Source organism: Aythya fuligula, chromosome Z, assembly GCF_009819795.1.
Source record: "Aythya fuligula isolate bAytFul2 chromosome Z, bAytFul2.pri, whole genome shotgun sequence".
Classification (NCBI taxonomy): Eukaryota; Metazoa; Chordata; class Aves; order Anseriformes; family Anatidae; genus Aythya; species Aythya fuligula.
Window position 1 is genome coordinate 19,325,738 of NC_045593.1, and position 144,179 is coordinate 19,469,916.

General features: G+C 41.1%; 1 protein-coding gene across 3 annotated transcripts; it reads right to left on the minus strand.

The window, feature by feature from the left end:
- Nucleotides 1-287: 287 nt before the first annotated feature.
- On the minus strand, nt 288-50,801 carry ANKRD55 (ankyrin repeat domain 55). Of its 3 annotated transcripts, none has more exons than XM_032205849.1 (11): nt 50,447-50,801; nt 41,808-41,930; nt 39,917-40,047; nt 36,916-37,025; nt 33,556-33,616; nt 29,788-29,916; nt 17,814-17,998; nt 15,991-16,158; nt 13,876-14,537; nt 8,127-8,228; nt 288-1,044 (listed from the first exon to the last, which is right to left on the minus strand). In XM_032205849.1, the coding sequence occupies exons 1-11, from the start codon at nt 50,484-50,486 to the stop codon at nt 776-778; spliced, it is 1,980 nt and encodes a 659-aa protein (XP_032061740.1). In that variant the 5' UTR covers nt 50,487-50,801; the 3' UTR covers nt 288-775. The 3 variants fall into 3 exon arrangements, with proteins under 3 accessions (XP_032061740.1, XP_032061739.1, XP_032061741.1); XM_032205848.1 differs by having other exon boundaries at nt 13,876-14,540; XM_032205850.1 differs by lacking the exons at nt 41,808-41,930; nt 50,447-50,801 and having other exon boundaries at nt 13,876-14,540; nt 39,952-40,001.
- Nucleotides 50,802-144,179: the final 93,378 nt, after the last annotated feature.

Sequence of the window (144,179 nt, forward strand, 5' to 3'; positions counted from 1 at the left end):
CAATGCCTAATTTCTCAGGATCATACAATCCTTGTTTTATGAAATTGTCAATGAACAACTCCATTTTTGTCACCGAGAAATATAAAATTATAAATGAAAGAGATATATGTCTTTCAGTGTAAGACACAGTTTTGAACATGTGCTGTAACCTTGCCTGTCCCACAAGGATTAGTGTTTCATTGTAATTTTTTGGCTTGTAGAAGAAAAGAAAAGAGGAAAAAACCCACAAACTTACAATGTAGAAAATATGTGAAAAATAAAGAGCCAAAAAAGCTCATTTGATAAAATTGCCTTTTATTTTGAGCTTACATTTTTTATCTTAAAAAGATATTTTTGACGGCACACAGCTTCAGAATCAGCACCCTTGAACTTACAATCTGCGGAGAATCCCCATTGATTTGTAGTTCTCTGATTCTGACTTAAATCACACAGAAAATCTTACTCTTCCTGTTTTCTAGGGAAGGCTTGACAGCACAGTGCTGCAACAAGATTGCATGTTATGAGGGCTCCATTCACAAAATAGATTTACAGAACATTAAATACAGCTTTAGTATTTCCATAATAACAAAAACTATGAGTATGCCTATATAAATACACAGTGCAGCTTTTGTGATGCGCTACCCTTTTCCTTCTTTTTTTTTTTTTTTTTTTTTTTTTTTTACACTCCAGTTCACAAGAGCATCAGTAGTGCAAATTAATGAGATTTTACTGTATACTTATCTTGTAACAAGCTCTTGGATGTATTTCAGCTGATGTTTGATGCCAGTGCAATGAGTTAATTTTCAATGTCTTTGTTGGTGAGGGATTTCTCAAGCTCTTCTGCAGGGTTGGATTTCTTCTGGCTTGGGATTGCAGGTAGGACACGGCTTGGTTTCAGAGGCTCTCCTGATAGACGAGGCAAGAAAGAATATAGCATATGACTCTGAGAATGTCCCCTCTTCTGGGATCTGGAGGTTGGGGCTGGTGGGAGAATAACGGCTCCAGTCCTTAAGGAATTTAAAGGCAGGGATTTAAACTTCTTATCACCCTGAGATGGTAGCTGAACTACAGAAAAAAAAAAAAAAAAGAGAGAGAGAGAGAGAGAGAGAGAGAGAGAAAGAGTGTACAAGAATGAGAAGCATGAAATTTTTACAAATGATATGTTTGTTGCTTTCTTTGAACTGTTATTTGTTGTTGTTGTTGTGCTGTGTATAAATAAACCCACATTTGAAAGATGTGATAAATATATGGGTAAAAAGTCCCTGAAGTCTGTCAGGGCTAATCTTCAGCTGAAGAAAAGAATTCCAGTATCAAGAGATTTACTTCATGTTTGGTGATCCCTAAGACCCAACAAGGTCAAAGGTTTACTTTTGATAAGCACAGAATCTGTAGTTTGTCTGAAAGAGATTCTGTCTGTTCAGAGAGATTTCCAGAAGACATTTTTTTCTTCAGAAAATGTAGGGTTGACTGAAACAGAAATGTTCCATGGAAATATATTAATTTTAGAACAACTTTTGTGTGTGGTAGGTGGTCTATAACCTTCTGGTAAAAACATTAGGAAGATGAAATGGAAGAGCTTGGGAAAATGTACTGGTTTCTCTAGGCACAGTTAGTCATGAAGGTAGGTCCAAACATCTGCTCTGCGTGTCACAGGGCACAAGAGCAGCCCAATACAGCACACTTAAGACCCGTGCTGAGACACAAGAGCTACAGCTGTTGCATGTCTTGTGCTTGTCAACAGCCTTGTGAGAAACTGAGGATTTGGAGCATCCTTCACCTCCACCTCACATCCAGCAGTGTAACAATGTTTGTGCTTTAGGGTTAGTACAGTTCTGTGCCTTCTCTAAAGAAGCTTGTCCTCAAGCTCTTTCAGTCAGGCAACATGTTAACTAATCACACAAGTTTTTAAAAGGAGAATTCAAAACCTTAATTATAGACTTCTTTATCTCTGCCTTAGACTTTATTGTGGATTACATTAGACTTTATTCATTTTATTCACTGTTTAATTTGCATGCTCTTTGCCTTGGCCATTCTTTTTTTTTTTTTTTTTTTTTTTTTTTTTTTTTTAATTTATTTTTTTATTATCAATTTATTTATTTATTTATTTATTTATTTTCAGTCTAGCCATGTCAGAGATTCCCAACAAGAGTTAACACCTATTTTGGTTAGAGATCCTTCCTCACTATTCTTCACATTTGTTTTTCCTTGGTTGCAGTCTCAATCCACCTGCAATTTCCTTCCATCTGCACCTGTCATGATGAATATTGTCGGCTGAATATGAGCCAGCAGTGTGCTCAGGTGGCCAAGAAGGCCAACGGCATCCTGGCTTGTATCAGGAACAGTGTGGCCAGCAGGGCTAGGGAGGTGATCGTCCCCCTGTACTCGGCTCTGGTGAGGCCGCACCTCGAGTACTGTGTTCAGTTTTGGGTCCCTCACTACAAGAAGGACATGGAGGTGCTTGAGCGGGTGCAGAGAAGGGCGACGAAGCTGGTGAGGGGCCTGGAGAACAAGTCCTACGAGGAGCGGCTGAGGGAGCTGGGCTTGTTCAGCCTGGAGAAGAGGAGGTTCAGGGGCGACCTTATCGCTCTCTATAGGTACCTCAAGGGAGGCTGTAGCAAGGTGGGGGTTGGTCTGTTCTTCCACGTGCCTGGTGACAGGACGAGGGGGAATGGGCTTAAGTTGAGCCAGGGGAGTTTTAGGTTAGATGTTAGGAAGAACTTCTTCACTGAAAGGGTTGTGAAGCATTGGAACAGGCTGCTCAGGGAAGTGGTGGAGTCACCATCCCTGGAAGTCTTCAAAAGACGTTTAGATGTAGAGCTTAGGGATATGGTTTAGTGGGGACTGCTAGCGTTAGGTCAGAGGTTGGACTCGATGATCTTGAGGTCTCTTCCAACCTAGAAATTCTGTGATTCTGTGATTCTGTGATATACAATATAAATGTTTGTGTCTGAAATGTTTCATGCTAGTAGTCGTGGCAGCCTCCAGAAGGTTATCTGGATTTTCTGCCCATTTCAATAGCTTTTCCTTTGAAATTAGCCACAAATGCTTCCTAGTGGTTAGGTATTAAAAGCCATTCTCTGACTGGTATCATGTTGGTGTCCTGGTTCTTTGCATGCAGAAAGAATTCTGCTATAAAGTACTCTGCTCAAAAGGTGACTTTCTCAGCCAGGTGTTATCATTTCATTTCCTAGTTAACCCCACTGAAAACCTGAGTATTCTTGTTTACATTTTTCCCAGCAGACCCTTTGATTATTCTTTTTTCATATTGAGAAATTTTTCTGGTGCAAATTGAAAGAAATTCTACACAAATTAAGAATGGAGAAAAGTATCCTCTCTTAATCCTATGAAAATCATGTGTAATTTCAGAAAAAAACATCTGAAGATAAGCTAGACTTTTACTGTTTGAATAGAGAATAACATGATAAATAAACTCTTTCTTATTAGAAATAACAGGCCAAATAATCAATTGGTATGAACTGAATTGGTAAGTACTGCAGTCAATGTGTCTGTAAAAAGCTGGACCTTGTAAGTGAATTTTAATCTCAAAAAAAAAAAAAAAAAAAAAAAAAAAAAATCCCCCCAGATAAACTAAACGTTAAACACACTTGAGGAACTTAGGAACTTATAGACAGAATAATGGGTAGAGTATCTTGAAGGCTGTAGATTAAAAAGACAGAAAAAAAGGGGTCTTCAGGATTTCAAATATATTAATCTAACTTTCATACATAATAACCTGTCTGTGCTGGTGTTTCTCAGAAGTGAGTCTTTGAAGATATAAAGTCAACCTTCTCACTGTTCATCAAACAACATCAAAAAGAGTTACTTGGGGTGTAATAATTTCCTGGACAACAGGTTTACAGTGCAAAATGACCTTGATAAATTGGAGAAATGGTAAGAAATTTAGATAATGAAATTCAGCAAAACAACATGCAAAGTACTATACTTAGGACAAAGAAAGAAAGAAAGAGAGAAAAAAAAAACAAAAAAAAAACAAAAAAACAACACAATCCAAGCCACCAAAAGTACACATGAAAAATGGGAAATAGCTGGCTGGGTCAGCAACAGTAGTACAGCTAACTGGGGATACAGGCTGTGCCCAAGTCAGAAATAAAACTGCAAAGTTTCAAATAGAAACCCCGCAGCTTCTGTGCCACAGTAAAGCAGAAGCACAACAGTTTTGTCATGCAAGCACTTCTGTGCCAGTAGATTTACCTAGTGTATAATTAAGGAGTCAGAAATTTGTTCCATTGAACACAAATGAACCTCTCTGATGTCTTTAGTGGGCACTAGAAGAGTTTTGCAGACATGGATTTTTTTCACTATATACATGTACATTGTGACAAAGAGGCTGAAGTTCTCCTTGCCATCTTTCCCTGTATGCATTTCATCTTTTTTTATTTACTTATCAGGGGTGGTAATTCTCTAAGACTCACCAGATGTCTATCAGGCACAAAGCAGAAGCTGCTTCACGGAGAGGATTTAAAAATTTGGAAGATTTTTTTTCTTTTCAGGCTAATTTCAGTACAATTAAAATTGTGATGGCCAGACCAGGCCGTATTGTACTGGACCTCCTTGTCCCTTGTCAATTTAATGTAATTCACAGATTATGTTCAAGGTTCATTTCTGTTCAGAAGTCCAGGAAATGGCTTAACTGTTGCTTCCAACATCAACAAAAAAGCACCATTAATAATTTGCTTCAGTTTATATATTTATATATATTTGTGTGTGTGAGTACAATATAGTAGCCTGTATCTTTTCTGGCACATGATTAAAATGCTTTGGGTTCACAAAATTTCGGCATGAAAGCCAAATGCATGCTAAGAAGGCCAGTTATTTCTTTGGGGCATATGCATATGTTCATGCATTCAAAGTTTACAACTGTGTGAAACATCTCCAGAACACTTTATGTTCTAGATAAGCCTTAATGGTGGGTTTAAGTAGGGTGTAAGCAGTTTAGTTTGATTTCACTTCCATGCCATCACAAACCCACACTCCTTGAAGAAAGGAAAAAACATCAGCCAAACATCCAAACATCCATACTCTCTCCTAACATGGATCATGGATCCCTAATGCATGGATGATAGTGAAATTTCCAGTCATGATAAATAAAGGCAAAAGTAACTATTGATCCCCAGAAATTGTTGTTAAATGACCTCCAGAAATAGCTTTTTTTTTTTTTTTTTTTTTTTTTTTTTACTTTTTTTTTTTTTCTAACAAGTAATAGCCCCAGTGTGGCTTTAGACTTTCTGTGCCACATGAAGAAGTGAGAACAGCAGAGAGTTCTCTTGAATTTCCATATTTGCTTGGAAAATGATTCTGGCACTGTGTGAGTGGTGTGTGATGGCTGTGAGTTTGCTATCCAGGGGTTCTTGGGAGAGTTGCATGATGAGGTAGGAGGGGTGTTTGAGTGGAGGAGCAGCAGCATGAAGCATAACAGTGATGCCAGGTCATGAAAAGGCTACTCATGAAGACATTTGATGTACCCCTTTGGCCCTGGAAATGTCTGGAGTGTGAGAGTTCATAAACTATGTTTTAAAGTTATTGAAGTATTGTTTTCCTAAGCTACCATATAATTACTATTGTCTTCCTCCTAACCTGTATCTTTAAATATTTTTACTTGGAGGTTAAAGCATCTCTTCCCGTTTTTTTTTTTTTTTTTTTTTTTTTTTTCCATTGCCCTTCCTTTTCTGGGAGATGTTTCTTCTTTTTGTTTATTTCTGACAAGTTTCAGTTCTCTCTCTAATTTATGCTTATTTTATCTTTCCAACTCCGTGGCTTTTTTTTTTTTTTTTTTTTCCCCTCCACTGGTTTTGTTGCATGTATTTAGCACACATCTAGTGTAACAAAAGAAAATACTAGAAAAACAAAAATGTTTGTACTCAAACTTCTTTGCTGGAACCATATGTCTGAGTAATGGCTGTGTCTGGAACAGTAATATTTTTAGGGCTGGATGGTGACTGAAATCTTGGCTCTGAAACAGTTACTTGGAAAGCTCCAGGATGAAATGTGTCATTTGTATTAACAAAGAAGAAACGTAATCTATTTTGCAAATAACTTTCCTTTTCTTTTATTAGCTTGATCTGATGTTCATGCAGTAATGACACCTGGATAAATGTGCTATGTTAGTTCATTACATGATGATTATGAACTATAATAGTTATATCTCATTTATAGAGCACTTTTTTTTTTTTTTTTTGGCATGAGACTAGAACTAAAATCGTTGTTGTCCGTGTGAATTTCTGCAAAAACACCACTGATTATGAAATCTTTTTTTTTTGTCCTTTTAGGATTTTGCTTACAACTATGTTAAATAGAAGACATAAAGAATGTTAATAGAAAGCTTGAAAACAAAAAGAAGACTTGGAGCTGGGGTTTTCAAAGCAGTTAGAAAATTTTCCTTCTCCTGGGGAGGCAGGCGATACCACCTCGGTATTCCGCATGTTATTCTTCTTCCTTTCTCACTTACTGTGCAGCAGCAGTGGAGGATTCTGCATTTCCCCTACCCAGTCTGATGTTCCCTATAAAGATACCTCTGCTGTTTCATTTTTAGTAATGTTGTCATAGCTGCAGCATGGCTTCAGAAGCTCACATCATAAGAGGCTTTAGCTTTGAAATTTCAATGCTTTAGGACCTGGCAGATCTGCAGGATGGCAAATAGCAAACTGCAAATCCTTGTTCAAAATACATGGAGGGATTTGGACTTAGTGGAGCACAAGAGTGTGAGGGCAGGACACTGCTGGGAGTAGTGTTTGTATGTGAAATTTATATGTGCATACTGCCTGGGACACTCACTAAGTCTTGGCACTCCTCCTGTGCTGTTGGAGCAGGGTGAGGCTTTCCCTGCCCTTTGGGATCTTGCTTCTTACTGCCTTGAGAATGAAGACCTGGCTGATAGTGCAGAAGAAAAAGGCTGATGCTCTCTCAGTCCCTTTATTTTAGTTCCCAAAACAGTCCATTCTAGAATGAGAGAAGCAAATGGTTCCCATCCTTGTGTAAGAGCTGGTCCAGCTGCTGTGCTTAGGATAAAGTGAGCTCTGTCTTGAAAATCATCAAGGATCATCTGTTTCAGAAACCTGATAATCTCAATCTTATCCTCTTTCCTCTAATTTTCACTAGCAAAAGGATGCAAAAATCAGTGTCATGATATTTTTCATGCTGTTTGTAAAAGAGCCATTCCTTATCCTGGCTTTCATCCCACATACCCAGCCTTTCTCCGGTGTGCAGTTTTGAGGGTGTTGTCAACCATCTCCAGTGACTCCTTACACAGTGCAAGTCTCTGTGTTACATCAGGTCCTACCCCCTGTGAAACACTACGAGACATGTAGGCATCCACAAACCCTTCTGAGAGTGAAAAATCCCATCTCTGTGAGAATTCCAGTCTCTGCTCTGGAAAACAAATGCAACACCAGACTTTCCTCTCTGCTGATTTAGATCATATCTGTTAGAGCAGCTCCGTGGAACTCACTGGAGAAAAGGGTTGAGATCAGCAGCACAAAGTCCAGCTGGAGGTGGGCCAGTTGCTAGTGAGATACCCCTGGATCTGATACTAGGGCCAGTACTGCTTAACATCTTCATTAATGACTTGGATGATGACACAGAGTGCATGCACAGCAACTCTGCAAACAGTCAAAATCTGGGAGAGTGGCTGATACCGAGGATGGAAGTGCTGCCATTCAGAGGGACCTGGAAAGGCTGTTGAAATGAACTGACAAGACTCGTGATATTCAATAAAGGGAAATGCAAAATCCTGCACCTGGGGAGGAGTAGCACCCTGCACCAATGCATATAAATGCCTGACTGGGGAAAGTAAAGAAGAGGGGGTCAGAATCTTCTCAGTGGTAACCTATGAAGGCAAAAGAGTCAGTGGGCACAAACTGAAATACGGGAAATTCTACTTAAACGTAAGAGGAATCTTTGTACTTCAGGGGCAGTCAAACACTGGAACAGGTTGCCTGGAGTGGTTGTGCCATCACATCTTTGGAGATATTCAAAACCTGTGTGGTCCTGAGCAATCTGCTGCAGGTGGCCCTGCTGTGGGCAGGGGGTTGGACTGAGCAATCTCCAGTGGTGCTTTCCAAGAAACCTCCCTCAAGCACTCAGCTGCCACTTACGGAGGGATACAGTAGATGAGGCTTGGTTGTACTTACTTTTTTGAGCACAGTGTTTAGATATAGGAGCGAGGCTGTTCCGTACTGGAGAAAGATCTTTTATTTTGTGTTGGCCCGTGGACATCTGTTGAAAGTTTTTACCTGTGGGAGAAAAAGAGAGTCTATTATTGTAAGAAAATGGTTGTAAATAATAAGATGTACAGTAGATCTCTGGTTTCTAAAGAAAAAAAGTATTTACCAGGGATATGTAATAAAAAGAAAGAAATGATTGAAGAAAGCTCTTTACATATTTAAAAAATGACTGATTTACTGTAACTTCTGTGCGTACACTTGCTCTCATATAATATCGTAATTGGTGTTCAGACATGTTCTAGTAGCCAGGTCCACATAAGAATATTTGGATGCTAGATTTGAAGAAATGTTCAATTAGACAGATTTAATTTCAGAATAAAATTGTAGAAACCTAGAATCAGAGAATGGTTTGGGTTGGAAGAGACCTTTAAAGATCACCCAGTTCCATCCTCTCCTACTTGAGCAGGGGTCCCTCCCACCAGACCAGGCTGCCCAAAGCCCCATCCAGCCTGACCTTGAGCACCCCCAGGGATGGGGCATCCACAGCTTCTCTGGGCAGCCTGGGCCAGTGCCTCACCACCTTCTGAGTGAAAGCTGAGCTCAAAAACTTTTTTAATATTGTCTCTGCCTTTCTAAGCACTAGAACACAGAGTTCAACTCCTGGTTGGAAAATCAGGCTAGAGGAAGTCTGTCAGCAGATTAGTTTTGCTGCAGATGAAATATAGCAGAACTGATACAAACAGATAAGGATTCTTATTAAACTATGTTTCTGGCAATTTGCTATTACCAAGAATAGACACTGGAAAATGAAATTTTCTCACTGTGGCATTTTACTGGCTTAGACCAAAGCTGACTTTGGTCTAGTGCTGTTAAAATAGACTATGTGTTAGGTGATATAGTGCATTTCACTACACAAACACCACATCAAATGTTATTAAAAAAGTAGAAACTCAAACTCCAAATCAACATTTTCCCCAGATCCTTTCTCTGACTTGATCATATCGAGTGGTGTTGGCATTTCCCAGATTTTTCTTTTTTGTTATCCCCAGATCTGAGGTGATCCATGTAAGGAGCCTTGAGATGTCTTCTCAAACTGCTGCTTGCCCAGTATGGCATTGCAACACAGCTCATTGCAGAACAAGCATATGGTCTGTTTGCATGCAGAGATGAAGGGAGGCACAGGCTGGATCTAGTAGAACATGTTAAGCAATAACAAGAAATGAAATGATATAAATTGCTTTGATGGCTTTGTGGCTGGTATTTGAATACATCTGTGTATTACTGGCCTGTCCAAGCTAAACCTATAGAAAAGCAGTTACAGAACAGTGTCCTAGAAGTAATTACTGAAGTAATTGTCAAGACCGCTGTACAAGCGTTACTAGCTAAATGGTTTCTGTGTGCAAAGAGCTAAGTTGGTGTATACCAGTTAAAACCCACACAGAGCAGGGCATTCTTCACCTTGGCATAGACTTTGGATCATTCTTTTGGTTCCCATGGGTAAAGCTAATGTGTATTGAGCTAAAGCATGAAGAGTCTGTTACAGATGAGCTGCATCTAATACAAACAGACTTTGTTCTCCTTTTCCCATGTTTTACTCTTAATTTGGTCTTTAATATCTCTCCAAGGTAATCACAAGGTGTGTGTAAAGGTTGGTAAATGTCTTCTACACATATTGCATACTCTGTGCACAAAGAAATAATTATATTGACTCCAAAATAGAAGAAAATCAAGCCAGCTGCTCCCATTAGCGATTCAAGTTGTATTGGTTTTATTGTGATGCTTACGCTGAGCACTAATGCCTTATTATGTATGTACCATTATGGCCTTGATGAGGGTAGGTTGTTTTTTTCTATCAAGAGATATATTTATTTCATAAATGGGGTTATCTGGCAGCAAAACAAAAGTACAAAGCATAATCATATTTGCGAGGCTGATATGAATGCTTGGGAAAAAAAACCTTGTCTACAGGTTCTGGCATCAAGTAGAACTATTCTGTTCTTCCTTCCTATATGCTTTACATAATATCAGAGAAGAAAAGGATTTTTCTTTCTGTTAGACATTATCTTTGTCACCCCTGAGGGCATATTTATGATGGCATCTGAAATGGAAAAGAAGCAATTTCTAATTTATTGATTGTAAAATGCAGGACTGTTCACATTTTGTTTATTGACTTTTTTTTTTTTTTTCTTTTTTTACATTTTGATCTCTGATTTTCCTTCTTGTTGGGATACACATTTGCATTATAATTTTGTTTGTTTGTCTGTTTTGTGGAAAAGCAGTGATATTATGGTGAATGTCTCGCTGTAAATCAGTTCTTCACTTTGAGTAAGAAACAGCCACGTTGATCAGTGTTGCTCTACTCTTTCCTGACATGAACTGTTTCCTTTTTGACTATATCATACTGCTTACGCCAACAGACGAGTAATAATAGCCTTCCTTTTAATGTTACCTATTCAAGCAACTAGAAATTACTGGACTGCTGTACAAACCTATTAAAAAGTATTGCATTAGACCTGGCAGCTTAGTAATCTACAGGATGAATGGGTGATAGAGGGAGGCTCCATCTGGTTAGAGGGTGGTAACAGCTGCCTTTTTGTTTGAGACAGCCCTGCTTTGTCCATGTTACCAGGAATTTCTTCATTTATACCATTTTCCCAATGAAATGTAGGTGGCAGTGCATTTTGCAAAAAGAGATGATCACAAAGGTCACAAATGCAAAATGTTTCAGATGGTGGATGCCAGCTCAGCCCTGTGGCTGGCAAGGACTCCTCCTGCAATATTGGCAGTCATTTTTGTTGCAGTCCATCTCTGTTCAACTCAGCAGAGTAAGACAAAGCAGTTATTCTGAGATAAACCGCTGATGTGATAGGTGAGTCTGACTCCTACCCACAGCAACCTCTTCCCTTTGAATTTCGGGCTGGGCTAGTAAATTGACTCATCTTTCATTTCCAGGAGCACAGAAAACAGAACAAAAAACCCTCTAGAAATCCCCCATTGATATGCCAGCTGCCCTGGTAGCAGTGAGTACAAAAAGTAGCTCTGACTTTAATAAAAGGCGTGGTCATGCAAGACAATCAACACCGTGTGTTAGCTGAGAAAATATTTTTCAGACTGAGCTCCCCTAGGTTATCGACACCCACAGTCCTGTCTCAGATGTTGGAAAGCTACACGCAGCCCCCACAGCCATGCCTGGAGAAATAGAGTATTAACACTTCAGTGTCCACCAAAGACCAGATGCTGTTTTCCCCCTCAGCTAGGCCTCCTGCAGGAAAAAAACAACGAGGAAATGTCTTTCTGAGAGTGCCGCCTGTGCGGTGCTGCTGGCTGGGTTGGAGCCAGCGCACGGTTTGCTTCTGATCCCTGCAAGTCGTGCAGGCACAGCACTTCTGTGCGCTGGAGACCTGCAGGCCCTGAAGCTCATACAGTAAATGCAGTTCTAATTCACTGCAAGGCAGGTGGCTTTAATTACAGAGGCAGATGGATTTAAACCACACACATGAGCATGAAAAGGGATAAGCTGTTCTTTTTAGCACGAGAAAATGTTAGACAATATCTGGGTTGTGCAATGTATTCCTGCCAGACACTCTCTGCCTCCTTACATGCTTTTATTCCATTCACTTCAACGGAAGTCCTTTATGCCAGCTAAAGGAATTTTTTGTTGTTGAAAAGTTTTGTTAAAGGCAGCAGGTACACAGAAGGCTGGGCTTGCAGCAGTCTCAGGCTGCTTTCCTCTGAGAAGATAATAAACTGCCAGAGCTCTGCTCTTCATCTGGACAAAGAAAAGCTAGCTCCAACTGCAGTGATTAGAAGATTTTCCATAATTGATGTGATTTTCCCTCGTTCATGCATGTAGACTGCTACTCCTCTACTGAGTCCTAGTGCAAATGATGGAGTCTGTTCTCAGTCACTGGCCTGTTTTTTGTTTTGCTTTTGGTCATAGGATGTTCTTTCCCAAGAAAAGAAATGGGTGGGACGGTACTTTCCCATCAAAAGTATTCATAGGCTAGCTAATCCCACCAAGAAGTATTCCCCCATAGTCACCCTCTGGTATGGTTTATCCAGTTTTAATTCATTCCTCCTCCTGCTGAACAAACAAAAGATCTCAAACATCTCAGCCTCACTGGGCCCTATTATATTTGGGTTGTAAGGAAGCCCTGCAGGTTTTCTTGTCTGCCACATGTGAGCTGAACCTTGCAGAGTTTAGCGTAGAAAGAATAATGCTGGAGCAATCCTTGATAGCTATATGTAGTTTGAGATTTGTATGGTTGAGTGAACAGCTGAAGAGTGCACAGTAAAAAAGTAGTTACACCTACAGACCAGGTCTATCGAGTTTTCAGGAACTTGGCCTGATGTTCAGGAAGTGGAACTTTTTGAATAGCTTCTTTTTATGCTGCAAAACTATTTCTGGCCTTTAGTTGCACAGTGTAAAATCACCTGTCATTCTGAAATCGCCTTACCTCCTCTCATTATTAGAGAAGTGAATAAAGATTTGCTGTTCTACATCTCTCTTTGCCTAGGAGTTACTACAGCTTGCAGTGCCATGCAGGGTTCCGTAGTGACCTGACCTAACTGAGGGTTCCTCTTGGACACGGTTTCTGTTCACTGCTCTTTCAGCTGTAAGATAATGGCTCACGCCTGTTGAGGGGAGGTTAGATTAATTTATTGTATCATGTTTAGTCCTTGTAATGGTGTACTGGTAGGTTTGGCAATTGCTTTTGCTTGCTTCATTTTCAACTGGATATTACAGTGGTTGGAAGGCATGCTAGATGTGCTTAATTTTGGCATGAGACTAATCCCAAAGGTAATGAAGTTGGAGACTCTGATATGTTAAAGTGAACTCCAGTGTACAGGCCATCCAGCCAGATTCATCTAAACATGGATGAGAGTCAAAGTACTAGATCCCAAATCTTGCCAAATGCTAGTTTTGAATTTACTTCAGAATTCTGATACTCTACTTCATTATTGTTACACTGCAGTTTCCAAACCACAACATAAAAGCATTTACGCTCTCTGCAAATTTAGCAACCTGAATTCAGCCATGGAAAAAACCTCAGCACAGCACATTAAATCAAATAGCTTGGGGCTGGGAGAGTGGGAAGGAACCTGGAGTCAGGTAAGTCCATGTGTGCTGTGCTGGATGGCTCTGCATCAGCTCATTTCTTTGTGCAGACATATACTGACTTCACCAGAAGCAACTCTCAGCAGAGTTAAAGATCTGAAAGCAGTACTTCTCCCTTACACATCTGGTTCCAGGGTTAAATGAAGACAGAATGCAATGGGCATGACAGTAGGTATTAACTTGCAATTCACAAAACATGTATGTGATCTGGAGGCTCTTACCTTGCTCAGGTACCATGCATGTCTCCTAATTACCTTTATTTTTGCTGCTAGGCCTAATCAGATCCCTGATTCTCATAATTAGAACTCTGATGTCTACTCATATCTCTGATTTCCCACACCTAAGCTTCTTGCTTCAGCTGTCAGCTCATGTCCTGTACGTACAATATCTGCATTTGCTACTGCTCAGAATTAGAGAATATCCTGAGTTGGAGGGGACCACAAAGATCCAGCTCCTGGACATACAAAGAGAATAAACTGAAAAGAACATATTAAAGAAGTGGAATCATTATGGGGCAGACTTACCTATCTTTTCTTACTCAGCTTGCCACATCATCAGAGATTGTAGGATATGGGAGATAGAGAAGAAAGAAATTACCTGATGGAGAACTGGGGAGTGAGGGAAGGCGGGGAGGGCACAAAAGCACATGGTGAGATCTATCAGAGTTTATGCCATTTATCATTTTGTCTGCAGGAGTTTTGGTACAGACTTTGTAGGAGTGTATTTGGTTAGACTCTGTGTTCCAGGAGTTGTCCAGCAAAGCCTGGCAGCTGCTTCTGTGATCCAGCAAGTCATGTTCACTCCTGCTCTTTTGAGACCTGTGTGCAAAATGGTAGTTGCTGGTGCTGGAGGAGATGCTTGAAGCTGTGCTCTGGGAAGCAGTGAGGAAGGAATTGCCCACCGTGATTGGGGGGAGGCTCTGGGTTCGGATGGGCAGAAGACCATGGCAGTCTGGAGGCTTCTGTTCTGGTATGAGGTACTTTGTGTCTGTGCTCCTTCTTTTGAAGTCAGTGGTGGTCACACACTCATCCAGGATGTCTTTGCAGTTTGTGTCCACGATGCAATCAAAAGTGGTGATGATGTCGTCTACTTCTGAAGTCTCTTCTGTAGGATATCTGTCTCTGCTTCTGTCTTTCTGATTGGTTTTCTGGTCCTCTTTCTTCTTTTTGCAGGAGAAGATGTTGTTCAGCATACTGAATCTTCCTTCTTTCTTTAGGATTCTATTGTTTGGAGAGGGAAACTGATGAACCAGCTCAGATCTACTGGAAGTACAAACCAAAATGTGGTGCCATTACTCAGCAAAGAATGAAATAAACACTGCCTGTGATAGACCACGAAATGGGGTACATACTGTTCAGATACATTTCTAGGGGTGGCTCACAGAGGGAGAAAATAAGGACTCCAAATATGTAATTAACAAAGACTGAAAATGATACTGCATTACTTCACTCTTTCTGGTGGGGTTCATTGCATTACACTTATCTTCAAGCAGACTCAGTGCAGCTATCAGGAAAAAAAACAACAAACTTTTCTGGCTTCAGTATCTACCAGCTGCAGAATCATTATCCTTAATAGTGAGGCAAGATCCAATAACAACAAGAAGAACACACAGGGATATTTAAAACCAAGTAGTCTTTGTATTATGTCATATTAGGAAAATGATATTTCCAACAGCACAGTCATTGCTAACACTGTGAGAAAGACAAAAGACACTACTTCACATTTCTTTTCCTTTCCTTTTCTTGCCTTGCCCTTGCTTGCCTTTTTTTTTTTTTTTTTTTTTTGGGAGGTCACCAACCCGTGTATTGAACAGGCCTGGCACAGTTTCAGAAGACCTATCAAGATAATTACCTACAGTGGTGTTGCTGTAGTGGTTTTTAGATGAGATTTTGACTAATCAGCTTTGCAGACCTACTCAGGCAGAGCGCAGCGCAGTAGTAGTAGGAGGAGATGTAACACTACCCGTGTCTCACCATTTATAACACAGGAAATAACACTGCCTGCTGACTGGAAAGGAGGGGCAAGCACAAAGAAATGTGATGATAAATGTCTTTGTAAGTGTGTGCTCGTTTACCAAAGTTGAAGAACTGAAATGAATTAAATGACAGCTGCTGAAACCTGAGAAATATGAAGAAAGAGGAAGATCATAAGCAATGGTAAAAGAATTATATCTTTTTTAACAGAAAAAAAAATCAGGACAAGAAGAGATAATTGAAGTAGAGAACTGAAGTAGTCTAAGAAAGTAATCCGAAGCCCTTACCCTGAACATGAAAATTTAAATTTTATTTTACTATCTGTCTGGCAAAACTATTTTTTTTTTCCTTTCAATCTATCTCTCTGTCTGATTACATGAATACACAGCCAGTGTGCAGAGATTTCAAAAAAGCAGAGGTCATATAACTAAAGGCTGAAAGATAAATCTAAAGACTGTAGGATAGATTTTGTGCACAAAGGTGTCTGAGCAGTAGCTATACCCACATTGTCTTGGTTCAGAACCCTCCACTAACTGGCAGACTAACACTGTAACCACAGTGATGAGTCTTCAGTAGATGACTAATTCTAACGTTGCTATCTTTGTGGAAAATTTGGGTTCAGTATTGCATATGAATTGAGCCATCACACAGGGCTCAAACCCTTCAGCAGCATACAGAAAGTAATGAATTTATTTTCTAGTCAGTGCTAATATGAGCAAAGTGTGAACTTTTCCTTTACCTGCTCTCCTGAGACAGCAGCTTGATGCACGCTGTGTGACCACAGTACATTGCATATGTCAGAGGAGTGTTTTCATTGATGTCTCGAGGGCTGCTGTCTATCCCCAGCTCTAGCAGTGTCTGCACACAGTCAGCTTTCCCTGCTGCTGCAGCCCAGTGCAAAGGCGTCCTAGGGAAAATGGGAAAACATCATTAAAATAAATTAACAATTGTGCTATGGAAACTGTTAGTGACACAATGAGGTGTGCTCCTATGCTACTTGTCTAGATTCACAACATCCATTTTACAGAATTCTTCAGCAATTTATCCCACATTGATGTAGTTCCCAGCAGTAGGAATAAAACCATAGACCAGCATCTGTCTATGTGCATCTATTTGGCTGTAATAAAGATAGATATGGTGCTGAAGGATGCCAATGCATGCTATATGATAACATCACTTCCACTGCTGGAGCTGTAGAGTGGGAGAAACTTCTGAAGTTCTCAGACCAGAATTTGAAAAAAAATCTTTGTAGTGTCCACCACAGAGGGACAAGCCCTTCTCATCTTTACAGCAAACACAATTAGCCATGGTTGGCATGAAGGCAATAGGAAAAGAAGCCTCTCCAAAACAAGGAGAAGGACTGGACACATCTACCAGGCTGTCATTGTCTCTGCCAATTTTTGTGTTCCTTGGTGGGCACAGATTGGAGAAGGTATAATTGTCTTGAATTTAGAGGGAGAATCAAGCTGATTTTCTTATTGGCAGTGGATGCTCATCTTTCTAAACTTTTGTCCACTTTCAAAATTGTAATACTTCACTCTTGTGAAATCTCTGAAAGCACAGAAAACACCACAAGGAAAATGTGCAAGAAGAGTAAAATTGACTTTTCTGTGCCCTTTCTTGCAGTCACAGTGATTACAGATGGGTGCAGTCAGAAACAACATAGAATGGAAAAGTACTGTGTATTTATATTTAACAGCTTATCTTTTCCCTTCTTCAAGTGTGATACCTTCTATGGAAATACCTACGAACACGTAATAGGAGGTACTTTCTTTACTGAACTCTTAACTGTAGTAGCTCCTCCCTTCCCTCTTCTTTCCACAGAAACAGAGCCTTCTCTACTATGCTTTCCCAATGTTTAGAAACTTCTCCAGAACTCTGTTGATTTTATTTCTGTTCCATTTTATTGGATTTTTCCATGAAGAATGCTATTATTTTAAGTACCTGCAGACCTAAGCCAAGAAAACTTTGGCTTTTGCTCCACTGAGCAGGATAATCAACCCAGACTGGGCAGTTGGGTCTATTTGCATTAATTAACTTTGCAGCAAAATTCCAAGGGACATGGATATGGTGTGATACAAGAATTTATGATACAGTGATTTCATTTCCCTTGTGAGAATAGAAGGCCAAGGCTCCCTGGTCCTTTTAGGAATGCTGTGTTAGCATCTGAACAGCAACAAGGGAATGTTGCTGTGTCTTGTATGCAAATAGCAGCAGGATCACAGCTTCAAGATGTAGGATCCTGTTCTATTGTTTTGAGAAGAATGCCCATTTTGATTGAAAGAAGTTAAGTCAAGCAGTGACAAAGTCCTTTCACATATAGTCTTATCATTTCCTACCAGAAACACAAAGTTAAATAACATTCCTAGTAGCCAGTTATTATACTAGATGTGAGCAGGAGTGCTTTGCCGGGTTTCTGAGCAAACACAGTTTTCTGTAAGTGCAGTTCATTAACTAGGCCATGGCCTGTGAAACAGGAAACATGATTATAGAATAAACAGACCTAGTCTCAGGTTAATAGAAAGGAAGCAGCAATTTGAGTTTCAGAGTTTCCATGGTTACCTGTCATCCACATCAAGGGCCTGCAGGTTGCACTCTGGGACTTTAGCCAGCTCGCTGATAATATCACTGTAGCCTGCTGCAGCAGCAATGTGCATGCATGTTTTGCCGTTCTCATCATCGTAGTTGATTATTGAGGGTCCCTGGTAGTGGTCCAGGATGATGGAACAGAGGATCCTGTTGCCACTCTGGGAGGAAGTTCAGAGAAGAAAAGCATTTTACCATGGAGCTTACATCAAACTGCAATTTATCTGCTAGAGAAGACTAAATACAATAACAGTATTCTGTTTTGTGTATACCAGCCTCCCCAGGTGTGAAAGCCAAAAGCTTCCAATCTCCTGCTGGGAATTGGTTTTTACTTTATGAATTTCCTAGCTGCAAAAATAATAAATAATGTACCACTGCAAACATCTCCAAAAGTTACAGAGTGTAAATTACTCAATAGCTTTCTCAGAAATAGCTTTTCTAAGTTTTGCTAAGGCAGAGTCTGGAACAATATGAGCTGATATTTTTCATAGAAATTTAACATTGGAAGGGACCTCAAAAGACTAACTCATGCCTGTAAGCATGTCCAAGTATACGCGGAAAAGCCATACCAAACATTTGCTCAAGTGGTTCTTGAAACCACCTGCTTCTTAGCAAGTTTGCTCCAGTGCTTCAGTATCTTAACAGAAAATTTACATTGTTTTCTAACCTGCAAGGGAAACCGAACGTTTTATATCCTATCTTCGATATAAAGTGTGTATATATATATACATATATATATATATATATTTAACAATATAAGCAATAGGCTGTAAAGGTCTTTCTAGATCATTACATTCAATCCCTGCAGTCACTTGTTGTTATGTTATATCATCCCTTTCATGAGCGTAATGTGTCCATTAAAAGCAATTAGTTTTCTGTCCCCACTATTCCCTATGGATGGCAGTTGAAGAACTTGTTTGCTTTAATGGCTGTATCTCTAATTTCTATTCATACTCATGGTTGGTCTATGTCCCTTTATTTTTGTGCCATCATTATTATTTAGATTAAATACTTCTTTCCTCTAACTGGTATTTATTCCTCAGATGTATTTACAGAAAACCATAATATCCCTTCTGAGCTATTCTCTCGCTGCTTTAATAAATCAAGATCTTTCCAATTTTCCTTGTAAAATATACTTTCTATTTTCTCTTACCTCATACTAGCCTCTTTTCTTTTATGTTTCAGTTGTGTATCCTTGGGAAGGGGTGAATAAAATTGTATCTAATATTGTTGAGATATATTGTTGAGAGATATTATTGCCAGGTTTTTGTACTAGATCTAGCTCTTCCTTGTTTCACTTAGAAGTGCCTCTTTTGGCATGTCACAGAAAAGCATTTGCCTTATTCACAGCTGTATCCCATTAGAAAAAGCTCCTAGTCATTTTAGAGTAACCCTTTATGTCTACGTACTTCTCTTCCCTAGTCATTTCCAAACGCAGAGTTTCTAGTTTGTATGAAGAACGTTTATATTAGTACCCAAGTTCAGTACTTAAATGATCTATGCTATTCAGTTCTGTCCCATTGGTATTATTTCAGATTTCAAGGTGATCCCACTTTCCCTGTATGATATCCCCATTTTCTTCTGTTAATGCTTTGCTGCTGTTATTTTGTTTGTTTGTTTGTTTGTTTTGTTGTGGGGAAACTTCACCAGAAAGCCCCTGTATTTTGTGCCAAGTTATCATGAAGTATTAAGCAAGACAGATTTCAAGCCTTGTCCCTGAAGGTACATTCCTTCCAGCCTCTGTTCAGCATTAATTATTACTCTTCTTGATCTTGGAGATACAACTTCTCAGTACTTTTTCCCTTTATTTTCTAAGATGTCTACTATTTCCAAATATTTCTTTGAAAGATGGTTATTAATCCAGCTATAAGTGAAGCCTCTTCTACACATTTTTCCTTCTCTTTTAGGATGCAGATTCCTGACTTATTTCACAGTATGGATAGAAGAAATCCTGTGGCTTTGGAATAGTTAGGACCCAGAGCTTCTCTGTCCAGATAAGAATTCCATTAATTTAACAAAATGTGTCCCTTTGAAATCAATAATTTTGTTTTGTATGTACTTTGTTTATTTGCCTGTTTAATTTAGAGTCTACTTATGTTAACGCCATACAAGTTTATTTTCTATGACTAGGCATGTTAAAATTGTCATTAATTCTTCATTGTCTGAATATCTGATGAAAAAAGTGTTGATTTTTATGTTCAAGTATACGTAGGTCTCATGAATAACAGTTGTTTCTGTTCTCCAGTTCCCGTGCCAAAAGTCAGTGCTCTCTATACTAAAGTAATTCTGCAGTACCTTACTATTTCAGCATTAATGCTCTAATGATGCTACCATTCCTCTAACCTCACACTGTCTTGCTAAATCACAATTCTACATCCTGCACCTACAGTTTCAGTCCCTTAATATTCTCGTATAACTCTTAGAATTTGTATAAGAAATTTTCTACTGTTCTTACTGGCGTTTTATATATTTACACACTGTTTTGTCTCTCACCAATATTCAATTTTCTAGACTAAACAAACCATTTCAACCTCTCTTCATGGGTCAGGTTTTTCAACCCACTTATCATATTTGCCTTTGGCCTCCTTCCAGTTTGTCTACAGTGGTCTTCAACCATGGCACCCCAAATTACATAGTTATCCAGCTGTGGCTTCAGTTCTGCCATAAAGAAGGAAATTGCTACTTCCTGTACCCCACATGTATCACACTTTTATTAATATATCCCAGAATGATGTTTGTTTTGCATTAACACCACAATTTAAACTCCTAGTCACTTCGTAACCCACTAGTCTACTAGTCTACTACTCTTCATTTTGTGCAGACATCTCTCACTTTTCACAGTTCTGTACATGGTACTATTTTATTAATTTCAGTTCATCCCTACAATTTATCAAAACCATTATGAATTTCGCCATGTTCCACCAAACACATGTCCCATCATGCTTGGTGCCCCTCTAATCTGCTTCTACTTTTGGGTTAAATACATGTTTTGCATTTCATCACATTGTTATGGAACAAATAAAAACATTCTTATGATAAGTTTCCACAAAAGAGACAACCTAGGAGTCCTGGTGGACTCCAAGTTGAAGATGAGTCAGCAGTGTGCCTTCGACACTAAGAAAACTAATGGCATCCTTGGCTGCATTAGGCCAAGTATTACCAGTAGGTCAAGAGAAGTGATCCTTTCCCTCTGCTCAACCCTGGTGAGGCCACACCTGGAGGACTGTGTCCAATTCTGGGCTCCCTAGTACAAGAGAGACATGGACATACTGGACAGGATCCAACGGAGGCCATGAAGATGATGAAGGGACTGAAGAACCTCTCCTATAAGGAGAGGCTGAGAGAGCTGGGATGCTCAGCCTGGAGAAGAGGAGGCTCAGGTGGATCTCATCAATGTCTATAAATGCTTGAAGGGAGGGTGCAAAGAGGATGGATCCAGGCTCTTTTCAGCGGTGCCCAATGCCAGGACAAGGAGCAGAGGGCACAAACTGGAACACAGGAGTTTCCATCCAAACATCAGGCAGCACTTCTCTACCGTGTGGGTGAGGGAGCCCTGGCATAGGTTGCCCAGACGGGTTGTGGGGTCTCCTTGTAGATCTTCAAAAGCCACCTGGACATGGTCCTGGGCAGCTTTCTCTGGGTCTCCCTGCATGAGCAAGGGTTGGAACAGGTAATCTCTAGAGGCCCCTTCCAACTTAAATAATTCTGAGATTCTGTGAAGGCTCTGGTGGGACTGTCCATGAGGTGTCCACATCCAAAGTGTATTTGAGCAGTCCTGATCATGCCACATGGGGAATATGTAATGTATGGTATAAGTCCCCATGCTGATTTTGATTGTATTACCCTGTCATGTTCTTCCCCACTGGGACACACTATTTTTGGACTGAATTCTGAGTCCATTATAGCAGGCTGTGCTTATACAAATTGTCCTATGGACTTCTTCATTGTGATGTACTGCTTGAGGTAGAACGGGACAAAGAACTGGACTTTTTATGATCACTCTATTCACCACCTGTTTAACAAGCTTTCCATACCATGTGATGAACTTTATCTTGTTGGCCCTTTTCTAATAATGTCTGTTTTTACCAGATGGTATTACACTGATTTATTGGAATTCTAAGATGCCATATCCAATAGCGTCTTATCTGAGGAAACAATGATAGTTTTGAAGATGTCTGTTAAGCTTCTATCCTGTTTTAAAATTACAGTAAAGTTTTTATTTGTTTGTTTGTTCAAAGTCACCAAAGACTATTTAAAATATTTTGAATGTTCTTCTGAAAGAAATCTGTGGCCAACTGGTCTGTGGTTTCCCAGTTCTCTCTTTTCAGGAATGCCTTCTTACCTTTACATTTATCTTGGCTTTTTTAAATTGCACACAAAATTCTCGTGAAATGCTTACATTTCCCTTATTCTTGGATTGATAGCTTGAAGCTGAGGTCACCAAAAATGTCATCTTCCTGTGGTAAATTTACCATGAACCCACAGTACTGTTGTTAGACTAGGATGTTCAGTGGTAAATCTACCATAGGAAAATTACATGCTTTTTTAATCTTATTGTGTGTATCTCTACATTTCATCTTCTTCTTTTTTTTTCTTTCCTTTTTTTTTTTTTTTTGTTCTTCCTCCCCCCTCCCCCCCCCCCTTTTTTTTTTTTTAAATTCAAAACCTTTTCAGCATTGTTCTCAGAGATTAATAGTTATTTTTTGGTTTTGTGTTTCTATCTCATTCTGTGGGGATCCCAACAGTTTTGTCCCATCTCACACCCTTCAGCTTCCACCCCTTATTCATTCCCTTGACAAAACTTTCTTAGGTCACTCATCATAATAAAACTTAATCAAGAAGAAATGTCCTAAAGCTTTGATACAAGTGCCCTTGAAAAGCAAATTCTCAATCTACTTTATGCAAGATTTTGTCTGAAACATGTGTCATATCCAGACAGTGGTTAACAACAAATTCACAAATGTAAGGTTCACTAGCTATCACTTTCACTTGATTAAAACCTCATATTCTTTAAGCTGGTTAATATAAAGTCCAGCTTCTGACAGTTGCATGTCTGCTCTCAAAACAAGAAAATAATTCTTCAAGAAATATCCACTGTACCAAATACCACGAGGAGAATCCTACATATTTGGGATGTTTTTCTTGTTTTGATATTTTTTTCCCTTACCTGTGTCTGCTTAATTTATCATCATCTTCACTACAACCTTTTTTCTTGTACCTGGACCTTGTGCATGCCCAATGGATGTATAGAACTAAAATTTTATTTGTGTAGTTTATTGTGACTTCTACAATATTGTGCCACAACATTGCATTTTATTCTGCTAGGTCTTCAGTTACACATCATACAATGTTTTCCATGTTCACTGCGCTGTATAGGGGGTTATTTTTTTCCTTTTGTCAGAATACTCTGGTGAAGTAGATGTTACAATGTCGAAAAGAGAATAATCATGTGAAGGGAGTGTGCTACGCTGGCTTGTGTCTACCAGGAATGTACAGATGGGAAGGGGATAGGAACAAGCTATGGACCACTTAACTGTTTTCAGGAAGCCCTGACAAGTGTTTTTCTTCTGAATGCCTGAATGCCTCTGGAGATTATGTGGTTAGGTTATATTAGTTTGCTTATATTTCTGCTTTTTTTTTTTTTTTTTTTTTTTTTTTTTTTTTTTTAATGTAGTATGCAGTTTAAAGCCTTCCTATAGCTATATTTGCTAGATAGAAATTCCCCACTAGCAGCTCTTATCTTGCTTCTTAACATTAGCATCTCCCTTTAGGGCTGCCTGTGATTCACCTTCTTCCACCTTCCCTTCTTTCAGAATTCCACACTTGTGAATCCAAAGCTTTGACTTTCTCTTTGATGTCTTTCTTCTCTGACTCTGAATGTCTAACCATCATTTCACTACTGTCTGCAGCAGCAAGCTGCTGTGGGAGATAACTTGTTTTCCCAAAGAAAAACTTTAGATTACATAAAATTTCCAGTAGTACTTCTGGCTTCCTCCTGGAAATCATCCTTGTGCATCATGAGGTGCTGTTTGAGTTGTGTGTTACAGAATGCTGTCTGTTTTCACAATGCTTTTATTTGTCCTCATATCCCTCACAGGCACACACTGTGCATTTTAATATGAAATTGACTGTAAGAACACCAAGAGGGCCCTTGAAGAAAATAAGAAATTTATTTCCTCCTTTGCTGAAATGAAGGCATGTGAGCCATTTCAAGTATTTGTTGAGCAACCCATTGCAAAAATGTGAACAGGTAGTTTGCCTGTGGATGGCTTTATTTTTTAACTCCAGCTGAGGTTATTACATTAGTAAATGCCTCTTCCCTTTCATAGCCACATTTTTTTCCTTCTTGATTTAGAAATTCAGTTCTTGCTGAAATCAAATGCCAGCAGTGTATTATGTCATTACCTCTACTGCAAGACAAGTTCAGAATTTCAGCCTAGAATAAGTGCAAGACCTTCACTGTGAAGGAATTTTCTGTTTTAGATGTAAGATGCAGTGCCTGATGTTTTAAACATGGAGATATCATACTCAAGAGCAGAGACAGGCTGCAGCTCCTACTACAGGGAGAAGCCTCCATAAAGCTGGCAGCTCGGGTTGCTGGGTTGAAGGGTTTTGCGCTCACGGGAACTTTCTCTCATTGTTAAGGACTTCTAGCATCCCTCCTCTGTACCCTGGATGAGTGAAAGCTCCTGAGGAATGGGAGCATGTTCGCTCTGCGTCTGCTGCTGCCATGCCCTGGCTGCCATGTGGCTGTGATGGCAGTAGAGCACCAGTGCAAGAATTTGGAACACCCTGTGGTTTCTCTACACTCAGGGGACAGGGTCAAATGGGCCCTGTGCTTAGGGAAGGAACAACCCGTAATACCATCGTCAGCTTTCCTCCTGCCAGTGACACTTTGCCAAGAGCTGCCTGGAAGCAGCCCAGGCACTTCACAGGGTGTGTTTCTGATGGCAAACCAACATAAATTAACAACAACTCTACTGACGCCGTTGTAGTTACATTGGTGAGACACAGCCAGCTCACAGAGAAGCTCATTTGTCTTCTCCTAACCCTAGTGCTTCAGCCTCAGACACCCACTGAGACGGCGTCTCTTGCCGACTCGGAGCATCCCAGCTTGGCTTGAATTTGTGGTACTTCTGGAAAGAAAACGTGTTTTTGTCGTACGGGATACTTTGTCCTGTGGTCCTTAGAGCACTGCCTCTACTACAACAAAGGGACAAAGTGTTCCTAACATATTTTTTATCCTCTCAGCAACCTTGGTGGCTGTTGGAAAGAGCTACCAAGTGACAAGGATAGTCACAGAGCCCTACCTGTGTGGCTATCATATGTCACTGCCTCTCTCATCCTCTCTTTGCTCAAGCACAAACCTTAACGACATACTAGCCAAGTCTCTCTGAGAATTTATTTTCACTTGGACTCTTCCATAATAACCGAGTATGATTTACTGTGCACCGTGCCTATGACTAAAGTTACTTGGCAGCTTTCCCCTGGTAGTACATTGTTGTGAGGACTGATTTCTCTGGATGAGCTGTTTGTTTATGTGCTCTGAAAAAGGGGTCTTTTTTTTTTTTTTTTTTTTTTTTTTCCCTGCAGTAGCATAAGGATTTATTCCTTACTGCTGCCAGAGAAATGTATATCTTTGTCTCCCAGTGCCTTTTTGTAAGGCATAGGAGATTAGAGCATTTATAGATACTGAAAAGGTGTTGTGTGTGCACATTACTCATGTTCTGGCAACCACTTGCAGAGTTATACACAGACTGTGCTAAGAAGAGGTCTGGCAATTATCCTGCACTTACCTACAGGTTTTGCCCTAAAAAAATCCTGCTAGCCTCATCAGGAGTTTTGCAATTGATTTCCTTAGAAATTTGATTGGCACAAATAATTATATTGTGAACAGCGTGTTCGTAGTTGAAGAATTTACTGTTTAACGATTAATTATTTTAGGTAAAGGCAGTTTTTCTGATAATCTGGTTGTACTGATGAGTTTGTATATCAATATTGTACACTTCTATACCACATAGAAGTCACAGGGGCCTTCAATTTACAATCTGTCATAAATGGAAGTGGAAAAATAGGTCACAGCTGCAATAGAAATCTAAGTAGCACTAGGGAATGTCCCTGGGCATCTGAAGTCAGCTGGCCATACTGTAAATTTTTTTAAGTCTTCCAAATTAAAAGCTCCTGATGGTATTGGAGCATGTTTGTTTCTTACTCAAAACCAACTTTTTGAAATCACTTTTCTTCCTCATTTTGCAGCTTGACAGCTCACTCCATAGAGCCCTGCTGCTATGCAGTGGCCCATCCTCCATAAGCAACAGCTTTACTTTTTTTGTAAATATATGAAAATATTTGCACAAGAAAGGGATTTCTTAAGGTAATGGTTAAAAAAAATATAGTGAATCTGTTTTTTTCATTCATTCCTTAGCAGTGAAAATTGTCTTTAAATCTTAGTGACTTAAAAAAAATAAAGTGCTGCTCTCCTTTTATTGCTATCTCTAGAAAACTGCATGAAACAAAGAGAAACCACATCCAAATCTGCAACAAAAGAAATCTGCCTGAAACCTCCCAGACTGTGAAAGGTGCTCAGTTCATGCATCTTTTCTGGCCTACTTCAGCAGCAAACACATCTGCCATGAAGAAACACTCACTACTTTTTAAGAGGCCTGAGAAGTTTCTCTCTGAATCCTTCCACTATAGCCAGCCCACAGGAGAAAAACTGGGGTGCTGGGCAGAGAGGATGGGTGCAGAATGATGCCTAGAGACAGACCTGGCCCCAGCCACCACTGCCTGCTCTGGGACCTTCCTCCTGCCCCTGGGCTGGGTGTTTAGTTTTGTCTTTTGCTATCCCCTGCAGCAACAGAGTAGCTAGTTATTTCCTAGATGTCCTGAAATGCAAGTGTGCTCTCACCTTCGAAACATTACAGAGAGGCTGCCACGCCTTTCCAGTCAAACACAAATAAATAATTGTCTGTGATTTTCTTTTACAGTGTGTGTGAATTATACAGGTATTTCTTTCTGCTCTCAGGAAAGGAGGGAATTAAATAATTCATTTGTTTCTAAAAAAAAATATCCCAAGATTTTTTTTTTTTTTTTTTAATATTAACACTGCAAGTCAAAACATAAATAAAAAAATCAGAAGTGCAGCTCCACAAGGCAGAATATTATATTCAATAGCTTCTTTTTATCTTATAAGTTTTTTGTTTGTTTGTTTGTTTTTTACTTTACATGAAACAATCACTAGAAATCTTGGTTTGATTGTTTGTTTATTCTTAAAATGAAAGCTGATATTTTTACATAATCATATGACTTTGGGAGCCAGAGTATTAAGAAAGAGACAAAGAAACTTCTGGTAAAAACCATAGGAAGTGGCAAGACAATGCAGGGAGACTATAAATCTTCCTAAGGTAATAGTGTACTGTTTCTAGGGTACTAATAATACCATTATGATGTAGTACTATGGAGCATGCTAGTGTATAATAATATATCATATACTGTATTTTACAAGGATTTCAATGACATCATTATCTAGGACTCTTAAAAAGGCTTTAAACTTAATTCCAGTATCAAGGTAACAGGTTTTGTTTATAATGGTATGCTTCCTTCTGATTACAGCAGTTATTGCTGATTGGAATGAAAAGAGAGAAACACCTCCTAAGACACCCCTACTATAGCCCTATCTGTACTGACTTGAAAATAGTGCATGTGTGAAAGATTTGACGTGAGGCATTCCCACTTTGAACCAAAATGATTTGTGTTTTCGACACTGATGCTGACACATTTGCACTGAAGACATGAACTCGAGTAGCAGGAAGGTTGAGCTTCTCAGTACAGCAGATCTTGGTGTGGGCAAGGTGTCTTTAGGGCTGGGACTCGACAGACCCCGTCTGTCTGGTGGAAGACCAAGCACCAAACATGTGTTCTTTGAAACAGACAGCATAGAGCAATTATTCTGTATGGAACACATGTGAGAATTCTATTTTTGGTGGTGGATGATGGTTTTTACGTGGTCCTGCTCTGAGTTTCAGTCCAGTGTGCACAAACTGCCTTCTTTTCTGCAGTCTCTGAAACAAGTTTCTGTGTTATGCCTGGTCTTCCCCTTACTGAGTTTTTTAAAAATTAAATTAAACACAAGGCCCTATTCAGACAAAAACAACCCCTGCAGCTGTTACTGCTTGAGCTCTGTGAGTCTCTTGTGCTCCGAAGATATAAAAGCAATTCTTAAAGGAAAATTAGCCCCTTTCCAGTAGCTATGGAAGAGGTTATTAAACATTGCTTGACACGGTCTTCTCAATGAGCACAACCCTGCCTTCATCTTTTGATCTCCAGGGGAAAACATTCACTGAGCATATTAAAAATTGGTACGTGGGAATGATGATCACATGCAGCAGAGCTGTAACAGCAGACAAAGCCATGGCTGTCCACAGTATCTATTTCTCTTGGGCCTAATAGAGCAAGAAAGAGCAGTGGCTGAAAATATTTCTTCTTGGCCAAGCCTGAGTAAGGGAAATGCTAGCAGATCTATTCCATGCTCTGGTATTTGAACTAGCCCTTCTTGACCTATATTATGAGAAATATGTGGATGAAGGAAGCAGTTTATAAGGCTTCATAGCAGGAATCTGTCAAGAAGAGAAAGGGTCTCATCCTACTCATATTTTCTCTTACTTCTGGGAGCAGCTTAGAGAGAGAAAGAAGAGTGATTTATGATTTACCTCCACCTGGGGCAAAGTGGGTTTTGTGCAGCTGCAATTTCTCCCTTTCTTAAGAGTTGTTCTGCACATTTATGAGAGAAAGTGGGAGGAGCAAGCCTAGAAAAAACACACAACGGACTAGGTACCTGTAGTTTCCGAAGACAAAAGAGTAAAGGAAGTAACTGAAGTTCAGACTGATCAGGATTAAAGAATGAAACTATTGGTGAAATAACACCAGTTGCAGAGGCCAAAATATAACTCAATTTCAGAAAAACAAAATTTGAGCCTATTGTGCCTGAACCATCTGTGGGAGGCTGTGGTTGAAGGAAACAGATTATTCTTTCTAGATGTCCTTACTCATTTATAGCATGTGGCAGTTCAGAGATTTTTTATTTCTTTGTTGGCACATATTTTAAGATGAGTTTACTTGGACCAAAAGGTGAGGATGCAAATATTTAGTCATTGTAGGAAAACGTTACTGGATTTTTATGTAAGTTCTATTTTTGCTTATCTGTTGAGCAGGTGTTTTGAACACTGATACTGGAACTTGCTATGGCAATTGAGCAAGTACAAACATGTTTATAGGATTGCTATCCTTTCATCTGGGATGTTTTTGCAGTAAAGTTTATGCATAACTTTTTAAACTACACTATTTTACACCACTTGCTAATAAGCATATTACCAATTTTGTAAGAGTGTTAAATGTCATATGCATTTATTTACCTGTGTGTTTTTCTTCTCCAATGATCTCCCACATTATTTTTAGCAATTTGATTTTTTTTTTTTTTTCTTTTTCATGTGAGATAGGGAGATACAGCTCAGTGGGAAATGTGTCTGTCTCCCCATCCTCCTTAATTTCCACAGAAGCAGGGGCTCAACCCCTCTACCAATTGTTCCACAACTATTTATTTTAAAGGATATTTTAAATTGCATTTACATTATTATATTCTCAAAGATTGTTAGAAAGACTATTTAAGCTGCAGATTTCTATGAACCTGATTCAGTGAAAAAATCTAAGCACATGAAACACACTTGTAGTCCCAGTGAGATAAATGATAACTGTTCAGGGCAACAGAGCTCACTCTACATGAAGCACACCTTGCTCTCTGGAGCAGGTCTTAGATCCTTGTCCCATGCCACTGGCAAAATGCTGGGGGTGTTACTGGACATTCTTAGCATCCTTTTTCCTCATTTCATTTAGGACAACACAATAGCCGGCTCAGTTCAAGCAACTGCCTGATGAAACCGCAGCTGTGTCTCACCTGAACGGCCCAGTGCAGTGCGGTTTTGAAGTCTTTGTCCACCAGGGTCAGGTCTGCTCCCTTGTGCAGCAGGGTCTGCGCATGCTGGGGCCTGTTGTGGAAAGCAGCCCAGTGGAGTGAAGTCATTCCCTGAAAGCCACAAACCCGGAGAGCAAATAATGGTCATGCATGGTAGCTCCCTTCACGTCTCTCTCAACTACAGATAAGCTACACAGTTCTGAAACCATTTTGGCTGGACTGACTCTTTCCACTCTGTCTTGACTTGGAAAGATCAGTTACAACTTCTGAAATAATTATAAGAGGGAACCTAGCAATCATCTTTTTGGAGTCATTACAGAATATCAATACAAATATGAATGTTTCTTTCATGCCCATCTAAAAAATGCATGGTCATCACAAAAAAAAAATGACAGCTGGGGAATGGTTCCTCACTGCTAAGTTTATGTTCAGTGAGAAAGGACTATTTTAGGCTGGTGCTCTGTCATGACACCACGTGATGTTTATCTTAGGTTTTATCTTTGATTCAAAATAAGTATTATAAGCTAGAATTTTAGCTGACACTATTTAGCAAGCTAAGGAACTGCCCCCGTGATGTCAACAAAAAGACACACAATATAAACATCCCATATTAACTGTTTAGGAATAAAACAAAGCAAATGTTAACTGATTTACCTGCATTTTCATTCCAGTTTACCTGTGTCTAGTCAGTCTCAGTAGATTAGAGAATTCATGGCCTGTAATTTCACCTTGTCATCAACACTGTTAAACACACTTATAATTTACTCTAAACCCATAATATCAAAGACTTTCTGCATGAAGTTACAACAGCAGCATGTTTTTTAAAAATTGCTAATGTTCAGATGAGGTAACATTTTACTTTGTGGAGGTGCCATTTACTACCTGTTAACACTGAAAATGTATTTTAAGGGTCTTTTCTGGGTTCTAAAATGTTAAAAACCAAAAAAAATGTAGAGTGGAAAAGAAATGTAAACTTGACATGGAACACCATAAATCCAATTGGCAATAACCCAGATAAAGCACAAGCTATAAAACATTCAAGCATACAACTTATCAGTGAAATAATACTGAAAGTTGTAAGCAGTATTTTTTATGTAAAAGTTTGAACCCCTCAGCTTTCATTTATCAGGTATATTTTCAAGTCCTTGCATGGCTTAAGTATGGATGATGACAAAATACAACAGACGAAGAAGAGCAGTTTTGGTCTTAGCTTGGTTTTACAAAGCTTAGTCATAAGGGGTTAAGTTTTGTAAAACCAAAAATGAGGATGAAATCCCAAACCCACTGAAATTAATGAGAGCTTTGCCACTGATACTGGTGGACCAAGATTTTGATGTTTCGGACCAATTACTGTTGACAGACACCCAATGTGAGGCTCTGAAGTGAGGTTTGAGTGAAGTGTTTCCAGACTGGACATGGGTCCTCACACCTAACCCTGGAGAGCAGGAAAAGTCACTGGAAGAAGGGAAGCTACAGTGTACTAGGCCAGCTTCTCATCATCTGCTCTCAGTCTGTTGATATGGACAAAAGGGCAAAATCCTTGAAAAAAAAACAAGTTTTTCCTTGTTCTTGCCATAGCCAGAAGCAGCCAGCTGTAAAGTAAGAGTGTAAAAACTGTGTGTAGGAACCAAAGACCTTCCTAGTCCAGGGTCAGTAGGAGATGTTTAGCGAGAGAATATAAGAAGTAAGGCTCAGTGTTATACAGTCACACAATCTCACTAATGACTTCTTGTGCCATCCAGATCTCCATGTGGTAACCACTCATTCTGTGAAAAAGTGCTTCCTTTCATTTTCTTCATATACATTCACTGCTGCCTGATAATTTCTGTGGGTGCCTGCATTATTTTAGATGTAAAAGACAGCAGTCATTCTCATCTTCTCTGTGCTGTTCACGATGTCATGAACTTGTATTATACCATCCCTCTGACGTAGCTACCATCCTGAACATCCTATTGTAGTTAGTTTGTTCTGGTTATTGACCTACCCATGAAAGGAAACTATTCTAAATAATCGTTGTAGTCCTTTTCTGTTCCTGTTGTTGTATACGCTTTTTCAGATGACTCTTGCAGCCGGCATTCAAGGTGCAGGTATACCAAGAATTTAGACAGAGCATAGGGCTGCTTCCTGTTTTGGTCTCTTTTTCTTTTCTAATAATTAGTGTTCCACGTGTCCTTCTGGAGTGCCCAAAAGAGTACAGAGTTGAGCTGGTCGGAACAGCACCTCACACGTGTGGGAAGGCTGCAGTGGGTGATGGCTATCCAGCTTATGCCCATCTGCTTTGTGCAAGGTGATAGCACCCTTGAGTGGCATCTGCGGTTGTGAGAGGAAGCATGAGGGTGATATCAGAACTGTCAAAGCTGTAGGGCTCTGAAGATCTAAAAAATGTAATGTTAAAAATAAGAAAGCCCAACAGTTGCACATCTATTAAAAATAAAGAGTAATAGGGGACATAAAAGGAGAAAACCAAATACTAAAAGCAAACCAAACCAAAACAAATGGCTATTGATGATTGGGCAGCAGTTTCATGAGCATAGATGGGTGCAATCCAGTAAAAGGGGACCTGAAATAGCATTCACAGGCTGCGTTTGCCCCTGGGAAATATATTGTGATACTGCTTTTGCTCAGATTCTAGGCTTTTTCAGGGAATGTTTCTTCCCATTGTTGTCTCACAAAGCTTCACAAGAAACCCACAGAAAGCCTCAGTTGTGGAAACTATGAAACCTCCAGATGTATTTTTTACCGTTTGTGTGTTCATGCATTGATCAGTGTGTTTTTCTCAAGTGTAGATGGGAAAACTGAAGTGTTTTACTTATGCCAGGAGAACAGCTTCATTAGCAGAAATAATTTGTGAGGTTCCACACTTTTAAGAAAACATTAATATTCAGGGTTTAGCAGTGACATTTGAACAAATAGCATTCCCATGCCAAATGACCTAGACTAAAAGTTCCAATTTGCATTCAGTGATGCATTACAGCAAACCATTATGGCTTGAAATTGTCATTCATGGTTACATGCAACTCATTAGCAACATAACTCTATGCCAAGACAAACCATATGTCTGGTTTAGGCTGTTGTAAGTGGGGTCTGCAAACCATCCAGTAGATAAGGAAAACTCATGGGAAGAGAGAAAATTAGCAGCCCTGTGATGGTTCTGGCACCATGGAGAAGAGAAACACCCTTGAGCAATTGCTAGAGCGAAGACAAACACAGGAAAAGATGTCCAGAGTCTTTCTCGTGCCTTGGCTTCTTTATCTGGAGAACACATTTGGGAAGCTGACACTCTCCTGTGTACACTGTATGTGTACATGCAGGGCCAAATTCTTTAAGGATCAGAGTAACCTAGCATAAATTTTTGTTCTTCCATGCTTGTTCTGTGCAATACCAGGTTTCTGTTATTTTTTCTGTGAACAGTTAGCTCTTTAACGATAGGACGTTTGGAAAAGGTGAAGATTTAATCCAGGGTCCAACTTAAAAAGGATCAAAAGCAATTTATGTCTTAGCAAGTGAGTTAAGAGACTGTCTGAAGATACCTCAGAGCTGGCAGTATATGGAGAAGTGTTATTAGTGTAAAGGTGCATCATTGTGGGAAAAACGTGATAGGGCTTCAGAGTTCAGCAACAACATTACAGAAATATCTGACTTGTGCATTGTCTTACCATAAAATTGATAGTTCAGTGGACTCTTTCTGAACAGCATGAACTGTATGATCCCAGAGCCTAGGACAGTGACTTACAGCACAAGCTCACTCACCTCATTGTCCTGATGATTAATTTCACTAAGATTTGACTGCTGCAGAAGCACGTTCAGGAGCCTGTGGAAGCAATGACATAATCAGTGTGCTGTGCTCCTGACTAAACCTGAAAATTTGACATCTTTTGAGAAAAAAAGGCATGCAATTTCAAGACAAATCAGTATTAGTAACGGGCACAGGTCAGAATCTTAGGCCTGCACTTTGTCGTATTAGACAAGCAAATGAGACGTTATGGCTTGTTGTCAGAACTTTGTGAATCAAAAGCAGACCCACTAGGAAGAATTCTTATGTTGATTGCTGGGGTAGAATCAGAATATGTAATCCTATACATGTGTGCAGTTTTGGGCAGCAATACCTCATCATTCTATTTCATAAAGTTTTAAACAAACAGAACTATTAATGACCTGTTTCTAAAATGATTTTTAATGCTCTGTAACTCTCAGAGTAATGTGATATTGTGTATGTGTTTGTGTGTGCGTACCTGCATATATACTGTATGTTTATACACACCTAAACCAATAGCATTTGGCAAGGCCTTACAGTTTTTCTGCTGGGACAGAGCCATTGTTATGGTATAAAACACAGTAATGCTTCGGTTCACCTTCTTATTGAATATCAGACTACAAACACTCCCCTCTGGTGGTGGGAACAGTTACAATAAAAAAGTCACGTGCAATATTCAACAGCAATAATGTTTTTAGCACTGCACAGTTTTTACTATTCCTTTCCTTATGGCCTTATATCCTGTGAAGATCTTCTGAAATAAATTATGTTTCATAGTAGGATGATAAGTGTTTGGATCATGTAGAGGACCATGCAAATGAGTCAGAGCCTCTAAGAAAGCCAAATAGTATAGGTGCTAATGTGGATGTACTGTTGTTCTGAGTCTAGGAAAAGGAAAGATATAACCTTAGTGGATCCTTAGGTAAGACCACTATCCAAAACTGTGCTTACTCTGAAGGTGTAAATTTGCAATAAACCTTCAAAACATGGAATTCAAAATACATTCTCTTTTGCAAGGAGATTAAAAGACAATGAAGAGTTAAGGTGGAAACTCTGATAAATGTACAGATAGTGCACAGATAAATGCATGCAGTCATGCATTGATTTCCAGGAGACTGAGTGAAAATCTTTTGCTGGTTTTTGTCAGGACAATCTTCAACAACTTCCAGCACCTTTTCCAGATTGAACTGTGTTCAGGTGTGTTCATCAGATCTAGTTGAGGGTGTTGCATGTGATTTTTTTTTTTCCTTTTCTTATTATTAAAAAAACCACAAAAACCATTATTCCAAACAATACAAACAAACAACAACAAAAAATACATTTACAAATGCTTAGGGCAAGTTCCGCCTGTGAAACTCTTATCTGTCTGGTAATGCCATCTTCAGGTGCAAGAAGTTTAAATTTATTTATAAACTAGAATATCCCTTAATGGTGAAGACTGGGCAGATCCCAGTCCTTTGTCAGGACTTAATATCCATTTATATATGTATGCAGTCACATTTAAGAAAGGAGTGTTAGACCTCTTTTTTGAATCACACAGCCAATGGCATAGTGAAGTCATACTATAGAAACTCTGAAAATCATGATTTAGGATTGTTGTGGATAGTTTTTTAAAAAACTGATAGGCCAGAGACTTTTTGTGGTCATTAACTCAAAACAGAATCTCAGAAATTCACTATCTGAAGACAAGTCTGAGTAAAAATGTACTGGTGGGCTGAGAGAACGTGAGATAACAATAATATGCTGTTAAAACTCCTTTATCACACTGTTATATAATCTGTTACATGGTTCTGTAGTTTAATTCCACATATCATCAGTGAAAACAGTGTAGGGAAGGACATATCGTTCTTTGAGTGTAAAACCTCTTTCAACTAACTTTGGCTTACTTATTTGCTCAGACCAACAGCAATCCTACCACTCACATGTGCAGATATTCAGCCATCCCAACTGACATTTCTCTTTTTTCTATTCTTAAAGACAGAATGAATTCCCTTTCCACCTTGTCTCTTAGGCTCTGTGGTACCTGCATTGAAGCATATTAATCAATTATTGGAATAATACATGAACTGGCTGATCACAGTCTCCGGCTTTCTGTGTGGTCCATGTGCTGTTTCCAGCACATGGAGTTTTAGCAGGGGACTGCCAGCTTTTAAACTCAGCTGAAAAAGCATTTCATAGCTCACTGCTACATATACTTTTTTAATAATGACATGAGACTCAGGAGTGACAATGAGCACGATGCAAAAGCCCCTGCACAGTGCTCCAGGCATGTCTTCTGGGCAAGGGGCAACTCCAGCCAGGAGGAGACAGAGGACAAAGAATAGAGCAGCTGATGAATTCCTGTTTAGAGCAAAGGTCTGCCTCTGTCTATGGAGAATAAGAAAAATGTTCAGGGAACCCTGCCTGCTGCTGTTAAAGTAGATTACTGTTCCCTTTCAAGTAGCAGCATGAGCAGTGTTGTACAAACATTGTCTTTCTGTGGAAGCTTTGTTTAATGATAATGTTTTCATACTGCTGCAGAAACCTTAAACTATTCTCTCCAAGTGATGCATGAAAAGCAATGATGAAGGTGGAAAATGAAGTAAGCTATTAAAAAAGGCCAGAGAGCAAGATCAGCAGAAATGCACAGAGCTCTGGGCAGGCCTGCTATGGTGACAATGACAAATCCATAACCTCAGTGATAAAGTCACATGAATATTTAACATCTACTGAATGTTTTAACTGTCTCTGATATCTTCCTGTTCCTCCAAACATGATTTACTTCCTATTTTTTTAAGTGAATTTATTAGTAAGTACAAATCAAGACTTAATATATGTTAAACCTTCCTATTATCACAGGCTAGAATGAGACAAAGAGGACCTGTGTTGGAACTTCCTCTCAAGAGGCATGCTTTAGTTTTTACCAGTAGGAGTAGTTAAAAACGAGACTTTCCACCAAACCTCAGCTTCCCCTTCACAGCAGGGGCTCTCAGAGAGATTGTCATGTGGAAAACTTTTCTCATGCTGGCCCATGTTACTTGGAGGAGAAACCCAGAAATAAAGAACTGGTTGTAACATTTCTTGTGGAGTGGTGCCAGAACGATCAAGAGAAACTAGAGTTTCAACCTTTACTATATACATATATTTCAATTTTACTACTTTTTCTCCATTTTTTTTTCTCCTGCTGTTGTTATTTTGTATCAGTCTCCTCACCTTGCTTGACTATGTACCCCTGTTATAGAAGCATTAGGCAATGCTTTTCCTGCTCTCCGCCCCTATGACAGCCTGGGATGGGCTCCCCATTGGGCTGGGTAGATGGTTTTGGGGACTACCTGTTGAGATTCAACCAGCAAATGCTGGTGGAGCCTGAGACATACCTCACATCAGGCTCTGCAGTAGCAGCATGTAGTGGCAACCTTCCATTTTTATCAGGTATGTTCTGCTTAGCACCGTTTCTGAGCAGGCTTACACAGCCTTCCAGCCATCCCTGAAAAAGAAATTACAGTATGTCAAAGAAAAAAGTAAAATGCATTAGGCTAGATACTTGCTTGGTGGTTCTGACATTCATATGTGACCCTAGCTGTTTCTGCCACCTGAGGAAATATACTTTGTTTCTCCAATATAGGTCTCTCCCTACTCAGTATGGTTTTTTTTTTTTTTTTTTTGTAGTCTGTCTCAGAGTAACTCACCCATTGATTTTAATGGAAAAACTTTCCCTTCCCTTCCCTTCCCTTCCCTTCCCTTCCCTTCCCTTCCCTTCCCTTCCCTTCCCTTCCCTTCCCTTCCCTTCCCTTCCCTTCCCTTCCCTTCCCTTCCCTTCCCTTCCCTTCCCTTCCCTTCCCTTCCCTTCCCTTCCCTTCCCTTCCCTTCCCTTCCCTTCCCTTCCCTTCCCTTCCCTTCCCTTCCCTTCCCTTCCCTTCCCTTCCCTTCCCTTCCCTTCCCTTCCCTTCCCTTCCCTTCCCTTCCCTTCCCTCCCCTCCCCTCCCCTCCCCTCCCCTCCCCTCCCCTCCCCTCCCCTCCCCTCCCCTCCCCTCCCCTCCCCTCCCCTCCCCTCCCCTCCCCTCCCCTCCCCTCCCCTCCCCTCCCCTCCCCTCCCCTCCCCTCCCCTCCCCTCCCCTCCCCTCCCCTCCCCTCCCCTCCCCTCCCCTCCCCTCCCCTCCCCTCCCCTCCCCTCCCCTCCCCTCCCCTTCCCTTCCCTTCCCTTCCCTTCCCTTCCCTTCCCTTCCCTTCCCTTCCCTTCCCTTCCCTTCCCTTCCCTTCCCTTCCCTTCCCTTCCCTTCCCTTCCCTTCCCTTCCCTTCCCTTCCCTTCCCTTCCCTTCCCTTCCCTTCCCTTCCCTTCCCTTCCCTTCCCTTCCCTTCCCTTCCCTTCCCTTCCCTTCCCTTCCCTTCCCTTCCCTTCCCTTCCCTTCCCTTCCCTTCCCTTCCCTTCCCTTCCCTTCCCTTCCCTTCCCTTCCCTTCCCTTCCCTTCCCTTCCCTTCCCTTCCCTTCCCTTCCCTCCCCTCCCCTCCCCTCCCCTCCCCTCCCCTCCCCTCCCCTCCCCTCCCCTCCCCCTCCCCTCCCCCTCCCCTCCCCTCTCCCTTCTCTCTTCCTTCCCCCTTTTTTTCCTTTTCCTTCTTTTTTTTTTTTCTTTTTTCTTTTTTCTTTTCCTGCAGCTATGGCAAGCAGTGAATGAATAAACAGTGATTAAAAATCTGCTAATTCCTGTATCACCAGCAAATGCTACACATATTCCTGCATGTGAATTTAATTATGCTAGTTTAAACCATGAACAAGAGCACTTAATCTTATTTGCTTTATGAGATTTTAGCAGGGAAGGCAAATCAACACTAAAGAGCCTCAGAGTGTGGTCTTACAAACATTGCTGCAGAAGTTTGAATTAGTGACAATGGTAGGCTAAGAACAGCACGAGAACAGATGGAATGAATCAGTTCTTGGACTAAAACCTTCTATTGATCACTTCAGCAAAACAGCATGTAAACAACCTGGTTGCAATTGCATAAATTTTTCAGCATATGCTTAAATCACAGGGAAGTCAAGTACGTGTTCAAGTATTTTCTTCAGACCTCTGCAAGCAACCGATAAAGACCATTGCCTCCTGTATGAGCTATGTTGGATCAACATCTCCAGCATTCACAGAGGAAAGTCAGAACATCCCTGTTGTGGTTTCTGGTGGAAGTACAGGACTGCCGAATTCTGCATGTGATTTTGAACATGGAGCTCTGCTGAATTCAGTTCTCTGGACTGACATCACAGCCAATGCTCTCTAGACCTCTGATTATATCCATCACAGAAACTGAAATGGAAACTTTGAAGCCTGGGTGGCTTAAATCTTTTCCAGTCATTTCTCTTTTTCCAAAGAATATTTGTTCCCCTCTGGGAAAAGAGGAAGGAAAAATGGAGCATGACACTAATTACGGGATTTTTTTTTTTAATATCTGGCAGAGGAAATGTTTATCCTCAAGTAAGTGAGGCATGCCCCTTGCACTGAATAAGTGTCTGTGAATAAGCATGTTTTGCTTCTTTCTACACATATTTTCTGGCTGAATGTCTAATAGCTTAGCAGAAACATTGTTTTTGTCTTGAAATTGCAGGAATAAACTAGATGCAAGTGATGAGACTTACTCAGGCTGCCACTATATCTGTTTAAATGTACTGGCAGTCATCCAGCCAGAACTCATATCAAGCACTATGGGTAAACATTCCTTCCTCCTTTCTTTCCAACGAGTCAAGAAAGCCTATGGTTAACCCTTCTGCCCAACTAACCTGGTCCCCATCCTCTCCCTGAGATCTGAATTCCCTCTAGTGAGGAAAAGCAGACTAAGGAAAAGAGGACCATCTTTTGGCGTTTCTGACAGACAGCACCACATCTCCCTTCCCAAATTTCTTGATGAGATGTCTTCCCCTACTGTCACTTGCATGTGGGTTTAGTGGGGGGTTGGATTTGCTTAAGAACTGAGTATCTATACTGATATTTGCAGCACCTTGAACCTGGCCATTCAAGGTCCAGCTCTGTAATGAAGGGAAAACCAATGCCCTAGGTCATGGGGAGTACAGGTAAACATGCTTGCTGGCCACCCAAAGCTGAGATAGGAATATGTTTCCTACAGCATGAAAATCTGATACGGAGGGTGAGATGGGAGAAGTTAATCTTCGTATTAAAGCTGGGAAGGAGCTTCAAGCTCTTTTCCAGTGCACAGAAAACCAGTGACTCCTGAAACCACACAGAGGACCTTCACTGCTATCTAGAACCCAATATTTTGTCTTTTTTTTTTTTTTTTTTTCCCTTCTGTAATACAAACAGAAATCTTATTTGCTCTACTTATTTCCTCTCTTCACTCCACCTATCTTTCCATCCTCCTCCCCCAAGACTTGGTACCAGATAAGTTGCCACAGATAAACTGGTACGTCCACAAGCATCTTGTGTATTAATATTGGCTCCCATCTTCAGTAAAAGCTTCACGGTATCGACCTGGCGTCCTGACACAGCATGCATCAAAGGTGTGCAACCTGGGGAAGAAAGTCAAGTGTTCTTTTACAACTTTTATTTTGTCAAAGCCATAAGAGAGATATATTTTGTTATTTGCTGATGTTAGCACTGGCAAATTAACAAGTCCTTTCTCTCACAATTCTCCAACAGCTCTGCTCAGCTTTTTTTCAGGCAGGAAGTAACTCCCATGCCAGCTAGATTGCTACTGATTACAGAAAGAACATAACTTCAGAGCAAAAGCCTTGTTTCATTAACTTTACGTCTGGAATAAATATTGTTTTTCTATTGACACGTTTACCATACAAATTATTGACTTTGTACACCATTTTGAAGGCTGATATTCTTCAAAGTGAATAGTTGCCAGGTTATGTTTGGCTAATTTTCTCGAACCACAGCTTTATTTTGTGTTATGTGTTCAAAAGAGGTATGAAATCAAGCTATGTCTTATGCAAAGCTGTATGTGTTTGAGATGATGCTTTATGTAGACAACAACTTATTTTAAAGACTGGATTTGCCCTGGAGTAGTTTCTTTTCTGCCATCACGAGAACTTATTTTATATTCTGCAAACCATTCCTGTGCTGGAAAGAGACTGAAATCTATGTTCAAACTTAATAATCAGATTTATTTAATACTCCATATTACAATATAATTTAATTGCTTCCCCTTCCTTCCATTCTGTTAACTGCTCAACAACAGCAAAGTCTTTCCTGCATAATCTGACAAAGCAATTTCAAGTTACTAAAATGGGAATAAATTTGAATGTTAGAAGCCATAACATGCAACAAGGCACAACTGAAGAATAATTATTCTGTCTGAATTCAGTGAGACTGTTGAGCAAATAAATACACATTATTCAAGCTAAGGTTATGCACACTCTGCCATATGTGTAGGATACAGCCCCATATTTTTTCTTGCAAGACTGGTCTTAGTTACATTTTATGTACAACCTAGTAAACAACTGGAGCTGGAGCTGAAATGCTTCCTGTTTTTAATCAGTCTACCTCCACTCAGAGCCCTTCGTACTGATAAGGATTTGAATACATGGTGTTAATATTAATCCTTCTAAAGAAATTTTAATAAAATATACTCTTGACTAAAAAAAGATTTTCTAGAAAAAAGGTTGCTGGGATCTGTAGCTTTAATAGACATGGAAAATGGATGCATATAAAACTAAGCCATGGGAGAGTGCTTTGTAACAGTGTTATATAGAAATCTGAACAGAAAGGAAAAGGAATGCAGTCTCACAGATTAAACAGATCAGTTAGTTCATTGCATATGGTACAGTTAGCCCTTTGGCAAAAAATCACATAACAAAATATTTCAAATTTAATTGTACCTGTGCACATACTTTTAAAGTGCAAATTCCTGGAAACTTTTACTCTAGAGATGTATAGAATTTATAGGATTTAGCTTTGATAAAAATCTTCTTCCTTCCTTGAAAGGACAGCAGTTTCTCAAGCACCTTTCCAAAGAAGATAAATTCTTGATACAGTTCTGTTTGTTTATGTTAAATAAGCTTATTTTTATTTGTAAGAAAAAAAAAAAACAAAAAACAAACAAACAACAACAACAACAACAAAAAAAAGCCTTAGAGTTACAGGGGAAAAGAAATCTCTAAATTATGCATTTCTAGTGGATGTTCAAAAGAATAACTCAAATTTCCCATATTCTGCTACTAAACACAATTTTCTGAACACAAAAATCAGGATTTAAGAATGGAAAGTTTAATTGGAATCTGAAGCCCCTAATCCCCTGAGAAAAAGCTCAGCCCCCGTTTACCCTCACTGTCGCAGCACTCCAGGATGGAAGGATCTTCTCGAATCACTGCAGTTAGTGTGTTCACATCACCATTAGCTGCTGCTTGGTAAACTACAGTCAGGTCAATCTCTTCTGCTGCATCACCTATACGGAGGAGTACATCCATGAGTAAGCAGAGAGCAAGTACGAATGATTAACAGTGAAAATAATAGCATGTTTCACTGAATGTGTGTGAATGTTGTAGTGGGTTTACATGGCAAGGTTTTGGTAGTGGGTGGCTGCAGGGATGGCCTCTGTGAACCCCAGTAGATGCCCCATGTTAGATAAGGGCCAATTTCAGCCAGCTTCAGAGGCCCGCTGCTGCCCTGAGCCAACAAGCAATATTGTTTGTGCCTCTGGGAGAGCGGATTTAAGAAAGTGAAAAAACCCTGCTGTGCTACAGCAGCTGGGAGAGCAAGGAGTGAGAGCCAGCCCTACATGCAGCCCCCCGGGGCAGTGCAGCAGGAGGGCAGGAGGTGCTCCAGGCAGGCAGCAGCAGTTCCCCTGTGGCCTGTGCAGGGGCCCCTGGTGGAGCAGGCTGTCCCCCTGCAGCCCATGGGTCCCACATGGAGCAGATCTCCACGCTGCAGCCCCCCCATGGGTGGAGGAGCCCCCGGTGGAGCAGGTGGATGTGGCCTGGAGGAGGCTGCGGCCCATGGAGAGCCCCCGCAGGAGCAGGCCCCGGGCCAGAGCTGCAGCCCGTGGAGAGGAGCCCACGCAGGAGCAGGGGGTCTGGGGGGAGCTGCCCCCACCCGTGGGGGACCCGTGCTGGAGCAGTTTGCTCCTGGGGGATGGATGGACCCCGTGGGACGGAGCCTTGTGGGAGCAGTGCTTGAAGAGCTGCTGCCTGTGGGCAGCCCCCGCAGGCTCAGTTGGGGAAGGACGGCATCCATGGGAGGGACCCCATGGGGAGCAGGGGCAGAGAGGGACCGGAAAGGAGCGGTGGAGATGAAGTGCTACTGACTGGCAGCAACCTCAATTCATCCTCCCTCTGCACCACACAGGGGGAGCAGGTGGAAGAGGGTGGATGGGGGAAAGGCGTTTTTGGTTTCTTTCCTTCGTTTCTCACTTCTCTAGCTTGTTAGTAATAGGCAATAAGTCTTATTATCTTCCTGTGCTGAGTCTGTTTTGCCCATCACAATAATTGTCGAGTGACCTCTCAGTCCTTATCTCAACCCTTGTGCCTTTTTCATCATATTTTCTCCCCCCTGCCCTTTGAGGAGGGGGAGTGAGAGAGCTCAGCTGCCCACCTGAGGAAAACCATCACAGCTCTGTAACTTGAAATGGCATGAAGTGTATACAAACAGCACAGTGGCTTTTCTTAGTCATCTGAAACTTATTTCACCATTAACTTCTTCCAAAAACTGTCTGACATAGATGCTGAAATGGCATAATACAACTTGTGGAAAGTTTCCACCTCTTATAAGAAATCATACTCATATTAATGCATCGTGAATTGAGAAACAATAAAGTAATAACTGAGCTGGCTCATTATATTACTGACTACACTTCTATGAGATAGGATGACACTGGAACACAACAGGTGTTTACAGTTTCAGTATTGTCCCTTATTTTAGTCAGCTGTGAGCTCTTTCCACTGGATGCTATGCCCTGGGAAGAGACCCGCAATCCTATCACAAAACTTGACAGTGGTTTGCTAAAGAAGGGGTGTGCTTTCTTCAAATACTTATTTTCACAGAAAACATTGATAATCATCAAGAAGACTATAATCAGTAGATTGGGAGGGCAGAGTTCTATACATTTTATTCTAGAGATGGCAGAGAAAAGCCGATTGCCAAACAAACCTAAGAGCTAAGTAACAGTTAAGGCTAATAAAAAGAAAAACAAAACAAAACAAAAAAACCCAACATTTTAAATGATATGTCTTAGACCCAAGCACTACTGTAAAAACACCTTATTCCTCAGTTCCTGAGAAGATTTTGGGGAAAATCTGAAACAAAGACCAGAGCAGTTTAAAATTACAAGGTCTGTGACAAGGGGAGACACAGAGCCTGTTTAAAACAGGGAGGGATGCAAACCACAAGCAGTCCCCCAACACCCTCAGTAAATCTGTGCCAATGTGGCATTTTTACTGTTCCCCTTGACTTATCTAAAAGCACAGCTACCTGCAAAACAGAAGAATTAAATGACAGAAGGGCATGGTTTTGTGTGGGAATATATTTATGTGCATGAAAATATCATTGATATTTGGTGAGATTATGAACTAATCTCAAGAAAATTAATTTTATTTTTAGAAATAGGCATGAACCATGTACCAATATGTACTTAAGTCATGTATTCAAATTTAATATTCAGAAAAGCACATAGGGCTATTTTGGACTAGATTTGCAGAGAAGACAAAGGAAGTCCCTAACTTGTGAAGCAGACAAAGGGGACAAATCTAGCGAAAGCCCAACAGCTTGATCTAAGCCAAATTAGTTTCAGAGGCACTGATAGCTAAACACATCACTGAGATGATTAATTTAAGGAGAAATTATATTCCTGAGTGGTTTAGAAGCTTTACCGGGCACTCAACAATCAATGACAACATTTACTAATTTTGCTTGTTAGGCTAGGTTAGTAAATATGCTTGCATGTCTATTTCTTGCTTTTATATGACATTTTATAATTTAGAAACTCTTATTGGAAGTAAAAATTATTAGCTGCCAATGTTTGGCAATGCATTATCCATTGGGATTGGAATTCTGAACATACTTTTCAACTCTGCGAGTCACACAGGTGACCAATGCGGAGCATGTTGCTCTCTTCATTATCCTTTTCCATGGAAAGCACTGAGTTTGAAGCTGCACTATTTTTATGACTTTCTATCTACTGAGTTTAAACACAAGTGATTATTTTTTGTGGCCCTTGCAATGGAAGGAAAACCTTCACAAGCCTGTCTTGTAGGACCAGACCCTGAACAGATTTTGGTTGCTAAAGGACTGAATGAGATTTTCCTTGTTTATGGATTCTCTTTTACTAGTAACATGCTTCTAGGCTGCTCATCCCATGTTGTGCATGCCTACATTTCCTTTGGCTTCAGGTGGCCGTTAACCTCTTAGCACCAGGAGTCTAATGAAATATATATAGTTTTTTGGTGTAGGGTCAAATCTGATGTCACAATGAAGTGGTCTAGGTGTTTGGTTTCAGTCAGCTATGGTCTCATCCTTAATTTTGAAAGAGGAATTTCTGATCTCTGCTAACTCAGGAAGAAGGTACAGCTGCAGTGTGATGTATTGTTTGCCAAGGCTGGGGTCAGAACTCAGAGCACAACTGTTGTCCCACCACTGCACCACCTTGTTAACAGGAGAAAGTAAAGCTGATGCCTAAATCACATGAGAAAGTTGATTAAAAGAAAGACAGGTTAAGTGACTGATGACTTTTCCTTATGGTTGTGTTTTCTGGAAATAGCATAAATACTTAAGCAGTGCAGAAAAAGAGATGTTTAAAGAGAATTTGAAAAGTGTTAGTACAGTCTTTTTAATATTACCACATTGATATAAATTATATTAAACATTAAATATATATATATTTGAGTGAGAAAACATCTTTAAAGATAATTTTAAAGTATTTGCCACCCTATTCATGCTTGTGTTAACATGTGGCAGGTGAACCCTCATTAGCTCCACATGGGGCTTTGCAACCCAGTGTAATTGCCCACACAAGACCTTCTGTGCCTGGGACACCATCATCACTCTCTGCTTTAAAACTTGGCTGCCATGGAAATGCAATCAACTCTTACCTGGGAAAGGTAAGTATCTCAAATCTGGAGCTCTGATTATGAGTTTGGGAAAACTAGAGAGCTGATATTTAATCTGCCTTCACTAGTGCAGAGGTTCCCATTTCATCACTACTCCACTGAAGTGAATTTCCTTTCTTTTTCTCCTCTAATTGGTCTTTTAAATTACACGTTTGGTAAAATTTGTAAATTAAAAATGCTAACTTAGTTTCTGTTCTAGTAGAGAGTCTATCACTCAACAAACTGATCATTTGGCCCAGAAGCTCTGACCTGCGTGCTGCTCAGGGTGCTTGGAGGATCGGGGGACGTGAAGAGCCCTTGCATCTGGACAGTCATCATCAGTGACTAGTACATGAATAAAGAAGAGACTTTACCACAGTGTCCATTAATCAAGTTTCTGTATCAAATCCGGTCTGCAAACTGCTCTCACAATTGTTAAACTCAGCAAACAGATGTTAAAACAAGATCAGGTCTGGTACTTAAAGTGGACTTTGCAATGGGCTGGTATGCAAAAGGGACAAGGCAGGCATTCAGCACTGGCACTGCTTCCCTTGGCCAGTCTGAAGGTACCCAGGAGGGACCAGCTGAGAGCACTGACAAAATGCCTCTCACAGCTGCATGTGGTGGCTATCTTATGGGACTGGTGCAGAGAAGATGCTGCTGGCATGGGGAAAGAAATCATTAGATGTATAGGTACATACAGTAGATCAAAGGGGTCATCACCTCCTTTTATCCATTACACATATAACTTTTATTCTTTTTGCTGTTTTGCCTTGTAATAACCGTTACATTTTCCTACTGTAAGTCTGGAGTAGAGCAATCCAGGCAGAAAAGAAATTCTCCATCTCCTGAGCAGAAATTCTTCATCTCCTGAGCAGAACAGTTGCTTACCCAGAGGGCAGGGTAGCAGGAAGATGAAAGGCATGGATGCACACCTGCACCTGGGACACAGATTCCCTCTACCATTTTTCATTTAACTGAAACCAAAATGCTTTCTCCCCTGTGGCTTTGCTGTCCTCAAAGCAATTGTTCTCCTATATAACGAGAGGAAGCAAATTCTGAATGATGCATGAACAAGTGAATGAATGGATGAATGAACAGATGAATGAGTTTTCCTTGCACCTGCTCTTAGCAGAACATGGACCTCACGCCTGCTAGGGGACAGTGGCGTGAGTGTCCAGGGTGTCTCTAACATGACCAGTGTCTCTGGTGAAGGGAGAGGGCGAGAGAGACGTGTGGTGTTCTGGTGCTTCTTAGGGACAGGGAGCAGGAAAAGCCAAGGGGTCCTGGGTGGCATTCACCCTGGCTGCACTTGGCTGCAGGTGATGTGGTGTCTCCTGTTTCATCTTCCTCCAATTTACCCTGTCCAGGAATGAGGGGGTCTGGCTGCAAAATTTGTAGGGCCTTTCTCTTGGCAGAAACCTTCCTGGGCAAAGGAGGAATGGTCTGGAGAGTGGGCATTTTGGGAAAGTGACAGTGAGGCACTGAGTGGCTCCCTCCTCTCTTGCTGGGAGCTGGGCTGCATCTTGGGGCACTAGCATCATGAGCCATAAAGGGATCACAAACAGCCAAATGCCTGGCCCTCTGTCTGCAAATGTGTTAGCTTTAATTTTTTTATTGTCTTTCGGTTCTGTAAATGCCAGTGAGCACTGGTGCTGTTTCAGATGCATTGTATTTTGGAAAAATACTGTGCCACTGGTGAAAGGAAGCTTCAGGAAGGAAGAAGGTCCAACTAACAGCCAATATGTGGAGCATGGGGAGGGAGAAACAACAGGCTGGCACAGCAGTGCTGTAGGAAGGTCTGGAAGAGCCTTAAAGAGCAAAGACCAAATGGCATGCAAGGTAGTGACATTTTCTTTCATAGCTAAAATGCTGAGAAAGCACCAAACTTAAAAGACAATCTATTTGAAATAAGCTGCAGTATTAAAGCATGTCATTTGTTCCAGATAGGATGAGTCTTTGGGGATGAAAGGAGGTGTATAAAGAAACATACAGAGTGATCACAGGATTTATAGCAATGAAATTACACTGATTGTGACACTAACACTCCTCTGATTCTCATGTGAAGGATGTCTGCTTTACTTAATTTGTGATGTCGGTTGATCTGTTGTTTAGTAAAGTGAATATTGGATGTACGTAAGTGCTCGCTTCCTATTGCATTGTGTTTCAAATATCTAAATGAAGTCATTGCAGGTTAGCTTAGTGTACATGGCGTGGACAATGATAGATTTAGCACTGCTAAAATTCACAAATTTTTACAACTGAAAGATGGATGACAGTATAATTTATGTTAACTGGGGAGAAGAAATATTTATGTACATAATTTACTTCCCTCTTTCATGCAAACACACCCTATTGCACCCCATCTCCGCTCCCCACCCACCCAGTAGCCAAACTCCTGTGATTTTCCAGGGTTTATCATCAGGACACGATACTAGACAGCTATGTGATTTCAACAAAAAGATGCTGCCTGGTTTCACCAAAAGACAACGAATCCCAAACATGGACTGAAATGCACCACTGTGATCTCACTTTGCAGTGATTTTTACCACTGGAAAAAAAACCTTTGCATCCAGTGGATGCAGTTAGCATCCCCTTCTCCCAGCTCCCTGATGTCTCAGGTAATGGGATGTGCCTCTCCGGAAGTACGGGAATAACCTATGTCAGCAGTGGCGGGCACCTCCTGGTCTTAGCATGATAGCGGATGAGTGCAAATCTTGGAAATTGTAACTTTTTCTCTAATATTACAGATTTCCTGATTGCTTAACAAAATAATAACCTGTGTGTGTGCCTGGCTATGAGTGTAGCAGTCCAAGTATTTGTCTGGCTCCTCTGTTTACATGGCAAACATCAGAAGCCGAGTACAGCACAGCACACATTTGAATGGCACCTAACAAGTACTGAGAGGGGAGCAGGGTCTGATAATGGCTTTCTGAAGCACCACGTTGCTACTGCTATCACTATTCGTAGTAACATAAGCTATTAATGAGTGATGCCACAGGAAGTGTTGCAAAGAGGCAGTGTGATTTTTAAGCCTGGAACCTTGTTTTTTTGACCTGTAGCTGAGAGGAGTTTTCTGGTGGGTGGGGTGGAGAATGGGATTGTAGGGGAGGATTTATTGGGCTGACAGATACTGATTTGGTGTGCTTGATAGCTAGTCAGAATTATACCTTTTTATAAATTGCTCCAATGAGCAGCGTGCTCCTTCTCCTTAAAAAATACTCTTCCTGCTTAAATTGGTAATGTGTCATATGTCAAGGACTAACATGCTATTTAGCTAAAATTCACCGTGCACTCCACATCTCGAATAGAGCTCTCTTTGTGCGATAACTAGTGGTTTCAGTGTTCCCTTGCTGTGCGCTGCCTGCTCCTGCAGGCGCTCCCTGTCCTCCTCCCACGCAGTGAGTGGGGAGTACAGGCACTGAAGTCTGAGCCTCTGATGAGCCAGCAGCTCCTGCAGCGGTGGTGGAGAGGGGACAGTGGGTGTACCTGGAGGGGGGTATTGCTGGGGAGGTGCTGTGAGCAGAGTGTGGCCCTGGGGAGGGAGGACACAGCTGGGTGGACACAGGGATGGGGTCGGTGTGCACAGAGTCCTGGCAGGAGGAGGGGAGCAGAGCAGAAGTCCTGGGAGGTACTGACAGATGTTACCTCCCAGCTCTCTCTTTTCTATCCGGATAAGTGCTTTGGATCAGTGGTCTCCTACACTGTTCTATGCTCTCTTATCCATCCGGAGACCTCACTGCTCCTTTGCCAGCCCTGGTTTTGCTCCAGCCTCACTGCCCGCACCACTTCCATCCGCCCTGTGCCCATCAGCCACCCCACAGCGCTGAGCAAGGTGTCCCCTCACCCTCCCCAAGCTCCAAGCACAGCCGTGTTGGGGTACAGCACAAACTGCCTGCAGAAGGAGAGCTCAACAAGGGCTGCTGGGTGCTGCCAAAGCTCAGTCAGCCCCGTACCTCTGTCCTTTCAAGGAAAATGTCCCAAACACGACTTCCACATGTTCTGTGAGAACCTGTCTGTGTTTCTGTGGCACGCATACGTGCCTCAGCCTGTTTGGTGGGGCCAGCATGGCTACATCAGCTGTGACTCTTTCCAGGCATGCACTGGAAACTGGAGCCACTGCATACAAATGATTTTGCAAGCTGACTTAGAAATTTGTTGCAACACAGATAATCAAACAGTGACTGCTTCCTGCTCTGAGAATGTGAAAGGAATACCACTGTACAGAGGGAAATACCAGCTACGAGAGAGAAAAGCCCGTACAGGCAAACAAATACATGAAATTCAACCATTTAACTTTAAAACACATGATAAAGTGACATTAGTATTTCCATAGCAACCTTACTATGTAGAAAATCTTCACTTCGGTTCTTTAAACTATATCTTAAATTCATAGTTATGGCAATACTTGTCGATACAGCTAACATTTACTGAAGCAAAGTCAATCACTTATCACCACCTAGTCCTCTCAGTGTATACAAATTAGTAGATTAGGAAAACCAGCTTTTCTTTATTTTTTACTCCATTTTAAATTGCTTTGATTGCTAATGTGGCAATTGTTTTATAAATATATATATTCATAAAAGCACCAATATACAATATAAGCAATAAATACATGCATTCATCTCTCAATGTTAGGCATATGAGCAATCAAATGCTGTAGCTTATCTGCTGAAATATTTTATCTTTAAAAATAACTTTAGCTTTAGGCTGAAATATCCATGCCTGAAACTGATGGAGGGGATTCCCTCCTATGTAACAAAAATAGATCTCCATGAGACCTGATCTTTCCCCAAAATTCTTGCCATTCATTCTGCCAAGTAACATTAGTACATCTGCCTGGGAGGACCACAGATTTTTGAAATTAGGAGCAGTGACTTACCTTTGTGCTGATCAAACACGGATGAGGAACTGAAATCCATTGTGATCTATCTCATTATTTACAACCAGACCAGGCAAAAAGCATCTCTGGGGTTTCCAGGGAGGAATTCCACATATTAGAGCAAACAATTCAGTAGTAGCTGTCACCCATCTTCTTGTCAGAGAATTAAACTTGCTTTATGTTTGCATGTTGTTGTCAAACCAAGGACATGATCATTAGCCTGATGGGGACGGAATATTCTGTTTGCTAGGGATGCTCTTAAAATGACATCCCTGGAAGCTCAGCCGAGCTTCTGAAAAACGTCTTCAGTGAGCAAAGCTGCCTGTGAGCATCTCAGAGAGATGCTGCAGCTCTCCCAGCCTCAGCAGCAGAGTGCTGCCCGTAGACAAACAAGCCTCAGAGGGTGAATGGGATTGTGCTGGCACACGGAGCATGTGCAAAGCTGCGGTGCAGCCTGGGTGCTGCTGGCCTCGCTGTGCTGGTCCAGCGGCATGTGCTGCGCTCACCGACAGCCCTGATGGGGCCACTGCCTGGACCACTGTGTCTGAGGGTGGCTATTCACATCATGTTTTCAGAGGTTACCTATTTATTGATTTAACCACTCTATGCAGAACGTAAAAAATCAAGCCATTGTCATCTTAGTGTGTTAATGCCTAATTAATGGACAAGATGCAATGAAAGGACTGAGTAAGTAACTGAGGAGCACATCATTGTTGCTGAAGTAGGTAGTGATACTTCAACAGTGCAGTACAACAAATATAGGAGTTCAAAGGATGCTCCAAACCCTCCGTGTCTACAAAAGCAACAGCAGATTTGTGTATTCAAGCTATTATTTTAGTTGGGCCTGTGCTTCCCTAAGTTGGGAACTCAGCCTGTGTAGTGTAAAGAGGAGGTGATCCTGATGAGCTTTGCTACTTTGAGCAGAGGATGTATTTAGCCTTATAAAGCAGGGAGGTGAGTATAACAAATACTCAATCTGTCTTACATTTCACATGGGAAACTCTAAGTTGTAGCTGTGACATGTTCTCCCATTCTCTAGTCACAGTTTTATCTGGCCAGGTTAAGGTTGTGTGCATGGCAGAAATAACAATAAGTAACAATAAACAGGCTGATTTGGTACATACTTAGAGCAGGGGATCACCAGGTCTTTTCCTGAAATGCTGCCAGTGGGCTGCTGGTTTGGAGGGGTAAAGGCAAGCTTTCCTAACACTGCTGCATTGGAAAAGATTTGCCACTACTGTTGAGGAAGGTGAGCTAACATACAAAAACAATGGAAGGCAAGGCATGTTTGGTCCGAGTTCAGAGAAGGTCTACACTAAAACTGTCCACATTTGGTCAGCCCTAGACTTGTTCACCCTATTGACTATATTCTGCTGCATTGCCTGACTCCTGTGGCTACAACAGATCCTAGAGACATAACTTACACGTAGGCACAGTAGGAGTTGTATCTGCAGCTGATTTACATCCCGGACATCTGTGTCTGAACCTAAATCCAAACTATTTGTTTGGAAAAGATTGTATGGTCCAGGAAGCAGTACAGCCTTGACAGCTTGAAACTGCAGACCAGAGCTGAAATTCCCCAAAACGTGACAGTGTGATCTGCTCAAGGGTCCTGACCATGGAGAGCTGTGTGGTGGGACTGTGGGGCAAGAAGCTGGCTCCATTTTTCTCTTCTGCTGACTTGTTCACGCTTGGATCATCTCTGGCTTTGTTACAGTGAGGAGGGATCCACCATGTGGCAGCTGCTGGTTGTGCACAGATGTGTGAACAGGGCATGTCTGCGGTTACGTGGCAAGGTTTTGTTGGTAGCAGGGGGCTGCAGGGGTGGCGTTTATGAGCAGAGCCCAGCAGCCCCATGTCATAGCTGAAGGTGTTTTAAGTTTGCTTTTAGTTCTTACTGTTCCAGTCTGCTGGTGTTGGTTAATATATGACATTAATCTCCCTGTGCTGAGCCTGTTTTGCCTGTCATGATAATTGTTGAGCGATCTCCCCGCCCTTATCTCAACCCTTGAGCCCTTTGCATCATATTTTCTCCCCTTTCCCTTTGAGGAGGGGAGTGAGGGATTGGTGTGGCGGATTTCAGCTGCCCAGCTGGGTGAAACCACCACAGGTTTAACACAGATGGTCAGCATCTGTCACCTCCACCAGGAGGGTGGCTCGGCTGGTAGTCCTGGCTCTCACCTGGCTCTCAGACAGCCCGCAGGTCCAACACCTCGGTACTGCTCAAAGGGCTGCGGCCTCTGTGGCCTCCGAGGAGGAGAGGCAGGAGCTGGAGGCAGGTCTCTTGGGCAGCCTGTGGTTTGGACTGCAGGTTATCACACCCTCTGATCTTAAGAAGGCCCCACAAGTGGCTCCTGCTTCCTGCATGTGGCAAGAGGCTCTCTGTCCTTTGTGTGCAGTGTTTCTGCTCAGTTACATCTCTGCATCCATTTCTCACCCCAACACTGCCAGTCCCCTTGTTCTGCCTTCACAGGGCACTCAGAGCAGCCGTGTATGCTCCTGTTGGAGCACTCCCAGGAACCAGCAGCACCAGGGGTGAAGTGTTCCCCTGCTTTCTTCAGAAGCCTGCATGTTGGCACACGAAGCACACTGCTTGGTAAACATGTAATCTCATGAATGGAAGTAAAAATGAGCAAAAGGGATAGAATCAACCGTCACTTTCAGCTCCTAATAAATGATAATGATTTAATTTTATTAATTTGATTGTAAATTCTTTTAAGTACCATGCTGTACATAAACTGGCTCCTGGTTGAATTTTGGAGCTGCATCCTCAACATCAACGATGACATCAAACTCAGACGTGTATGGAGAAGTCACAGTCCCACTCAGATTGAAGCACTGGGTTGTGGGGTTGTCCCTCTCTTTCTGGTGGGGACTGACCCATGGCTAAACCAAATGAGCACAATCTGTCTTGCAATCACCAGATAAAGCCATGACTAGGGAATGGGAAACATGTCACAGCTACAGTTTAGAGCTTCCCACAGGAAATGTAAGACAGAGTATTTCCTGTACTTGCTTCTCTGCTTTATAAGGCTAAATACATCCCCTGCTAAGTCAGTATGAATTTTTGCCCTTGACATCAATAGAATGAGGATGTCTTCAAAGGTGCAATTTTTTTTTTTTTTTTTTTTAGGTATCACTAGCATCCTCTAAAGCAAATTTAGCAAAAAACAAATCACACCTGAGAGACTGTTCTGCAATTATAGTAGACTGTCAAGCAGTAACTGCTTCTGTGGGTATTGTTTTTCCAAATGATAATCTATGTGCAATGAACTAAAGCAAATTTTTATTTTTGCTCAAAGTGTTGGGTATGGGAAGGAGTGGGAAGTCTCCCAGTGAGTTTGTCACCCTTACCATTTAGCATCTGTCTGTCTTATAGAATAGTTTGGGTTGGAAGGGTCCTTAAAGATCACCCAGCTCCAACTCCCTGCCATGGGCAGGGACATCTCCCACCAGCCCAGGTTGCCCAAAGCCCCATCCAGCCTGGCCTTGAGCACCTCCAGGGATGGGGCATCCACAGCTTCTCTGGGCAACTTGTGTCAGTGCCTAACCACCCTCACAGTAAAAATTTCTTCCTTATATCTAATCTAAATCTACCCTCTTTTAGTTTAAAGGCATTCCCCCTTGTCCTATCATGCCACCCCCTGACAAAGAGTCCCTCCTCAGCTTTCCTGTAGGCCCCTTTGGGCACTGGAAGGCCACTGTAAGGTCTCCCTAGGGCCTTCTTTTATCCAGGCTGAACAACCCCAGAGAGTCTTATTTGAAAATCAAATTGAATTGAAATCTGAATTTTGACAAAACCTGGGACCTAAATTCATATTCCATGGTAATAAGACATCAACACAGGCCTTGAACATTACTCCAACAGTGCTCTGCTCAGATGCCCATCAGCCAAGCCTGAATCTTCAGATAAAGCCTGTTGACACCAGAGTGGATGGAGACAGGTTAAACAGGTTGTGACCACTGAATGTGTGTCAGAATTTACAGAAGCTCCAATTCTGAACATTCAATTCAGGTACAGTGGAACATTCCAAATTTTTTTCAGTAAAATTACCCATCGCACTGACAAAATTTTATCAGCTGACACAGATGTCTTCTGAAGACTTTTTCCAGTGTTGGAAGCAGCTGAGGAACCCTGAACAAAAAGTACAGGATCCCTCTCTTTACCTTCCAAAGACTTCCTTGTGGTATTTCCAGGTCTGAAACTGCATTCAATGCCTCTGGTGTGGTGTAAGGTCAGTTTTAAGAGACAGGGAGTAGGCCAGCCAGATGTGCATGTGGAGCAGCAGAAGGGGTGGGTGTGGACACCTGTCAAGGCAGGAGAGTCAAAGTACAAAGTGTCTGCCCTGGGAGCACATCTGTGTTTGTGGCAGCAGGGAGCTGGAGCTGGGGAGTGCCATGGATTGCACAGGTAAAGGGAAATTTATGTTCAAGCCTTTGGATGATGATGATGATGTATTCCATTATTGCTTGCTCTACAAGATAACATAAGGAAAAAGGAAGGTGTCTGCTCCAGATCAGATCGTACATTATTTACATTTATTGACGGATCACTACAGTGTCTAAATTGGTGATTGCCAACAGCTTTCTGGTGAACTGCAAGACAAGTGTGTAGTGATTCCTCTGAGCACTGTTTTGGTCTCCGGCATTTTTCAGGCCAGGGCCCTGCTGAATGCAGTCTCCAAAGCAGCCCTGTAATTCTGTAGAGTTCCAGTAGATGGTGGGGTCTGATTAACACTTGGCTCTTTGAACCAGCAGAAACAGCTCTAAATCGAGATGCTTGCATTGTTTTTCTATTACATTCTTTTAATCAGAGGAAGAAAAATTCATTTGTGGGAAAGCAGTAATCTCTGACATTATGCTGTGCATTAAGAATGCCTGCAAATTAACGAAATTCCATTCCAGATATCAAACAGCAGTACAGAGCATGACTAATCATCTACGAATGGTAAGCTTTGAGAGCCTCTCTATAAACCCTCGTGATAGTAAGGTTTCATTGCTAACACACATGAAAAGCTTAACATTTTTTTAACATATACAACTCCAAAACTCTATGTTAAAGCAGGAAAATTGTCATTTAGAGGTAAATTTAATACAAGAGGGCTTAAAGCAGCATTGGGAAGCGTGCATCAGAAGGACAAGTCACTCTGGCAGGTGTATCTGTGTCTGTATGGTTAGAAGGCAAATGCCAGCATTGCCCACGAGAAGCTGGTGGGGCTGCCTCCATCCCAGCAGGTGTGGATGCACACATTGGGAATTCCTGTCCAAGGCCACAGGCTTGCTGGGACAGCCAAGTCAGCTCATCTTCCTTACTGTATTTGGAGCAATAATACCCAATGGATTGATTCTTGATCCTTGCTATGAGGGTGTTCACACCTTTCTGCTTCTGTGTTCTTTCTGTGGTAGTTTTGCTGTAAGACAGGAGAGCTGGGCTGGCAAGGAGAGCATCCACTGCTTTGGGAGAACTGCCTGCTGCAGCAGTGGTTGTGTCTGCACTGTGCAGGGGGACACTACGTGGCAGTGAAACAAATGCAGGCAGGTGAAACTGCACAGAAAACAGGAACTCCCAGTCAGAATTCAGTTCGGAGAGGATCCAGGTCATTACCTGTTTCTGGGCACTTTAATATTATGTGAAAGGCAAATATAAAACACCCAGCCCAATTAACTTTTCTTGTAGAAACAGTAGGAATACATTTTTTTTTTTTCCTCTTACAGTGCTATTGTTTCACACGAATCCCCTCTGTTCCTCATTTCTCTTTACAACATACGGATACCAGCCACCCATGCCTCCTCTTCTCTCTGTAGCAAGCCACGGAAGCCCACACTGTCTTATTTAGCCTTGTTTCTTTTAATCCCTTTCTCTGCCTCTTAATGCAGAAATCAAAGGACAATAACAAGATCATATACCAAAACGATAACTTTACATAGTGTTCTTTCTAACAATTCCAGTTATATATTGGTGGGTGTTTCTCTGCCAGAGTAACTACATGTTTTTGGGATGCTGGGTCCTCCAGTGAAAACCCAGAAATTGCTTCTAGCTCTTCCGCAGACATCTCAGCACCTCACTGCTGATGTATCATGCTTCAGGAAAGTTATCAAGGGGCACAGTGTAATAGTGGGGGAGTTGTGAAGCCATAACTACAATCGTTGGTAAATAATTCACATTTATAAATGGGAAAAGTAAAGAGGTTGCTGGAAAGAAAGAGTAATGTGATCAACATGATTTGCCTTTTGACTGGGCCACATTACAATGATGGTGTCACTAAAGAGTTGAGCAACAGATTTTACAAAGTGGCAGGATTAAACTTTTCCCTCCTCCATTTATGTCCTGTTATTGTCCTCTGCAATTTTTCTATTTATGATTACAATCTGGAACCAGTTCATCTTTTAAGTTGCTGATAATTTTTCTGCTGTGTGCAAGTTTTCTGTGCAAACTGTTTTTTTACTCCTGCCTAAGCTACTATTGGTAAGTGTGATGCAAAGGCAGATGTCAGATCATTTCTTGTTCATCTTTAGCAATGACCAGAGTTGTCCAGTTCTACAAGAGTAAATAACAGGTAAATAACACAACACATCTGTATAATGTTACATCAAAAACTGCTTCTGTGACTCTCTTCAGTGTGATTACAGTGAATTCTGTGACACAGAGTGAATGGGATGCTGACCCCTGTCTGTTTGTTTCTGAGGTAATAAAAGATATGTGCCTATTGAAGTCTTCTGTTACCAGTATTTTACATTTCATTGCCAGGGTATGTTAAAGCACTGGATATGGGAAGGGAAGGGAAGGGAAGGGAAGGGAAGGGAAGGGAAGGGAAGGGAAGGGAAGGGAAGGGAAGGGAAGGGAAGGGAAGGGAAGGGAAGGGAAGGGAAGGGAAGGGAAGGGAAGGGAAGGGAAGGGAAGGGAAGGGAAGGGAAGGGAAGGGAAGGGAAGGGAAGGGAAGGGAAGGGAAGGGAAGGGAAAGGAAAGATGTATTTGTGACATACAAACTGCAAAGTGTGGTGTAAAGGACTTAATCTTGAATTCTTTACATACCTGAGACTCCTGTTGTTATCTCATCCCAGATTGTGAGCCTTATTTAAGCTTGAAAGTTGATAAGTGCATTAGTAGCAATGAAGCACACAGGTCTGAAGTTTGGTATTATTACACTTAAACAGAAGAGGCAATTTAACCATGTGCCAATGAAACTCAAACAGAAATGCAAACAGCTGGTATCTTGATTTACTCACTGTCAGAATGTGAGGGTAAGCAGTTCACGCCACAGCACCAGAAGTAAATTCAGAAGCAAACCAAGCTCATTTGCAAAACAACAATATCATTTTGAAGACTTACGCTATTAGAGGTATTGGAAGAACATCATATCAGCAACCCAGTCGGACTCCAGTTTGCAGTAGCACTTATTAGTACCTTGATGCAGCCAGGACAGTTCCTAGACTTACAAGACTCTTCATGGACCCCTCTCCACCTGTACAGTAGATGCTGTGTTTATTGTGAAATGATGGTGGTACTCAGCAAGCACGGGGTCCTTGTTGTGTCAGGCAGGGCTGAAACCCATCCTGAAACCCTGTTTGAGACCCCAGACTTTTCAGGCTCAGGGACTGCTCCTCTGCTAAATTACTGGCAGCATGGAAGTGGAACAAATAATGGTAATAAAATCCATAGAAAGGAAAAGATCTGCATATATAACTTCACTGATTTTAAATGTTTGAAAGGATGTTTGTAGTATGGCTGTTGTAAAATTTGCTCATTTCTTAGCGTGATCTCTGCTGTTGCTGTGCAACAGAAATGTAGGAATAATTTTTTTGCTACTGAGGAGTGGCTTTTATGTAATTTTTGAGTCTCAGAGGACCTTTCCTGAGATTACAAAACCATTCCAAGTAGGCCAAAGTGTGGCCTTAAGCTGTGGGGGTACTTCAACTGCCAAGAGAAACTGCAAGCTCATTGGGATTACTTGAAAACTTGTGCACATTTGTTCTGCTTACTATGGGCAGGCATGAACTTGTTTGATTTGTGCTCTGAAAGTCAGGCCCGGTTTGTCAGCTCAGGCTCAGCTTCATGCTAGTGCACTCACACGTTTTTCAGCTCGGATGTCTGTCCACTATATCCACATGTGCACATGGAGACAATAAGCACCAACAGCAACATTTCCTCTGTGAGTATAATAGAAACCTCCAGATATGTTGGCAATTCACAGATTAAGCATGGTAAATGTTTTTTCCTAAATAGTCCCGTTCTCTGGGCAAAGTGCAGCAAGATATGAACTGAGGAGGTGCTGTGTGATCTCAGTGCACAGCACTGAAATTTTAGGCCATTTCTCCTGGAAAAGGTAAGTTTCTTCTTGACTCCACATGGGCATGGGAGGAATGGAAACAGGAGAGCAGAGGAGATGAAGTGCCAAAGGTAGCTCCAGCAAGTGCAACTCAGCTAAAACGTGAAGAATTGCTGTTCAGAAAGGGGCCAGGGCTGCTCCTTTATGGCTCGCTCAAGGATACATGGCACCACCAGTGCAAATCCAGATGCAGAGCTGTGGCTTTCCCACTTTATCCCAGGGAGTGACAACAAAATAATCCACTGAAAAACTACCACTGCGTAACCAGAACAGTTTTGCACTGCTCCAAACATTGGAGGGTGCCAGCAGGGTGGCATAACCACGGCACGAAATGGGGCCTTGCAGTGGCACAGCACGGCCCCACTCAGGGCAGAGCTGGGTGCTGGGGAGAGGCAGCAGCCATGCAGAGGAGCACAGCTGGGCGTTGTGTTTGTTTTGCCATGGCACCGTAGGTGACAAGCAAAACCACACAGCTTCCTCCCCACCCTGCTGAGCTGCACCAGGCTGCCTCACCAGAGATTAAACCCGTGCAGACCTTCCTGGCACAACTGCTGCTCTTCTTATTTTTTTTTTTTTGTTTTCCAGCAAGGGGAAAGCATTTTTTTTGTTTTGTTTTGTTATTTATTTATTTTTTTTTCAGCCTGGTTTGGCAGGCTTCAATTTAAAAAAATCTTAGAAAAGAGTGAAGTTAAGGCAAAGGATGAAAGTGTGGTCCCTTTGAAAATGTCCACCCACCAGACACACAAGCAGGCATCTCAGCTTCTTTGGAGATGTGGCTGGTAGGGAAATGTCTTTGCTGCAGGTGTCTGTCTGAGAAGACAGCTTTCAAGGCAGAAAATGCCAGCGACGACGATGCTGGCCCAGCCTGACCCGGCCGAGCTGCAGCTGCAGGCGCATGGGCTGCCAGCTGGGGTCAGGGACGGTCCATGCTGGTGGGCAGTGGCGTGGTCCTGCAGCTGGCGAGGCTCTCTGCAGGCACCCCTCAAACTCCTAGGAAGGTTCACATGCCTCCGGGATCCTCCTCGTCCTGGGTGTCTGCCTGGGAGCTAACGAATTGTATGCGTGCGTGTATGTGATTTTATTTTATTTATTTTTCACTTTTCCTAGCCAAGATGCATTCAAGGCAGGAAGGAATTGTTAAGAGGAAAGCGAGCCCTTGACTCCCCCAAACACCTCATGGGTGCATTCTGCAGCCCCTGGGATGTGCCAAACACTTGCAATCCTCTCACACAGTCAATTTTTGTGGCAGCACTGCGGCACCCAGCAGCAGAAGGGTAATGGCTAAAGGGAAGTGGTCATGGGCAGCAGCCTTTCCTAACTGGAGTCGCTTTGTCAGTCTGTAAGTCTCAAGCTATGAATTATAACATTATCAGGAATGGTTAGGGCTGTGTGGTTGTAAACGTAGCAAGCACTTCCACTATTAGAAATAGAGAGTCATATGGAATAGGCACAGATATTTTTTAAACAGAGAAAATGACATGCTTAGTTTGTATCTGTTAGCATTCAAGTTGGCTGAATAGTAAAGAAAGACCTTCGTAAATTTTGTTTCTGTTTCAGAGTTGACTGACACTTGTGAGGCTGTTTACAATCCACAACTGGTTTGACAGTACATGAATATGAAATTGTCACATCTGCAAGTCATGAAAATGTCATGTCTCAATATGGATGAATGAGAAATTTCAGCTGGGCTTTATTGTTCTGCCATTCTAAAATATCATCTGTCATCTACTTTTTTTTTTTTTTTTTTCCTTTTTCCAAAAGTGAAAAGTACACACAAATCTTCTATGATAACTCTGACCTTGCAGAAGTTTATGCAGACAAGGCTGTAGCTTTACACATCAATGAAGCATTTTAGCAAGTTGTACACCAGGCCCTTAGATGACCACTCAAACAAGGTGAACAACAAGTAGTTAACAGTCATTTGCCTAATTGCCTTTGGAAAATCACACACACGTGCACACAACATAAATCTATGCAAACATACAGTAGGATCCTTACCAACCTTTAACTGGGAGCTGGAGCGGATTGTAGTTCACCAAAAATAATATTGCAGTGGGGTCAGACGCAGAATCAAAGGAGAACTGTATGAAATAAAGCCAGATAACAGACAACCTTATACTGAACTTGCTTAATCCAGGGGGAGATTTACTGGCGGATGGTGGGGAGAGGACAGGAGGCTGACCTTCCCCTTAGATGTGGCACATGCTTCATGTCACATACACAGGGAGCAGCTGTGCAGTCTCTCCAAGCCATGCTGTGGTTGCAGTGAGCTCTGTATAATCCATGGCAGATTTGTAACTCAGCCCAGGTGGGGCTTGTGAAATCTCTTCTCCATCACAGCTTCATCCAGCCAGGAACTGTTGTCTAAAATGAAGATAGTGAACACAGACACACAGCCCAATTGCTGAAGCTACTGAAAGTCTGTGTGTGTATCTGGAAAGATGGCTTATCTGAGCAAGGGCTTCAGGAGGGCCCATCCACATTGCATGATAGCTATCTTCAAAGATACTGAGACTACAGGAGCTATGGTATCTGTGAGACCAGTAGGCTGTCATCTCTAGGGTTGTAGGGTTATTGGACTTGCAAAAGCTTTTGGATTCTATGTCATCCTAAAGTACTTGTTTAAATATTTTTCACCTAGTAATCTTGTATTTTCAGAAACAGTAATTGCTATTCTCTACATTATTCCTCATTGGTGATGCTCCTTCTGCATAAATGTTCCTTAATCCCGCAGCTGGTGCAGATGCTTTGAGTTTGGTGGAAGTCTGCAATAGTGAAGAACAGCAAGATGGCATTTATTATTATTATTATTATTATTTTCAGTAGAAACAAGCAATTTTTCTCTGCCTTTCACATTTGAGAACCATGAAATAGGATAAATTGAGGGAAGTTATGAGAAGATCTTCCTGAAATAAATACTGCAAAAGAGGAAAAGGGTTATAGATATTTCTATGAGCATTTTCTCAGGTGGCCACAGGGTCAATGCAGAGCTGAGGCAGAGCAGGTTCAGCAGCTGCTTAAACATGGGTATGGATTTATCTAGGCAGGTTTGCTAATGAATCAATCAGGTTTTGACAGTGATGAATTTAGGCCAGTAATCAGTAAAGCAAATGAAAAACAGCAGCCATAGGTTATGGTACAAAACACCTGCCATTAGTATCTGTCATTATTCCAGAAAGGCTTCTCAAGTGCCTTGGAGCAGGTTTGCTTTCCTCTAGTATGAGGGCACTCAAGAAAGGAGAGGAGATAAACTTCTTTCTTAGACTGTAAAGAGGCTAGAAAGCTTAGCATACTTAAAATTGCTTAGCAAACACCAGCAAACTCTAGTTTATAGTAAGGCCCTTTCTTGTGCAATCTGCTGCCACATTTTGCTTTGGGCAAGGAAGACAGGGTTTCACAGTGCTGTTATCGAAGGTGGAACAAATATGCCCCCAGGTGTCACTGGGCCACCCATCATGTGGTAGAAACTGTATGTTCTCAATGCCAAAACAAGTAAAGCCAAAGCTGCAAGAGATGAAGGGATATGGCATACCATTTTTTTTATGGGATATGGCACTCATCAGGCCTTAATTCTGCTTGCACAAAAGCTGATAGTGTTGCAGCTAATGTGATGTTATAGTCAGTATTTTTGTCTCCTGGGCGCTAAGCATCTCATAAACATAACGCAACACATGTGTTATATATGTACATATCTGTGCGTACGTATGTATATACCCACATTCCCATAAACATTTACACTTGTATATAGTGGCTAACTTAATCTATATGTCTAATATATAATATATATAAATGAGATATGTCTAATATATAATAAACTTATTTGAGATACTACTGAGGGCATATAGGATGCTGTGTTTCCCTATGAGTCTATTGTGAAGTCTCCTATTTCTTTTCATGTAATGTTATTTGTGAAGATCCTTCAATGTAAAAAGCTGGATTTAATATTTGAGAACAATTTAAAATCCAGATTTTCTTTGGATCCATGTTTTTATTCATCCCATTAAATGTTGGTCGCCTGGACAATTTAATCTGGATTATGGTGTCTAATGAGATTAGTTAGATAACGTTTTGTTAATTAGGGTGGCCTGCCCACTAGAGTTTTTCTGAAGGGTATGTTGGTGCATGAAGCAGGATGCTTTGGAGGACAAGGCACTGTGTGAGACCAAGGTCAGAAGCAGGATGCTGCAGGGTATATGAGAGGGCAAACACGATTGTTACTTGGAAGTGCTTTTTAAACCAATCATTTAAAAAGGCACAGAAAGAAAGAAAGAGAAAAAGAAAGAAAGACAGACAACATACATACTTTTATAGGAGTAGCTGTATCTATTCAATTGATGCTGAAATGATAACCAGTCAGGATTATTTAGGTTGGAAAAGACCTCTAAGATCACCAATTTCAATGAAGACCAATTGTACCTATTAAATCTGCAGAAACGAAGTGAACAGAGAGTGAAGCCAAAAAAAAAAAAAAAAAAAAAAAAAAGAGGAGAAAGCTCATTTTAAAGAAACTACTAGAAAATAGCTAAGTAATTTCTCGCTCTGAATAGTTATGACTTAGAGGTATTTGCATTCTGCTGGGCACCATAGCTGAGAAAGATTCAATTTGGTGCACTTGAGACCCACTTACATTTTCTATCTACTTAGAGTTTTTCATCACATGAAGTCAAGCCTTTTTGTATTTTCCAAGAAGACAGAACACCTGATTCTTTGCTTACCTGATTACTTGCTTAGGAGGAAGGACAACTCAAAATATTGGAATGAAATCGTGTGCAGTAAAATGTAGGCTGGATATCTGGATAGATGTCATGGTAATAAGAAAAATTAAGCTGTAAAAGAGTCTGATGAAAGCCTGAGAGTCATTTGAACTAGAAAGAACAAAGCTGCCTGACATATATTGTAGAGAACCAACCTGCATTCATAGGGAGAGACAAGATGATATCATACATCTTCTTCATCATTTATTTTCTAACATCTATAATCTGTGATAAAACATACTTCTGTGGAGAGGGGCCAATATTTTGAAGCCTAGGTATTTGGATCTAGTTTAAAGAAGTATTTATCAGTAACAGGGAACGTTTCCAAAACTCTAAGATACGATGCAAAAGGAGCAGAGGTGTTATTGTGTTAAGACCATGCTTAAAAAAGCAGGAGCTGCCCAAGAGCCCATGTCTGCACGGAAGTTAGCCTTACAGTACTCCATTTGTAGTTGGCTCCTGTAACAAAAACCCACAATAAAAATCGTCATAATTAGAAATAGCAGGGTATTTTTTTTGTAATACTGATAGTTGTATCCAAAGCCTCTAACTCCAGCCTGCATGTGGATCTTGCAAAGCATGTGATGGTTTCAGAATATACAAAGACAAAGATTTTTTAGCACTGGAGTTTTATCCTTGCAGAGTTACAAGAAAGCATAGCCACCTTTTTCTAGTATCATAAGAATTAATAACAAAAGCTGCCAAGAAAAAATATGGCCTCTGGCTGCCACATGACCAGTGTAATCATATTGTTAGCTGCTGGCCTGAGTACACAACCCACATGAGAATGAGAATATGTAATAGCCTCGAAGTTTTTGTGCTCCTAATACCATAGCACTATTTCCCCCTCAGCTTTATAGACATGGCAATTACAAATAACAAAAGTAATGCGTGTTGCAGGAAATTATAGACAAAATTTTCTTATACTCTTTACATTGATTTTTTTTTCTTTTCTTAAATAAAACCTAGTGTGTATGAGGAGAACATAATTAAAGAAACTTTATTTGTCTTACCTAAACTTACTGGTTCTGTAAAATCCGTAAGAGAACAAAGATGAATTGAGGATTAAACATAACCTCAGCCAGTTTAAGAAATGAACATTTGCAAGCCGTGTCTTTACAGGGAAGGAGATGATATCTCCTGTCAGTGTGGAAGCTCCCAAAGCATTTATCCCAGATTCAACAGGATCAGTAAGCCCAAAGTCATCGCCTACTGCTTTCTGTTTACTTGCCTCAGCTCTTCAGACATGTCTAGCCAACATGAAAGAGAAAGATGCAATTTTCACCATTTGAACTTGGAGCTCTCTCTTCTCCTACTGAGATCAGCATGAGTTGTGTGTTTATTTGAGGCAAGAATACAATATATGATTTAATCTCACTCCTGGTACACATTTAATGGGTATTTTATTTTATTTCTGACATCTCAGCTCTGGGTGTCTGCAGGAGACAAGATGAATGACCAGCTGTGCCAGCGGGCATGGCATTCAGCGGGGTCATGGCACCCGTCTTCTGTGCTGGCTAAATCCTCTGCCATATGACTCAGTGGCATGAGTCACAAGCTACCCTCTGAAACAGGCTAACCATTCTTATCTCTATCTGTGTGTTTCATTTGTGGTCATAATACTTATTATCAACTTTGTGAGCTACAAGTGTTAAGTGGTTGCTTACTGTTTCACTGTCTGCACACATCTATTTGCCTACTAAAAACTACATAACATTGCAAAAAATAACTTGGAAAAGAGTGAGCCTCATCACCTCAAAGCTATTTAAAGACTGATTTTACATCTTCAATATGTTTCAGTTTAAACATGTGAGATACCTTAAAATGTGTGGTTGATTTCCCCTTATTTTTCCAGCAAAGGAGTAGTTCCAAGGTCAAGTGCTTTCATATATTAATGGGGTTCACAGGTGTTTTCTCTAGCCAAGCTATCACAGCATAACCAGCCATAAAATGTGTTTCAGTTAATCATTGCTCAAAACACATTTAGCAGTCACTGTATTTTACAATGGAGAATCTCTAAATTCCCTTCAAAGTTGCAGCTGATACAGAGAACAGATAAGTTAATAACTCCATGCTCGGGGGACACTTGACAAACAAAATTGCAGATGGGAAGCCTGGCCTGACTTCCATGTGTTTCTTGGAAGCCTTTCAGAAGGTTGATTATAACCTAATGAGCCCCGTGCTGTAGTCTTTGATAGAAGCTGGAGTTTCAACACATGCTGGTGGCCTCGGTTACTCACAGCTTTTGTCTGAGGAAGGTGAGGAATCAGCTAGCTTAATATAACCCCAAATAGGGAGGGGCAGGACTTTTCCTGCCCTGCTGGTGTGGTTTGCTCGATGTTTCTGGAATCTGGCTAACACCTTCAGTGTGAAGGGCGATTTCAAGATGTCATGATACATCAGCAAAAGTTATTAGAGAAAGAATGTGAGCTGGCACCTGTGTTAATGCTTCCTAGTAATTAAAAGCATTGCTACAACCTCTCTGGCTTCTGTAACAATCTCCAGGTTTGAGCCAGAGCTTCTGCTTTCCTTTCTGCCTGCCTGCTTTGAGTAACTCCCATCCCACCCTTCTGAGCAGTTGCGGAGGAGACTGTTTTGGCTGGAATTAGACATCCCCAGATGGTACTTTAATGCTCAACACCTGCTACAACTCCCTCAGTACTTGTTATCTCTGCCACAGCTTTTATACATGCCTTTTATCAGATAGTTGGGTGGAGGAGGGAGAGGAAGGAATGCTCACCGTCCGGCTCAAAGCAGATGCAGGGCTGTGGTGTTTGTGCTGTGCTTCACCCCACACACGAGCAGCAGCACAGGAACTGCCAGCACCCTGGGTCAGCACTGACTCCATTGAGTTATTTTTTTCTGTATGCTGATTTAAGAGACACTGAACACTCACAACTCTGGAAAAATACATTATTTAGCTTGTTCAAAATGACAAAAATTTTCATGGAGTTATTCTCCCCTCCTCTGTCCATTACTGCAGCTATCAAAGACATTGTGGACCACTGCTCCTGAAGGACTGCCAAAATGAAACAATGCCATGCTTACATTAATTTTAGCGAAAAGACATCATCTGTGCAGCTTTCAATATCTACCTTGGGGCTCTTCTTGGTCCAGCTGCATCTTTTAAACTATTGCTGAGGACATGACTGACGGTTCTACAGCTCACAGGAATAAAAGCCCAGCTGCTTTCTGAGGTAGTCACTGAAAAAAAAAATGATCAAATTAGTGTGGTGGTCTTGTGTTGTAATTGAAAATTTCTATAAATCAGGATCTCACACTGCTAGTTCCAGATGGGCAAATATATATTCATGGTTGGAACTGAGAAGATGTTGGTCTGGTCCTCCTGATAGACTTTGTTTATTGACTTGTGAATATTACTAGATTGATTTTATTTCAAGAGGATATGGATTCATTGTTCCTCCTGATCAAACAGCTTCTCCAGAGCGGGGTACATCCTCAGCTGCTGCAAACCAGCCTACCATCACTGAAGCTATTTTATCCCAATTCAACACCTGGGGTAACCCTAAACATCCCAGATTTGACACACATCAGATTGTGGATGAAATGTACCCTTCACCTCTGGACCTCACAGCAGTCAGTTTTGACTGTGTCCTGTGCACATCAGCAAAAGGGCAGCAATCCTGTGATCCCCATTACTTACTAGCAAAGAGGATAAAAAGGAAAAGGTCCAGAAGTCTGGGAGAGTGCAAAATGCTAGCTGGGCATCTGCTAAACTTTCAGTACATGTTGTCCAGTCTCTTGCAAGCTGATCATTAATGAGGACAGCTCAAACAAATTTTAATTGATAAGAAATGTGTTCAGAAGAAATTTGGCATAAGAACCGTAGTTCTGTTAGAAAGCAGTCATAGCCTGGTTTTAGGGTTCCCAGGACATGACAGGGAATGTGAAATGAAAGAATATCTGACATAGCCAGGGTGATACTTTAATATCAAAAAACATTAAAACAACAAGTTTCAGGATCTGCTCAGGGTATGCCTCTTTGGACCATGAGGTTTGTTATTTTTGACCTTTTTACAAATCCTTTATCAGAAAAAAATATTTTCCTTCCGTACATTATAGCTCCAAACAAAATATTCTGCACAGACTAACCTATCAAGTAGTATCCAGTGTACATATACATAACATAGTAGAGTTATGAAAGGATTGTCAGGTGGTTTTCTTCTAGAAATTCTGTTTTATTTACTTCAGAAATTACCATAGAATGCCAGCCACATCAGAAGTAACTTGTTGGTGAGTACTGATGCTGTGTGTCACTGTGCAGACATAAAAATGAGAGCTCAGCTAGTTTATTCTCTCTCTTAGATTATGTTGGTGAATTAGTGACTCCTGTGACTAATTATGGTTCAAGATAGCATCCAGCAACTGCTTCAGTAGAAGACATTTTACTTTCCTGTAGAAGGAAATGTTTGGTAGCTGGACAAGCTACTTTTATATTATCTTTCCTGACCAGGGGAAATTCCTGAGGTAGGGTTTCTATCCTGGAACAAGACATTGGTGTTGGGCTGAGATCCTGGAAGAAAGCTTTGCAAGGCTTGTAATCCTTTTTATTTCAGGGTAAGTATGTGCTTGCAAATAAAGCAAGCTGTACTTAGAACTCCGTAGATGGGATCTATCTAACAAAACTATGCAGTAAATATTTATTTGTACTGTAGTTACCAATTTCTGAGCTATTGTCTATAAAGCCAAGAGAGAAATAGACACTATTAGCTCACAACTCATTTCATCCTCAAGCAAATGTCAAAAGCATATCAGATGAATGGCTCTTTTAATGTTTAGGTTGTGTGAGAAATACAATAGTTAGAGTTGGAGAAACAGGAAAGAATACATGTGCTCCTTTTGCATGACTTCAAAGTAAAATGAAATCAGGTACTTATGAACTGTCAACACTAAAGCATTTGTGATTCTACTGCGTCCCTGGGCTCCAGTCCCAGTTTTAAAGTCTCCACACACTCTTGCACTAAGACATGGATTCTATGAACATCTATGGGAATTTCCATTGTTAAGAACTGACATCAGTGTGGTATCATCATTTATTTATTTTAATAATATTTTTTCAAAGATGCTGTCAAATTATAATGACATTATCCAGGTCTCCTGAAATCAGAAAGGACATAGCATTTATTTCAAAGCATTGTGGGAGATCAAATCTGAAATATCAAAAGGGTGAGCTCTAGCACCCATTAGCAAGCATTATTTTTTTCCTGCATTTTCTCATGTAGTTTTCTTTTTGGGTGACCTACTGCAATTTATGCAGGCTTTTGACTAAACATGTTTCAAATGTGCTCTTTCTTCAGGTTCAGTGACAAAAAAATACATGATGATGGGTTATGCAGGTTTGTCTTTCAATCAGGTTAAGTCAGCTGAGCAAGATTAAGATTACTGGAAACACCAATACACTTGAAGGCATGTTATCTGTTATCACTGGAGTCACGTGTGAAATGCAGGCAGATCCTGAAAAGTCTTTGTGAATTTCCAGAATAGGTTGATTAAAAATTACTTTGCCTTTGGTTTACAGTCCAAGCCAAGATAATCTTATCTCTCTGGAGGTATGTCTTTCACCCTTCCAACTTCACCTTTTCCCTTTGTCGTGAATTCATTAAACTTGAGGATCTCAATATCTAAAGACAAATTCCAGTGTCAATAGGGTATCTGTTGTCATGTGAACCTCACCTTCTCAAGGGTCACCTTAACTAATGCCAGTAGATATCCGTGAGCGTCTTTTTTATGCTTGTTCAGTTGCATGATTTTTTTTAAACATATTTTTAGCATATATTTTTAGTATTTATAATAAATAAGGTGTTTATAAGTGTATTATTATGTATTTCTTCTGGCACTGGTTTCTGATTTCCCAATTTGTTTGCTACCAGATGAGGGCATGCCACGTCCAGTTAATTTATTTCTGAACTACTGGTAGATCTCTTAGCAAGTTCATTGTGATTGACCATACATTCATTAGCATGTAGAATTATTTCTTAATTCTTCTGTGCATTACGTTAACAATTTACTTTATCCAAACATTTATTAAACTGGAATTTGCTAGATTCACCTGAGAACCAGAGTGAGTCCATGTAAAGTGTTTTTATCCCTGTTTTCCATCCACGTTCTGTACATCTTGATTTGTTCTTTATGCCTTGACTTTGTGGGTGATGAAACTTGCCATATTTGTAAGTTTACTGCATAAATTATTTACTTCCGTGCTCCCTGGTGTGCTAAGTTAGTTAGCTTTCAATAGGCTTGCAGCACTTACAAAACAAACACGTCAGCTATATCTAAAACAATTTCATCTGTGATTTGGCTTTTGAGAACATGAAGACACAGATACTTACTAGGATGAAGCTGAAGTCACCTCTGAAGGCCAACAAGCCTGATTTGAAAGCACTCATTTTGTTCACTAGATACCCTAGGCCTGAAAGCGATTTAATTTGTCTTGAAATAATTCCATGAAAGTCATCATGATGGAAGATATTTACTTGACCTATAAATCATTTTTATTGGAATCTACTTAATAACGGTTGAGCAAATCCTGAAATGCCTACCAAGTCTATAAACAAACAATTTTAAATCTTTGCCTCAAGATATTCTCCTCAATCACAGTAACTTCTGGATTTGTCCAGTCACTAACAGCTTGCATGTTTGCATTCATAAATACAGACTGGTGGTATGCACACTCCAGTGTGTGTTCTAAAATACTCTGGTGCTGAAAGATACCATATCTGCTTTTAATGAATAGGCTGAAGGTCCTGAAAGGACAATGAAATAACTGAGTAGATAAAGTTCAAAAGAAGACAAAAGAGTAAGGGAAAAAATATATAATAAATGCACCTATTGATCACAAATAGCTGTTTCTCTCAAGTACTTCCAAAACTATGAATGTCTCCTTGCAGATCACAAAATAGCAATATTACAATAAATTATGATGTACGCTCTGCATTGTTCACTGAACTTGGCCAGGACTTCACTGAGTTGCTTCATTCCAGCTCAGGACCTATTCTTTTCAGATTAAAGAGCTATTATAATTCACTGTTGTTTAAAAAGAGTTTAACGATAGCTGTTCTGTTTTCTCAGACTATTCTGCCTACTGCAAGTCATCAAGAAGCCGAGCCTTCTTGCCCTAGCTGAAAGATCAAAGATATAAAATCAACCAGCTTTGACATAAACAAGAGGCCATATTTTAGCTAAAGTTTTATTTGAAACTTTACCTAGAGAGGAAAAGCCAAATGGCTGTGATTTTTGCATGGTGTACTACTACACTCTATTTGATTGAGCTGCAATCCAGTAATGTACATGGACAAATGCAAAACCTGTTCCCAATCAGCTTCTTACCTCTTTTCCATTTTAGTAAATAATAATAATAGGCTAAATGTAGAGATTATGTGAGGTAATGGCATATATATATATATATATATATATATGTATATATGTATATATGTATATTTTTTTTTTTTCTGGCACTGCCTCACTTCATCATCAGTGTTGTCATCATCACCTCCACTATCGTAAACTGTCCCAGTTGTGCCTGATATCCTTCTTTACTCATGAATACTTTCACGTAACCTTTTCCCCACACTTGTCTGTGGTCATTGGCTGAGTAGATCTGCTTTGTCGTGTCCTTTTGTCAGGCTCTGTCTACTTTGCAAAGAAGGCAGAGCTGAAGAATGGTCTAAAGCAGAGCCTTGACAAGCCATGTTCACACACTGAATGTGACCCTGGTGTCCTCTGGGTCCCACTCGGTTCTTCTGGCCCATTGAGCTGTTGTTTGTGTGCTTTTGTTGTTTTCAGTACGAAGTATTTGAAATAATACAACTCCTGTTTTGTACAGTGATGTCACCAGTATGAAACTGAGGTGAGGACACAAAAGCTACTGGGGTAGAGTTTGAGAAGAGGGTATGGTGGAGAAAGCTGAAACTTACACACTTAGACTTAAATATGCAACCTAACAGATTCCTAGTGCAGTGCTATAGATACTGCCTTCTTTAATGCTCCTCTATTCTCATGGAGGAGAGGCTTTTTGTGTACAAGCATTGTGCTGGCTCTAAAAATAATAATTTAGCTCTTTGATGTCCCACAAATATTGATTTAATTCAGAAAAAGAACCTCAATGAATTACTTTTCCTTCTGTTCTGGCAGGTTTAGCCCCCAAAAGAGAGCTTTAAGCTCAAAGGAATGCACTGTTATTAATCGTTTCTGGTTGCCAAACACGAAACCATTGTTATTACTCTTTCATCTAAGTTTGCCCATGCTGCTCCAAAACAGGGTCTTCTGGCAATGTTGTGTGAGAAAACTTTCATCTTGACTTCTGAGCCTCCTGAAGGACTCCACAGCCACTTACAGCTCCAGATCTGTCCTGCTAAGCCAGCCTGCTAGCAGGGGTCTCTCCTGAACCCACAAGCAGTTGAGATCATACCTGCAACTTTACAAACGGCTTTTCCAAGCCACATGGATATACATGTATGTGTCAAAGCCTGCATTTGCAAGGGTTTTTTATTCCTCTTTCTTCTCCTGTTGTATTCATTGTTCCATAAAATCCAAGTATTCTCTAGGTAGATATTTTTCAAGTTGCCTTTTTTTTTTCTTCCTTTTTTTTTTTTTTCCTTTTTTTGTACTTGTGCATTTGGATGCGCATGACTAACTGTACAACCCTCTAACTTCTCTGTTTTTTGAGCTCTTTCTGCACTTTCTACTCATGCATCTGCATGTTTTAAAAGAGCAGTACTATGCTTACTCTTCAGCATTTGGCCAAACCCTTGCAGCCACTTGAAGCCTCTTTGAGGTAGAGGGTTACCAGAAGTGAATGGCTGAGGTGGCTATGGCCTTTCCTCCAACATCATCATTGGTAGTCTGGTGGTGCAGTACATCCCTCAGCTTAACACAGAATGGTGGGGTTGCAGCTGTGGCACTCATTGATTTAGTTCACAATAGCATCTGTATGAGGGAGTGTGTGTTATTGCAAGTGGACTGGGATAAGAGCATGTCTGATGGATGGCATCATTATTTTTATACTCCCATGAGTGAGGCCTGAGGGTAATGAAGAATGGGTGCAGCCTATAAAGTATGTCTCTTCACCTGGAAGCAGAAATTGTTCCATTAACAGAGCCATTACTGAAGCTCAATGGAATATAGTTAAGTGGAAAAATGCATGTCTGTGTATTATCTGTATGTTCAGAAAAAAAAGCAAAAACACCCTTCAGAGAGCAAGGAAAGGCTTCAGTGCCCACAACAAAGCCACTAAAACCAAAAAACCCTTCCTGCAAGTTCAGAAAGTACATCTCTCTCTGATTTTCTCTGTCAGGCTCATTTGTGATAGCACACACTGCTGAGATTTTACCTAATGACAATGACAATTTTTTTTTAAATTGATCAAAAACTAATGAGAACTGCAAATTCTACATCCCAGGAGTCAGCTCCATCTGGTGGCTGTGAGCATCTTTCTCTTTTCAAGAACTATGCAGCTTCAGTGAGATCTGGGACAGATCACCTCCTGTCTGCCTCTCAGACCTGGTAGTACATGTCAACAAATAAATGTTTAAGAAAACTATGAGCAATGCATTCTTGAATCTGTTGGACGTTTAGCACCAGTGCCAGAAAATTACATGCATGCATAGTGAAGACAGACAGTCTTTAAGGATCACATCTTCAAGGCACTTTCAAATGGTCACTAAATTCAAATACTTAAGTACTTTTTCGTTTGCTTTCTTATACACTGGACTGTTTGTGCTTACAAGACAGGATATCATTGCTATCATATTTCCTCCAAAACCCATGCATTTATAACATTCTCAAAGATCAGCGTATTTCCTAACACAATTTTAGAATGGTATCTTACATACTGCATCACTCCCATTTGTGTCTAACTAACAGCCTGAAGTATGAAATCACTGATTTCAGTCACTAATCAGACTTGATTTTTTATTTTTTTTTTAATTCTGACTGGCATCAGAATAATAGAGACAAAATCTGAAACTTTAATTTTAAATTATTTTAGTGTCAGTTCTGGGCTAATTATATGTATTTCAAGAAAGATATTTTGATATTGTGTGTATGAAAAACACATTCTTTCAAAATATTTTCACTATACTAGAGCTGATACATTGGTAATTCTTTGAATTGTTCATAGGGTAAAATCTGTCAAAAGTAATCTAATCCATCTGTGATATACTAAAAATATAAAGCATCTCTTATTCTTGCCATGCAGGAAGGTTGTAGAAAAAATATAAAAGCCTTATATGTGAAAAATACTGAAATCTGAAATAGGCTTGCGTCCAAGCTGAAGCAGAGGCAATGAAAGAGATTTGGCTGATAAATAGAGATGGCAGGCAGAGAGAGAGCAAGCGAAAAGGAGTTGATCAGTTATAAGTGAAATGTAGTTGGCAAGCATCCATGACATCTCCATTGAATAAACTTCAACTGTGGTTTGTCTTACTCATGTACTAAACCTCACACGCACATCTGCTTACTCTGTAGAGAAAGGCCTGCCAGGGAGATACGCACCAGGAATAAATACATCTCTCTCTCTCTATTTATATACTATATATGTACATGTACATACACTCACATGCACACATGCATGTGGCATGAAATACCATTTTTACATCAGGCAGCCTGGAATCCCAAGAGACTCAAAGATGATCCATCTGCTTGCTTATTCCAGTTTTTCTCATTTTCTGTTCACTTCCCAAATTGTCCTCATCTTGATGTTAGATTGTGGTAGGATTTGTGTGGATGTGGAATTTTATTAGAGATGTTTGAATGCATTATTCTATAGTCGTAAGAATTCCCTTATAAATAAATATGTTGAGTATATGTGCAACATGGGGATGCTATTGTAGACTGTTTTATTTATAAGAGTACATTTAGATAGGAAGGCTCTGTTTCTCAGGGAAAATGCCTATACGTGTTGAAAAAGACAAAAGAAAAAAAGGCCAAATTCTCCCATAAGAGCTCCTCACAGCATTTTGTATCAATCTTTAATAGGTTCATGCTCTTTTTTTTCTCCTTTTTTCTTTTTTTTCCTGTTCTATATTGTTTCCCAATCTTCGCTTATGTTGTTTATAATAAAGCATAGCTATTAGAAAATTTGATGAAAGATAAAGAGTGATTTTAAAGTAGTTCTGCAAAGCCTGTTTATGTTTCCTGTCAGGTCATTTTTCAGAAGGGGAAAAAAAAAAGAAAAAGAAAAGACTTGCAATAAACTATAAAATGTAGTCCTTTCACTGATGTATGAGACAGGCCTGCAAGTTCAAGAAACACTGAATATATTTTAACCTCTTCATTTCTTAATTCAGATTTTTTTTTTTTTCTGACTGTGATATCTGGGCATTTCGCATCCACTGCACTGTGCTGTTCTTTGTAAGACATTACCATGCCTAGAGAAAAGCGGTCCAAACTCATTTCTATGTCTTTTTTTTTTTTTTTTCTTCTGTATTTAATAATTTCTGTCTTAAACTGTCATGGGGATTTAATAAAAAAGCAATTTCAAAACCAAAACAAACCTTCTGTTTGTGTATGGAAGTCTACCTTTTTCATCCTGGATAGACCAGCACAGCCTAGGGAAGGGCCGTAGGCTCACCTCAGCCCCTAGGGACTGAAAGCCACACCTTCCATTTCCCAGCGGCTGCTTTAATCATTACCTAGGCTGTAACTGGGGAAAAGAAGGGAAAAGATTAACTGCCATTGTTCCCACAAAGGTTACTGACCCTGGTGAAGATGATGTTAAGAAGACAGAAGGGATGAATGCTTAGCAGATATAGCACTATTTTAGCTCAGAGCCCCTGCTCGGCACAGTGTGCACTCTGGAACTGTAGGACGTAGCTGTGTCTGGCTGGGAAGCCCTTCACTTAGGAGAAGGCTTTGGCTACAGCTGAAACATTCTCCCCTCATTTTATTTTATTTTATATTTTTTTTTTTCCCTTCAGCAAAAACATATTCATCGAATCATGGAACAGCTTGGGTTGAAAGGGACATTAGAAACTATCTTGTTCCAAACTGTCATAGACAGGAATGTCACCCAGTAGATCAGGTTGCCCAGGGCCCCATCCAGCCTGGCCTTGAACACTTCCAAAAATGGGGCATCTGCAACTTCTCTGGGTAACATGTGCCAGTGCCTTACCACCCTATGAGTGAAGATTTTCCTCCTAACCTCTAGTCTAAATCTCCCCTCTTTTATTTTAAAACCATTCCCTCTTGTCCTGTCATTATTTACCCAAGCAAAAAGTTGCTCTCCATCTTTTTCATAAGCCCCCTTCAAGTACTGAAAGGCTGCAGTGAGGTCACCCCAGAGCCTTCTCTTCTCCAGGCTGAACATCCCCAGCTCTCTCAGCCTGTCTTCACAGCAGAGGTGCTCCAGCCCTCTGATCATCTCTGTGGCCCTCCCCTGGACCCGCTCCAACAGCCCCACACCCTTCTTGTGCTGGGGGCCCCAGCCCAGGACGCAGCACTCCCGGTGGGGCCTCACAAGGGCAGAGCAGAGGGGCACAATCCCCTCCCTCCACCTGCTGCCCACCCCTCTGTTGGTGCAGCCCAGGACGCAGTTGGACCTCTGGGCTTCAGGCACACACTGCTGGCTCGTGTCGAGCTTTTTGTCCACCAGAGCCCCCAAGTCCTTCCCCGCAGGGCTGCTCTCAATTTCTTTTCCTCGTCTAGGTAAAGAAGGTTCAGGCTGGAAATTAGGAGACATTTCGTCTTAGAAAGAGTTGGAATGGGTTGGAATGGGTTGTCCAGGGACTTGTACCTGTTCAGTTTCACCAGGTGGACTCAAACCTTCTTTTTGCTTACAGTAGGAGGCACTTTGTTCCCTCAGCCCCTGCCCAGAGGTTCAGGGACTCGAGAGACATGGGAAGCCTGACTGGCAGTGAAGGCTGAGGTGAAGAAGTTGCTGAGTACCTCAGCCTTCCCCATCTGTTGTTACCAGTTCTCCCTTCCCGTTTATCAGAGGGGGCACGCTCTCCTCAGCCTTTTCTGGCCAATGCATCTACAGAATCCCTTCTTGTTACTCTTTGCACCCCTTGCCATTTCCATATGTGCCTCAGCTTTCCTGATCCCATCCCTGCACACCCAGACAGCATCCCTGTGCTTCCCAGGCCACGTGTCCCTGTTCCCACTGACTGTGCATTTCCTTCTTGTGCCTCAGTCTGGCCAGCAGGTCCTTGCTCAGCCACCCTGGTCTTCTGCCCTCCCTGCCCACTTTCTTACACAGGAGGATGGAGAGTTCTTGTGCTCTAAGGGAAGTGTCCTTAACCTCCTTAATGAGTTCATCCATAGTGGTGGACACCAGCTCTGGTAACACTTCTCCTCAGGTTGGTTTGTCTGGTACCTGGACCAGGAACTTCAGCACACTCCAGGAGTCTCCTGGATTGTTCACTGCCAGCTGTGCCGCTCTTCCAGCAGACATCTGGGTGGCTGAAGTCTCCTATCAGGATGAGAGCCTGCAAGTGTGATACTTCTTGTAGCTGAATCAGGAAGCCCTCATCAACGGGCTCCTCTTAATCAGGTGGTCTGTAGTACAACCAAAAAATCAGCCACAAGGTGTCCTTTATAGGTCCTGTTCTTAACTTTTACCCTCAAGTTCTCAGCCTGTCCGTGACTGTTTCTCAGAGGCAGCTCTTCAAACTCAGTCCCTTCCCTAACACAGAGGGCAACACCCCATCCCTCCTTTCCTAACTACATGCCATATGCTTGAGATATTTTCCTTGGCCCTGATATTTGGTCTGATTTTTTACCCTATCCACAATACTGGAAATGTAGATGTATATAACTGGTTAACTTCAGGTGGGAAACACCTGGGGCTTTTTCAAAAATTAGAACCTAACTAATATGCCAAGAATAGTAGTGGATTAATGGATTGAGACTTAGACCCAGCTGAAGTCTGGCATCTGAACTGATTTTCTTTATTATAGATTGGATCTGAAGGCCAGTGCTGTGGTGTCAGAAATAATAATAATAAAAAAAATCCCTTCACCAGAAAAGAACAGATCAGCTGAAACCAGAACTGTGCTTTAAACATAAAAAGCAGGTGCAGTGCTTACAATGAAGAGTTTAACATGCTTACTTTCAGTCTGGAGTCAATTTGCATATTAATGCTGAAGCTGATGGCGAACATGAAGATCTGTTCTACATCTATGTACAGATTTACAGTGAATCAGGATCAGATCAACCAGAAAGCTGCAACTGGTACCGTTATTTGTTGGATGTGTGCCAGTAAAGGCAAGTTGTTTTCTGACCTTATTCTAGACTAACCATAAATATGAGAAATGACCTGGCATAGTGTAAATCCTCAGGAAAGACCTATGGAATGCAGACACCCAGCTAATGTAATCAGTCATGAGGGGTTACTCTTGCTTTATGCAAACAAGAGAGAGAGACCATTAGTTTGGCAACGAACCCCATGGTTTTACAGAGGCATTCTTATATGTCAGTTATTATTTTATCTTTTTTTTTTTTTTTCCCCACAAAAAAAAAAGGTGATCTTCCCAAGAGAACCTCCCTGGACCTACAAGCTGCTTGTTCTTACTTATTTGTCACTGACTGTTGCTCACAAAGGCCACCAAAGTTTCTCAACAACAAGGGCTGTTTATCAAATCCAGCAAATGTCTGGGCACATGCACAGTGTTTGCTAATGATCATGCAGTTGTTCTGTAACAAAGAATTCCAACAATATCACGTGAGAAGGGAATCCTTAATTATTTCGGCCACTTGTAATTAGTTTAATGATCTGAGCTTACTTGGTTGATTAGGCTGTGGTAAATGGGTCTAAGATGTTCTGGCTTCTTCACTGATTTTTGAAGTATTCCATGTAATGTTAACATTTGACAAGTGATTACTCAAAGCCTTCACAATGTGCAGAAAGATATTTGCATGCCCTGGCTACTCTTCCCTGCCTGCATACTTTAGACAACATATTTCATAGCAGCATCACAGCTTGGAAAGGTTCTGTTGCAAATCTTCTGCTTTTTTATTTTTATTATGTAGGAAGTAAAACATAGTGTTACATTGAAAAACAAAAGTGATAAATAAGGGTTTCTTGTTATGCAGTTCTTCCGTTTATGAAATATGAAAGGTTTTTATACTGTTAGCTGCATGGCATTCCTAGTCATGCATTCAACAACATGCTATAAAGTAAACTGATGTTCTCTTTTGCTTTCTTTGTCAATGTCTGAAGAAATGTTAACATTTTGTGGACTCAGCTGAGAGGGAGAAAGGGGTGAAGGGACATGGAGCACATTAGCATTATGCCTGACCTCCCTGTCCTCACACCATCTAGTTCTCCTAGTCATGAAACAGCAGTGGGGCAGGTCTGTGCATCTGGCCCTGTGTCCATGCAGGGGCACTGGTGGCCAGCACACAAGCCAGTGCAGAGCTCTTGCTTGCTGATTATAACTTCACCTGATCCTACTTGCTTAATCTCTTGTACCCTCTTTAGGAAAACTAAACAAAACAAAACAAACAAACATAAAAGCTCAACAAACCAACAAACCAACCAAACAAACCAAACAAAAAATACCACAACCAGCCAGTCTACTATGTAATCTAGATCCACATTTATTTGATCAAAGGACATAACTGCCAAATGACAGATCTTTTGAGAGGTTTAAGATGTGTTTTTTTTCCCACTTAGCTGTGGACCTCTCAATTATTTCTAGCTTTCTGGTAAAAAGACTCAAGTTCAGTTATTGTGTGGAGTGTTATTACAAGTCATAATTATTTAGACTGCAACACTGACTTAGTTCCAGATGCTTCCTATAATGAGGAAACTTCCTGTTCAAGAGCAATCATTCATACGCAGTTTACAGACAAGCATGATGTGTGATGCTATATCTGTAACATATTCGAGCAGGGCAAAGAAGTAGGTTCACTTGTGAAGACACAGGTCCTTCTCCAAGTAGCCAGCCTTCATCTTTTTCTGCAGCCCCCAGGTTTGAATGCTTCATGACAGGCTTTTATGAGAGTTTAATTTATTTCTAGGGTTAAGGACACCAATGGTAGCAAACTCCTTCACAACAGTTTTTGCAATCACTTTCAGTTCTTCTTAGAAAGCAGAAACAAGAAGACAAAGTGATTTGCTTTGATTTCAAAACTTTTGTTTTCCCTTTTATGATATTTTAATGTGAAGATTTTTTCTGGCCCCTTATTTATGCTAACTCTTTTCTGTGCCTGTTATTTATACCTGTATGTCATGGACCTTCTAACTTGTAGGGATGCAAGGCAGACAGCAGGCAAGGCTGGTTTCACCAAACTATATGTACTGGTGAACTTTGGGTTGAACAAAGAAGGAGTTCATCTGCTTTTACTGGAAGGTAGCCTTAGGGCACTGGTAATGTGTTATCCACAAGGTTAGGCTCCATAGGAAGCACAGCAGCAATCAAACGTTTTTATTTAAATTAAAAGGACTGGAGTAGCTGTGCAAGAACATGATTCTTTGGTATAGATATCCAGCGGCTAAAACTAATATCGAAGATACAAAACATAACATTTTAATTCCTTCCTGTGCCATAAGCCACTGAGAGGCACAATGCCTGTCCCTTAGTCAATCATGCTTTGACTGCTGTTGTTTCTCTACTGCTAAAAGTTTTCAGTTTACGATCCATCTCCCAAAACACACTCCCACATCAGGTGGATAAGCAGCACACTGTGCATGAGGTTGCACCTGTGGATCTGCCAGGGCACTTGCTGACATCCAGAAGGCTTTCGGGACTCATTTACCTCTGTTCTGCATTCTCTGTGTTGGTCCCCAGGGGTGTAGGTTAGGAACATTGTCATCCAACCCCTGAGGACCTCACTGACGCTAAGGATCCCACTGGATCCTGATGCCACAGGCATGGAACCCTTCCTCTCCTCTGCTGCCCAGGGAAGGGAACCTAACAAATGTAGTGCCATGAGCAAGGCACGCAGACCTCTTGCAGCCACCTTGATGAAAACACCTCTGCAATGCAGTAATGGTGTCCAGCACCCCAGGCTGAGGCATCTGGATCAGGGCCACATACAGGATCAGGGCTGGCCTGAAGTGGAGGCCTGGGATGGGGCTGGAGCAGGGTCAGGAGCAAGGGGCTGTGGACAGGAGCCAAAGAAGGAAAAGGGCAGACCACAAGGCAAGGGAGCAGCAGTGTGGTCAGGAGACAGGCTTTAGGTCTTTGGCCAATAAAAGCATTACTAATAACAGATCTGGGGGTGGTTAAAGGAGTAGGCAGGCCTGGGGTGTGGCTGGAAGTCAACTGGGAGCTGGAAACAGGGCTGGGAGAGAGCAGCAGGACCAAACCTAAACTCCCTCCCCCAGGTATTTCAGATTTTCTGATTATTTGATCTTCAGCTCAGCCTCTGGCCACATTTTCACCTTGCCCATTTGCCAACAAGACAAGGTGACTGTGTACTGCACTGGTTGCAGCAGAAGCATCTCAGATCCCCACCCACTGCGGCATCCTAATTGTCAGGCCAATGACTCTATTTTCTGGTCCAGATTTCCTGTAAAGTGACTTTCCTGAAGGAACCAGTGGGCTACACTTGAATAACAGATGAAGTTATGTTATATCCATGCAGACAAGTGTAAGCTTAATTTCCCAGGTAAAGAATTGCACTGGCCAGTTGTGGTCTGCAATTCAGCTGTTTGGGCTAAACTTGAGTGGGACTGGCAGATGTCCTATGGGGTTTATTTAGGCATCCTCTGGGTAAGGATTGGAGAAGGTTCAGAAGCTTTTATCACTTCAAAGAGGCGTGATGTGAATCTCTTTCTCTGGGTCCAGCATGCCTCCCAGACTCTAGGAATCACAAAAAGGGCCTCAGGAGAGTTGACCAGACCTCTGGGCCTTGAGCACAGGGCTGACTGTCATTATGTCTTCTCTGTGGTAAGCATCATAAAAAATAAAACCAGTCAAACCAGATCAGTTCAAAGGGTCTTCAAGTCAAGTGCCCTGTCTCCAGCAGTGGCTAACACTGAAGGAGAGGAATAAGGAATATTATTGTGGTACTAATTACTCAAAAGTGTCTTTCAACTTACATTGTGCTGCATAAGAGCTGAGGGAGTACATGAAGGAGGAGAGACAAGCTTAGAGCTCCCTTGTGCTGCCTTCCATCCACATCAGATGTGATTTAATCCTACATTGTAAAAATATCACAAAAGGGATGGGAAAGTGGCAGCTATTTTTATTATGACTTGACATTCCTGAAACTAGGGGTGGATGGTGACAGTGATGAAGGAAGAGAAGGAAGTGTCCGAAGACTTTATAAAGAAAAGAACAAGTAATAGAGATGATGAAGTGTTGCCCACCATATGGACTTTTCATGTTAGTGTCTTTTGCTGTTGCTTTTGAAAACCTCATTTCAGCTGACTTCTTATATTCTCTCAAAGCAAAGTTCAAGTGTTACAGATATTTGTAAGAACTGATTTCCAGCACCTGTAAACAGTAATTATCCATTAATGAGATTATTAGTCAGTGTTTTGAAACTAGCATGTCTAACTTACTGCAGTTCCTTCCTATAAGTAAGATAAAAAAAAACAGCTATGGCAACTGTGGCCTCTACTGTCACACACTGGCTTTTGGAGTAGGGCCTGTTGTGAATTGGCTCCAGCATTTAATATATCTATATGTGCACCCACAAGCAGAGAAACAACATATAAAATGCATTCCAGTCAAGACAGCAAGGGGACTGCAGGGTTCATGACCATTAATTCTTCCTCTTCAAACATTTCTTGCATTAAAAATTGAATGAAATGATGAGACAAGGAGGGCTTGTGAAAAGCTTATCAGGAATAAATATTTAGAAAACTTTGCTATTATAGCATCATTCCTGACAAGTTTATCTTAAAAAATCTTGCTTTACTCTATCTTCCAGGCCCTTCCATTTGCACAAAAATGGACATTCAAAGTAGTTTCATCTGAAGCATATTCAGGCTTTCCATATGTGTTTCTAATGTTTCCCTAGACACCACTTTGAACTATTTAGGAAATCTCTAGGGTGGTGTTTGTTTAAGACTGGTGAACAGAATGGCACTACAGCCTGGGAACCACATAACTGAAAGAGAAATACTGTCCTTATGAAACACACTGTGGATGCCTTGAATTACTCTGTATTATAGCTGACACTAAAAATAGCCGTGCAGTGCTATTGTTCTGGGGGCACGGTGGAGCAGAAGCAGGAGTTCCAGCATAGCACCCAGACCCGGATGGGATGGGAGTTCCCATTGTTCCCCACTTCTTTCTCCCACATTTCATAATTTCATTTCTAAAAAAGTATTACTTTTACTCCACATGGGAAATATGAAGCACATAAATTTTCTTTCTTCATACACACTAAAGCCTTGTCATTATTATCATGTACCTAATGCTTTAGTCCTGACAAATGTTATTGTGAGTAAACACCTCTCACATCAGTAAAGGCTGCAAAGTCTGGTCCTCGTGTGAACAGAAACCATTCACATGGGTGGAAAAGGGAGTTTGCATTTTATTTGTACTTTCCAGCAGCAGCTTATATTAGCTATTCATAGAATCATCCAGATTGGATAAAGACAAACAATGAAGGAGCACTTCTCCCAGGTTGTCATGACTATTTGTTTGTAATGTTTTTATTTCCAAAATAAAGAAAATGGTTCTGTGGTCTTTCAGCCTGAAGTCATGTTCCTATGTCTAGCTTTGCTCCAGCCCTCCTGTGCTTGCATGTCCTCAGACTCCTTGGGAACATGGAACCAGAGTTTTTTATTTAAGAAAACAGGAAAACGATCAGGAGAGATTGGCAACTCTCCCTGTGTTTTTGTACAAGAGAATGAACAGCACAAAAAACTGTAACCGCAGCTTTGCCCATTGCCTGGAAGAAAATAATAAATGCCTGGCTTTATACTTCAGACATCTCAGTTATATTTTCAGTTCCACCTTTCTCCATCTTTACTTACAGACCCAAATAAGAACAGAGCTGGTACAACCCCATTCTATCTGCTGCTTTAGTAGCCAGCTATTCTGCCAAATTCTTCTGTTCAGTTCTGTAATCTCTCCTGCATGGGCAGGCATAGCTGTACCTACATTTTCACTATGAAGTCAGCTTCAGCTTCAGATCAGTGCTGCCCTTGGGTCTGCATAGTCCAATTTTACAGGTGTTTAATTATTTATTACTTACTTACTTGCTTACTTATTTACAGAGAGCAGGCATTTTTACAAGGAGCAGCCATAGTACAGAGAATCTGGTCAGAACGGGGATTTCTGTTAGCGTGAGCAGATGGCTCCATGGCTCCATCACTGTGCCATGTAACTTGGAGCATGCTGGAGAAAAACCCATTATTTGCTAAGGGCAATGCTTGTGAGAGAATGCTAGGCATTACATGTAGAGCAAAGTAAATCTTGTTCATTACAGGGTATTGTCTTTCTTTCTCAATATGTTTTGCTGCTCCTCTCTCAGGTAGCAGCAGATGTAGCTGGGCTTGCTGATCAACCTGCAAGTGAATGAAAAGTTAACTTTTCATTCTAAGCTATCTGCTCCACTTCTCTGCCTAATACTGACTCTGGGACAGGAGAAAGAGTGAAAGGGAAGTCACACCAACCCCTCAGCTGCTTCAATACAGAATCTGATGTCTCAGTATAAAGACAGGTTGATGGGCAACTTAAGAGAAGATGCTGGACCAGTGCAGCTGGTGTGTGGGCATGCATTGCCTTCGACTGGCTCTGCTGTGAGAAAGGAGTGGAGCTGATGCAGTCTGTGCATCCTGGGTACCAGAGCTTGTTGCTCAGTGCTGTGAAAAGCACTAGCACTTCTGATATCAGAGCACACCTCTGCAAGCCATCACCTTGGTCCTGGCCCTTGCACAAGATCCACCACAGACTGTATCACCACAGAGGCTAGCGGGCAAGGAGCTACTGGGGACATGCGTAGCAGGTCTAACCTGCTTGTGCCTATCACCAATATACAAATGTCAGCTGGAGGCGGCAGCACACAATAGATCTGTTTTAAACTTGGTGCTTGTAGGTCTCCAGGGGTTGTGCAAATATTTGCTTTGCTCCGCAGTATCATGGCACTCCCTAAGTTTCTGCTTTGAATGGGCCCAAAACACTCAAGTCAAGCTCAAGTGAAACTGCCATTCTTCAGGTGGTTTTGCACTGAAACCATGTCAAATAGATGGCAGCTATTTCACAGAGGGCTGTGGAGTGGTATATTTAGAAAAGCTAAAAAGAACAGTGATATTTTGGCAAACTGTGGCATTGCAGGCCACTTTAGACTTAAAGATGGATCCAGAGTTCTCAAGCATTAGAATGAATGAAAAAACGTGTTGCTCATAATCATTTAGTACCTCTTTCATGAGATATTCTTTAATCCCACACCATTTAGCTTAAAGATGTTAAACCACCCAGACAGGTCCTGACTCACCTTCCCTCCTGTGAGTCCAAGTGCCTGTTGCAGTGTCAGCTATCATGCCTTTCCAGTGCAGGACTAAGGCCACAGCCGAAACTCAGGCTTGACATTAACGTTATCAGAAGGTATTACATGGGAGGAAGTCTTGTAGATGGCAAACCGTGATTATGTTTGCTGAAACACCAGGGCTGGAAACAATGATTATAGAAAAGAACAAGATTAGCAGCACAGAGTGACTAGATTAGCACTCGCTGAGCTGCTGTAGCTCAAAGCTGCTAAATCCCCCCTCTGCCCACAGTTCTAACTTGACTGCACTTAAAGCTATCCACTGCTGTCACCTCAGGTGAGCTCAGAGACTATGTGCTTTGCTTGCAGTGGGTCAAGCTTACCTTTAAATTACAGCGGTTGTGGTTTTCCTAACAGTTCTAAATTTTTCCTAACAAACTTCAATCCCTCTTTGCAATAGTGAGACTCTGGATAGAGCAGGTTTAAAATCCTCTTAAAAACAGGGCATACGCATTAGAAGCCGTGTGAGAGCACAATTATTGTCTCTCCCAGATAGAAATATGTGGCTGTGTGTGTCTGGACTGAAGCTGAATCATTGCAAAGTGTAAATGGAGCTGATGGGATGGGCAGCTGTCTGTACCCAAGCATATAGTCATAGACTACGACATAAAGAACTTAACATTGTGTGGAACAGTGGCTAAGTGCATTTAGTCTCTGAATTACCTTTACAAATACAGTATAGGGAGCTCAAGTCACTTAAGTATATTTGACCTTATTATTCTAATGACTGAATGATGATGCTTAAGAAACAAACACCTGCAAAATGGTTATTTTTTTTTTCTTCATATAGGACTATCACAAATAGAAAAAAATAGAAAAAAATTACGTCAGCAGCAAATAGAAGCACTGAATGAACACAGACACAGTGAACACTTTTTAAGAAAAATACATAGATTAAGGTGGGCAAGCATACCATGGAAAGAGGCATTTTTTTTTTTTTCTTCTCAAAAGGAGAGGCAGATGCAAAAGGAACCAAGCCTACATAAACCCCATGTTGAACAACGTCCTGATGTGCTAACACCTCAGGAGACTCATTGATGTTTATGACCATGGTCTTCACATCGAGTAGGAAGGAATGAAGGGGCACATCTCACTTATGTTTCTAATCCCATTGAGATCAGATTTTAATAGAGCTGAAGACTGATGCCATGGTGCAGAACTACTAAGTTGGGCTTTCAAAAGGACAATATTGATATAAAGGAGATGTATGTAGTGGCTCAAACAGGGCAGAGAATAGGATGCAGTACAGCCAGCAGAGAACAGTTAGGCAGCTCTTGAACGTGGCATTTTGAGTTAATTATAACATGTTATTTCTCCAGATAAACTCTGATCTCTGAAAACACTGATGAATTGCAGCATATGCTGTATTAATTCAGTAGATCACGCAACCTGCTATTGAAGAGAGGATCAGAAGATGACAGCTACCAGTATCTGCTCCCACACTACACCACTCTAGGCTATGCTCAGCCATATACTTAGGGATAGACTCGTGTCTCAGAGTGACTTTGGTTTCTGACACCTCAGACTGTGGGCACTGGCTGATATTTTTAAGCAGTCTGTTGCTAATCAGCAAGGATTTCTTGTTCAGAACCACTTGCCTGTTTGTGTTCCACAGAAGGATTTATAAGAGGCAATGAGAAATAAAGGAAGAGATAAAGTGAGGAAAAAAAGGCAGAAAAAAAAGTGAAAAGTGATTCAGAAATGTGTCTGTTCTTTCCATTCAAGCCACTGTACAGAAACTTAGCTCCTATTGTGGGACAAAGACCTTTGAGCACAGTGAGATGTGTTTATGCTGCTCCTATCAAAGAGCCTTTCATCTCCACAAAGCAAATTATTAACACATTCCACTGAAGATGTGGGGGTGGAGGCCTGGCCTTAGAAAAAAAAGCTGGCCAAAAATGAACATTTTTTTTTATAAACACTTTTAATGATAGTGAATGGCTACTTGCCAAGACCCTTATGCCCAGTGAAGCACTGCAGGCTGATTGTTTGTCTGGAGAAGTCCCGTGGGCAGAGCCTTTTGTGCCGAGGAATTTCTAATTTGAAAGGCAGTGGTGTGGGAGGTGTAGGCTCTTCCAGGTTCATCGAGTTAAGGCCTGCACTGCCAGTTGCCTTAAACCTGCACCAGAGACTAATTTTTGTTGGATGAATGAACACCCGCCTCTGTTCCAGACAGTAAATCTTGGCCTTTCAGGAGAAACTCAAAACATGAGGAGTAACCTACACAAACTGTGCAGAACAGCTTTGTTAATAGACTACTCGCCTTGTGCTCCCTGCATCCCATGCAGATGTCTGGGCTACCTGGCATGAATTGTGCTTACTGCTGTTCTGTGAATAAGTAAATGTTTTCTGTTTTCTCCTTGCTCCATGGATCATTATTGGCTTGCTTAGGGAAATAGATTTGCTGTTGGTAAATAGAGACCTAAATTTATTTTATCAACAATTACTATAAAAATCTTTTTTTTTTTTTTTTTTCCATTTTTTTTTTTTTTAATTCTATTTCGTTTGAGAGTAATGCCACTATTTGCCTGAGCATCACATTTTTTCATTACTATTTTTGTCACAGCACAGGATATATACATGTGTGTGTGTATAAATGAATTGTGAAGACTTTGTAAGGTTCCTGTAATTCAAAGGGCAGCTTCTGTCCTTGGAAGTCAGTGTATTTATTCTCTAGCAGTGTTTAAATAGAGCTCAACAGGTTCCAGAAAAGTGGAGTACCCATGGGTTTTTAGCCATGCCCAAGTGCCTCTTCCACAGCTAACATTTAGGCAGTCAGACACAGCAGAGAAAAGGAGTTTCTAAATACTTGGTATCCTCACAGATGTTTGTGTCCTTGTATTAGTTGATTCCCAGTTAACTTAAGATACTTAAGGAGTCTTTTGAAATGTTTCTGTCTGAGATACAACTGGTCACCTTGAGTGCTGAGAAGTAGGCCTAGATTTTGAATGAAAGCCACCTGCCAGTTGTGGTTTGCAATGCACAGACAGGTCCTGGCTGACAATAAGGAATACTGCCAGCTGAGATGGTAAAAATTAGGCCCTGGAATCTTCAGCTCCCAGCTGTAAAGAATGGAAATTTCATGCTTGAGACTATGATGAGTGATGGGTGGAAAAAACAAATTCAAAATGTGGAAAACATTAATATTTAAAAAACATGAATCTTGCTCTGATCTTTGACAAAATCCAAGTGCAAGGTTCTGCAGCTGGGCCAGGGTAATCCCAAGCACAATTACAAGCTGGGAAGAGAATAGATTGAGAGCAGCTCTGAGGAGAAGGACCTCGGGGTGTTGGTTGATGAGAAGCTCAACATAAGCCTGCAATGTGTGCTTGCAGCCCAGAAAGCCAACTGTATCCTGGGCTGCATCAAAAGTAGCATGACCAGCAGGGTGAAGGAAGGGATTCTACCCCTCTGCTCTGCTCTTGTGAGATCCCACCTGGAGTCCTGAATTCAGCTCTGGGGCCCCAACAAAACAAGGTCAAAGACTCATTGGAGTGAGTCCAGAAGGAGGGCCATGAAGACGATCAGAGGGCTGGAGCACCTCTTCTGTGAAGACAGGCTGAGTGAGCTGGGGTTGTTCAGCCTGGAGAAGAGAAGGCTCCAGGGAGACTTCACAGTGGTCTTCCAGTACCTAAAGGGGGCCTTGCAGGAAAGCTGGGGAGGGACTCTTTGTCAGGGAACGTAGTGGTAGGACAAGGAGCAATGGAGTTGAACTAAAAGAGGGTAGGTTAAGATGAGATTTAAGGAAGAAATTCTTTATTCAGAGTGTTGTGAGGCACTGACACGTGTAACCCAGAGAAGCTGCCCCATCCCTGGAGGTGTTCAAAGCCAGGCTGGATGGGGCTTTGGGCAACCTGGTCTGGTGGCAGCTGTCCTTGCCCATGGCAGGTGGGCTGGAACTGGGTGGTCTTTAAGGTCTCTTCTAACCCAGACCATTCTGTGATTCTGTGAAAATGAAAAGCTCAAAAATGTTTTGTGAAAAAGGTGAAGATCCTGCTTTGTAGGATATTTTTCAGAGCTGTGGGCCCCAAAGGTCCCATTGTCATAAACTGAAGGCAGCTGATATGAGATCTGAGGACTTCAAAACACCTGGGAAATAGTTGGAGCTCAGAAGTTGAGAAGCTAGGTCTCCTGGTTCCTTGGTCACACTTTAGCCCAGGTGTACAGGTGAGGAGAAATCAAGAGAAACATGTGCAAAATTAAGGCAAATCTTTGGAACTTTTCCATGTCAACAAGCTGTTGATCTCAAAGTCAAAAAATGCTTGTCAGAAATTTTCTACCTATCTTGAGTTGAGTGGCAGCTGAATTATATACAGGCTAGTGATATAAAAGCATATAGCCGAGAGATAGGTAAATTATTGTAATGTTTCAAAAGTAGGCACAGACAAAAATAATCTCAGTGAGTTTTTCTGTGTGTGTATATATACATGTAGATACATAACACATGTACATACTCCATATGACACTATGAAGTTGATAAATACAAGACTTTATTACTTTTGAAGACCACACATGCAGCTTTTGTCAAAGGTGTAAATGTACAGTACTGACAATTTGACAGCTATGTGAGAGTTGACATGTATTTGAACTGTAGCAGTAACAATCTTAACATATCTCTTAGTAATGCACATTGTTCACCTCAGATGGAAATAAAGTTTCTTAATTTCTTTCTAATAGATTAATACAAGTAAGGAATTTTCAAAAATTTTAAACTCTCCCGGGGGGAAACTATTTATAAGGTGAATACCCTTACTGTACTCCGCAGTTAAAGCCTGGCTCTGCAGCACTCAAAAGCAAAGCTCCTATTTGATTGTAGCAGTACTAGGATTCCATCCAGCAAACTTCACTGACAAACACATTTCCCCATTCACGCCTAGCCTTGTTTTAGCTTTTCTCCTGCAGAAATCTAGTTATTTGGCATTATTTTTCCTCAGTCAGCTCTTCTCTGTTATGCTGGAGAATGGCTGAGTCCAAAAGATCAAAAGATTCCCAGACTCTTAATCTATCCTTACTTAGAGGCGTTTGTTTTGTTTTGTTGTATGCTTGCTTTTCCACTAAAAGCTGTTTCCCTGCTCTACTTACTCTGCGTGAGAAAGTCAGAGCAGAAATAACACTGGAAACAGCATCTCCGTAATACTTGTGATCAGAGGCATCCTGTCACCAGACCAATGGAAAGCTATTGTTTAGAGAGAATCAATGTTTGCATTCAAACCCTTCAGGGCTTTGCTTTCTTTGCCTTGGATGCAGTGCAGATACACAAGCACAGTCTCTTCTGCAGAAACATTACCCACCTAGCCTACCAATTTAGGCATTAGGCAATAATATTAGCTTATTATGTATCTTACATCCAATGTTTTAAGAAGCTTTTAAGGGTCAAGATGAATAAGACTGGGTTCTCAGATGTGTCAATCTGTGTAACCGTATAGCAGCTAATATGTTCCTGAGGCTATAAGCACAAGTAACCAGAAGTTGTCTGTGAGGAGGAGTGTTTAAAAGCCATCATGTTTGAGCATGTGTGCCTAAGATTAAAGTTAAAATCCATCCCTGTGTTCCTAAATAAAATCAGAATAAACTTAAAAGCCTCCTTAAACTCCAAATCACTTCAGGAGTCTCATCTTCTAGTTTTAATTGCTGTTACCTAGACATAGAATACAATGAGGGTACAACAGTTATTGGGGATCTGATGACTGTTTGGAGTTTGCTTTCACTTTAGCTGCTCTTCAATATGTGTTTTATAGAAGTGCTCCAGGCAACCCTGCTTTGTTACTTCAACTTGTCTTAACCCTGCGTGCAAACCCAGGCCCTTGCTCAACCAGCAGTGGTCTGACATTTAGTTTGACTGTAATAAACACCAGGCCTCTGCTTATTTCAGACTCTTGAATTCCTTTTGGCCCGTGCTTCACCATTGCTTGGGAATATAAAGGTATGTGTAAATCGACTCTCTTCAGTTGTATAATTTCAGAAGTATGAACAAAATATCTCAGTTTTCTGAAATACTAGAATTGAACTACGTAATCACAGATGTTTTACTTATTGTATTTTGGGTTTCACAACAAGTCAATGCTGTCATGAAACATAGGGACCTGGCACATTGAAGTCCTATGTTTTACAACTGCTTATTACAAGATTTGCCATGAAACTTATTTAGATCTTCCCAGAGAGCTCATGTTCTATTTGATTTAACTTTCTTCAGGGGACCTTTTCCATTTCTAAAGTCCTAGATGAAGATTTAAGATTCCTTGCTATAAACATTAGTGCTTTGTCTATGTCAATGCTCCTAAGAGACAATTTGGACTGGAACATTTATTTCTTGTTGTCCACTCTTCTGCACATTTGTTCTACTTAGCCCTCCAGTTCAGGTGCTCGAGTCATACGTAGTTTGTGACCTGTAATATAGGTGCTCAACCTAGCCAGACCTGGTTTTCAGGAATATTTTTGTTTTCCTTTGGCTAGGCAGTCCTCCCCATGGGATTTGATTTACACTGTGACAGACCATGGTACCATCTGGGTAAATATAAATTACAGGGTTCTGCTAATGTTTTGAAAGGAACAGTGCTGATGTGCATTGAAGTTAGTCTACATTTAAACAAATTCAGAAGTGGAATGAGATGAGCATTATCATCTCACAGGGCTGGCATTTCAATCTGCTTTTCTTTCTTTTGCTGTGACATGGGGAGAGGGAAGCCCAATGTTTGAAACAGATGCCTGTTGATCACTTGCAAAAGTTGATCTTTAGTACTAACAACTATCTGTGACTGGCTCTTGCACTAGGGGAGTCTGTGAGATGACAGGTAAAGATCAAGTCGTAGTAATAGTTTTAAGTACCTTCCTCCTTACAGTGGCCCAAGTACAGACAGACTTTACATAAAAACAGCAGCAAATGCTAGGTCTTTGTAGCATTCTCCCAGCCTTTGGCTTTATGACTTAGTTGCAATTTCTCTTTGATTTTTTTTTTCCTATTATTAATTTGTCACAGCTGCTGCCAGCTGAATTTCCTGATGGGAGGCAGGAAGCTACAAATGGGGAAACACCTTTCTTCACATTGGTTGATTTTTGATTAAGGGGATATTTCCTAGGATAGGAAACTGTCAGAGGAAGTGAGTATGTTGACAAGCTGGGAGAAAATGGAGAAAGAGGGAGCCTTGACTGGTCTGCCAACAGCCCTGAAGCTGCTCAAGCCTTGCACAGTTAAGTTCTTAGGGTGGTGGTGAAGCCAAAACTTTAAGCAATCAGCCAAGACCTAGAGTGAAAAAAAATTGTCCAAGGAGAGCAATTGGATCAGTGGCATTATTAGGAGGAAAATGAGCTATGAGGAAGGAGATGATTAGCCTCACTGGGGGAGTGGAGACTGGGATATGGTGCTGGGGAAACTCATCTGCAAAGAGAGGGAGCTGTCCCTAGAAAATCCCTGTACCTAGAAAATCCCTGGAGTGTTCATTTTGAGACACTTAAAAAGAACTGGGACTCGTATAAAAGTCAGGTACATATTTATGAACAGATATCTTGCACTACTATTGACCTTGATCTTTTTGATGGCCAGTCTCTGCAGGCATCTGAAGGAAGTCAGGTACTGATCCTGAGTGAACCACATTCAACTTCTGAATATGTGCCTTCACTGTGTGCAAAGTCTACATGGGGAAATCTTACTTGCACTTGCTGATTCCATGTACTTTAAACATATCAAAGTAATTGATGTTGGCTAAAAGGGGAGCAAGCTGGCTCAGAAAGCAAACAAGCTGTCCCAGTACCTTGCCATTCAGATTTCAGTATAGGGTCTTTGGCAAGGGACAAAATCAAGAAGACAGCTTGGCAAAAGGCATTTTGATCCTAGCTGAGCTAAAAGAGACCTTTCCTGGGCTGAAGCTACTAAAGGTGACACAGCAGCCATAAGAGAACTGCACACGCAGGGTCCGTGTTGACTGTTGTAGTTTCATGCACGTTCCTTGACCTAGTCTGCTGTAAGTCATTAATAGCAACCTGTAAGATAGAATTTAAGCTTTTGATTTTGGAAAAAAAAAAAAAAGGAGAAATTTAGCAAACTATAGGCTTTTGTATTTATGGCCTTTTAGGAAACAAACTAAAGAATCAAATGTTTGTGTCTGTTCTTAGATATGCAAAATGTGATGGAAAAACAACTAGCTTTTTTTTGTTGTATTGAAGTTGCTTTAGAAATATGAAAGTGAAGAACTCACAGAAATCAAGTAACTGCAAAAATAGCAATCATTAAAGGAACTATTTATATGAATGCATTTTTATATACTTTGATTTATAGGTAGCTGCCTATAACAGCCGGGTTAATTTTAGATCAGCTGTGTTATTCATACGACTTTGTCAGGATGTGTAGTATGTTGTATTATTTTTAGTTCGGGGTAAGCCAGTCAGTTAATACAAATCACTCTGGACTTCCCACTCTGGCATGCAGCAGCTCCAGCTTCAGAGAGGGCCGGAGAGAGGAACAGACACAAACCATTTGTCATAGTTTTCTCCAGGCATTATCTCCCTCCCTAATCTCGTGATAACAGAGAAGCCAGAGGATTCTGTTAGGTATGCAGCAGTGACCCCTTCTAACAATACACAGCAGGCATGGCCTGGGGAAAGGTGCATGTTGCTTCCCGTTGGGAAGGCCAGAGAGTGGTCGTGGTGTTGGTTCATCACAGGCATAGATACTCACAAATGCTTAGTACGATGTCTCTGATGACAGACACCTTGTGCCTCATAATCACGCCCTGAGAAAGAAAGCTCTTCATGCTGCTCTGTGCTGAGAATGTTTGTTGTTGAGGGGTGCTAAAGCAATGTGCCCCTCTGCTTTGGCCCATTTACTGGAGGATGCTTGATAACGCAGACAGCTGCTTCTCTGGCATGTATCCATCATGTTGTGTCTGGAAACTAGGTCAGAGAAGACTAGCTTTTTGACATACACTTTCTAATCATCACTCTTCATTGTGCACTGCAAGGTCACATGATTCAGTGGCCTGAGGAGAGGCATAGATGCACTGAACCACTGCCAGAGCAGCTGAAAAAGAGCTCCTATTCATTGCAGATTACATGTTTTGACCTAACTGTGACAGAAAAGCATACCTGTCAGCTCCATGGCAAGCTGATTAGGTTAATTAAGTCCTTGCCTATGAGTACAATAATTAGAACTGTCAGTTGTTTAAATGATGATAGAAGAAAGGCAAGATTCAAGGAGCAGCAGTGGAGTTTGGAAGTGCTAATCGTATGGGGGAAATCCATAACAGGCTGTGATTTAATACTTCCCTTCAGGCAACCTCATTTCTGAATAAGGGGAGGAGAAAATCATGTCCCATGGGGTTTGGTTTGTTTTGCACTTACAGTAATGAGAACAGAGATGGACAATGAGTTTATAAATCAGATTTATAGGCTGCAAGCACAACTATAGCCTTGGGGTAACCTTGGAAAACCACTCTTTTCATGAGGAAGGTCTACGGAACAAAGAGAGTAGTGTATATTTTCAAATCATCACAACAGAGACATAAGGAGCCATCTCATATGTTCTTGTAGCTTTGGCTTTGTTAGTAGATGAGTTGGGTCAGGATGATGAGATATAGCAGTAGCACAGTTAGCAGCACAAAATGGGAAGAGAGAGGTCCTGAGAGAAACAAAACCAGGAAAGCCAGAAGTGAAACAAGGTAATAACTACTCTGCTTAGTCCTGAGAAGACTTTGGTAGTTTGATTTGTATGTCATAGAATCACAGAATCATTGGGGTTAGAAAGGAGCTCCAAGAACATCTGGTCCAACCATCCCCTTACCACCAACGTCACACACTAAAGCATGTCTCTAAGCATGAGATCCAGCCTTTCCTTAAACACCCCTAGGGACGGTGACTCCACTACTTTCCTAGGCAACCCGTTCCAGCACCTGACTGCTCTTTCTGAGAATAAACGTCTTCTAATTTCCAACCTGAAACTCTCCTGGTGCAATTTGAGGCCATTCCCTCTAGCCCTATCACTAGTTAGCTGCGAGAAGAGGCTGGACCCCAGCTCCCCACACCTTCCTTTCAGGGAGTTGTAGAGAGCAATGAGGTCTCCCCTGAGCCTTCTCTTCTCCAGACTGAACAACCCCAGTGCCCTCAGCCCCTCCTCACAGAACTTATGCTCCAAGGCCTTCACCAGCTTCATAGCCTTTCTCTGGACAAGTTTCAGGGCCTTGATGTCCTTATTGTAGTGAGGGGCCCAAAGCTGAACACAGTAAAGTAAATGTCTCTTGCTTTCAGATGTAGACACATTAGCAGGGGACCAGAGAATATAGAATGAAATGAGAACAGGTCTGGAAAACAACTTGCTATGAGCACAGTTGTGTTTGCTTATTTGAAACAAAGAGAATACTGGTGAGGATGGAGGGAACTCATAGCAACATCCTTCCAATAGTTGGAAGTGTGTTGCAAAAGAGATGATAATCACCTAAATCCCATGCCAGCTGGGGGAGGGACATGAAAAAATCACCTTTCATCTCAGCAGAAAAGTCATGTTGGAACTGGAAAACTGTTATGATTGTCAGAAAACTGGAATGGGAAAAGTGTCACCATGGTCAGATATTAAGAGAGACTGCCTGAGGATGTGGTGAAAGTACTAGAAAGAATTAAGAAGATGACAGGTAAACATTCATTTGTGTCATTGGAAGAACATATCTTGCCATCTCTTATGACTCTGTGCATTGGTGACTCTGTAGAGGATTAAGATTTAGTCATGCTCAGGTTAAGATGTGAGCAAAACATCTCATGGACAAAAATAAAAATAAAGGTGAAGGGAGACGGTGGAGACAGAGAGTTTGGGAGTGGCAAGATAATTCTGGGAACTGGGACAAAGAGGGGCTCTGGAACTATGTGTAGACCATGTAATCCAAGTGCAGAACAACTTCATGAAAAGACCAAAGTCTAAAAAAGCAGCACAGGCACTCCAGAGAAGTCTGCTACAAAGACAGAAGGAGAGTGGAATTGAACAGGTGGAGAGAAAAGCAATGGAGACCTGCCACATTTTGTAACAGAGAGTATGACTAAGGGCAGAACTGAGAGAGAAGGGAATGAGCACTGTCCTGAACACCTGGTCATGGAGAGGTCCATAAAACCTCAGTCATGCGAGGCTTAAGGTATTGTGTCATGATGTACAAAAGGCCTGAAGCCTGTATTTATTTTGACCGTGCAGCATTAAAATCAGATTGAAGGAATGTAATTCCATGTCTTTTTAAAGGGGCACATCTGTCCCTAATTTTCTAGCAAGCACGCATACACCACAAAGAAATAATGTAAGCCAAGCATTAATTAGAAAAACCTTTCAGAAAGCATTAATGACTTGTCTTTGTGGAACTGAACAGTTTCTCAGCAGACTAGCTAATTCTGAGAAAACGAATGTTAAAAAGCCTATGTAACCATAACCGATGTTCATTTTGATTTTGACATAGTTTGGGGAAGGAGAAGTAACACCCAGATGTGAGGTTCTCAGCCATTTACTGATTTCACTCAAGAAAATACAATTCTTGTAAAGTAAAGAACATTTTGTAAGCATGGCAGTGATAACAGCCTCATTTTTTTTTTTTTTTTTTTTTTTTTACCAAAACCAGATAAGTTTTCTGAGTGGCTGGCACCCGATGCCAGAAGAAACTCATGTGTTGCCTTCATCTTGAGGAAAAGTGCCAGAACCATCTCCTTCCCACCAGCAGAGACTGTTGACGTGTGTGAGCAGCTTACCAGCTTAACAAATTAGGTCATATACAGCGGTGATTCCTTGGGGTAAGGATTGCCTATGATGCTTTGTGTTAAGCAGAGGCATCCCCAGGCACCACTGAAAGTCATGTTGCCTGCCCACTGCCAGCTGCTGGACGCCAGTTATTGAGACAACTTCACTGCTGCCTTTTTTCTGTGGTATTTAAATGGCATAATGTCACACCCTGCTCTCTGACTATGGTTTAATTACCAGGGGTCATGAGTCACCGATCCCTGACAGGGACGGTGCTCGTGCACACTCTCAAGTTTTAGCTGTATCCTTAGGAAATCTCAGTTGAACTGGGCTGCATCCTTTTTAACTTTTTATCTTTTGAAAAACTGTAAAAAAAAATCCTGCCTTTGGCCTGCATTGTGCTCGTAAGGCAGTGTTTTGAGAGCTCTGCTTTTAAATGGCATGAATTTCTCTGGTGGCGAGGGCCTGGAACTGCTATCTGAGAAGGGCTGGTCCAGGCGAACCCTGCACATTTGGATGTAATTTTGGTGATGTTTTTGTGTGGACTTACTCTGTGTAGAGCTGCTGCTTTGAGACTTACCAAAGGTAGCAGATCTGCAGTCAGAGCAGATCTGATGTACCTAGGTGCAGTGTTCACTCAGGGGGCTTGTGTCTCACAGATGGTGATTTCAGGGAAGACCTTTGTGCTATTCTGAAGGTATTGGAGACCAAGTAGGAGACTACACAGGGTCATTTGATGACTCCTTGCTCTAGATTTACAACATAGTTGCTGAAGCCAATGAGGTATAAAGACCAATATATTGTACTTTGTAAACAAAAACCAGTGTAAGACCAATCTGAGCGCAGACTGATAAGGACATCTGCGTTTATCTGATAAAACGTATGCAAGATGCTGATGGCATGAAAGAAAGAGTCAGGGTTAGCTGAAGGCTGACTTGTTAAGGAAACAAAAAACAAGCAAACAACTAAAAAAAAAATCCCACAAACCTAAAACAACAAGAACCAGAAAAAATACACAGTAAGACCTCTGATAACGATGACAGGCTTTAGCTGCAAAACGGATTTCAAGACCCAGGATTTTAACTCTTCCTAAATTTGAGGCTGTTTGGATGTGCAGTTTTATTTTGGGCATGGCTCTATTTATAAATAACAAAAAGGTCTTCACGCAACCTGCCAATTTACACAGATGGATGAAGACAGCTTTGGAGTCTTAATAAACCCCCTTTTTGTTTTACAGTACTACATCTGTTTTAGATAATACAGGAACACAGTTTAATAAGATCTTTCATATATGCTTCCAGTTTAATATCTCTCTATAATCACTTCAGATACTGATATTAGAGAAATTAAACTAGACAAATAGTACAGTGACAAGACTTGGATCTGAGCAATGATATAAGCCAGAGAAGCAGACTCAATCTGCAGCAATGCCCTGATCAACAAACTAATAAAATTTTCTTTTCTTCCCCCTTGACAAAGGCTACATTTTATTAAGCAGCCCCCTTCTGACAGCTGTGTTAATACAGTTGGATGTTGTTGCTGAGAAACTAATCAGAGAAATGTCTGGAAATAGGTTAGGTCTCCTTTTTGATTTAAAAGCAGAGTGAAGTTTGAAATATGGCCATTTAAAAATAGATCCAGCCTCTGAGTTGCCATTGTGAATAACTCAAAACTCACTGATGGACTAAAAACTGATCACTCAGCCAGAGTTTTCACAAGACTGCAAAACCAACAGTGTTCTTTCTTGTCTGATTTCTCACTCATTCATATCAGTGTTCAACACCTCATCTAATTTTATTATTTGCAAAAAAAAAAAACCCAGAAGGTTAATATTTAGTACTGAATCTCAGCTGATGTTATCCCATGTAATTTAATTTACTCCAGTTTACTCCAGGAATACATGACCATTTACAATTTTACTAAATGCCAAATTCAGTAAGGCTAAATCTTTAGTTTCAGGACTATTTTAAGTGTCAGAATTTAAAGATCATTAGAAAACATATGCAATTATACCTTTATGGAGAGCACTCCCTCCCTATTTCGAGTACCCAAGTTTTGCACAGAAAAGTAGGCAGAGGAAGAGATTACTTGTCAATGTCAGAAGATCTTTGCATGGGGAAAACTGAACTTGTGTCTTGCTGTCCCAGGCATCCCTGCAGCTCAGTGCTGACATTTTTTCATCATGCTAATTCCTTAATAGTAGCTAACTCCACAGCGTGCCGCAGTGTCAGCTCTGATTTACAGAGGCCTTTTGTTAGCACAGATTGCTGGAGGAAGTTGCTCAGGTCCACCGAGATCCACCCAGGTCAACTTGCAGACCTGTTCAGCTGATGCTTACAGCCGGGGAACAAACAATTATAAATGGTTTCTCCGTGGGCTTCTGGAAACCAGCGCAAGCCCTTGGCTGCACGGAGCGTGTTCTCTGTGCCATTCATTCATTTCAAGAGGCTGCCTGCAATCATAGTAGCTCTCGCTGCGCGGCTGGGCCGTCATCAGCATTCGGGAGGCTGTGGGTGGGGTAATGAAAGGAGCACTGCGGAAGTGCCAAGAGCTGTGAGGAAGCACCGTAATTCATACAGCCCAACTTGCCCCCGAGCCTTACTAACACATTTGGCACAGAGGGACAGTATAGCCTCTGTTTGTATCAGTGGCCCTTTTAGCGTGTGTTTGGAGAGTCAGCTTGCTTCAGAAAGAGAGTGGCTACAGCTAAGGAAACTCAGGTATCTCCACAAAACAAATTCCTTCCTCCCCACAGTCATTTGCTGGCTTCACGGTGCGTGTGTTGACTAAGCAATATCTTAATTTGCCTGCCCACTTCAGATGGATGATCGAAACAAAAGTGAGGCAGGTCATACATGTGTATGCATATGCTTGTGCGTGTATACAAAACTGTAATTGCACAGAAAATCTGTGAAGTCAGGCATTTAAAAGGTAAAGGAAAATCAGGGAGGGACAGAATGGAAGAGCTGAGAGTGCATTCCAGTGACAACACAACCTTTTGCAGTAGGTGCCAGCCCTGCTTCATAACTTCTTCCTTCCCTCTCTGTCTGCATCCTCTTTCCATCCTGTCTGTGCTTTTCCCTGTGCTAGTGGTCAGGTGCTGTGAGCACAGCAAGCCAGCGGCTTGCTTTGATGCTGGGTGCCACAATGTCCTCAGCAGCAGGGAAGCATGGCTGTTGGAAAACACCTTCCCGATCCCCATGGCCACACGCTGCTCTCAGCTGCACATTTACACAGAGACCCTTGGCGCAGCCTGCAGGCAAGGACTGCTCCAGGTCACGAGGGACTGAGAGCACTGAGAGACAAAGTCCCAGTGCCTGTTCCCTGCATGCTTGTGTGTTCAGAGGTACACAGTCTGACCTGATCCAACCCTTTTGCTCAAAAGCAGGCTGCCTGTGTTTCAGGGACAAATCTGGAGATCCCCACTGCCAAGTCTCAAGCCACGGCTTTGAAGAGCTGGAGGATTTAGGTAGTATCTACAAGGCATATTTAAATGTGGACAAGGCAGAAGGCATTTGGTATAGGCAACTGCAGCCCAGATGGTTAAACTTGGCAAAGCAACTAGAAACAGAGTTTTATAATGGGGAATGTCAGGCGGCTGTAATAACAGGCTGTGCTACCAAGGCAGCTCACAGGGGCACCGTGCTGTTGTCATTACCACAGTTTAGCTATCACACAACAGTTGCTCAGACACCACAGCCATTTCCTGCACTGGACCCCTACATCTGATCACATACGTATGCCTTCAGACCTGAGATACAATGGACCTCTTTAGACATTGACCTTTTTTTTTTTTTTTTTTTTTTTTTTAATCCCAAACAATACAGGAAGTCAACAGAAACTGGCACAGTTTTGAAAGGAGATGATGTTTTTGTTCTCCTCTGCAGTAAAAGATTCTGCCCAATGTGGGTAATCATTAAAGATCTCTTATTCACCACTAATGAGAGAGGAGTGGTGGCCTCACTGTTTCCTATTCCTTAAGGAGTGCTTGGCATTATCCTGCAAATCTGTCGGAGTACTGCTTTTATGTGTGTGACACAAAATCAAAGCAGCCCTCTTAAAACTGGGAGGCTTTGCTGATAATAAAATATATTACTGAAATTATGGACCACAAAACATTTTAGGCTTTATTTTATACACTAGCTACTTTACATTTGAACTCACCATTATAAGTTATTTAGATTCTGTGAGAAAGTAATGAGTGAGAGACTTTATTAATGAAATCCAGTTCCCACCATTCTGATTAAAAAGTAGATGTTTAATGTCCCCTGTTATTGCATTTTAATATATACTTACTAAAACTCTTTAAAACTCAAGCCTCAAACCCTTATCTGCAGATCAACTGTCTGATACACTTAGAGTCTTTTTATCTAGTTTTGTTTTCCCTGCTGCAAAGATCCTGATAAGTTAGTCTCTGTGGTCTAGTGGAGCTGTTCTCCACCCTAGTCTCAAAGGGAGAAGTAGCAGCTCCCTGATGTGGTGCTGGAGCTGGAAATGTGAAACAAAAAGGCTTGACTCTGCTCTGTCTGTTGTTGTCTGCCATCATTTATCAGGAGCCACTGCTCCAGCTAAATATCAGAAGAGGCAGATATATTTTGCTCTCCTTCTTCCTTCCTGTGGCTACGGTCAATGAGGCGATGACAGAAACATATCTGAAGTACTAAGGGAGCATAGAGAAGCTTGAGACTTCCCTGCATATTAGGAGGCTAATTCTCTGCTGAGCAGTTGGACTGGCCTAAAGTTTCTGTGAGGCTTCAAATTTGTCCCTACAAAACCATACCATACGGCTATATACACCGTGGGCAGGAAATCAAAGAAGTCTGAACTGAGGATGACTACCTGGATAGGAATGGCTGACTACACAGGAAGGAAAATCTTGATAATCTCTGAACTTCAAGCCCTTTTGAACATCACTGAAAAAATGAACTGGCATTGTGTGTGGGCCTAATTCTGGGCATCTCTGTCTACCTGTAAGCCCTTGGCTGGGTTGAGTTGGCTGCCACGGTGCTAAGCAGGTTCTGCTCTCTTGGCTGGCCATGCCACTGGGGTTTCTATGTGTGGTTTCAGATCCTTCAGGAAAATAATTGCTGTTGTGAGTACCACATACACTCACACGCAAAGACTCATCACAAACAGCATGATGTCGTATCCAGCTCCTGCAAACAGTTACTGTTACAGTGGATTCTAATCATATGGCAGACCACAATACATTCATTTTTTCTTACCCATAAGTCAAGGGAATAAAACATACTCTTTCTGATTAACAAAGAAGCCAGATGTTCAGAATAATTTTTGAAGCATGAGCAAATTCAAAGCCAAATTAAGGAAGTATGTCTGGACATAGCCTTTCCAAGCCCTATTTTCTCTTCCTTAAGTCTCTCATCATGAAAAAATAAAAATCTTGCTGGGTGGTAACACAAAAGTTGATGATTAATTATAACCTTCTCTCAGGAGTATTTCATTGCTGGGAATCACGTCACGCAGCCCTCAGCTGACACTAGGAGTTATCCATATGCAGTAAAATATTATAAAGATTTATTCCTACGTTCAACCCCTCTTATGATATAAATAATGTCAAGGGCTCAATTCTGCTTCCTTATTTAGAATTTTAAGTACCTCATTTAAAGGACACTACAGGCTACATTTTCAAAATGAAAGGCAGAGATTCATGCAGGACTTATCAAACTTACTCATGACAACACTGAAAAGGTTATGACTTTGTGTGAACATTTCTTAATTAAATTTGTGAGAAATGCATGTGTTTGATGAGGTGTATTCATGTTTGTATGTGCAAACATGGGGACTGGATTTTTAGAAGTAGAGTTCTTGAATGTATGGTTTCTTACAGGCCCTTTGGAACAACTAGATATTCTGTTCTGTAACCAAAACCAGGCAAGCACAAAATTCTCAGGATGTTGAAGTATGTTTTTTACAAAAAGAAAACATACCCACCTGTCTAAGTGTAGGAGACTTTCCTGAAGGAAAATTCATCCAGATCACCAGTTTTAGGGCAAATGATCAGTCAATTCTTTACAATGTTTTACTGTCTGTCTTTCATGAGGTGCTACATGAGCATGCATTGCACACCTCAGTGCATGTACATTTGTGCATACTGTACACTACTACCATACAGGAAGGTGCTTATTTTAATCTAGAAATAGTTTCATGTGAGCTGGTTATGGTCTGGATTTGATTCATTTGCTTTTCTCAGGTCCCTGAAGAATAATTTAGGAATGTAAGTAACTTACAGAAGCTTTGTAGGATGTAGACTTTGGAAAGTAGCATAATTCATTGTACCAGTATCTAACGCTGTGGAGCATTAACTTCTTAATAATGGAGTCTTTCAAATCAAACACTACTGGCACAATAGCACACTTGAATCTAGTGGCTTGGCTGAACACGAGATAGAGATCATTTCCTTTATCCTTTTGTCCAATATATTAACTTTGATCTCTATGTATGGGTAGTTCTCATTACACTACATTTTTCTTAAATATGAACTCAGTACATACATCTCATGTATATTTTCGGCTATTCACTCCCTCTACCACATAAAAAGAATTGCTCAGCCAGATATGGAACTTTTCATGCTAATGGAGGTCAGGGCAAACTGTGCTTTCCTTTGTTTATCTCAAACGAAATCTTATCACAGATTATTTTTCATTAATCTCAAATCCGTAATATATTGCAGCAGAAATAAAAGGCAAACTGATATCTTTCCTAGATCACCATTAAGTACAAAGACATTGTCATTTTCTGGCTCCATAACCCTTCTCAGCTTACAGAAATGAAGTATCTTTTATGAATGTCTTAAGAGGAAGAAGGTTGCAGGTGCAGGAATTAAGATTGACCTCTACCATGGAGTCCCAGTTCTGAGGCATTTGGGATGCACTGTCTTGAGGAGTTCAGCTTTATACAGTGCTACAAGCAGCACTGATGTCAATGCAGCTGTAAATATTCAGCTTTTATTCCGACTGAGCCTGAAAGTCTCAAGTCAGTCACTAACAATCAGAGCATCTGGAAGATGTTTAGTTGAAGTGATCTGAGAGACAAGGAAAAATCCTAGTGTCCAGGGACACCACAGGGCTGAGCCCAATTGGACAGGTATTCTGTGGGGAAACTCTATGTGGTCAGTAATTGAAGGCTCTATCCTGTGTCAGGGTGGGGTTTGGGAAGAAAAGGAATTAAGGTCTCATAGGATGTTTGGACATTTCAGTTTTTGGCTCATTTACCTTCTACTCTTTTAATGCATTTCTTTATATAAAACTTCCTAGGGTTATGGGAAAGCAAACTAGGAAAACAAAACAAAACAAAACAAAAACACCCTCTAGCCCCCAAACAAAACAAAACAAAAACAACCATCATTCATCATTGCATTACAATCACATCCTGCCAAAGCAGATAACATTAGACTTATATCCCAGTCCTCTGCCACATAAGCTGCTTCAGTAATGGTCAGCAGTACTGCTTATCTCTCCCTGTTTAAATTCTGTGGACATTTTTTTAGTGTATAGAACATACTGAGTATACCTTGGCCAGTTCAAATCCCCAGGGCCACGTTTTTGTCCTGTGTTTGCTGGGTATAGATCAGGCTCGGGAAGAGGGGCATTGACAAGCAACGTCCTGCCCAATGTGGTCAGACATTTGCTGACCACAAGCTGGGGGAATGTGGGGAGTCTTGATTCCAGCTCCAGCTGTGGACTGGGAACAGACACAAACACATGTGGTTCCCTTCCCAAACTGCCCCTTCTGAGTTGTTTCTCTTTGTTGGTCTTCAACCTTCTTCCTTCAACAGACTCTGTCCAACCCTCAATTTTATCACCCAGCTCCCAAGATGGGACTGATAACTGATCAGAGAAGAACAGAAAAGGTGCTGAGGTATGCAAAGAGCTACCAAGCCTGTGCAAACAGTAGAAGTAACTAGTCTACAACTTTGCCAAAAACTACTGTGACTCTGTGTGTAATGCCTTCATGCAAAGCACTGCTGCCTTACTTCGGCAAAATTTAAAGTCTTCCTCTTGCATGTGAAAGTTTTAAGTGTTCCATATAACATTTCAGTCACAGCACAATTACTTTGAACATATTCAAACTCCTATTTTATTTTTTTATTTTTTCCCAGGATGAGACTTTGAGCAGTACAAATGGCCCAGGGTGAAGTAGGTCAGTAGCATGGAAAATTTCAGCCCATCATTTAAAGTTTGGCAAAACTCTGTACAACAGGAAAGGGATACCTCTTACAGGATGACTTCTTTCAAGTCATATATCTGAAATAATCCTGATCCTGGCCTACTTCACTCTCAAGAAAATTTACCAGATATATTCTTTTGTTGATACTATCCATGAAAATGCAACCACACAAGCTTCTGGAGGTCCACGAAAACACCGCATAACTGTTTTAATGACCTTTCCCCTGGGAAAGGAGGAAGAAATCGAGCAAGTGACCAGAATTTCACCAGAACGGCACCAGGGTTAACTCACCCTTTCCTTTTCCCTCCTTTTGTTTGTTTATTTATTTATTTATTTTCGTGTAATAGTGATATGGGATCTTTATTGACCACAAGAGGTCAGGGCCTCCCAGTGTTACCTCCTGCCCGGGCACTGAGGCGGGTGTGGGATACTTCCCCTCTCAGTAGGAGATGGGCTCAGGGTTGGAGATGGGGAAAGTTGCCATCTGGGGAAGCAATCAAACACCCTTCCCTAGCACCCAGGTGTAAGGTGAGGATTGCAGAACCAGAAAATGAATACTGGATACTTAACCTGTCACATCACAGCACGATGTTCAGAATCCATTCTGTAGTTTATGTGGACTGAAGAGGGTTTAACAGTGTATTTTGTGTTGTAGAGTGGTCAGGGGCCTCAGATGAGCTCTCACAAGTAGTGGCAGCCTTTGTCATGGCGAGCCTGCAAAATTGAGTTGGACAAAGGAAACAGAAAGATGAACTAACTTTTTCAGGGTCATCCAGTACATTAATAAGAAAACGTCACGTCTTCCAGCAATACCTTCAGAAAACCACCATATTTCTTCCTGTTTGTGAGGCAAACAGAGAACTTTAGGGTTAATCCTCCAATGATGCTAAATTTTGCTGATGGCACTGGGAATTGTCACTGATTTTAGGTAGACGTATCTCTACATTAAACTTAAATTTGTCAAAAAAACAAAACAAAACAACGCTATTGCTCATCTCTTCCTTCCTACCATTCCTGTTCAGGAATAGTCTCTTCTTTCTGCCCTCCCTATACTTACCAGTGAGATGTTGCAAAGCTTTTCACTTAATTTTATTATGCCATGCACAGAGCAGAGGGATGCAGTCATTCCCGAGTCAATTTTATATTCATTTAAGTGACAAACAATTATAACAATACTCTTGGAAGCTGTTTGCAGCATGGCAGGAACACCTTTGCACTGAGTCACCTAATATTACATGATAGTCCTCTGGATATCAAAACCTATTAAATTTCAAGTAATTGCTATACTATTTCTGTCTGACTTTGGACCAGTTTCATGCTTCAAAGGTTAAATTAGTCAATCTGAAAAAAATATTTTTTTCAGTGTTAGAAGTTCATTTTTTCCTAATATCTGGTGTTGATTCTAGGCAAATAATAATTTATTTTTAGACCTTTCTTTCTTGTTGCTGTTTTACTGAGTACTCATCCATATTCACTCATAAAATGGATTATAAAATATATAGATATCCAAATTATATAAATTTTACCCTGTAATAGCTGGTTATATAAATAACCTTCTTCTGTGTATCCATAGAAAACACTAAATTGTGTTGCAAACAACTGTCTTAAAACAAAATAGTCTTCATTTTTTCTGCTTTTCCCATATTTAAAGTCTAAATTACCCAAGATAAACATTACTTAAAGGCATGTTTTTCACAGTCAGGATGAGATCCAGATATATAATCATTGAAAGTCTTATACAGCTTTCTGTATGGGAGAGAAAGAGAGGAGGAACTTGATCCTACATAACTGACTGCAGTGGAAGAGAATATTTGATTACAGTGGGTGCCTTAATCAAGTAAAGAGATAAATTAAGCCTAATGATTCAAAGGTGAAACTGGAGAATATGGAAACTAGGGCATGTTTAAATCAGAAGTATCTGCCTAGGCAGCATGCCACAGGATGCAGCAGGAAAGCAGGCAGACTTCAAAACATCTGTGTCTGCTGGGAACAGGCAGGGGACATCCCCATGCATCACTGGAGCCAGAGAACAACTCATGCATGCTGGACACCAGGGGTCTTCGAGGGGTGGCCCCAGTGTGGTGGCCCAGCATGAGACATCTGATGCCATGTGAGCCCAGGCTGCATCTCTGTTCCCAGCTGAAGGCTGGGTGGGAACCCCTGAAGGTGGACATGATGAACAGGAAACAAGAGAACATCTGGAATTAATCTGTTCCAGTGAACTGCCATTTTCTCATTAAAATGTGTTCAGGCCCATGCGGCAGGGAAAGGCTGCTCTCCCCCAAATTATATGCCTTTTCTCACACAGCTTGTTTATTCAGGATATGAAACTAGATGATGGTTCCTTCCAGCTTCTACATGAATTTCTGGCACTTGTTTACATTTGTGGCAGGTCTGGATGATGTCTCGGCTTCATTAGGAAGCAAGAAGCAGCTCTACAATTTTCAATGACCCATGCTCAAAACTACATTACAGAAGGCTTAGTTGTGAAAATAAGACTTAGTTTTGAAAATAACAAGTCCTACTAAACTTCTTCAACAGTCATATTGCTTAAATAAGCTCATAGCATGCTGTCTGAATTAAGAGTTGAATGTAAAGATCAGAAAATTACGGTTTTGTCCCTCACTTCAGTGGAAAGAGAATGCATTAACACATTACTTATCCATGCACATTACTCTATCAAACCTAGTAAGAAAACCAAGAGAAACTCTTTTATTTTGTGTGAGTGTGTAAAACAGCTGGATTAATTGTGGTCAGATGCTGACTTGAGTTAATTGGAATGAACAGGTTGTTTTTGCATAGAAGTGCAGCAGTTTGGAAGGAGAATATTTCAACAGGAAAAGACCAGGACTTGTTTTCCAGCAGGCTGAATACAACAAGTATATTGTATTCTAAATAAGGGTCCACAGACTGCTGAGGAAGAAAACATGACTCTGAAGGACCTTCATGTTATTAACATGTTTATATCAAACAGCTTTCCCTCTTAGTTTTTGGACTTACTTTCTTTGTTTATTCCAATGTTCTTTATTCTTAAGTTCATATTAGCTAGAGTGGAAGTATTAAAGATATATCTCTGTTCCAAACAGCAGCATAAAGCCAAAACCTCACTATCACAGTATCTCATGCATTCACAGAAAGGATCTTGCTACAGGAGATGGGTAAAGGAGCTTGTAGGACAAAACAGGAGGCATTTTCCTGTGTTACCCTCCTGGAGGGAAAGCCTTTTCCATGGATGACCAAATGCAGAAGCCCTCAGGTTGTCTCTTGAGACCTCAGCTCTGTGAGTAAATCTGACTTTGGCTTATGGGGGCAAGTTGGGTTCCTTCTGCTTGGAACTGCATCAAATTCTGTCTCATTTGCAGGGGAAGGACAATCTCAGATCTCAAGGCAGCAGCTTCCTGTACTTTTTTTGCACAAGCCCAGTGTGGTGTGCTGGATGCCCCATGCTAAGCAGTGGCTTCATTTTGAGGACTGTCTGCCCTGGTGCCAAAGAGCTGCAGAAGCCCACATCACACCCTGAAGCCTGCATGAGCTTCAGACTGCCTCACATGCTCCAGATGCCTTTCTTCAGAGTTGCTGGCCCAGCTTTGTCCTCCACAGGTGTGAGCAGGGGTAAGGTGCTCTGCATCTTCAAAGCATTCATGGGGTGCCTGATGCTGCCTCTGCCCTCTACCCTGCTCTGTAGCACCGTGTATTATGCCAAATCTTGTGTTTTCAGTGTTTACCCTGTTATGGCTTTATCCTGTCCCTCTGTTTTCATCTCTTCCTATCCCTTTTTCCATTTTTATTTTAGCCAATACTGACATGTATCAGTCCCAGATGAGTACATTTATGCTTCAGTCTTATCTGTCTCACCAAATCATTATTAGAATCGTGCTGAGTGCCTCACAATTCCTGGTTTCAGCTGTGTCCTCACTGACAGTGATGGAAATCATTTGTTACTTTGGGGTATCCAGAGCTGCAGCACTGTAAAATCTATGCAAAATATTCCTGACTGTATTTAAAAGCTTCCACCTCACTTCCATCAGTGACTGGGCAGTTTGATCAGAGAAAATAAAATCTAGGAGCTGTGGTATGGAAAGTGAGCATCTGGGGTGTTGTTTCTGATGGGTCCCACTGCACCTGCTGAATCAGCCATGAACACCTGTAAGTTCAGTTGTTATCTGGAGAGGTAATCATGTCCTCTGGATATGGATTCTCACATGCACTGATTTGGCTTCTCCTTAGCATGTTTTGCAATGGGGCTTCATATATTTTTACTGGGATTCAAACATCTGTTTCTGACAACTATAATGAAAGTGAAAATGTAATCATATTTATAACTGCAAGCCATGCACAACAAAAAAGTCACATGAAGTTTGCTCTGCTAGGCATTTAGCCCTGATGTGTTGCTCTAACTGCTAAGCTGCACTTATAGATACAGCTAAGAGCAAGCCCTCTTGTCATGCATTTGTGCACAAACATCCCACATTGCCTCTTGTAACAACAGCCACATTATGCTTCCTTGCACAAAACCAGCTGTCAGTTTAGATTTCCTTAATCCTGTCAGATTCCAGCTCAGCCAACTAACAACCATTATGTATGGGAAACCCTTCTGCGAAATAAAGCAATGTCCTTGCTGAAATGACATGTCATAAAAATTAGTTTGGTCACCAACCCAAGGAAATATTTTGTTTAAGTCTGAAAATTACAGACTAGTGGTATCGTACTCCTTGGTGCTACGGATCTCAGAAATGATGAGCAGAACAGTGCACAAACATCACACAAAACTAAAGCCCTGCTCACTGTGTTCACATAACACACTTGAAAAGTGCAATTGTGTTTTGCAAGTTGTTGCTATGTGGGCAGCACATGCATGTGATCAATGGCACAACACTCTGGGGCATAACTTCTTAATTTCCAAATCTGATCAATGTGAACAAGCCTAGGAGTGTGAATGATGAGGATTTTGACCTGGCAGAACTAGGATGTCTCATGCAAAAGCACAATGCTGCTGCCAGAGAAAGAGTCAAAAGTGAGAAGTGTCCTCCAAGAGGACATGGGAAAGACGAAGAAGAATGCAAGGCGCACACTCTGCAGAGTTTATTTCTGCCTGTGGTAAAGGGGAGTCAGAAGGAAACAAAGCCATGTTTCCTGACCCTGAACACAACCCAGGTTTGGAATCCTATGGGAAACATCAGTGAATGACAGTGAGCATCTTCAGTGCTGTGAGCCTCAGCCTCTTTAGCCCACAGTAAGACCTGCATATGATCTGTGCTTCCCCATATGCCTGGCTCATTGGGCAGGAGGAGAGAGGAAGACTGGGAGGCGAGCTCAGCCCATAAGGAGCACATCCTGCTGGCTGTGATAGGGAAGCCATCCCCAAAACAAGTCAAATGGTTCAAATGTGTTGCCATTGCCAGGCCTACAACCACAAGATGCTTGGATGAGAATTGCGGCTTCTTGGGGCACCTGTTGGGGACAGCTGGACATTTACTACAGGTTTTTCTGTTTTGCTGTTGGCTTTGTGTGTGTGTAGCTTTACTGGGGAGCTGAGCTGCTAACCACAGCCAATTTAGAATCAGGACCCAGTTTTTGATGCAGCAGTAGATTGTCTTACAAAAAGTATAAAGGTATGGGATTTTTCAGTTGCACTGTAGATACCATTAAAAGCAGCTGGAGATTACTTTTTTTTGCCTCTCTTCCCCTTCACAGCAAAGAGGGAGAAATTTATTTTTTCCTTTGTAATGAAAGCTGTGACCTTTTTCTCTTCATGTGATTTGGCATTAAGGACTTTCAAGGCAAAAAATCAAACACCAAAACCAAACCAAACCAACAACAATCCACAACTGTGAAGTATAATGGGATGCACGACAAAATCCCAAGAGCTGCCAATGCCTACATGATCTGGGAATCCTTTTATATCCTGGTCATTAAAGTGAAGTTTTTAGTGTGTTAGAATTTGAATGTCTTTGTGACATTTCATGCCACTTGCTAATATATTTTTAAAAGCAAAGGATGAGATTTTGTTTGTTTTCAGTTCACAAAATAGAGTACACCCCACAGCTGTGCTACAGCCACACAAATAAAAATACATACTTCCTTGTGCAGGAGCAATGTCAAGACAACTTTAAGTGAAAAAAAGAAGAGGGAGTTATGCCTCTTCTAATAAGTGCATTAAATTCAATTTTATCAAAATTCTTTTCAAATTTTTGGTTATCCAAATGTAAATGATGCTTCTTTACTAATTGTTGCTCCAAACCTAATTAATTTGGTTCTAACAAGTTCAAACTGCTATTCAGAGAGAGAGAAAAAAAAAAAAGGCCTGCTGTGTCCTGTTCCCCTTAGGTTGGTGCAGGCCTCTAGGCACTCAAACTAATCAGAAAGCAGTCTCAGCGTCAGGATGATATCTGCAGAGATCTCTACAGAGGCTGCAGCTGAGCTCTTCACATCATGTTGATAAGTTTTGCACATTTTATATAAAAGGTGGTAGGCAAAGGCACACAATAATCCAAAGCAAGCAATAAAGGTATTTCTAAAGGACAGTAGTTAAAGCCTGTTTCATAACTCAGTATTACATGCAGCAACTGTACTTTTGGAGAAAAAGAAAAAGAAAAAGAAAAAGAAAAAGAAAAAGAAAAAGAAAAAGAAAAAGAAAAAGAAAAAGAAAAAGAAAAAGAAAAAGAAAAAGAAAAAGGGAAAAAAGAGAAAGAGAAAGAGAAAGAAAAGAAAAAGCAAAAGCAAAAGAGAAAGAAAAGAAGAAAAACTTCCCAGAAGCATTGCTTCTGAGACCAAACAATAAAAGGATGGTCTTGGAGTAAAATGGTTAGAGAAAAGCTGGGAGTGCAAACGTGTTTCCACTACAGACCTCCAGTGTGATCTTAGTGCCTGTGCTTAAATTTCTTTCTTCTGCTGCTGAAGAGACATAATGTCCTTTATGGACCCCTTTGTCCTGTCTGTTTAAACCTAAGTGTTAGATCCTCTCTCCTCCTTGATGGAGGAGAGTGGTACAGCAGCCTGCACAATGAACCCCTGATATCTGATGATGTCCAGTGTTGCTGTGATAGCAATAGCGAGAATAAAGTAGAAAGTGCAAAATTTAAAGACAACAAGACAAAGTGGTTAGGCAAGTTCACCTTGGTCAAAACCTTGCTGACTGGGATAATGAGTGAACAGTACACATAGTATGGCTGATTTTTCTGAAAGAAGTGGCTTGAGAAGGCATACAGCTCGTTGATGTTGGTAGGGCTTCTGTCAGAACTCCCTTCATCCACTCTGGTGGATGAAAGATTTCAAAATCCCATGCATGGTTTTTAAAACCTCAGGATGTACATTGAAAAAGCCTGTAAACATTGTTAGAGTTTCAAAGTCAAACATTCAACTGCCAAGAAATGGCAACAAAACTGTAGTTCAGACCTTGCCATGCATGTTATGATAGTGCCTGAGCATGTGATCATATACCATTTTGCTGTATAGTCCTTCCCTCATTTAGTGCAGATGATGGACAATAGTTGACTGGTGCTATTTAGGACTGCTGTCGTGGAAAAATTTTGGAAAGACTGCACTTATTGCTACTTTAAACTAAGGTCAGGCCTACAACTGTCTGAAAATAAAGCTCTCCCTGTTAGCAGGTTTAAGGAAAGGGGCACAGATCTAGATGTCCAGATATTGGAGAACTTTTCTACAGAAAGCAGCGCTGGAGGAGAAAGAAGGAAAAGATCTCTTTGGGCAACTTTCACTGTTTGAGAAATGTGGTGGATAAAGAAACCTGCTTGGAGTTTGAGTCAGAAGGGCCAGGTCCCACCATCCCAAAAGACTCAATTCCTTTTCCCCTGGAAAGTTTGCAATGGCCAGGACAAGGAGTGCAGAAGAGAAAAGATGGTTTCTTGGTAAGGGTAATTGAAATATTGCGCAGAGAACCAGATTCTGTTTCTGCTCATGCCCAGCATTTTGCTGCATTACTAGGAAACGTCTTTAAAACAGGTGGAAACTCCCTGTGTGTTCCTGCTTCTCTGGTGTCTGGTTCCTGAGACATCTGGGTCTGATTTGTGGGACACCACAGTACCCGCTGAGGCAGCTGAAGGCTATGGGGATGGCTCTCTGAGCTGCCATGACATTCACGGAGCACGTACTTCAGCCTGATGAACAAGGCCTCAGGCATTGCAGCAGGCCCGGGGAAAGACCAGTTGACTGCTGACTCTGCCTTCCAGGTACTTCACTTTGCCACCTAATTATTAAGAATTTTGTATTAAATAAAGTGTTTTTTTTTTTTTTTTTTTTTTTCCAGGACAGTATGAAAAGTGTCACTGCCGAAGGGACATTTTAGGGCCAATTTAACACTCAGTCCCATCCAGAGTGCACTGAAGTGGCATTCAGACAGCACAGGTTGGCTCCAGGCAATTGCTCTGGTCTCCATTGTCAGACTATTCCTCTGCAACCTCTCTGCAGATCTACTTTCCTCCATGGAAATGCAGATATCCTGCATTGTAAAACTCTTGAACTTCCTTATTCAGAAGTTGCAGAACCCACTTTAATGATATGCATTAAAATACCAGTCAATCCCTGCACATGCCCTGATGCACTTGACTGGATTGGGTTTCTGTGGCAGGGCCAATTACAACAGATTGAAAGTGCTAGAAGCAGATTTATGGAGATGAAATATTACAAAAGCTCTTGAAGTTCAAGTGTGACTGGTTGTATGCAGGAACACTGTATTTTCTGTGCAAAAGCCAAGGAAGCAGTACTGTGCAGACTGAGTATGAGGTGTGTTTAGAGCTAATCCAGCTCAGACCAGGCAGAACAAGAAACTGTGAAAGAAAAATGGATTATTATTTTTTTTTTTTCAGATAAGACTCTTGCTTTGAAAGATTTCTTTAAATACTAGAAAAACAAGAAAAGAGCAACATAAACAAAAAAAGAAAGTTGTTTTCATGGAATGAGAATATAGTGATTAGTGCAAGAAAATGTTGAACTGTTGATATTTCCAGGGGTTTAAACACCTTCAAAGCACAGAATGAGTGATCAGGAGATAAAAATTAATGGCAATACCTGGCAAGTGTAGAGCAAAACTAGTCAGTGGTGTGGGACTAGTCTTCCTTGCTTCTGCTTACTGAATGGAAAGATCTCTTTTATGTGGCTGTCTAATAATCACAATTAGTTTATCTTTTCCACTGCAGAGAGGGCAGAGGTGTGTCCTTCATTTCCCTTGACATCCACATGGCAGTATTATACACGCTCCAGCTGGCCCCTGGTCTCCCACTGTTGGACCTTATGCTCACTGGGGTCATTGTGGTCTGCAAATGCACAGAGGCCTCTTGCATAGGGAGTACAGCAATAACCAATTCTGCAAGCAAAGAAGAAGCTGAATACTATTTTAAGCAAACATTTCCTGTACAGACTTCCGGTATTTCTTCCCTTTGTGTTTGCATTTCTCTAAAAGTATTGCATGTGGCCACAGATGCAGTTTTCCCTACTTCATTTACAGTACTTATCTATTATTTTGCAACCCAAAACAGCTGGAAAGTAAGATAGCTTTAAAGTTTTGCTCTTGACAGGAACCAGACCTTGCTCTTTTTCATTTGTAAGTTTAAGTCTCAACAGGAAATTTCACGTACATTAATTAACTGCATAAATACTTCACCTCAATTAATTTTATTTCAGTTTTCTACATCACATTGTTAAAAAAAAATGTGCATTTTTTTTCAGGTCTCATTGATGCAGAAGGAGAATAGCAACTGGAGACAAAGTGTTTTTGCTTCTTGATTTATAACTGAATAGAAAGAAAGAAATACAACATATAGCAATATCCTATCTTGAAGAGGGATGATTGTGAATGGAAGATGGGGTAGCATTTGTGAAGAGAAATGAATGTCCTCCCTTTGTGACTGCCTCCACATAAAACTGCAGTTTCATAGCTGCATAGGATTTTAGCTGTACGGATGTTTGTATCAGTATTTCTCAGATTTTTGTTTTGGACTAAAGCCATGTTAGAGGCAATCAGTCGGAGCTAGCTTTACAATCCTGGAGGCTTGTCCTTAAAAGCAATTCAGATGAAGAAAAGACTGTTTTGTAGAATTCCCTCAGTGGCAGAAGTTTGCATCCTGATTGTTTTGTTTGGCTCCTGAGTCCTAGCCTTCCTCTGCCATTATTAGCATTGAACAGCTTCTGCCATTTAACAGCTTTCTGATGCATCCCAGAAAAAATACCAGAAAAGCCTGAGAGTAAGACAGTTCTTTGGGTGTTATCTGAGCTTTCTAAAATGGCACTCAAATTGTTCTTTTTGTATAATACACTTCATAGAGTGTATAGACATCTATATTTATTCTACCTAACCTCTTTTTGGGCTTACTATAGGGATGGTGCTCTCTTTCAAGGGGAAAGTGCCATGTTACTGGAATTCCCCATGCTAATTTGGAACAGACACGGGTCTGGATGTTAGATACATTGAGGTCTTCCCTTGATTGCAGTGTGGCTCATAAACATTTGGCAAAGTTTATAGTCTTTCTTTTCTGCTTCATTTTGTCTTCTCATCTTCTATTTTTCTTTATATTATTTTAGTTCTGTTTTGTCCATGTACCACATATACCACAAGAGAACTCGAGGCTTGCTCAGGGTTGTGGGCAGTAAGAAAACACAAAGAATAACTTGCCACTGTGGCTACTTGGAGATTATGAATTTTGTTTAAGCAGGAACTGACACAGTTTAATGGTGTAGGAGATTCCAGAAACCAAGGTTCTGCTGTGTGCTTCATCCCTGTAAGCAGGGAGCACCCTCAAATAAAGTCTCACCCAGTTGCTTCTTTCCTTCGTATGCAGAAATGGCATAAGTGGTGCTAGAAATTTCACACCCTGGAGCTAATGATTTAACTGGGGGAGTTAATATTTTCACAAAGTGAGGATTAATCAAAGATGTGTTCAGTCATCCCAGCTCTGCTTTTGGTGTACAGTGAATCTTTAGGATGTGAGCAGTGTAATTTTATCCACCCTACATGCAGGCATGATCCCAGGGAATAATCACATGCATTCCCTGCTCACCGCTGCAGAAGTTATGCCACCCAGCATCCATCACCAGCTTTTGGGTTGCTTTCATTACTGCATATTCCCTCCTCTTGGTAATCAGAAGAAAGGTCATTTTTTTATTCAGTAATACATGGATTTGTACAGAGCTGGACCACAGCTAGCTTGTGGACATGGGCAAGCAAGGATATGCTGAGAAAGGCTGAGGAGAATGTTGCTTCTGGTTGGAGATGGGGGTGAAGAGTACATGTATAAGGGCAGTGCAGTTGCAGTCCTTCCTCCATCATGCAATGCTGGGTCACTCTACCTATTTTGCAAACTTTGCCTACACTTCTATGTAAAATTTTTATACTTAGCTATTTCTTCAGCCTTGTCCCTGCCAGGCAGGCTAAGAACCACCTCAGCCAGTGCAGAAGACAGCTTGGAGACCTTTCCCAAACTGTCTTGCTGGGGTAAAAGGCCACTGCTGGCCATTTCTGCTGTTCAATCCCATGCATATTTTATTGGTGGTTCATGGAAGCAGGCCCCAGAATTTCAAAAAAGCTTTGTAAAAGCCATGAGATTATACCAAGTTATAAACTTAGGGATTCTTCATTAGCTTTTGGGGTTTTAGCTTTTGCCATGAAACTGCAAGGAATAAATATTTATTTTATCTTAAATATAAGCTCTGTTTCCAACATAATCATGCACAGACACAGGCCAAACACTGGAGAGAAGATGTGGAAAACAATAAGAAAACGCTGTCTGTGTAATTAATGCCAGTCAATGGGATAACAAAGTTGTCAGACCTCCCTTTCCCATAACAGTTATCCAAGTTGATGAGACTGTAATCTGGTAAAGGTAACTGTCAGTCTCTGTAGTGGGTGCAAATAATGGCATCATCTTTGCATCCTGGCCCAAGCAGATATAAGCCAGGACTGGCCAAAAAAGCCATGCTGCTGTATTGCCATGCTCTTATACCCAGAAGCAAATACCTATAGACTCCTGTGCAACACATTGGTTAAAATAATTAATTAATTAATTAATTAATTAATAATAATAATAATAATAACATATATATATATATAGTAGGCCAAATGGACACAGTCTATATCAGGTGGGTGAACTGATGGATATTAAAGAGTGGTTGTAAAAGCCAGATCCTCATCCAACAGAAGAACTGTGTGGGAAAACTTCTCTCTAGTGATAGCATCTGGGCCAAAGCCATGTTGTACTTTCACCAAGCCTGAAGGAATAGGTGTGACTGCAGCTGGTGAAAACTGCAGACATCAAAAACACTCTAATTTGTGTTTTAATATGATAAAAGGCAGAATCACTCTGGGAAAGATGAAGAGCACAGAAGGAAATGTACATCACTGGAACAGACTCAGGGAAATAGTGGATAATCCACTATGCATCAGCTCCCAGGACAATTATTGTTAAGTCTATGAGACTATGACTCCGAGAACTTTAAAATAAACATTGACCGTTACAAGATTCATGATAAAGTCATGAGAGTTGGCTACATTATCAGCCCCCACCCCCTCTGGGATGCTTCTGGTGTCAGGGGCTCTTGTGTGCGTGAGGGAATGTGCCTGTCTGTGGTTTCTGCATAAGGCTGGTGTGTACAGTGTGTTCCCCATGAGCCTGTGGCTCCTTCCTCAGGGCTGCTTGCCTTGGAGGGATAGTGTGTGGGGATGTCTCCCTAACACTCTGCACACCTCAGAGCTTCAACTTGCTTACTAATGGAAATGTGACAACTGTTATTTCACATAATTGTAGAAACAGAGAACGAGTCTCCTATTTTTCTTGTGAACTTTGCTGTACCCATCCATTGGGGTTACCCTCTAAGGGCTGCAGGCAATGTTGAAGAGCCAAGTGATGCACACTCACCCTGAGACCACAAAGCAGGACAAATGGCTGTGATTAGGATATACCACTGTTACAGCAACACAGAGCTGTTTTCCAGTCTGGTTACAAGATGGGGCAAGTCAGAGCAGCCTCCGTAAAACAGCCTGTGGTGGACAAAACACACCTTGGAGCAGGCAGTTCCAAGAGGATAACCAAATCCCTAGTTCATACTAATTGCACCCTTATTCCTCATGAGGCTGTCTCACTATCTTCCATGTGAAAATGTTTATGCATCAACAGTGTGTACAGTGCCCAGGTGAGATGGGAGGGCTACAGACCACAGGTTTTCCTCTCTTGCTCCTCTCCCCAGGGTGTGAACCCTCAGGTTTTATGTGTTTTCCCTTCCATTCTTAGCAGACAGATGCATGCTGCCTTTACTTCACAAGATTATTTGAGAGTTTTTGATTCTTTTTTGAGCTCTGACAGAGGAACCTCACTGGTACTGTTTGTCTCTATGAGGCAAAAATATCAGCAATATTACAGAACTCATAATATCCTGGTCATGTTGCTCAATTTTTCCTGTTATATCCAGCCCATATACCATGTGTAATTTATCTTTGAAGAGCCCATGGCTATTTCTATAGTAAGAAAACTGAACAGCTACCTACAGAGGAAATAAGCTGTAGAGGATTTTCAGTGGTGCTAGCCAGGAGAAGGTATCTAATATTTGTCATCTGATATTTGTGTGGTGGCAAAGTGCAGCTAGCCAAAAGGACATTTTCTGGGAAAGGGGACACAAGGCAACTGTGTGAAGAAAGAGGAACAGAAAGTGTCAGGAGGAACACAAATGAGAAAAAGGAGGATGAAGGAAGAAGAAAGTTGTGGAGATACAAACAGAGAGATGTTGGAAACACATAGCAACCACACGAGGGGAAGGCTGATCAAAAGTGCAAGGGCTCAGACATAGGATTCACATCTCCAGAATTTAGCCATTTTCTGGTTGGCCATTGTCATTGACCTGTTTTTTGAGGTCTCTGTCTGTTACAGAGGAAGACTAAACAGTTACCAGAGACCAGACTGGTAACCTCCAGATGGCTTATTTCATCTCAGGTGATGGGAATTGATCTCGGGAGGAAGTTCAGAGCTGCTCAACCAGTTGCTTGGACTCTCCATGTGAAACAGCTCTGCTTTGTGGGCCTTGAGAACTTGAAATCACTTACCATGAAGTTGGCATCCGGTGGTTTCAGATTGCTACTGGCTTCTTAAAAATGCTCCCAGGTGTAGCAAAAACTCCATTAGCAGTTGTATCTCAGTCTGCTTCTGGTACAGGATATAATCGTATCAGACAAAACATTATTTCTTCCTTGCTGTGCTGGGATACAAAGCAGAAACACTTTTTACCTGGACTAATTTAATCATTATATACTATATAATTATATTAATTATATATAAATGGTATGTATGTTATAAACGGTATTCTGTTATATGTTATTTGCATAATACACATATAATTTATATAAAATCATATACATATTGCTTTATAACTATTATATAAGATAAAGTTTGAGCTTTTAAGTCCACTGTGAATTCTGCTTACCTTTCTGTTAGTGGGCACATGACTTACTGGCAAAAATTGAAAATCAAAATACATGAAAAGTAGAGAAGTCTTATATCACTAGCCTTTGCAGTTCATGGGGATCCAAGAGAAAATAGGTCCTGTGGTCCTGTGTAACCACAAAAACCTCTGCAAAGGGCCCTGTGCAATGTTGACAGCAGATGGACTGCTGAAGAGAAAAAAAAAAGAAAAAAAAAAAAAAGAAAAAAAAAGGTAAGGATGAGCATACAGAGAAAGTTTGGGAAAAGTCAAATGAAAAAGGAGAGTTGTGGTTTGCATTTTGTGAGGGAAGGGACATTGACATTTGGCACAAATTAAGACATTTGGCACAAACATGGAAGGACTTTGATTCTGTGACTTGATGCATATGGGAAAGAGCCACCAGCACAGATAAGATGCCTTCTCTGTATTGTCACTTTTAGGCAGAGTAGGAGTCCCTGAAATTGCTCTCTTGTCACATGTGGCATATTGCTCTATCTCAAGGACAGGACAAGTCAAGAGGCAGGAATATCCTGAGTTTGAAATGCAAGACTGCATCTTGCCACGTGAAGTATGCAGCCAGGAAGATATCAATTGATATCATTTGTCACAAGAAATACCCAAGAAACAGAAACCATATTTTCAAAAATCTTACAGAATTTCCATTCATAAAGAGAATTAATCACACAGTCTGCTGGCAACTCAAAACTAAACAGCAACCAGTAGAAATCCAAATCAAACAAGTCCAAAGAAATGCAGTTGTCAGTAGTGTCAGATATTGGCAAGTTTCTCAAACATGAATAGGGTCCCCAGGGAGGACCAGCTACAGAGCAGCTGCACTGGTGTCTGTGTGCTGATTAGTAGGGATGGAGTAACTCTTCCTGCCCTCTGGGACAGCTATATATTTCTTGGTGAGCTTTTACACTCTGAACAGGAGGGACACTTGGGAACTTCCTCCTTGGAGATCTCCAAGAGCCACCTGGACATGGTTCTGGGCAGCTTGCTCTGGGTGTCCCTGCTTGGGCAGGGGTTGGGCCAGATGGACCCAGAGGTCCCTGCCAGCTTCAGCCCTTCTGGGATTCTGTGATGCTGACATACAAAGAGTGGCAAACCTTTAGGTTAGAACACCACCTTTTTGGAAGGTGGACTTTTTTTCTTAAGAAAAAAGCTGAAAAGTTAAGAGTAGAATCTGTGATCATCTAGTTCTTGTTTTAGTTCTCTACATGTCCAGGAAGCTGTATGAGAACTCCTCAGCCCATTATTTCATTTTAACAAAATTAAAGACACTAATTTCCAAGTGCTAAAGCCTTATGGGAAAAATTAATTCTTAAGCAACATCCAGTCTTCTGCAAAGCAGAACTGCACAGAAAGAAAGAATGACCACTCCTGGGTGAGTTTCAGAAGCTATCTGTGATGGAAAGGGAAGACACTCCATGAGCTACCCAAGTTAATTCTGTGTTCCAATCTACCAGCTGTGTGGAAATTTCTGGAGGTGTCGCTGCAGTTAAGAGGAGAAAGTAAGGCAGCATTTGCTGCAGCTATGATCCCCAGTGCAGCATGAGACTTGTGTAGCATGGTAAGGGAGTGACAAGAAACTCCATCACAGCCGTGCTCTGCCCAGGTTCACAATACACATCATGCATTATATCATTGCATGACATTCAGGTGGAAGCATTCCCACGTGTTGGTGAGTGTACTACCAGCACTTCAAAGGCTTTGCTCCGAGGCTTGCATCAGGACTCCACCAAACCCTTTAGTTTGTTTTGAATAGCTGAGCGTTGCCTGGTGGTATTTGCTTTAGTGGAAAAAAAATAATGCTCAGAATCAATCAACCAATCAATCAAACAAACAAAAACCTTATTATTTGAAACAAGGTCATAGAGGAAGTATTTTTTTGGAGAGAAATAACCTGGATGACCTGGAATGTAATGTTCTGTTTATTACAGTGGAGCTATGTATGAATTCAGAGGTTGTTAATCCTTATGCTAGAGGAGCACAGAGGCTGGCCAGACAATAATTGTCCTCTCAAGCCAAAGTGAAGTCAGGACTTTGACAGTCAGCATATTCTGTATTTTGAGTGTTATGTTGTAAATCTTCCAAACCTAAACAAGGCTGAGAAATCACACAACAAGTAATGATCTATTAATGCACATTATGTTGTTTTTTTCTTCAGAGAAGGGAGATTGTATAAAATTATACAGTCAAATTGTATTGGCTTTTGGCTAAATACATGCATTTTAATGGGTGGATGCAACTACTATTATGCTTGCTTTTATTCATTTACTTTTCAGAAAAAAATAATAGCAAAGCATAACACAGATGACCCAACATCATCCAGTGCACTTAATCCCAGGCAAAAATCCAGAAAGCCTTTTAGGGAATGACAGGGAAATAATGTTCACATTATAGATTCTTGAAGAAGTGCAAATATCTAATCGAGTGGTGTACTTTAAACTTTGTAAGAATAGAGAAATCAATTTAAAAGGAAAGATCTTTAAATCTGGAGTAAATTCAGTACTATATTTGAATCAACATTGGATTCAAATTATCTGACCTGTCCATTACAAGGGCATGTAGTGATAGAACAAGGCATAAAGATTTTAAACTATATGAGGGTGAGTTTAGGTTTGATATAAAGAAGGATTTCTTCACCAAGAGGTTGGTGAGGCACTGGGGCAGGCTGCCCAGAGAAGCTGTGGATGCCCCATCCCTGGAGATGCTCAAGGCCAGGCTGAACGGGGCTTTGGGCAACCTGGTCTGGTGAGAGGTGTCCCTGCCTATGACATGAGGATGGGAACTAGATGGTCTTTAAGGTCCCTTCCAACCCAAACCATTCTGTGATTCTATTATCAATTTAAGTGTATAAATGAGAGATGCAGCATCTATTCAAACAAGTATTTTTCCCCTCATTTTTTGACCCATGTGTTCTGTAGCATGAGGAAAATGAATCAGAATTTGTTATTTTTATGCTAAAGCTGTACTAATAAGCCAATAGCAATAATGGAGCTATCAACACTTTCAAAACTACATAATAGAAAGGAAAAGGTCGTTCTCTCCTGCTAGGAATCCAAACCAACTTCTGAAAATGCCATGGCATCTTAGAAAAATAATCCTCACTTGTAAGTCATACTAAATCATTTGCTGAACAGATGGGGCCTGGGTAGGCAGTGGTAGGGAGATGCCCGAGGCTGGAGGTGACTGGTGAGGACGCGGGAATGCCGAGTAGCACTGCAGTCAGCAGAGACAACTGCTGCCAATTCCCCATGCAAAACAAACAGAAAACTCATCCTGTTCCTCTTGCCTCTCAGCAGTCGCTTCCTATTTCTAAACTGGGGTTTGTTGCTGACTACAGAGGAATGTAGTAATAACCTGAAGTGACAAAATTCCTCATTTGATGGGTATGCGCAAGCTTTCTAAAGCTGCTTAGGTACCTAATTCCTTCTGAAATGAATGAAGTGGGATGCCTAAGTGCCTTTTATCAAAGTCCAAAGTTCTGTCTTGTTATTTTCATGGTTTAAGTCTCCTCTGGCAACCCCAGACAGCCCACAGAGTATTACATACCTGACCCTTTCCTAAGGAAATGGTCTTGGGCATCACCAAAGAGGAGCTTGTGCGGGATAGTGAGGTGGGATGGTGTGACCTGATGGGCACAGCAGACACCCCTACTGCTGCACCTCTCCACTGCTCTGTGGCAGTGGCATGGCAGGAGGGGTCTGCCTGGAGGGGACCTAGCATTGAACATGTGTATCTCACCAGACATTCATCTTCTGTAGGCCTGCCAGCAGAAGGATGTAGGCCTGTGTGCAGAAGGAACTGCAGCATTTCTTGATGCACATGGGCAGCGAGGCTGTCACCTGTGCACTCATGGTGGGGGTTTGAATAGATACATGCTGTCCTCACATGTAACCAGTTGTCTTCACGTTGGTGATTGCAAGCAGGAGGCCTAGCCAGTTACTTACTGTCTGTGTACAGTTTGTTTTGGTGATCTCCTAGGCCTCATGACACAACAGCCTGTCGGATGAAATGTAAGCACAGTAGTGCAGCTGTAGCTGTAAATCAGGGGAATCAGCAGGAGACCAGTTTTCCCTTACCCTCTGCTTTGCTCAAAATTCATCCTTTGTTGAGCAAGCCTTTACTTGGAAGACTGTGTGCAGTTTCTCCCGCTCTTGGTGGAAGGTAAGACTTGCATTTAATTTTGCCAGCTATTCCAATTTACCAACATCTCCCACAGCCCTGCCTGTGTCCCCTTTCCCAAGCAATGCTAAGAAGACAACATCAATGCCAGTCTCCCTTGCTCAGCTGCATCCCAGGGTGGTGTTCCCTCTGCTCCCAGCTAAAGTCACCTCCCCAGCTGACAGAACTGCCCAGTGGACTGCCCTGCCCAGACTGCTGTCATTGCTCATTCCTCTTGCCAGAAAAAAAAAAAAAAAAAAAAAAAAAAAAAAAAAAAAAGTGTTCTTTCTATTTTCTTTCATTTTCTTTTATTTTCAGATTTGGCCAGCCAATAAGTAAAAACTTTGTCTCTCAAGCAGAGGTGAGGTCATGCAGATTCTGAGCAGAGCTGGGAGCCTGAATGAGCCAGTTATGTCAGCCAGTTAATAACTTTCCTGTTGTCATTTATTTGTCATTCATCCAGAAGAATCCAAATGTGCTTCACATTCTTTACAATCAGATTATAAACCCTTCTTGCTAATGGGGATGCTCTGCACACCATGGAGAGTGCATCACCTCTTGGGAGCAGCACAGAGCTGCTGGGCTGCGCTCTGCCCCACTGTTCCGTCATTGGGAACAGGAGATCAGTACATGTTAGAGAGCTGAAGCAGCAAGGGAGCTTGGTGCTAAAGCCAGGGACACCCCAAATGGCTGCTTGGAATTTGTTCTGGGGCCCAGAGCAAATGCTTCCAAAAAAATACTGTAAGAATAGGACATTGCATCAGGGACACCACCGTACAGGACAGGGCCTTCTGCTGCTGGCCTGTGAGGAGCTGCTCTCTAACTTCTCAATTCCTGCTAGCCTGAGCATGTGCCAGAAATCAGACATGTACTTATGGACTTTGCTGTTTCTTGGTGAGATTGTGGAAATTACTGTATGTAAATTCAGTGCTGAGAATCACTTTCATCTCTTGTTACATAGGGAAAATACCGCTGGCTGGGCTACCTCAGAAACAGTTTGTGTGGGTTAATTAATTCAGCTTTGCACGGAATGTTGAGAAAGGCTCAGAACAAAGTCCTGCATGCCCTGCCACTATCCATGTTGCTTTCCTGCTTTTAGGGAGAGAAAGAAGCTGCATGAATGGGTACACAGTGCAGTGACTCCCAAACCCAACCTATAGGACATGGTTTGTTCAACAAATTTTGACTCCCAGGCACTCTAGAAATGGGCTGCAATATGTTCAAATTCATCTACAGCTCAAAACCACATTTCTTTTTAAGACTGGACCAAGGACAGATTTTTTATGACAATATGATTTTTTGTTAATCTATTTCTTTGTTGAGGTTGTTGTTCTTTGTTTTATTTTTCTTCTGTGGCTGAGTACCTTATTTAATAAAATAAAGTAGTGAACACTTGTCTGAAGTTTTCACACTGTCTGTTGCTTCCTAGTGAGATGAGAAACCATGCAGTGTGGCTCCAAGGGGCATCTGCAGTTTGCTCTGAGAGCAGAGGGCTGTTGTCACCTGGGCGGGAAGGGGATACTGAAGGGATACCCCAGACCTCCTTCACTCTCTGAAGCCACTCTGACTATTCTAGGCCAGCTTCCCATCACTGCAGAGCCCACCTCTGACACAGCCTCTGACCCAGCTCACAACCACCTTTCTCCACTGCCTCACCACTGGATGCCTCACCCAAATCTCCCAGCACCCACTCAAGCTCAGAAAAATTTCTTACAGTCCCCTTCTCTCCAAGAGCTGTTTCAATCACACTGCTGTAAAGTACTTAGTCAGTAATTCACAAACAGGTTTTGTTTGTTCCTTTTGTCATGTTCCACCCCCCACCCCCCAGGAAAAAAAAAAAAAAAAAGAAACTTGCTTAGGTAAATGCCCATGGAAAAAAGTTATGGAGCTCACAGCTCCTGCATTTCAACAGCTTGTGGAATGCAAGTACAAGTTTCTGGTCTGTGACAAAATATTCAGAAAGCTTCAAGGCAAGTTTGAAAAACATCTGCCCACACTTTTCCTAACTACCCTTTCCTGGAAGAAGGCCTTTATTTACTGCATGAGCTGGTGATATCCTTATCAAAATCAGTGGTGCCTGAAAAGCCACAATTACCCTGGGTTTCCTTTGTATATTTTTCTCCTTGTATGCTAATGGAAGTGCTCTAGATAAGTGAACTGTGCTTTCTTATTGCTTACTTTGTACTGTCCTGTAAGGAATGGTAAAAGAAATGATGCAATGCTATGTTTGATTAGTAATAGTGCTCTTATGAATAATGATAAGCAATAGCTGGTAGGTGGAAGTAAATCTTTCTACTGCAGACAATTTTTGATCCTATCATGTACTGTCTCATACCTCATAAAAAACCTGGCAAACTTTTAGAGTAATTCCAGGAATTAATGATGATAGAATTAGGGTTAATTCTGGAGTTAATAAAAGGAAAAAAGAAAAAGTACCCACAGAAAATACTTTACTATTCTCTGTCTCTCAGCCTCTCTCCCTCTCTCCCCCTTTCTTAGAGTTATTCTACCCCAGCTCCAGACCTCCACATTTCTTGGCTGACACTTAAATATTTGTCTTGGAAAATTAATCTTGTATTCCTCTTTGCTTTTAAAGCCTGTGCCCTTCTGTCACACTTTTTTCCCCCATGTTGGACTGCAATGTCCCCTGGAGAAATGAGCTGTTGTGATGGGATCGCAAGTGCAATGCAACGAGGAAGATGGGAGACAATCTAAAATACAACAGACATTTTGTTTGCATGAAATACCTTTTACCAAAACCATTTTCCATGAAAAACCATCTTCAGAAAGGCATTTAGGGCCAGCAGTAATTAACACCCTTTGGTCCTGCTTCCATTTCTGAAAGGTGCTGGGAAGAAACCATTGTTGGTTTCTTCTCCTTCAGTGGGTTACCAGGTACTTGGGGTATGGTAGCTGATACTCAGGAAGCGCAAGATTAGGAACAATTCTGATGAAGTGGAAAATGTGCTGATTATCAGTCAAGTGTAGATTCATCCTATCATTACAATCTCTGCTGTTTCTTTCCTGTTTCCTGCTTCTTTGCTGCCAGTCTCTAACACCAGAGCTGGACAGACACTGATGCCCATGGGTAGATGTATGAGAGGAATCCATGTTGGTGCCTTCCTCTGGGCCCACCCATTCTCCGACAGTGAATGTGTCATTCAACTTCTCTATTAGTTTTGCTCTTAGATGTGCTCATAGCCAACCCTCTGCAAATTGAAGGTGGTAGAAGACCTGGAGCTTGGCTGAACAACTGAACATCTGCCCAGAGAGACCTGGATGAACTCAGCCCTCGTGGGGCTCAGCACGATTAGCAAGTAGAAATGTGAAGGTCTGGAGCTGGGGTAGAATAACCTGGTGCATCTGCACAGACTTGGCAGTGACTGGCTGAATGGCACCAGGGTGGTAAGGATCCAGAGGTTATTGTGGATGCCAGGGTGAACAAGAGAGAGCTGTGCTCCCATCATGAATAAAGGCAAGCTGCATGCTGGGCCGTGTAAGGAAGGATGCGGCCAGCAGACTGGGAGGAGTAATTTTCCTCCTTTACCTAGTGATGGTGAGGTCATAACTGGATGACTGAGTTCAGTTTGGGGCCTTCTGTTCAAAGGGGGTGTAGAAAAAATGGAGAAAGTCCAAGGGAGGTCTACAAGGTGCTGGGACCTAAATCCCAGGACCTGTAAAGAGGGACTAAGCAAACTGAGCTTGTCTAATCCAATGAGAAGAAATGAAGGCTGATCTTATAACACTGTATATGGTCTTGAAGCAGATTACTAAGACTGTGGAACCTAACTCTTCAAGGTTTTCAGCACTTGGCTATTCAAACCCACAGCTGGCCTGATCTGGTGCTGATGATAGGCCTCCTTGAGCAGAAGGTCATAAAAAAACGTGCAGAGCTACAAGAAACATTTCCATGGCTCTTTGATTCTCTCACAAACTTGTGTTTGGAGCTGAAATCCCATGCTCCCATAAACATATGTGATAGAAATCTCTGGGCTTCTCTACCTCTGTCTCTAGCACTGTCCCCATTCCCCCATCCTGCTCCTGGCACCACCCTATGTTCATCTGATGGTGTGACAAATTATGCCAATGATTGCTTTTCGGTTACAGATTAACTTCACGACAGTCATTAATTATTTCCAGAATTTACTACCTACAAAGTATTTCTCTTAATTAAATCTCTTATTCATCCTCACCTGTTGGAATTCAGCAAATCTGCTAATTTATCTTAATTCCTATTCCAAGCCCAGCTTTTTAAACCATGTATGAAGTTCATTTGATCAGTTTAGACAATAGCTGCTGACTCTGAGTGTAGCAATCTCAAAGCTGTTTTGTGCAATGAAACAGACGGGACAAGTCAAACTTGAACTTGGTTTGAGGCAGGAAGGTTTTAAAGAGTGCTTGTTCCAGCTGCTTTGTAATTAATATTATGTCAGTGCATGATGAATGCACGAAAGGGTAACATCACTCTAAAACAGTTCTGCAAGCAAAAACTGTAAGCCCATTGGTTTTATTTTCTTAGTACTTCCAAGATGCTTTTTGCTACTGGAAGCCACCTGTGCCTATCTGTTATCAGAATATCTGGTGATAGTGTCTTTTCATTGGGCTTTAATATATGAAAAGGGCAGTCTCTGTTTTTTTTTTTTTTTTTTTTTTTTAATAGATAAAGCTTCAGACAGCTCCTCCAGATGACCTGGAGTCTCTGCAGCCTTGGCAAATTTCCTGATGTAATTTACTAAGAGTGGTATTATGTGCAGTACTGATAAAGGTCTCACTTTCAAACTGTTGTCAGCTAGTCTTTAAATCCCTGCCAAGACCTGGTATTGAAAGGCTGACTTTTTGTGATCCTTAGCTAGGCATACATAAGAATAATGTTAAAACCAAACCAAAACCCTGTTTTTTCTTAATTACTTAAGTCAAACTCCAACATCTGAACAGTAAAATTTTTGCATTCTTCAGTATCCTGTCCATATGCCATTGTGCATATTATAATCAGCAAAATAAGACCTAATGGCTGATTTTGTTTTGTGAAACAGCAGGGTAATTTACTACAAAGGCAAGATACCTATATTAGCTTATGAGTGTGTCCTACCCTATGAAATGAGAATTTATCTAGATTGTTCATGACAAATATTTTCTGCATATGAATGCTCTGTGCATGATGCGCTTCCCTCCCTGAGTTTAAAATATTCTTAAGTTGAATTTGGAAATTGAACTAGAGGTTGTGAATACTGATGTGATAATGGGATGTGAAATGCCACAATAGCCAACCTGATTTAAGAGACCTAATTCTGCTTCCATTTAACTCCATTAGTAAATAGATCACACTCATCAAGACACAAAAGCTAAAACCAGATAATAGACTGAAGTATCCAATTCAATGTGTAGCAGGATGAACCTGTTTGTCTCTTTATTCCTTGGCTGTAATAGATCTCTAATGCCTTATTGATAGATAAAACAAATTGGGAGAATAATTGCTCTCATTTCATTAGATAGTGGTGTTTGTGAATAGCAACTGATGGGCTTTTTTTTTTTTTTTAACCTTGAATATCTGGTCTCAGAGGTAATACAGGTCACAGATGAAGTGGGTTTCTGTAGATCAGTAGTTCTCAAAGGTTTTGTATGCATCTCCTTCCTCTGTTTTGTTTCCTTCCCCAGAGGGAGCAGTGGCTCAGTCCCTCTGAGCCAGGTCAGGCTGACTGCAGGGTCAGCCTCATGCTCCCACCCTGCAGGAGGTGCCAACAGGTTAAGTCAGATAGATGGCCCTGGGCTAGTCCAAGTTACAATTAAAATCAATAAATAGTCACTAGTTTTCCTGAGTCTGTTGGCTGTTACATCAGAATAAGGTAAAAGAAGTAGAAACTTTTTTTATTTTTATTTTTTTTTGGTATAAAATTGTGGAGGAATCAGATCTAGACATGAGGGAAGTAACTCTTTCGCATACATCTTTTCAAACAGAGAATGTCTTACTTGTGAGCAAGGTGTGTCTCAAGAAACAAAAATGAGACCAGACATCTTTTGACACACCAAAGTCAATGAGAACTCCTCTTTTATTTTGGGTATGCTGAATGCAAGTAGGTCACTATGTCTAACTGCTTCCATTCATTCTTTTCAAGAACCATAGGAAATATATAGAAAAATTGGTCTGAAAAGGGGACAATCCTGACCTGGAAAAAAGCTACACCTAAAACAAACAACCAAAAGCAGCCTTTCATCACTTTCCTAGTTTGTGAATAACCAAGGTGAAATTTGAATCTTTGTAGTGTATTCAGGTCCCAAAGTCTGTAGAAGTGGAAGATTTTGCCAATTGATTTGGGCCTTGCTGCCTCTCAAGCACTGGGTGGTGTTTGTTTTTCAGAGCCTTATCAGATTTGCATTTCAAATGAGTAGTGGTAACAAAACAATGGTAGTAAGACACTTTTCATTTCTAGATGTTCTTCCATCTGAAATGTCAAAGTGCTTTGCACAAGTCAAACACTTCTCCCAGTACTGAAATATAGATGTGGATTGTGAATCCCCATGACAGCAGTAGTTAGGAAGAGAGAGACTGAAAGTGGTTTACTGGAGCTGGTGGCAAAAATAAAAATGGGAGTCTGGGGCAGAAATTACTGCACGCATGGTTCAGGGGAAGGCAAATATTCAGGGGAAGAAAAATATTTTCTCTCCCCTTCTCTCACCTACTACCTGCCAAAGTGTTCAACCTCCTCCACAACTGTGATTTTAAACTAGTGAAATGTCAACAGAAATGTCGTAGCCCAAACAGTATTTCAGTCACCACATAAATTATGACTTTTGATGCAAACCAAGATAATCTGAATGTATCTCAATGGCTTTCACAATAAATGAGATTGGGGAGATTGAGCAGAAGTCACACCCTCACTGTGGTGTGCTGCCTTGAGGGTGATGCTGCAGCAGAGGGTGCAGCCATGCTCTTCAAGAACTGCGTAGCATGGGCCAGGCTGCATTAAGCCATCAGCTGGGCTTGGAAGAGACATCACCATGCTAATGATCCTGTGGTCTGTAACTCCCATGCCACCTGCTCACACTGCTGCCTACATCCTGGCTGCAGACAGAGCTCAAGGCCTGCAGCATTACAAAATGCTTGCGTCTGTCTTGTGTCCCCCCAAGACTGCATGGACAGGCAGGCTGGAGCCTGTGAGACAAGGGAACACTGTGACCTGCTCTCACCAGAGACTGATGGAGTTTACAGCATGGTGTCCTCTTAGATATTGTGTCTATGTACATCATAGACGGTGAGCAGGCCCAGTCTTGAGATGATGCTCAAACCAACCTTCCTGTGCCAGAACAACCCAAACATGCTCTGTGTCACTGTATTTTGAAGTAGTTGAGAACATGTCTCTGCACATGCAGCTGGTACAGACATCCTTACTCCAGGCAGGCTTTGCACTTCTCACTCTGCGTGTTGGCTGTCTGGAGTCCTGGAGCAGCTCCACCAATAGACCTGAGTGGATGACTGATGAAGACAAAGCCGTCCCACTTTCCTTTACTAGATGGCCCTGAGGTTTTGGGAGCACCAGGCTTTGTGGCGTCCTTACCACACCTGTGGACTATTTTCTGGTCCTCAGCATGTCTTTTTAGGTTTTCTTTTCCTTCTTTCCTTCTCTCCTTCTTTTCTCTCTCTCTCTCTCTCTTTTTTTTTTTTTTTTTTATTTAACATGAAAGATTGGAAACGTGGAGCAGAACTTAGTCACTCAGTGAATTGTTTGTTACTATTTTTTAGTAGGTATTAAGAAACCAATCTGGATTTTCTAGTGGCTGAAAAACACTCTCTGCTGATGTATTTTCCAGTGTCTTGGGTTGCTTCTGGATTTTCTACTGTAATGGCAATTCTCTTAGTGGAACAGCAGTTTCCCCCCTCCCATCTGTGCTCTGCACTGAAACAAAGAGGAAACTGGTGTATGCTTGTTTAATGCAACTTGACCCCCAGCCTGCAATTTTTATGATTTGTGTGGCAGTGAAAGGTAAAGAAAGGGGAAAAATACAAGCGCACAAGGAAGACAAGGAGAAAGAAGCTTCATTTTTCCCAGGCTGCCCTAGGACTGACCGCAACTCAGTCAGGGCTGATTTGTGGCCATCAAGTAAGTGAACACAAAAGCATCAGGGAAAAGGCACAAAGGCTCTCCTTCAAGATTGACAGCTTGTTAAGGACCATTATTAATACAAGTTCAGCTTAAATGATGGGGTCACATATATGATGAAGTTTTGATTCCCTGCCTTAGTCTCATAGCATCTTGCCACATCTTTATTCAGAGGGTTTATCTGTCAAGCACATAACCCCAAATTAGCCATCATTTATTCTCAGTTATCTCTATGCATAGACCCTGCACTCACTCATCACTGACTGAAGGATGTTGCACTCACCACCATCCTACAATATTGCTGGTGGAAGGAGAAATTGCTTGGATAAGAATCTGCTTTTTATTTGAACTTTAAAAGTTACATTTCATTAGGAAAATGAAATCAATTAGTGGCAAGGGACTATGTGGGAAGTATTACAGTGGTCTATTATTTAGAGGCATTTTTACGGGCGTCTAATGTAACAGCTGTGTCCTAGGCATCCTGCAGCCTGGGATGATGACAGAGCATGACTCTCCTGCAGGACTGGAAGATGGAAGAACCATTCCTAAGATCCAAAATAGTAGGACCGTAGCTGAAGAGAACATGATTTGCCAAGAGAGTGAAAATGAGATAGTTTAACATTTTCTGTAGTTAATGGGTTCCTTAAAAAGTCCCAAATTAATCTTATTTTTTTGCCTTCCTGTTGTGAAGTACTTTAATAAGAGTATTCCAAAGAACCTTCAGATACATGTAACATTAAAAATCTGAAATATTATAAATGAAAGTTGATAAGCATCCTATGTGTGGCAGAGGGAAAAAAATGAAAAAGCACGTTCATTTTTGGAAGAGCAGAATCGATTATTAGGTTGTCAGAGGTCTCCCTACTGACAATTCCTGCAAGGCATCATTTTTTTTTTTTTTTTTTTTTTTTTTTTTTTTTTTTTTGTTTTGTTTTGTTTTGTTTTGTTTTGTTTTGTTTTGTTTTAAAGCAAGAAACAACTGAAGAAGAATAATTGAACTGACCACGGAGGGTCCTTGATGTTGCCCAGTTTCTCAGCAGCATCTGGGGAAGGAGGCACATGGGGAATGGAAAGTTAAGGTGATATGGTCCACCCTGGTCCCACTTCTCTCTCTGCACAGAAGTCATACAAAATCTGTGGCTTCTGTGCATCATTACCAGTGGAGGACTGCTTATCTTAACCAGCTTGTCATGGGGTTTTATGGTCTTTCAGGCTTTGTATGAAAGACAATACTTGTTTTAGAAAGCCACTTCTTTTGTCCTTTGGAAACTAATACTAATTTGAATAAAGAAACAGTGACAGGGGAAAGACAAAAACAACAAATAAAAGGCACAGCAGATGTAAATCAGCAAGAATCTATTGACTTCAGTGGAGCTACACCAGTGTAGACAAACTGAGGTTATCAACTCCATTATCACTGGAGATGTGACATTCTCTTTGGGAGGAGTTTTAACTGTGACAGTTTATTTTATTACCTTTTCTCTGCTTAGCCCATACTTGCTTGAGATTGCATTGGCATCTTCTTCTCTTCTAGATGCTGAAGTTAAGCATCTTTTTCTCTTTTAGGTGCTGAAGTTAAGCACTGTGCAACTTTAACAGTGCATCAAGCTGGAGAAGTGGCCACTGGCATCTTGTAACTCTTCAACGATTGTGCATTAAAAGAAAATCGAAGAAACTAGGACAATTTGGTTAAAAAAGAATGTTGTGTGAGTTTAAGGCTGCTCAAGGGCAACCTTAATTTATGTGCCAATAAGTTACACAAATATTTTCTCTACTATTCAATTAAGAACAAGTAGTTTCCTTGGCAACGGCCACATTACATGGAACTTACCCGAGCCCTGAGTTCCAGCAGAGTACTTTCCCTAAGAAAGGAACATACTCATCTATCATGTAAATGTCTAATTTGTACACGGTTTTGAGAGAGAAGGGAGAAAATGGAATTTCCGGCAAATTAACACAGCCCTTCTCTTGTACTGGAGTCAGAGACATGCTCTTTTCTGTAGTTTTCTCCTGCTTTTCATTTCTCTCTCAATGTTAACTTGCCTATGAAAATTGTGAAAGAGTAGGATTGTGAAGTGGATATATTAAAAGCTGCGAAAGGAGGGCAGGCTGTTGGCCAAAAGGATGGATGGGGGGCGGTGGTGTCTGCTTAAAAAACAGGAAGGTGGCAGTCTTCTCCATTCAGCGTTGCTGCTGAAAATGTGCTCTGTAGTTCAGTTATGATGACTGCGATTAGTCCTTTTGTGGGAAAAAAAAAGATCCCAGCCTGATTATGCTTCAAGTTGCTGCTTCCTTTTAAACTATCATCTTTCTCAGTGATACAGTTACTGTGGCCCATAAACGTTGCCAAGTTTCTGGCTTCTTGTGTATGCAGGTCCCTTCAGAGATGTACCTCCAGAATGGCTGTCACCATGCTAAGAGACCTCTTCAGTTCCTGAGGCATTCCCCCAAAACAAACTGAAAAGCTGCCATTGGATCCAAGAGTAAACATCATCCCTGGGTGTGGAAACATCCAGCTCTATAGAAAGGGGGAAAAAAAGCCTGCTCCACCTTCCCCTTGGAAGCAATCCATTGTTTCCCTTCCATAGACTCCAACCCTATTTTCAGCTGAGGCTGTGATGGGCTTCCCCAGCAAAGTCCGTGCATTGCTCTCCCACTCTCATGACCCAGCCATGGAAAATGGATTTGACATTGTCAGATTTAATCTCCCGTGGAATGTTTCTGCAAAGCTGGAATAAAATTTTTCCCTCTACTTTTATCCTGTGGATTACATTCAATCCATAAGTCAATTTTAGGTCTTTAGGATGTTGTTACCCCGTTCCTGTGTCCATCAGCAGTATTAAACTGGAATTCATTATTTTGTTAGTGAGAATATTCCTATAGTGGCAGGATGATGCACTCTATGCCTATTTCACTTTCCTCCCATCTGTCTATTTGATTTAGTTCAATTAATATGAAAATGAAAGGTCTCTGGTTTAATCACATCTTTCATCCTTTATACACACAAGCACATTTAGGATTATGTAACAGGCTTCTTATTGTAGCTCCCCTATCCTACTGAAACAGTCATTCTGTGTAGCCTTGCAAAATCATAGTAAACAATTAGATTAATTATTTTCTGTTTTACATGTCTCTAAGGTACCAAACCCCAGAGAGGATATGTAATTACACTGCTCCAATTATAGGTCGGCATGAAAGTGTGATTGTGATGAAGCACACGCTTCTCACTTGGTAAAACGTACAGGGCAGGCTATTCTGTGGCTAATGTAAGATTTATGGAGCCTGTCATAATTTATTTTCTCTAAGTGCCTGAGCATTGTATATGGTGCAATAAATACATTCTCATAACGATTGACCTTATCTAGTTTTGCTCCCCTCCTCCCAGCATTTAGCCACACATGTCCTTCAGCCAGCCATCTCCCACTGAATTACATGTCATAACATGAATTTCTCTGGGTAGTGGCTGTTTGCAGGCAGGGATATGAAAAGTCACAGCAAAGGCACCTCATCTGTGAACTGCCAGAATAGGGGTGAGACAGGAAGCACGGGTCACAGGCTGTTGCTGTGTGTGAAAACAAGATCTAATTTTTCTTTTGTCCACAGGGAACAGAAACATTTTTGCTAACTTTGGGATATTTTCCTTGCCCCACTAACTCCAGTCAGAAGCTGCTACAAACTGGGATTTTGCTAGTTCAGGAGATGGCGTGAATCTTTTCCTCATTTTTGTGGGATGAGGTAAAAACTGCCCAGCATCTGTGTGGTGACTTGCAAGCCTGTTTGCTTGAATTTTGGAGAATGTGTAAATATGTAACTTCCCCCCCAGCACCCCCCCCCAATATATCAGTAGTGCTAAGTTACATCATTAAATACTGTACTGTCCTGCTATGCTGGAAAGAAATAACTTATAAGACCCATTTTGAACTAGATGCTAAATATTGTCCTATCTCCTTCTAGTTAAGTTGTTTGACAAAGTCACCAGGGACACAAATCAAACCTGACTTCTCTTAGTCCCTTAAACTTGTCATATCCTTCTATGGAGCTCTGACACATTCAGCCAAACCATTCTCATAAATCTGGACATACTTTCAAATCAAAATCACTCTGACATACTCTAAATTTTCCTTCCTTCAAGTCATAAAATACGCCAGGCCACAATGCTGAATTTATTTAGCACTATCTTAGAAAATGTTTTCCATACCCATTTCATACACTATCTCCTTTAAAGAGGACAAAAATATGCTTGAGCAGCAAAAAGACGTAACTGAAACCGTCACTGTGCATACCAAGGCCACTAAAAAGGCACACACAGAAAATAACACACACCCTTTGACATTAGCCATCAATAAAATCATAATTTCAATATTTGAGGCCAATAACTGTAGCATCTTCTTTAAATGCTACAAGAACACACTTATATGTGTCTTGATTTAGGCAGCACAAGGTTTTCTCACCTCTAGTCAAATCACACCCAGCTAGGAAATCATCTGTAAGGGGGTTCAGAGATGGTGGTGATAGACAACTGCTCAACTCATCGAGGCATTGAATAAGATTCACTTAACCAATGCTGGAAGGCTAAACACCAGCATGGGCACAGTGAAAAAAAAAAACCAAACATTTTTCTACAAAAGTCATAAAAGTACAAGATTTTATTTGAATCATAGTAAGATAACATTTTTCTTAACTAGTACTTTGCTTATTTCATCTGCATCAGGAGTTGGTAATTATCTGTGTGAGGAAATGCAGTTACTAACCAGGTACTAAACTATTTTATATTTCACTTTTGTTGAAATAATGAGTCCTTTCCACCACTACTTATCAGTAACATGTTCAAGAATGGTTTTCACTCACTGGAGAAAGTCATGTTACCTCCAGAAGGTAAATGTAGGATCATACTGATGATCTGATTGGCCCTATACCTGCCTATTTTTACAGTTGGAATTAGATGTGAGCTTTACCAATTTGGCCCTATCTTTTTAATAAAATGTGCCAACTTATCTTTATCAAATCAAATAGTCATGGTTCTCTGTGCTCTCTGATAGCATATATCCTACTCATTTGTCTAATGGTTATGTTTTTGTGAACATACTGTAATGTTGAAATGGTCATTCTAGAGAACAGAGACCATTTCCTCTGAGTGAAACATATTCAGATACTGTGAAGATTTCACTATTGTTTTCATCTTGGCTTCTGATGCCCTTCCCACTGAAAGCTTGAAGTTAGGAAGAATGTAAAGAATGAAAGACTATAAGATAGCTCTATAATGAACTAGGTGTCACTGATATGTAAATTACTATTTAAAAGATTGTCTTCTAGCTCTGACCTTGAACTCTCTGCTGTAAATAAGAGTCTCTACTTTATTTTGAAGAACCTCTTTGAAATGTTGAAATGCTACAGCATTTCAACAGACATCTGTGACACAAGCACAAAAGCGGTTTTAAACATTAATCATTTCCTCTTTAATTTGTTTTCTGTGGAAGTGAAGCAGTGTCTAATTATTTATTTTGCTGATAGAGTTAAATACGTGACTTAATTCATGCCCCATTCCTGGAGGTGTTCAAGGCCAGGCTGGATAGGGCCTTGGGCAACCTGATCTAGAGGGTGGCATCCGTACCTGTGGCAGAAGGGTTGGAGTTAGATGATCTTTAAAGTCCCTTCCAACCCAAGCCATTCTATCATTCTATCATTCTATGATTCTATGATTGGCATTCTTGTTGCCTGCTTTAATTATTCAGCTGCCTAATACACCACATCTCTATTTTCAAGACAGCTTACAGTGCCGATTCTTTTTGATGCATTTTTCCTGAGTATATAAAGCCCTAAAGCCCACAGAGCAGCCCACAATTTGATCTACCAGTCGTAAATGGAAAGTTTTGGAACAAGTTCCATCAGCCTGACAATGACTGCATTGACTATATTATTGAGACAAGAGTCTGGTCTTCTGCAGTCACAAAAATATTTTGAAAGAGGTGTGTAGGTAAGGAGTCATGTGCAGACATGTGGAGACAATAGCCCTTCACCCTTTCCTCTTCAGGATCAAGGCAGAACTATTGCCTTTACACAAATAATACGGCAAATGCATCCCTCAGTTGCTTCAGTAGAATCCTACTACATTTCAAATTGCAGTGGTAATGATGTAACAGAGTTTGGTACAATATGCTTTGTTCAGCCATCTGCCAAATTTAATGATAGAGAAGTGACAGAGAATCTTTTAAGCTGGATTTGGCCTGCATCATATGATTAAATGGGGGAAGTGCCTCCATTATGTGTTAGATGTGTACTTTTGAGTAAAGATGAGATTTGCCTGACTGGCTGAATTTACAGTATTTTACCTTTCTGGCTCCATCAAATCTGATAATAATTTTCAGAATTATTTTGTGCCCCATTCAGATCAGCTGTCTTCCATTGTGTTGACAAGGAGCCAAGTTCCTTGTATGCCTTATTAAACTTTATTTACCATCTTTCTACTTTTCATTATTTCTATATTTTGAATCAGTCTCTTTCAATTTCATTAGAAAGACCATTTGGTCCAGAAACCAACAAAATGCCTGTAGATCTATCCCCCCCCCCCTCTGCCTGTAGGGCCAGCTAAACATCTGGAACCATTATAAACAGTTTTTTTTTTTTTTTTTTAATTAAAATTTCCTCTTGTTATAGGAAAGTCAAAACATTTAATCTAGGTGTTGCTGCTCCAAAGGCCTCATGGAGGCAGAGGTATAACATTAACAATTTCTTCCACTTTTTAGTGGTTTTGGGGTGAGTGCTCAGAACCTCCACTCTCCACTGGCAGGGTCCAGGCAGAAAATCAGAACTATTTCAGCACTACCAAAGAAAGAGTGTGGTGGAGGTGAAACTCAGACACCAGGCAGAACATTTTGTTTAGTATTGTTCTTACAATAGGATCTGAAAGTTTCAGCTAAAATTATAGCTCCATTTTCATAGACACTGTGGGATGGTAGAAAGACAGAGTAAAAGATACAGCCTTCAGGAGTTTACAATCTAATGAGAAGAAGACATAGATATTAAAAGTGGACAATTCCTACAATTGTTATTCTATATTTTTTTTGTTTGTCTGTTTTGTTCTGCCCTTTTTTTTTTTTTTTTTTTTTTTTCCCAGGATCAAAACTCATTTTACACAGGCCTTAGCGCACTAAATCAGGGAGTAAACCTGAATTAGTCTCAGAACCTGGGATACACACATCCATCTCATCCTCTCTGCCATAACTGAAAGTTTGAATATTGTGAAAACATAGAATAATGTAAATCTATGTTCATGATGCCTGCAAATCCTTGCAGCCACATGATATTATCCCAGGGGCAGAGCAAATGTATCCCTGACCCATTCACTCTCAGTTGTTCATTCTGATTCCTAATCAGCCTGAAGCTAATCAGGCCAGAAATGTGGCATAGACATAGCTGGAAAATATTGATGTAACATGGAAGACTCTGACAGCACATGGAGCATTTTTTAAGTAACCAGACTTGGATATATGTTACTTGTATGAGAAGAAAAGTCTTGCTTTTATGGTGATACTAGCACCACTGCACATAGGTGGCAGGCAGGTGGTAAATGCTGTAACAGGACCTGTTCTGAGCAAAGCAGGTGACACTATAGGCTCAGTTTGCAGCCACATTTTATTACTTAGGAAAGAGACCGGGGGAGATTTTAACTGGGGGGTGGCAACAGAGTGCTGGTCATAAGGTTTCATGACCATTTCACTTGTGCAATATGGGAACACAACTGGTATGTCATGACATTGGTGGTGTGGAGTGAACATCATGCAACACGGCTTGGTTTTGATTATGCGGCTGTTATGACTGGGGCTTTTGTTGCACGTTGGGGCTCGGTGTCTGGGCTGTGTAGCACTGCTTTAGCTGCAGCTGCTGCTGCTAGCAGGCATTTCACTTCCCTGGCCTTGATCTTAAGAGCTGCACAAAGAAGCTTCAGACTAGATGGACTGGATACAGTGCTTTTTCTATTATTCAGGATGATGAAAACAATGACCTTATAGGGTGCTTCTTCCCTTTCCTACGTGACAGTTTTGGCATAAAATTTTACTCAGACTTGACAGGCATAAGAGCTTTGCAGCACTTTCCTCCAGAGTAGAAATATTGTTTCCTGCAGACAAAGGACATAACAGCTCTGGGTAGTACTGGTATTTCATATTCATATTACAAAGTGGCAATGTCACCACTAGTGTGGCACAAGAGGCAATATTTACGCAGGAAGCAGTAGCTAAAGGATGTAACAGGTTGGGTGAGGACATCTTGATGCTGATGTGGTGCTCTACAAAGAGACATCTCTGCTTTGCTTATGCAGATCAAACTAGAAGAAGCAGCCAAGCTGCCTCAGGCTGAGCCAGATAAGTGACTGTTGAAGGCTGTTGTCACTAGCAAGTCCCTCAGGGCACTGCAGGCCTCTGTGGATGCTGCTATGGCACTTCCATACTTCATTTGATATGTCCATGCAGAGCTTTGCCCCACCCTGTCTCCTGGCACTGCAGGCTCTCAGGAACATCTGCAGGGTGCTCCTTGGCACTGAGTGGATGTTTTCTGGTATCTTGAGTCTGGCAGCATGCAATTGCTGGATAGGCAGTTACTGAGTCAGCATGGTAAGCAGGGGTGTTGCTCCATGCTATTGACAGAAAGGAAATAACCAACGTTATCTTAAAATTAAATATGGGAAGTGAGATTTCAGAATCAAAGCAAGATAATTTTACATTGCTTTGCCAAATTCTGCATGTTGTAATAATGACAGACTGAGTACTACAACCAACACACTACCTCAGATGCCTCTTGAGAAAGATGTACATTTAAAAATGAATTTGTCATACAAAGGTGGATACCTTATAGATAATGTCTGTTACCATTCTTCTTTGGTGACACTGGGAGTCTGTGCAGTAAGGTACAGGACAACAACCTTCCTTTGCTTGCTCAAACCTATACATTACATCTGTCAAGCCAGAGAAAAGGTATGAAATAGTCCAAAAATCATAAGGACCTTGCATTTATAACAGCATGACACTTTCATCATGTAGCTGACCTAAGAGGAGTGATGTAGAAGTCACTCTCTCTTCCTTTGCATCAGGGCTGTGCCTTTGCCCTTGACAGAAGCCACTGAAACAAAATATGGTCAGAAGAGGCTGAATCACACCCATATTTATTTATTTATTTTTTTCACTTGTTAGGCAAAGGAAACAGCCAGTTTCAAAAAAACAAGGTTCAGTGAGTTCCTCTGAAGCAGTTGCAAAAATATACTTTCCCCTCTACCTGTCATTCTGGGGAGCTGCACACATATTGACACATTCTGAGTGATCTGGGCAGACTGTCCCATGCCACCACATTAGGAAGGATGGTGTATCCCTCAGGGGCCATGCCTGGAGACGGGCACAATGGAGAAGGCCACCTGTGGGTGACCTAACATGCAAGTGGTGGGAGAGGAAAGGGATGGGCCAAAATAGTCACTGATTAGAGACCTGGCACCCCAAAAAGAAGTTATACTGCTCTGGTTACAGGAAGAAAGCTCTGTGCCAGCCAAGTCTCCTGGCTAGGATGAAACATAGTAAGTTGTCATGATTAATCCTATACCCAAATATACCCAGTGCCCACCACGTCACTGACACTTTAGAAATTCATGGAGGAGATGGAAGTCCACAGGCTGTGAAGAGCTTCCAGTCAGTGGCAAACTAGGGCAAGGATAAACATTTCATCAGGCTGCTTCCTGAGATTTAGGGCTCAGAGGCAGACCTGCTTCTGGATCCAGTATCCTACATCTTCCACAAGCAGTGAGTGAAAGACCTACTGGGCTCAGCAGTTGCACCACCTCTGTCAGTTTGATGCTATTGTTGTGGTATATCCTTAGAGCTGGAGGGGCTTAGGTTCATACACTATGAGATGCAAACTCTGTATTCCCCTTTTCCTTATTTTAACTATTATCTTTTTCCTTGATTTTTTACAATGACATCAGAGAATCTTACAGCCTTGCAACCCGTCCAGCCCCACAGCAACTCTTCTTGCAGCTGTCTTACTCTTAAAACCACAAAAACCATGGAGAAAACAGGGAAGAAACTTGAAGTAAATAACAAATTGACCTGAAGTCTCTGAGGTCCAGGTTATCAAATCAGAAACTAGTTTTTGCTCAACAAACAAAAGCCCATTTTGCTGTTGTTCACTTTCCCAGCTCTTACCGGCAGACATCCCTGTACTGCACACAGGCAGGACCCAGAAGAAAGAAAAACAACTGCAAAATAATGTTGTAAACCCAGCCAGTGGCATTTCTGTGAAATATCTCTGAAACAAATTTTAATCAATGCATCATATCTGATAGCTAAATATTTTCCAGTTGATATTACACTCCAAAATATAAACTTTACCACATGTGACCCAGATGTATTCAACACTTTTATTATTCAATTTACCCATTCCTTGCTTTGCTACTAGGTGAATATATTTCCATTCATGTCTTCTGAACAATAAGCTTGTCCTTGGGGCCACTACAGATATTGTAATCCAAGCATCAAGAAATGGGTGCGTGTTAGCTCAGATTGTCTCTGAATTCAGGTCTCCTGACCACAGGTCTGATGCTGGCAGTCAGTGGTTTATACAAATTTTAATTCTTTTTAGTTTAGTTTTTATAGCCTATTTATGTTGTGTAGCTCATAAATTCATGAGCTGTGATGAACTCCTCTAAAAGCATTTAGACAGCTGTTTAAAATAATCTTTGCTGTCAGCTGAAGAACTTTGGGAGTATCTTGCACCGTATTTCATTCATGTAGCTAACCTTAACAATTAAACTTCTATCATAATTCCTGCGACAGCTTGCAGTCAAGACTGTGCTGCAGAAAATAGGGTCTGTTCCCATTCTCCTTTGGGAGAATGGGTCTCTCCCATTCTCTCTCCAAAGCAGAGAGTCTAATAGGGAAAAGAAAGCTCCTTCTTTAATGGGGAAAATCTCTCCTACATGTTGATCACACTTAGATATACACCCTTTCTGTTGATGATTTTTTTTTCTTTTTTTCTTTTTTCTTTTCTTTTTTCTTTTTTATATGTGCAACCCACTGGTTATTGAGTAAAAATATGGTTCTAACTTCACCTTGTAACTCATTGTAATGCATAGGAAAAAACAGAGTCCTTTGGCATTAGAATAGTCTAGTACATGAAGACACAGTAGAGGGACTTTTCCTTACCCCAGTGATCAGACGTAAAACAGTCATTTTTCTCCTTTGATGTTCTTCCTCTTATCTGTGATATTTTGAGTAAAACACTATAAAATAAGATCCTTTATAATCTGTATGCTTGTGAAAGGGATGTATACAGAACAGTCTCCTAAGAGGAAACAGTTTCTTTACAAGCATAACCACATTTTAAATGTGAATAGTTCCAGAGATTTTTATTTTTGGTTGTGACCTCATGTTCAGACTACCTTAAAGAGAGTGCATTGTAAACAACTCCAATTTAGGGCAAGAGGAATACAAAGAATTTGGGATTTTTATTTAATTTTTACATTGCTAATTTAATTCAACATTTGTTTTCACTAATCTTAGTTATAAATGGAGCTAAATTTCAGCCCCAAACATTTTTTGCAGGGAAGATATATGGGCTTGCAGTGGAAATGCTGAACAAACACCAGCTTCCCTCAGAGAGAACGAGCTCTGTAAGGGGAAGGTGGGGAACACAGGAAAGCACAACTCCCTTCCAATCATTTGGGATTTTCTCTGTCTCAGCTTTCTGTATCAGGGATAATCCCTTGGAGTGCTGCGAAAATTGGTTACTGGTGGTGAAATTTCCATGACTGCTTAGAGGGGTTACATGCGTCGGTCCTACTGACTGCAGTACAAAGTAGACGTTTAAACCCTTGAAGTGCCTTTGAGAAACTGATACTGAAATGTGCACAAAGGTTACGAGTTCAATTTGAGGCTGCTTTGCAGGCACTGGGAAAGCACAGTCCTGGCTTCTGCTACCGGCAACTTTATGAGCAGTGTCCCAGGTATTCCCACTCGATTCAGCGGTCTCCCCCATGTTGTAACAAAGACCCCACAGCTTCCTGACAAAGACCAGCATGAGCTGAGTGTACCTTCTCCTCAGGCCTGATGCTGCATTTCCCTTCCTCAGGTTTTGGCCGCTGAGTGTGAAACTCAGAAAGGCTTATCACACTCTGTGGGTGGCACCAAGGACTGCAAATTAAATCCCCGCCACACAGACAGGTTGAGAAAGGGAGCAGCTGACTGTAACCTTTTGAACTTTCTGAGAAAGTCAAGTATTGCCTCACAGCCCAATGTTTCTGTTTGTCCCTCCAGTAGCTGTTTATATTATTCTCTGTGGAAAAAGCAAGATGTTGGAATCTTGAGGACTTTTTATATGTGCTCCTGAGTAGCCCAGTGCACAAATAAACTGTGTAGGTGCTTTGTGATCAGAGTAATCTCTCATGATCAGTCATACATTGTTCTCTTGTCAACGGCAGCCATCTAGGACCAGCCTTGTGTCCTGGAATGAATCCAGAATAAACAAGCACCCTGATGGAAATGCTCCATAAACACCCAGAATCTGGAGACATTCTCAACTTGCAGGATGCCTTTTTTTTTTTTTCCCCTGGGAAGAAAAAAACCCTGCTGTGTTCAATATACAGCCATTTAATTGGATGAAAGATTTAAATATAGAAAATTTCAAGAACATTAA

Excerpts from the sequence above, each read along its gene's own strand:
- ANKRD55 (XM_032205848.1), bottom strand. The coding sequence starts at position 50,486 with ATGGATTTCAGTTCCTCATCCGTGTTTGATCAGCACAAAG. Across the intron at positions 40,048-41,807 it reads GGAGTGCTGCGACAGTGAGG|GTTGCACACCTTTGATGCAT; the intron begins GTAAACGGGGGC and ends TTTCTTCCCCAG. Across the intron at positions 1,045-8,126 it reads TAAACACTGTGCTCAAAAAA|TTCAGCTACCATCTCAGGGT; the intron begins GTAAGTACAACC and ends TTTTTTCTGTAG.